Genomic DNA, 137401 nt, shown 5'->3' with positions numbered 1-137401 from the left:
TTGATAATTAATTACATCCTTAGCGGGGATGCTTGTCGTCCGCAAGGATCTTACCACTCTACCAACCCTGCATTGACGTTATGGACTTTTTTGTTTGGGGTGATTCTTTGTGGTTCATACAAAAAAAGGCTTTGTGATACACATGAGATAGTTAGGCTTCAAAGGGTATTAAGGATACTTAACCCATTTCATTAGAGATATGCGCATGTTTTTCAGTCATTATGTGAATCGTACTAAGTTTTTTTTTTTTTTTTTTAGATCTAGATACTCATATAAAATGTTTAATGATTATATTCATATTCTTATTAAATTTATTGATAATTGACAGGGGATGACGAAATTGGAGGAGGACATCTTAATTTGGAGTTCGATGAGGATGAGTAAAATTGTTAAATGTTGCGATGAACTATTAACTTTTCATACAAATTAAATAGTCTATTTACATAGAGCTTTTAATTTGTTTAGGTTTATTCTAAAACTCATAATTAATATTTTAAAGTATTCGTTTTAATTTAATTGAAAGAGAACCCTACAAAAAAAAATTAAAAAGAGGCATGTCATTAACCTCTTGGGATAAATATTGTATACCAAAACCTTTAGGGGGTCTCAGGTTCAAAAAAATTGATGATATCAACAAAGCCCTGTTACTCAAACAAGACTAGAAACTTCTTAAAGAACCCACGTACCTATGGGCTATCACTCTAAAGGCCAAGTACTTCCCCAATTCGAGTTTGTTCAATCCCAATGTCAAACTCAAATGTGGCTATTGGCCTTGGCAAAGCTTGTACAACATCACCCCAAATTTGAAGAATATGATTTATCGACATGTAGGAAATGGCACTGAATATGAATATAAGTGAGAAGTACCCTCAATCTAACATTTGGTCACATAACACCATAGCGCTCAAATGTAGCAATACATTTCAGTAAACAGGGATTATCTCTCAAACGTTAATCTTCCTCAATTTCCACACATTCATTTAAATCTCAATCATTCACATGATACATGGCTATCATGCATATCTACCAATGATGTATTGTCTTCTAAATTGGTAGGTAAGGCATTGGTGAAACAAAAATTTGCTACAATGCCCAATGAATTCATCAAATGGTGGAAAATGTCATGGAAACTATCACTACATCCCAAACTCAAATCTTTATTTTGGCGTCTACTGAATGCAGGGCTACCAGTTAGAGTTATACTATCTCAATAGATGGAAATGCGCGATCTTTGTGAAATGTGCGAAGATAAAACAAATACTCTTTGGCATGTCTTCATCTCATGTGAATGGACCAAGAGAATTTGGGTGATAGGACCTCTTGGATTGCGAATAGAACACCTAGTCCAAAGTTCTATCTTGCACTTATGCAATGATTTCCTAGTTGATTTCCAACTAGACAAACAAAAAAATCAATGGTCCTTTCTGCCTTTGTGACTACTTATTATTTTATATGGAAATAAATAAATAATGTAACAATGAAAAAACTTAAAACCAATCCCCATAAGATAATAACAAATATTAACAAATGGCTTATGGAGATGAGCATAAGACCCTTAATGGACAAAAACCCAAATATTATATTGCCCACAACATGAGTATACAATGCTAAATACTTAATCTCTAAAGATAGCAGGTTGGTGTGTGGGACTTATGGAAGATGACAAATTTATTTTTGCTAAGGTAGTGCAGTTGGAAATAAGCAATTAGCGGAAAGTTTTAATGAGGGTAATGAAGGAAGTCATAGAGTACACAAACACAAACTTAATCCAAGAAGTGTGGATAAATGATGTGAAGGCAACTCCTCTCTTCCATACCCCCACCAAATTGCACTGACCTATTCACCTAATACCTGATTTGGCAGATATTAAGTCTACATTGGCTAATGCCACATTTTGTAATTATAAGTCCCCAACACTCTTTAACTCTCTTAACAGGTTGGCTAGTAAATCTATTAGTACTAATGCTTCAACCAACAGACGATGTAGTTTTAGCTTTACACAAACTGATGACCTATGTATGATGCTTAATCAGCAATATATATGTTTCTTCTTTGAGTAAAAAATAAATAAAAAATGTACAAGGAACAGTGTGATTTTTTTTTTTCTTTCAGTTGTAGCAACACTATGATTAGAGAATTGCATTTCCTCCACCCATCTCCTATGGTCCTAGTCCTACCCTCCACTTAATTTTATGTCTCGCAACTCATCTGACATAGGTTCTTATTAAGAGTTCACCTATTTTTATTTCTAGGTGGGTTGTAAGACAAAATTTTGAATGCAGCGTGTATTTGGGTGGATAGGATGTGGACTTTATGATTTGGTAACTTAGCCGTTTTAGTTCCCCTTAGTTTGAACCTGTACTTTTTGTTGGGTAGATTAGTATATGACTTTATTTTTGATTGGTTAGCGACACGATCATTCATCAAGTTACTGATTTGAGATTCATCATGTGATATGAGGATACGTACCAAGGAATGGTTTCTCAATCGGCAGTGATTAACATTTTTTAATAAAGAGGTCGTGGGTTCGATGCTCCCTATGATACAGTCTCCATTCAATCCCCTGAGAAAAAAAAATGGAGGGTATATATTCTTTTAAACCAATACTCCTAACCTCATGAGGTTGGTTCATTCTATCCATTTGCTCCAGACCCTCGTGGGGGGGGTTCATTCTATCCATTTGCTCTAGTTTTTGTTTGTCATCTCCATCCAACCAAATAAAGAAACCACTGATTAATGGTGGAGTTCATAAGACGCGTTTTGCAAACGGTGCATGGTTTTTATGTTTTTCTTATCCTTCTCTTGTCTTAGCCCCCACGGTTCCAGCTCATTAACACTTTTATCTATTACTTTCCCGCGTTTTTTCGTTTATAAATCTATTCATAGTTTCATAATCCAATTTTGCCCCTAACGTTTTAGATAAATTCATTAATTTAAATAATGAAGAGACAATATTACCCTTATGTAGTTAATTGTTAATTTGAAATTATTATAATAAAGAAACCCGATGTGGATGTAACCTTCAAGATTCATGTATATTCTTTATTAGATACTAAAAGAATATTGCTGTACATAAAATCGGTTACAAAAGGTTTTATCATATTATTGTAAATATTTTATATAATTGGGTATAGTAGACATTTCATTTTTAAATGATGATGAAAGCTTATCCTATGAAAAATGTTGGTTCTTGAAAAAGACATGATGAAAAAAAAATCCTTTTTAATTAATTGGAAATTCATTTTCACTCTTGAATCTAATTTAAATTAATAATATAAATAATAAATAAAATAAATAGAAGTTACTACCTCGAGGACCCAAACTCATAAAATAAATAAAGTAAGTAAATTTTTGTCTTCATGTGGGTTGGGGTTAGATTTAGATGGATGCATGCACCACTCAAATAGTTACTATGATCATATTAAAATTATCTTATTGTAATTAAAAATCAATTATTTACTTACAAATATTATGACTAGTGAATATTTGTTGTATTAACCCTCTTTTACAAAGTTATGTTAAGAGGGTGGGGATTATTACATACATCACGAGGAATGTTGAATATGTGACCTCTTCATTAAGGGTTAACTGTTATTATCGACTAAGCACCTCTTGAACAATACTTATAAGTGAGATTAACATGATGAGAAACTCAAATGAATCTATTGTCATGGCTTATACAAGTGGAACAATTTGCAACTCAACTATTACAATAAGATAATGTTTGATATCGGCTGACAGGAGCGGTGTCAAATTACTTATGGTGGAGTTAGAGTTAAACAATTTGACTTTACAAATCGTTTCGATATTTTGTTTTGATTACGGTTGAAAACCTAGGATTTCGATATTATTCTACTGCAAACAATTGTTTAAATCCATTGCTTTCAACTAGGGGTGTAAACGGATCAGATTAGGATCGGATAATGGTAATACCATATCCGCATCCTATTATATTCGGACGGATTCGGATAATATCTTATAGGTTTTCAGACGGATTCCGTCGATTTCGGATGATAATTTGATAGTTATTTTCTTAAGTAAATCCTTCTAAATGGTATGAATACAAATTGAATACAAGTTTTCGACTACCTGCTTACATCTTTACCATTTTATTTGTGAGAGCTAAGTTTGAAATTTAACAATTTAACAACTCTGGTAGCTATTTTAATAAAAAATCTAGAAAAGTAGTCACATATCACATGTAAAAATTTTATAAAAATAAGAAAAGTAAATCTAAATAAGTAATTTAATCGGATAATTTTATCGAACGGATAATAATCGGTAAGAAAGGGGTATACCATATTCGCATCCTATTAGTAATCGGACGAATTCGGATACCCCTAAACGGACGCGGATGCGAATTTGGAAGCAGATTTCGATTATCTATTTACACCCTTACTTTCAACTTCATTTCAAAAAACTCCGATAGTGTGGGTAATTCATTATCATTTCGGTTGAGCTACCAAAAATTTTGAAAATAATAAATTATTGGCTTATGGGTTTATATAATTTGGATATCAATGGTTGTGATATCTTAGGATTTTAATAAAAAAATGATGATAAATTTTTATATATAATTTTAATTTAAATATGCGTTGGGAATCTTGGGACTGCCATTTTAGGAAATGAAGGGTAATATCGGCAATTAAAAGTAAGACAACCACACGTGAGCTGGCTAGAAATTTTGCGCGTAAGAGTTAAAAAATTGAAAAACAAACCGCCCTTAAAAGTTGCCAACGTTCTTCGTCTGAAGTTCGCTTTACCAAAACACTCATTTGCGGCCAACCCTCGACTCCAAAGACTATGAGACGAATCGTTCGATCTTTGTTTGGAAGAGCTCATTTTGATCATCGATCATCTCATCTGCACAGACGAGGTAATCTTTCTGATATTCTTTCCTTATTTCGATACCTTGATTTGTTATTCGCATTAAGCTGGATTTAGTTTCTCTAGTTGTTCACTTGTTCTGCAAAATCTGTATGCATGATGTTGTGGTTGTTGTTCCATCCTTTTAGTGTTACTTGATGATTCGGTTCTTGTAATTTGTTGCTTTGCTTATGTATTCGGTTTAGCGGAGAAAAAACGGCTGAAAAAACAAAACGGAAGAGAGAAAAGAGAAAAGAGAAAAAGTCTTGCTAGTTTTGGTCTCCTTAGGGAAATTTCCCCGTCTACTAGATGAGTTTTTTCCGTGTTTCAAGTCGTTTTTGCTTCTTAAATTAACTAGAACCAGTGTACGATCTTCCTCAGACCATACGTGTTACGTATACTCATCCACAATTGGATTTAACATGTTGCTTACTTTTATGAACTTGCTACTTGAACCATATTACGATTTACGAGTTCGTGGATTATGAGTGCAAGGTTCTCAGAAATTTTTACTTCTCCAAAGATAAATAAATAGATAATCAAGAACTGAATAATCTGAATGTTTAAAGGGATTAGTTTCCATGGGGGTGTTGATTTTCTTCTCAAAAATTGTACTTGTGGTTGTTTGATTAATGAATGCACGCTGAGCTTCTAAAACTAGCAAAGAAAGAACCCGACTGGCACAGCATGGATAATTCCTGATGAAGTAAGAAGTTTTTGGCCTCCACCTCGATAAGAAATATCAGTTAATGATGTGGTTACTTGTAAAACGAAAATTGGCTTATTGGAGTCCTTCTCTGAGACAAAATGTAGTTTAATTTGTAATTTCTCAGTTCAACTTTCGAAATAGACTTATCTTTCTTTTCTCAAGGAGGAACCTACTTATTACTTTAGTGTCCTCAGTGTTGTTTATTTAAGTACTGATTCTGCATCTTTTGAAAGTTTCAAATAAGTTTTGTCATTTTATATCAGTTCCAAGTTTTAGCTGCTAATATAGGTAGCATGCCATTGAAAGAAGGATCCCTTTGGTACAACTGAGAAAACGCCTTAAGATGCAACTTGCTGTTGCCCTGGCTTCTATATTATTTAGTGAGGTGCCACCCATTTTCTTCTTAATCCAACTAAATTCCAATGTCCATTATTTAAAAATGTTGATACTGTTTATCTATATGTAGTCAGTTTAGCAAACTAGTTCTTTGACTAGTCTGTTTCACGGTAAAAATAAAAGATCTGAAACACTGTGGCTGCTGGGATTCGAGCCCAGGTCTCTACGGCCACAACGTAGAATTCTTACCACTAAACTACAGCCACATGATTGTTTACTTTTTACTAAGTGGTTATATATATAAACAAGAGTTATAATCAGTACCTCACTATATGGCGGTCGTAAGGCATGTTAGAGAATCTTCTGTCCATCAAGAAGTTATTGCATGCTATACTTAACCAATGAGATATGCTATTCCCTTTCTAAGTACAGTTATATTTCCATAAGCCTATATGGGGATAATTTGATGAGCTATTTAAGCATAAAGAGGTTGTAAGTCCAGAATCGATTAAAGCTGCTTGGAGGAGGATTTTGAATAACTTATTTTTCGTTGGACTATCAAAGCTACAATCTTAGTTACTACTGAAGCAAGTACTGTAGTGATTCAGCATCTCTAGATGAATAGATCCTTCCTTTCCCTCTTGCTACAACAAAAAATTTGCACTCTGATTATGGACTTGAACCTTGCTTATCTTGTTGATAATTTGTCAATCTTGTCATGATTAGTGTAAATCAAGGTTTGTGTTGAAGTCCATACTTGGGTCAATTTTCTTGATCCAGTTTTCCTTACAATTTCCCCTAGTTATCAAGGCATTTTGAAGGTTCCTTACCATGATATAAGTGTCATTACTACCTTTCAATTCATTGACACTTACAATTCATTGATACATGTGATGTAATGTGGCCTTTTAGAATGTCAGAGATTCACCTGGTCAGTTCTCAACATGGATATATGTATCTATGTTGGTTATAAAGACTTCTTCTCCAGTTATATTTTTCTTATAACCTGGAACTACAAAATCAAAAGCTAAAAACCTAGGCCTGTGCTCCTTCCACATCAGAAAATGTTCAAGTTTTGTTGCTTCCATTGCTTTATGAGATGCCAAATTGCAACTGAAACTTTGGTTAATGGGGTTTTTATTTCTTGAAAATTTTTTTTTTGATTGGTTTGAGGCCAAAATCCAAACCAGGGAATGAGAAAATTGGGAGTATGGACTAATTTTTCTTTTAAAAATTAATGAAAATAAAACTAATTTTAACAAAATAAGTTTATCTTAGTGTTAAGGACATTTTGGTCAATAAAGTAAGAATTATAAAATCTTGGATTTAAATGCCAACTATTCTAGAAAAGAAGAACAGTACTTGTAATTTAGAAAGTTCAATGGGTGGGAATGAAATTGCACCATACCTCAGGGTAAGTACGTGTAAATTTCTGTAATAATGTTAATAAGCCAATAAAACACAAACTGAAGGAGGTGCACATGTGGAATAGAAAAAATAAAAAGTAATTTTCATATCTCTAGCCTGATGGAACTCAAAGGATGGTTTCTATAATATCCAATGTATGTCAATATTTGCATGTATCTTTTCCTTGTCCACTTGCTCTAGAAGTAACATCATATGATTATGTTGCTTGCTTAAATGAAACTTTTGGTGGGGCTTCTGAATGCTCCTGTGCAGTGAACAATTATCAATTTATCAGTGGCCTCTGATATGCAACAACACAATATTTTGGCCTGTGACACTAGAAACAAAGCATGTTGAATATTTAAATGAGCACGATCATTTTTCTAGTGAATTGAGTATGCTTTGGTCACACATAACCAACTTGTCTGGCCTAGATTCTAAATGTGGTAAGAGAAAGTTGTTCCATCAACTGATTGATTAGAGTTGTGGATATTATTGTTTCCCCTGCTTGCACTTTCATGATGCAAGTCACCAATTATGTTTAACCATGTTTTACCTGGTCAGTTTAGCTCTGCTAGAATAATTAAGGACTTGAGTATGTTTATGACAAGAGATAAGGTAACGTTTAATGAGTCTGCAGTAGCCGTTCTTTGTTAGGGGCTTTCACTATTTCCAAAGGCAGGACCTTGATAAGATGGACTTCTACTTTGATTATTGCATTCCTTTAATGTTTGGGGAATATGCTGACTTGAATTGTGATTTCCATTTATTTGCTGCCTTAGATTCTTCATAAGATGGTTACACTTGCTCACAAAAGGGACACCCCCAGTCTGAGAGGTGGCTTAAGCAAACAATGGAAAGGGGGAGGAGAAGAGGTTTAACTTTTGACCTTCATTTTTGTGAAAGGAACAGGAGATTACTTTTTAACATGAAGCCTGTATAAAATACTTAGAGACTGGGAGAGATGCCATATCAGAGCATGGAAACTAAAAAGCCGACAAATCTATTATCTCTAGGACCAGTACAAACAAGCTCTTGATTTCCTCGAGCACCTGCAATTTGTGCTACATCCCTACAACTTGCGAGGTAAAATCAGGCTTACAACAGAGAGTTGTGTAATTAACACTTTATTTCTATTTGAGAGGCATTCATATTTAGCTGAAGTACCTCTCATTTCTGCTTTAACTTCCGCCTTGCTAAATCTAGATTCTACTGAGAAAAAAAAAATCCTATCTGCCAGAATTGGCTGACCTTTTCAGAAGTCCCAAATAGTAGGGAATGCCAATTCTTCATGCATATCACTGACCTGAAGTCCACTTGGTAGCACTGGTTGATTATACTCTATTCCTGGCATATCTACCAGATTGTCCCAGTTGAAAGTCTGCTCTTTAAGAGCTGCTAGCTCATAGTCTTCAAGGGGAGATCCCACAGGTGGAATGCTTCTGGGGGTGTCACTGTCTGATGCAGAATCTACTTTCAATACGCCTAACTGCTGAAGAAATTCATTGAGATCTATCTGAGGTTTTTCTTCACGTTCCTCTTGCAGGTTCTCAAATGAAATCATCTCTTCTTTGTTGATTACTGAATCTTCCATGTGGATATTATCCTCTGTCATCTGAAATACAGATCTCAAATCAAAGGAAGACCTGCATGATATTGATGAAGATGAGCATGTTGGTGAAGATTGACTTTCAGTTGAGTACTCCTGGATTTGCTGAATGAGGTTAACACTCGGTTGGACATTCAAATTTAGCATTCGGCATGAAGGAAACATGGAAATGAAGTTTTTGGAAGGAAACCATTTGAACTTCTGGGATTTGCTTGGAGTGGATTTTGGTTGAAGATGTGGTAGATTGAGGTAAGCATCAGGCCCATACAATCTTCTTGCAGCTTCATCATAGGCCATGGCAGCTTCATCAGCAGTGGCAAAAGAACCCAACCAGAGTCTGGTTCTCTTCTTGGGCTCTCTGATTTCTGCAACCCATTTGCCCCAGGTTCTTTGTCTAACTCCTCGATACTCGCATGTTGCATTTTGAGGGCCACCCTTACCTCTTGTAGGTCCTTTCTTCCATGGTTTTGATGCACCTTTCCTTGGAGAATCCATGTTGGACTGACTGAGAAACTTGAACTGCAGAAATTGCAGCTTGGGAGAGAAAGTGAAAGTGGTAAGAGATGGGACTAAGGGCGCAGGATTTGTAGTGATTGAGAATGTAGGAGCCCACCTTTAAATGTTGTCACGTTTTGAGAAAATTTCTCAAGTCCATGTGACCATTGCTGATCAGTTAGTGTTTTCGTTTATATTTTTAGCTTGATTTAAAGAATTCAACGGAATATCCAAATCCCCTAATTCTTTGGCATGATAGTTCAGAGCATGTCTACAATAATTTAGCCATTGAATAGGATTCCAAGTAAACGCTTTAGACTATATGTTTATAACTAACTCTTATAATATTAGAATATTTATGTATTAATTGGTCTTTGGCTTTAATATATGCATGCTTTCATGTTAGTGCAGGGTCATGAAGCTGTCTTGATCATGGCCAACATTACTTCTCTTCATGGATTAACCGGCTGGGTATTTGGCCAATCTGGTCCAGCCCCTGGGTCAACCCGAGCAAACCTGTTTTAAACCAATACAGGTATGCAGATTTCTGATTGACCTGATTTTGAAGTCCCTCAACTGTGCTGTCCAACAAATACAGGTCATAAGATTAACTCCATGGGTGAACCAGGGTCCAGAAGAAAACAGCTGACTTGTTGGTTCAGTGTTGGGTGATGGTGTTATGTATCCATGCATGTTAGAGCTACTGACATCCATTTGTATCAAAAGTCAACTTACATGGTAACACAAATAAAGTTAATTTTTCTAGAGAGAGTTTCTTTAGTTTATGTATTTGGTATCATCGTAAGATTAAAAAACAGGTTTGAAAAAAAAGGCCCACAGTGGTCACAAGAGCTAAGGAGGGAGCCGGAAGAAAGAACCAAATCTTCTGAGTTGTGGACCACATGATTCCCAAGATATGATGGAGCCTGAACCAGACAAAAGAAAAAGAAAGAAAAAAACCAAGAGATTATGGTACATGTGGGGAGGCAACATCAGATCAGGTCAACTATCGACCTGTGAATCATCCTGAACTCTTCTCTCTCTATATTATCAAAAGTCAACTTGTATCAAAATTCAAGTGAACTCTGTACCTGTCTTGTACCACCCAAAAAAAATAAAACTAAAAATCCAGGATCTCTTCTTTGAAGTTTAATATGAGAAAGAATGGTATATCTAATGTGTGAAGGTTCATAATCTGCAGTTTAATTGGAATCGGAAAGGGTGGAGGTTTGGGCAAATTTGAAGGTATTGTTATATTTATCGGTTGTTATGCTTCTGATAACTTTTTACAGAATTTGTTTTCATGTGTTTGGTTTGGGTTAGAATGCTCTCGTCTTTTCCAGATTTTGGTCCAGAAAATTTGATGCAATGAGCAAGCAGCTCTTGATGTTCTACTTGAACCTTCAAGTTATGCCTTACCTATTAATTTTGCAGATAGACTAGTGGACATTCTGGAAATGCCCAACGACTCATGTTGTGGCCCTCTTGAGAATTTTATTCTTGCTTCAAAATATAGATATTTGGAAGGATACCCTAGCTGCTGACCTATGTACATGTCTTTAATGAATGAATTTTATTTTGTCATAATTTTTTTTTTAATTCAGATGATATAGAAATCCGAAAAAAAATAAAATAATAATATCATTCATATGGGGTTCACATAATTGGGATAGAAAAGTGAAAGTATTAAATTGATTATCAGGATTTATTATGTAAGAAGTGCTAGAGGAAACTGTACAAAGACACTTAACGGTTTTTTCATCTACAAATGAGGGTAAGGATTTTAAACTCAAAAGTGAGGATCAAATTGGTCCCAAGAATCTTAGAAAAAGCACAAAATTAGTATTGGGCCCTCATGGCCACATTCTCATTTCATTTTTTATTTTCACATGTTTTCCCCCAATCATAAGATGGTTCACGAGAGACCTATATCTCTATCCATTGCACGTCTAGCAAGTCAACAAGGCACGTCGTTTTTGTATTGGTAGGTGCATATAGGCAAACATGTCTATCATTGATCTCTCTCTCTCTCTCTCTCTCTCTTTCTCTCACTCTCTTTCCTCACTATCTAATTATTAATTGGTAATTGAAAAAAAGAGTCTTGTACTCCAGTAAGTCAAATATAATAACTCTTCTATAGATGAATCGTGAGAGAGAAATTCATACAGGTGCAACACTAGCCAATTAGTCTACTACAATCTTAATATTATTGTCAAGTTAAAGGGAACAGATATCTACTACCTTAAATTTAGAAAATGCAGCAGGACTGGAAGGTCAACTACCCCTCAAACCATGTTGCAGAAAGTACAATAATTGGAGCCACCATGCTCCATTGAAGTCTTTTATCACTTGATTTGAACTAGAAAAATTGGAGACCACATGATCCATTGAAGTTGTTTATGAGTTCATTTGAAATTTATATTTGGCTTTGCTTGCTCTCACAAACCTTAATTTGAACCAGATATCCTCACTTACAAAACCCTTAAATCAGATGGAGGGTTGATCAGATTTATATAAAAATTATTTCATTTGAGGGTTACAAGAATACATCAAAGGTCCCATAGAAGTGTTGGCTAGCATACCTGCTAATGATTTTGGATTTCTTTATGCCATTCATATTAAGATATATGATGTGGATGTGAGATCAGACCCATAACCTCAATCTTGAATTGTGTAGTAGACTGATGTAACATACCGGTCATGCCTTAGTATGTGATATAAGGTTCCCCAACTTAACCATTATGGGATTATTCACATCCTATCAAATCGAAATGGGTATACACATTGATAGATAATTTAGGGTTGACAAATGGATTTTCTGATAACATGTTAAAGAAGTGGAGATAGACTACAGATCTGGAGGTTTAAGCCAAGATACTTAAGTCACTAGATGAAGACCCAATGATATATGAAAACATCTGAAGTTAGTTAACGTTTTAGCAGGTTGGTTGTTAGTTTTAGTGGTCAATCACCACTACACATCATGGGTTTTCACATCTCTGGATGGTTAACTCATACTTGTCTAAATCTTTCTAATAACATACAGGTATGTCTAGATTGATCTATAGTTTCTAAGCATAACCAGATGAGAATTGGAAAACTTACTATTAACTGTGCTTCAAATAAATTTCCATGAAGTAGTTGCTAAGGACATACATGAATGGGTTCTTGGTAGATGCAGTAACCTACTTCACTTTTCAAATCAAATTTCCAACATATTTATATTTATAGAACCATATTAATTCTGAATCTGAACAAACCAGAAAGTACGGCCTCAGTTTTATTTTATTTTTTGGGGGGTTGAACTGTTGAAGCTTCTTTGTATTGTATTGTGTAAAATTGAAAGTCAAGGAAGTTCTAGAAGTGACACAGTCAATATTAATTTTGCTAAAAAAAAAAATAAAATTATATAATTAATTTAGGACGGCTTCTTTGCAGCCATTCAACAAACCAGGAGAATTTTAAGAAAAGTACAACCACTAATAATTTTTTGTTAATTCTTTATGGAGGAGTCATTGCACTTTTTATAATAACACGAGTTCTTTCTCGTTCATTGTTTTTTTCTCTTGTCCAATGGACATGATTAGCATTTCGTTATGGATGGAATTGAATAATCTTAATATGCACTCACTACTCTAATTATTAAATGTCTTCCCCTAATCTTCCATGGAAAAACCCAAAAAAATTATATTGTTTATCAATGCATTAAGCATGAGACAGAACCTGTATAAGTTTTCACAAGTATAAATTAAAGAACAGCAGACACAGATTAGGTCTGTTTTACAGAGGGCTTCAAAACTAAGTATCAGAATTCAGATCTGGTCAACTCAATTCTGGTCGAAAATAAATCGGACAGAATAGAGCAGAACCAGAAATAATCTGTCATAACCCTAGAGTCTGGACATGGATCAGTCCATCCACATCATTCAAATAAGTGTTGATGATTCTGATATTTGAATCCCAGTTAAATGAGAAAGTTAGAGATCCAGCATTACCTCAAAGGTCAAAATCCAGATACTGTGCCTTGATGATTGATAGGGAAGGCCGAGGTTTCATAGCTACACTTCAAGCCCCTGCACATAAGATTGTGTTAGATACCTCACAGGACCACCTAGGTGCATGTGTAAAACAGATTTGGTTAGATAAGGAAGTATGCTTGGCAAATTCTTTATACCCAGTTGCTCTCATTCAAAGTGTCCAACAAGATCAACTCTTTTTTCTTAGTGCACATGCACAATATGTCTTAACTGGAAAGGACAATGGCCGGTTAGTATTCAGATATCAAAAGATTAAAATATCCTTAACAACTTTTCTTTAAGTTTCTGCAGCCAATTCACATTGATACTGGGGAATGATCCTTGGGATTCTTGTCTCCTTGAACCATTAACCTGGGAATTCTGTAATTCTCCTGCAAATTTGTTACTTTCTGTACAATAAGAAATCTTTGAAGTAGGCTCTGGTTTAACCATTATCTTCACTGGTTTACCAAGTTTTGATTTATCCTCCATTCTTGCAACTTCTAGTGCTCTTGCACAGACAGGGAACCCTTGGTCATCCCAGGACTCCAGAATCACACCAGAGCCTAAGCAGGTTGACCCTTGGTAGAATGCTGCAAACTGCCCAGCAGCTAAGCCCTGGTCATCTTCAGATAACTCGACCAAAGCAGATAATCCTTGGCCATCTGTGCCTGGGTCCAATGTCAAACTACAATCATAAAAACCTGGACCATGTCGAACCTGAAATTTTTTGTTAACCTCATCAATCAACAGTAGGGGAGTCATATTTCAAAAGCAAAACATTCAACATATGGAAGAACATATAACACAGCTGGTAGAGAATAACAAACAGCCAGAAATGTATAAGCATACTATCAATGAGAAGTGGCAATGGGTCAGTCGTCTGTTTAGAGACTTGCTACATGACCTACCAGCACTGCCACTACTTTATCAGATTTATATGGTGATTATGGCATGTGAAATGGAACAAAGGTTTTCCAACCTTGCACTGAAGCTCTTTGAGCTGACTTGGACATGATCCGCTAAACCACTTCAGGGTGCCAACATGAAATCTGCGCCTTCTTTTGTCAAAAGAAAAATAATTCCTTGATACAAAGATTACATTGTTTTTTACATCCTTCTCAACGACATACCTGCATGGAAGATGCATTATGATAAGTGAAACCTATTATTTGGTAAGTCAGTAAGTGAAGGAAATCGTGGCCACCATCATTAAATACTAAGGTACAAGAATAGTAAGTGATATTCATCATATTCTTTGAGAAGTTAAAATTTTATTTTCATTAATTAATGGGTAAGCGGTCAACAGGCCGACCATACATAAGGCCCCACTAAAAGCTAGAACAGCATAGGAGGAACTTCATAAGGCCCCTGTTTACAAGTAATGGTAAATGGAAGAGAGTATAGTTAATTTCAGAATGAAAATTGGGACTTCTGAATCATGATTAAGCAAGTTGCTTAGGATCTCACAAAGTATATTTATCAAACTTTCTAGTACATTCCTTAGCTCTCTCATATATTCCTTTTCAAATGCCACCACTGACAAAGCTAAAATGAAATATTGTAAAGAAGCTAGCCAAGTAAAATTTACCATGATGGTTTTTGAAATCAGCATGTAGCAAATTTGGAAGAAAAGGAGGCTTTCTTCAAAACTATCAGCAGATAATTTGACAATAACACCTTAGACTTTAGAAAATGTGGGAAACAAAGTAGGTTTCTTTTATGCTAACATTTGTTTCATTGTATACACTGACTGTAATTATTTTGATTTACATGACAAATTGTAGACACTGCAATTTAAATGATAATGTAAATGAAGATGGTGCATACCAGGGTCCTCCAGGTAGGCGTAGACCTTGGCGTTGACCAATTGTATAGAACCAAAAGCCCCGGTGTTTCCCAAGGAAATCACCAGTTTCAGCTTCCAATAAGATACCTTCCATTTCTCCAATATGTCTTGCCACAAATTCACTGAACTTTATCTATTAGAAGGAATGCCAAATGGAAGATGTCATCAATGGATGACACTCAACATATTCAACAATAAATTCGAATGAAAGAAATATATGCAAACCAAATTCAAACACAAATTAGTAACAATACCCTTACAAAAAGTTTGGAAGACCCAAAAACTATGTCAATCAGAACCAGAGGCATAACATCAATAAGACAACACAGATCTGGCATTTATATGCATTTATACTAGAGAAATGAAGTATCTTACGTGAAAATGCAATGTGGGGTATCCAGACATTATAAATGGAATCTTAAATCTTCTCTGCCACAAAACAGCACTTGATCACCATTCTATGTCGTGAATAACTACCAAAAGTATTTCCTAAACTCATTATTACATGGAATGGTAAGCTCTGATAAATGGAATTCCTTGTTTGCTAGCAAGCTAAGAAATTTTCATAAATAGAACTCTTTTGTGTACCAATGGTCCAAAACATAGAAGAATATTCCAGCAGCAGATTATATATTATATATATTGAAAAATGTTAAAACAACAATAAAACTCACAATGGATTTCTCAAAAAGAGCTAATACCATGGACTGAGAACTCATAGTAGAACTGGAACGATCCATGGGAGGCACAGAACCATCATCTCAGATTCTTTTAAGAAAACAAAATATGTGAAGTGATGAACCTCAATGTTTATGGACCATATTCACCAAGATAGACGAAGATGTTTAAGATGTAAATTTTGTCAAGTAACTTTGTCAATATCGAACTTTAGATGGGGGAGAACATGGGATCACATTTGTGTTCAATGAAGCAACCAGATTAAAGATCATGTCAAAATATGGGGCATAAATTGCTTGAATGATGTGAATAACTAAACGATCTTGTGAAGGAACATTATATGTAGCCTGTTGAAGGATAAAATGTTTGTCCATATTGAGTGAAGAAACGGTATTTAAGGAACAGAGTAACCTGTAGAACCTAGAGAGTTTTTGATGTAGGAGAAACCCTAGAAACTAGGGGACCTACAAAGTGGGTTACTAGACTCTTAGAATTAAACACCTATTCTTGATAGATAGTAAAGAAAGGAATTTGCAGCACTTGAAATTTGATTAATCATGCATGTAAGACAGCTAAAGTAGAGAAATAAACACAATAAGTCTGACTAGTAAGCACAACTAAACAAATTAATAGGGAAACAAGGGGATGGGGATCTTGGCACCATAACACTAAATTGAGTGCAAGGGTATTATGAAACTTAAAGAAAATAGAGCTGTCCTAATCAATATCAGATTTTTAACAAAGAATTCAACAATTAACAATGTAAAGGGAGTCTTGGAAAGTTTTTGTTTTAAACAAAACCACTGCTAAAGAATAAATGAGAAATATTTTGGGAGAGATAATATTACCAGCTGATCCTGGCTGCAAAACAGGGGTTAGAAAGCATTTAGGAACAGAAATAAGAGAAAGAAAAAATATTTTGAAGTAGTGGTGAATCCTAGGAAAGGAGAAAAAAATATTTTGAAGTAATGGTGTATCCTAGAAAAGAAAGTAGGTGATAAGAGAGAGGAAGAGAAAGAAAAGAAACAAAGAGAAGGGAAGGGAGACTAACAAAAGAAAACTAAACTGCCGTATAAGGGAAAGAGGGAAGAAAAAAAAAGAACAAAGATTTTTTTTCTGCCAAAAAAAAAAAAAAAAGAACAACCGTGGGGTTTGGGGAAGAAAAAGAAGATTTCCAGGAAAGAAACTAGGTCTTTTTCAAGGAAAAAAAGAGTAGATCTTTGTAGAGGAGAGCAAGGGAAAATTTCTAGTGGGAAACAAGGGTGAAAGGATGAAAGAGAGCTTACCTGGAGAGAGGGGGAAGAACTAGTACCGCCAGGAGAGCAGCGTGAACTTCTTTTCTAATTATTTTCTCTTTTCATTGATTTCCAAAAACGAATTCCATACACCGTTTAAATAAAAAAATTGATCCCTCACAACCCTACATGTTTAATTCCCAAAATAACCCCAACTTAAGTTGTAAATATAACCCAAACCCAAAATAATTCAAAATTGGGCCAAAATAGACTCTAAGCCCAACCCATAAAGACTCAAACATGAAATTAAAATATTTCAATAGTAAACTACTACCCAACCCACTAAGACAAGGAAAATAACATGACAAACTGCTTATAAGCAGTGTTCCTCATTGAACCATAGGATCCTAGCAATCCAATAACCTCCAAACTCATCATCTATCCACATCGATGCTGTCATGGGATGATCTCTACGTCGGCGTCGCCGGTAAACTTGGAATTGCTCACTGATGTCCTCATCATTTTTGAATTTAAAATTATAGTATACAGAGAAGAAAAAAGAAACACAAAATCACCAACAAAACAAGTTTTAAAACTTTCAGGAGTTCGGACCATCTAGTTTCCCAGTCACTTTCCTTTAAGATTCCCAAAAACCTCACTCTAGGGACCAATATCTCCTACATGCAAATTCTTTCTCATTATTTCCACTCCATTGTTATTTTATTATTATTATTAATATTTTTCTTTGATATTTGGAATAGGTGGGCCCCAAGGAGAGTTGAAGTCATGACCTCCTAATTGTGAACTATTGGTCCTTGCTCCCTTGTGGGCCATGTCATTATATTGTTCCATACAAATTCCCCAAATGAAGTCATTTGACTTTTAGATGTTCTATAGTTCCAATTTAACCCCATCAGACACTCAGTTAAGGATGTTCAAACTCTGTGATTTCATTCTCAACTTCCTCTCTTCACAATTAGTAACCTTGCCTACCAGTACACAACCAACACATCAGAACAGTTTCTCTCCGTCCTTCCTCTCAAATACATTTAAGCATCCTATAAATTTATAATGGGATGAATACAGGTGGCTTCTATTATGTTTAGAATACCAGAATACTAGAATAGCAAAGAGCAGTAAAACTGGAACTAGGACAGGGTGGGAACATAAACAATTGAGTTTCAATTGGGAACCGACATTGAACAGTGGAAATAATGCAAGTTGAGAATCCTACATTTAGGACCTTATCTCAAAATTTTTTAACCATTTTTTTTTTGGGGGGGGGGGGGGGGGCAGTTTGGGAATCTTTAGTAAAAATTCATTTGGGGACCAGATGTTCCCAACAAGATTGCAGTTTCACTAAAAGAAAAGATCCCTCTAAAGTAGTTTGATTCCTCACTTTTTCTCTGATGTCACTTTTAGGCACACAAGGGATGAAATTTATAAGAAGGCCCATGGGATGGATACTCTCAATCATCCAAAAAATGAGATCGGATATTTAAGATTGCCCACAAGCCAAATCCTAATCTACCTCAAAATAGGAATTGGCAGAAAAACAATTAAGCAAATACACTTTCAAATGAAAGTTTCAAATAAGAATACCTTGCTGATAATTAAGACCATCAGTCAGTGTCTTGCAAGAAGGTTTATAATGTATGAATTAAAACTAAGAAATTGTGTGGAAGGGAGTGATTAATTATCAATTTGTGAAAGAACTAAGAAAGTTGTCATCTGTATGTCAATGTAAAATAGTAGTAGGCAACTTTACCTTTCCAAGGAAACATATCCCTTGTGAATCTTTTCTATCTTTGTTAGGAAGATCCAAATTTTCAGCAATTTTACGGACTTCATCCTGTAAATTATCTCTTGCAATAAGGTTGGGGAAGTACATAGATACATGGAAAAAGCAATATTAATTTCTCAAGAATGTGACATACTACTGAAATGGGAAGAATAAGGAAAAACTTATTGCATGCTTCTACATTAAAGCATAAATCATCTGAATAGAAATATTTAGCATAATGGGAAAGGACATAACCACAGGGAGAAAGAGAAAGAAGAGCTTTTTTTTTTTTTTTTTTTTTTTTTGGGGGGGGGGGGGAAGGGGACATCCTAGCGCTTGAAACAAAGAAGAAAACCATAACATGGATGTACTTGCTTTCTTGTTTCAGCTATGCCTTCATACAATTTATTCTAGAGAGCAGAGAAAATAGAAAAGTAGAGATTTTCACAGTGCATGCTGACTGCAATTTGCAACTCTTAATGTAGTTCTAGAATGGAAAGGATCCAACAAGAAGCCAACCCAGTATCTGTTATGAACAGGTAAGTTCGGCTAGATCAAAATAGTGGGATAGCATCACATGATACCTTCGTCTTTGAAAGGTAAGTTTTTTGAATCAAAACACCAATATTAATTATAAAATATAACAAAATAAAATTCTTCCACTAGTTGAATGAAATTGACATGTTCATTTAGTGATGAACATGTTCTGGGCATACTGATACATAACACACAAAAACTTCACTACTTGGCTAGTGGATATGGAACCACCACCACTCTCAACCTGTTAATTCACCACAATAGGGTTGTTTCCAAGTCTTTACATCACCATAGGGCCAGATTCTGAATCACCACAGATTACTCAAAGGCATAAGCCAGTAGCTCATTCATTCTAGTTCATCTTCATTACAGCAGTAAAATGCTAAAATAAAAGAAAAGAAACAATAAAATAAAACCTACTTGGCTATCACAAGAACTAGAAACTAAATCAATTCTTCTAATCCAATATTTTAAATTTCAGCAAAATGAATATCCCAACAACCAAAGCTTCTAGATATTCTCCTCCCCGTGTAAATCACATGTGACCTAGACTCTCCAATAAATTTCTAGATGCACAGGCCACATTATGGGCGGAATATAGGCTTGGTTTTAGCTTAAACCATGGGAAATAGGGCATGGTTGGGCTGGCCCTTCTTCCTTCTATGGCCTCCCCCTGGCAACCCAATAAAGATAACAGAATTAAAATAAAATAAAAGAACATCTCTTTGATCCTCTAAAACTACATATTTTGTAAGATTGTATTTCAACAAAAGCAAAACTGTGGCATTTTCTATGACCATGCGCTGTATAGTTAGAAGTGTAGCATATCTTAGATTAGCAACGCAACCAAAATTCATCCGTTCTTTTATTTGATAAGGGAACAGCAAAAAAAAGAAAAAGAAAAAGCAGTTTTTTTCATGCTGCCCACTTAAGTTGGGCCAAAACTCTTGTCTGCCTACTTAAGTGGCAAAAATTACATCTGCCCACACTGACCATCTTGAGAAATTACAAGTTACCCATTGTTAGATTTTGACCCTTTGACCGTTAAGTCTTTCAAGTTTTGAAGTCAATGGTCCAAAATACCCCTTAACACTGTAAATGACAATAATGCCCCTCACTCACCCTTAAGTGGGTGAAGGGACATCTTCTACCTAAACCTTAGCCCTTGCCGGAAAATACGCTCCACCGTCCTTGACCGGAAAAATATCCACCACCCCTCCCCCTGCCTGTGACCACCACCCCCTCCCCTGTTGGAAAAGAGCAAACACTTATAGTATAACTTACCTCGGTCATTTATTTGTCATCCTTGTATGCGCCTTCCACACCAATTCCTTGGGGAAAAGGGGACTCCCCCCCCGCCCCCGAAACCCCCCTGGGCACCCGCCCGGGCGTAGGGTAGATTTTCTCTTAGTTTCTCGTCCCTTGAATCTGAGCCACATGCTATTATAATCCTCCAACTAAATTGCCCTGAAGAAGAATGGAAGCTTTCCTACAGTTGTGCTCCTTTGAAAGAATCGAAGAGAAAATTTGTGCCAACACCGATGGACAAATCAATTGTGTAGTGACGTTCAAAAATGTCTCTATGCAAACAATTCCAGCATACACAAACGGGTAGAGGTGTTGGGTCAAAACACTACCCAATGTTTGGGAAGGAGTTTGCCGGCAATGGGGGAGACATCCACATGGAAAACGAAATCAGGTGGATTGGTGAACCCAAGGATTTTTTTTGTCAATTTTAGAAAATTAAGTGAGGTTTTTGTTAAAAAAAAAAAAAAAACTTATATTTTCCTTCAACCCATGGGCAAAATGGTCATTTCAATTTCAAAGTTAATAGGAAAGTAACAATGGTAACTTGTAATTTCTCAAAATGGCCAGTGTGGGCAGCATGTAATTTTGCCACTTAAGTGGACAGCATGAGGGGAAAAAGAAAAAAAAAGAAAAGGACGTGCAAGGCCACTGTTCAACTGCTCACTTTTTGAATGCTTGGTCATGGGTTCAAGTCCTGGAAATAGGGCTAAGGCTGCACAGGCTTGACTCCAGATTTTGCTAAACATTGGAGCCTTGTGCAGGTACGAACTTTTCAAAGCAACATAAACAAACCCAAAGAAGGAATTTAAGAGGTGGGTGAAAAAAGAAACTACAATATAAGTTTTCTGATCATACCTTTGAGATACATCCAAGTGGGAAAAGAAGTCGTCTAAGTTGGGTTTGCGAGAGATGTGAAAGAAAGTATGTCTGATCCTTGACCTGAAAAGGGACACCAAGACCACAAGCAACAAATGATTAAATGATAATACCTCACACTCAATATCTCAAAAGACCTTACAGAACTCTCAACGGAATTAAGCATGATGTTAAAGATTTTGCTTCTCAAAACATAAAATCTCTTTTTATAGTTGTAGAATTGTAATCCATAACAAAAATGAAAGAATGATATAAAAGGATCACATACTGGTGCCTATAGGTAAACCATTCTACAATCTGCCAAGTAAGCAGCATGATTTTTCTTTCTTGTTAACAAAATCATAAATAAAGTGCCTATAAAAGCCCCCATGGGATACATAAAACAAACCTTTGAAGAAGATAGAAATGTCAACTAAATTAGTTCACTGTATTAATATAATTAGTGTGAATGAGGACGGATAAAAAAAGGACAGAAGATGCTTCCCAGGATATTTAATTGGAAATGCTTAGAAATTTACACATTCAACTATTCTGAGAACAGCTTGAAATACAAAAGCTGCTACTTTGGTCTTGATTTATTAAAAAAAAAAAGGGTCCGATTTTGACGTCCATGCAGCTTGGACTTCTAATTCCTTCATTTTATTTGTAAGGAGCTGAATTTTAAGCCCCAAAATTTAGGATCATAAGTGAGACATGAATCAGAATTACAATTTGGTAGTTAGCAATAGTGGTAGGAACCATTAGCCAGTAAGTTAGGAGTTATTGTATTCGTAGTCAGTAGGAGTGGGATCAAATGCGGACGTATCTTAATAGCTGTTGTTGGATATTAGTTTCTGAATACTCACTTATGTCACTGTCTTGAGTAGAAATTAAAGAGTCCAGTCAAATTCAGTTCCTGTATTGGGAATTGTTCGTCTAGAAAGTTAGTAGGCTTACTTTGTTTTTTCTTTGACTTCCTATAAAAACATATAAACTCCATTAGTCTTGACAGAATGAAGGAAATGATTTGATTTGAGAGCTGGCTATATGTAGTTCATCTCTATCTTTTCTCCCTACTTTCCCTGTCCCAATGACCATTTCCCTTCTTCCTGACTTTTTTTTTACGTCTCTCTCTCTCTCTCTCTCTTCTATATCTTCCTTTCTTTCCCCCCTCACATGATGCTGAAATTGAGAATTAGCAATCTTCCGTCAGGAAAATATCATAGATCTAGACCCGTGTTACAGCCAATCTAAACTTTGGTTTCTGATCTGGAATTAACATTTAGTTGGCTGCATCAGTTGCTCAGTGTGATAGTAACAGAAAGGTCAATACACCTTGCAACACAAAAAGGGGGGGGGGGGGTTGGCAACAGAAATGAATGAATTTACCTTGTCCTTTGATAATTCTAGGATGGAAGGACATTCGCTTTGATCTGAACACGGGTGCAGAGCTCTGGCATAATGTCCAGAAGCAATATAATCAAACTCCATACTGCTGATAGCAGCAAAAAAAGCACCTGAAGGAAAAGGTCATAGGTATCTGATACAATACGCCTTGATTGTATAAATCTAAATATGTATTTTGGATAAGACACTAACCAAACTTGATCCTAGTATTGCAGAGGACGTCAGGATTAGGTGTGCGACCAGATCGGTACTCCTCAATAATGTAAGAAACCTGAAAAACCAGATAAGATGAATCTCACCAGATGAAAAGAAGCAATTGCAGAAGGAAAATACATAATTCAAATATAGAAGTAGATTAAATTCATGAAATGGAACAATAACTGATTTGCAAATAGATGGCCAAAAAGTTTATCAACAAACTTGGATGGGGGGGGGTCTTATAGGGACAGAAAAACTAGATATGGAGTTTATCATCTGTTATGCTGCAACATGATAAAACAGGACAACCTTTCAGACTAAATAAAGAGAGCTGGCTAAATAGACAAGTCCCTGAAACTCAAGAAGCTACATGCAGATGAGCATTATCCTTACCACGTTGTCCCAATATTCTTCAGATAAATGCACGATTTCTAAAGGTATATTGACCTGCAGGAGAATGTAAACTGAACTTAATTGCAATCCTCAGTATAAATCACCAGGCACAGCAACATGATGTAGTTTCATTTATTCTATCTCATTAACATTTTTAATGTTTTGTAGATCCTTTTTTCATGAACTAAAGAGATTTCTTCCATTATTTTCATGCAAAAAACAACAAAACCAAATAGTTCTCAACCAATAAATGTAAATAACATGTAACATAAAAAAGAAACACACTATAGATTTGTATTTTACCACATGAAATAAGAATCAAGCCACCACAAATGGTTAGATACACACCACACCACCCACCCCCACAGGGAGAAAAAAAGAAAAAAAGAAACTTCAAATGGAAACTAACCAGATAATATCATCAATCAATAGTATGAGTATAGAGACTCTATTTTTCATCAGAATTCACAGTCGAGCTCTTACTGCATAATAAGGGGTACATGATTAATGAAAAATAATGTTGTCAAACGATCATCCAAGAGAAGATATCCCACAGCCTCTCCACCCCCTGAGGAAACTAAATAAATCAATAAATAGAGAAGAAGAAAATAAATCAAGTAGCATTAATGTTACCTGTTTGCACACTGCAGTTGCATATTTCAAATCTTCATCCCAAGGACAAGCTGACCAGAAGTTTTCATAATCTTCCTACATATAAATCCAGTAATATAAATTCACAAGAAGCAAATAATCATGCTGGAGTGCAAAACTCAACAAAGTAAAAAAAGAAAAACAACAAATAAGGGACCAATGATCAGAGAAGAAATATGTGATACAGAGAAAATGCTATGCCAAGGGTAGCTCAAACATTTTATTCATATCATGGAAGCATGCATGTCGACCAACAGAATTACAGACTCAGGAACTAAATGAAACATGTGGTATTTCCAAAAGGAAAAGCCAACCCCCCCTACCATGAAGCTGTTAATTTCCAACAGGACCTTTTTGGATAATGCCAATTATAGATTATGAAGCTTGGTTTATATCTCTGGAGCTTATGAACTTCCTATACCAAATAGCAAGAATACCTTGACTAAAGAATGAGACAGAGGCATGCTAACACTCATAATGAAGAAATCGTCAATCAAATAATCTTTATCTAATCATGTCTAAAGCTCGCAGAGCCAAACAATTTAGATGCCAAATCGCTAAAATAAAAACATTTCTCCACGAAATAGTATTTAATTAAGATAAAGAACAGTAAGAACTTTTCTAATAAACGACATTTTCCATAGCCTATGTCAAAGCAAATAAGGCATGCTGTTCTAAGTATAATTGTTAAGGCGAATATCACAAAATTGTATAACTAAATCTCGTACTGGTATGAATTAAAAGCGTAAAATACGAAGAACAAAAAATTTGTACTTGAAACCAGATTTTGAGGTAGAAGGCAGTGCAGGAATGTCCAGCGGCATGGAGAAGCCGAAGAGCGACGCTGCTGTCAACACCTCCACTGAGAAGAACAGCGACTTTGAGCCTCCTTTCGGGCATCGAACAAGATAGGTAAGGCTCAAGAAAATCATTCTTAGAGATCGAAGAAGGTATATTTTCTGCAGTTGAAGTTGAACAAGCAGAGAGAGATCTCACGATGATTCTGGGGCTGGAGACTCGAAATCTGATGTTCTTTCGAGGAAAGAGTTTAAGAGAATATCTGAGAGTAACCGTGTGAGGACAGATTAGGTTTAAAAGAGAAAGAGACGCCATTGTTGCCTTCATTTCGTTCCTCTCTTTGAAACTTGAAAGTAATTCGCAGGGATTTGGTGATAAAGGAAGCTCTGCAGCATCTGAAACCGTTTGGTTCGAAATCCGGCTCAATTCGAATAGATGTAATCCGACCAAATCAAAGCAATTAATCCTAAGCCACCGGTTCAACCAATGGTACGTCGACCACTTTATAACAGTGCATGTATCGTGTAAATGCAAATACGTTTAAAGATGATGTGCTTTTGGCACAGTTAAGGCAGTCTCTACGTAAAGGCAGTAAGATCAAAGAGGTCTGAGGTTTGAATCTTCATCCTTCACATCTGCTTCCCCCTCCCATCATTTGTGTCCATGGGCATCTAGTCTTTGGGACTATTGCGATTGGATCTGATCTCTTGTTCGGATTGGACCAGATAACTTTCATATGTCGACAATGAAGTTGAATCGATGATTCACATAATTTTTTTGGGCATATTGTTTCTTATAGAACCTACCTCTAAAGTGATGTTAACAAATCTACTGGGGAAATCACTGATGCAACTTGTGATCCATATGCCCCTTGTGAGTAGTCCAATACATAATTATTCCATTTAACTATCATTTTCGGGCCTTTGAGTCCTACAATCTTGTGAAAGAATTAAATTAACTTAAAGTTTACTATTATATTTTTACAATCAATTCTTAGAGAATTTAAGGTAGAATTTAACACTATTAATCACTATTATTGAAAAAATAATCTGCTTTAAAATTGGAAACATGTCGAGAATCCAAACATGTATGTTAGAAAATTTCTCTCCATGTGGGTGGAGGATCCAGATCAAAATGAGGATGAAGGCGGAAAGTAGTTATTTCTACTTCTATTCTCTCCATTTTAGTTTCATTCTCTTTACCTCATGTACTGGATTTGTTGCCTGGCTCGTGTTAGGATTCACATAACCAGGTTGAGGGACTGTTCCGTACTCCTTCATTCCAAACCTTTCAATTGAACCAGCTCTTAGGATATCCTCTTTGGTTGTTCTTCTGATGGGTATGGTTCCTTCAGGGCATGTCCGCTCAAGTGCCACAGTTGAGTAATGGAGTTTGATCTTTGTTTGGACTTAGTGTTCTTGTGTTGGTCGAAAAGCCCCTTTGGATAAAAGCTAGGTTTTAACTGAGAAAAAATAAATGCCACATTAGAAGAAGTAAAGTTTAGTATTAGAGCAAGCAAATATCAGAAGTAGAACCTAAATTGTATGGTTTTTTGAGAGAAGGATGGTCAAAAGCGGGTTGATGAGAAATATGGACGCAATCGATGGTATCTCCATCTAGGCTCTGTGGCCATCGAAAAAAAAAAAATGTTAGAAGAAATCACAAATTGAAACAGAAACAAAACAGAAAAAATTCAAAGATTTAATGTGGTTCACACACCAATGAACTTTGTTTTTTCCACAAGTAAAGTAGAAAGACCATACCTTTCAACCTATTGCCAAAACGGCATTACAAATACTCTTACTCAAAACCCTTGGGCAAAAAATTCAAATCTCTCAATGACATCATAGGCAAACATACGGTACATAATTATAGATTTCGGACAATTATGTTGATCCATTAGGTCGGGCACCCCCACACGCCCACCATAAACCTAGATCAGCAATGAACTTGGGGCTCAAACCCCAAACCCTCTACTTTCATTACAGATATCTCAAATCAATTCATTCAGATCGTTCATCAAAATATGTCGGATCCAAAAATTCGGGTCAGAGAGAGAACCTTAATGCTTTTAACTGCGGGCTTATTGAGGCGTTTCAACTGCTTCTGAACTTCGAGCTTCTGGTGGGAAATGTCTACAGCAGAGCATGAGAACGGAATCAGAGCCATCAAGTGAAGTGATATCAGGAATAACTGCACTGTTACTCGCTTCCTTCTGCTTTCTGCACTAACCCATGCTGCCATGATGAACTGAATACAAACTGGGAGATGGAACTTCCTTCAATTCCTCCTGCTCCCTTGCTCACTGTATCTTACTCTGAAACCGCAACAAGACAATTTATAGAACTCAGTTTCCTGTACAAGGACATCCAAGACACTCCATGAACAGTCAGGCGATGACCTCGAATATGACGGTCTTCCCACGGTTCAACTGACAAATAAATATCTTGCGTAGACTTGACTAGTGATCTGGGATGGTTTTTCTCTCTGTTTATACTGGGGTCTCTGTGTTTGACTCTCACGACTGATTTTCTAACAAGTTGCGATGGAGTGGAATAAAAAACTGGAAGGCAACAAGATCATTTAATATGGAGAAAAAAAGTGTGGGAGACTCCCATGCAAACCCTAAAATTTCCTGCATGGCCGAGTTGCACTGAGAACCTTTTCCCCAAAATTCAGCAAAATTTCTAGATGCTCATACAGTTTGGGTTTGCAATACTTAATTGCCTTGAGGAGACAAGGATCCCTTTTTATATTGTCAAACTATCCGTTAGTTGCCACTTCTTTTGAACATTTTGAAGCTTTACGTTTGCAAAATCTTTGATTATTTCTTCTAATCAGGTTCCTGGAACTCTTAATGGTCGGAGTTTCAAGCTTTAAATGCCCTCTCCATGTCACTAATCTAACCTAAGACGTGAAATAATTAAAAGAAGGTGATTAATTTTTTTGAACATTATTCATCCAAATCAAAAAAGAAAAAGAAAAAAAAATGTTCAATTGCATGTTACATGAGAAAGAGAGATCATTCATGGGCAACTGGGGCTTCTTCCAGGTCCACCATAGAAGAAGTATTTCCTCTTCTTATCATCACTGCCAGTTTGAATATTGTAGCAATTGGGTTCTGTAACAAGGGTCTTGATCTCACCTGGGGGTGCAAGGTTCTTGGATCCATCAACAACTTGAATATCCCAGAAATAACTTGCCTTAGCACGTCCTTCTTCAGGGAAATGGCCACTACCCATTTGAGTTGGTGTGTGCTGACCAGTTGATTTTGAGTTGTAAATTTCTCCTCCCCAATCGATGGAGGATGCAGCATCAGCCAAATTTGTGAAGAGGGAAGAAGGCCAGTAACCTAACAAGTATTTATTATTCAATTTCATCCACCAGTTCCCGTTAGCTAGGTCCTACAATGCCATAACAATTTAAATTCACAATCATTTTTAACAAATTAAAGGAAAAGAATAACAACAATACAACATTCATAAATGAGAAAATTTGAGAGATTTTCTGTCAATATTTTTCTTTCCACAATCAAACCTTATTCGGCATTCATAATGAGCAAGTATTGTCAAAGAATTTATGTGGGTGCTTGGTTTTTACCTTCCAGATATGTATAGTTATTTCATATTGTGAACCACCATAATTAGAGAAAGGAGAAATGGCTCCACCACTTGCTATTTGATTGTTGGTTTGAACAAAGCCTGGGCATTTGAGGTTGTAGCAGCCTTTGGATTTATAATTATTGCTCTATACAAAAAAGAAGAAAACAGAAAAAAAGAGCATGAATCAGATGGCAATGATGGGAAATGTACAACCATGGAGAAAAAGAAGAGTAAATTAAACATTCTCACAAGCAAGACATTTACTATCTTTTTGCAAAATTGCGTAATAGAGAAAAAACAATTCTCCTATTTCCTAAAACTCATAAAGAGCAATTCTATCTACAAGTAGAGAAAAAGAAAAGTGACAAAAAAATGACTCTAGACAGCAAGAAGGAGAAACTGAAACATACAGTCCAGAAGATGAAGAGTCTCGGATTCTTGTCTCCATATTTAATTGGGTAGACCTGCATTTTGTAAAGGAAAGAAGAAATCAACCAAAGAAAAAAAAAAAAATTAGAAAACATATACTTTGAAGATTTATAAAGAAATAATACCTGCCAACCAGCTTCTATGGTGTTTGTATCATCACCTTCTCCTCCTACGATCCAGAGCTGAGATATACTTAACTCAGACGGTTGGACATTGGGTTTCCACACATTAATGGATGCTTTTGCTCCATAATACTTGCCACCAACATATGCTACTGCATACTGCTCCCCCAAGTGAAAAACAAGATGGAAGAGAAGTTGAATTATATCAGTAGCTGAAATGGTTTTTTTCTAAATTTATTTTCTCTCCAACCAGATCTTTTTCCTTCTTTTTACCTCATGAATAGGTTGGTCAGTTGCATCTAGATTCACAGAACTGGGATGGGGGATTGTTCTATGCTCCTTTTTCACGAACCTATTGACTGAACTTGCTCTTAGAATATCTTCTTTGGTTGTTCTTCTGATGGGTATGGTTCCTTTTGGACATCTTCCACCCAATTGCCACAGCTGAAGAATGGAGTTTGAGCTTTGTTTGGATTTAGTAGTGTTCTTCTTTTTGAAAAGCCCATCCGGATGAAATGTAGGTCTCAGCTAAAAATCATCCAAGGTAAATAATGAATACCACAAAAAATAAAAGATGTAAATTATTATTAGAATGATAGATTCTAGCTAGATTCTAGATAGGATGAAGCACTTTTACCAGGTCATATTTATGTTATAAAGACCTGGATCCACCAAGGGCAAGGTGATCGACTTTCATTTGGGCGTGTTTGATAATGTTCTTAGAAAATGTTTTTGGCATTCCTTTGTTCTTTGGAAACAGAAGAACGGGTTATAGGAGTTTGTTAATATGATTTGTTTTTCTATTCTTTAAGAAAAGACCAGTAAAAAAAGTGGTCTAAAGAAACCTTTTGCCGGGCATCTAAGATATGTTTTTACCAAAGAACAAAAATGGAAGAGATAAAATTGGTCCTGATTGAAAAACCTTAGAATGAGTTTATCAAACACCAGCTTATTCTAATAACATGCATTTTGAAAATATTTTCAGAACGGATTTATCAAATGCTCATTTTCAAGCAAAGAACAATATTTTAGCACATAAATATAAAAAAAATGATTTTGCATAAGAACTGGTCAAATTGTTACCAAACGCATATGAAGCTTTTGTTGTTCTAATTCAGGCTTTGCAACTTAGAGCCTTTTGAACGTTGTGCTGATGCTGATTTGATTGTCAGAGGCAGCTTCCCGACCACTGAAGGCCGGTCCATGCTCATCTTCTTATTTTGCAGGACCACATCGACTCATTGAAGGTCAAGCCACATCATAGACAAAACATATAACAAGGTGAGAGTAGAAATACGAACCTGAATTGTATGGTTTTTGAGTGAAGGATGGTCAAAAGCAGGTTGATCAGAAACACGAACACAATCGATGATATCTCCATCTGGGCTCTGTAACCACCCAGACAAATTAAGAATGGCAATATCCAAGAAATATAAAGATCCTGAACGAGAGAGAGAGAGACCTTAATGCTTTTAATGGCGGGCTTGTTGAGGCGTTTCAAGAGCTCTTCAACTTGAAGATCCTGATGGGAAAAGCCCATTCCAGCAGTTGCAGAGCATGAGAGAGGGATCGTAGCCATCAAGTGAAGTGAAGTCAGGAATAACAACATTGTTATTCGCTTCCTTCTGCTGTCTCCATGAACCCATGCTGCCATGGTGAATTGAACACCCAGTCAGTTTTGGACGAAAGAAAAAAAAAACACTACTTTATAGAAATAACTGAGGTACAAATATAGAGATTAATTAGTAGTACATTAGACTGTTCCATAGTCCTTTCCACACTAGCAGCCTCTAGACCACGTAAATTTAATCCATTTTTCCAGAAAAAGCTCTTTAAAACTTACAAATTTGACTTCTTAATTTCCATCTCTGAACTAGAACAAACAAAATGTGGGTTTCTTCAGAAGGCCAAGATTTATCCCCAGTTTGGTCTTGAAGATCCAATACGGTTAAGTCACTACACCAAAGTTGCTTAACATGGCAAGCTAGCAAATGATTGATCATGGTTCGTTCCCCAGAAAATTCTTAGTAGCACACAGCCTTCAATTCTCATCAGTTTTAAGTTTTAACAGAACCCATGTTGAAAAGACGCGCCATATCATGCTTATGAAAACAAAATGCATTGTGATGAGCCTATCATTATGAGGATGTATCAATCTATTCCAGTTTTGATATTTAGATTGAAAAAGATTTGTGGCTATCCAATCTCCAAATCATAAGTAATTTGAAATTTGAAATCTTAAATATCATAAGCAGATGGGATCACTTTTTATATTTAAATCTTCACAGGATTTGAAGATACACAATCTTAAAATTGTTAACAAAATAAGCCCAAGGTAAATTTGATGCAATATGTGTATTTTGTATGGTGCCTTAATGGGTGATATATATATAAGAAATTTCTTAATCTGATTATTACATGGATAGAATATACAACCATGAGGATATAATTCCCTAGCTAATCCTATCTACACAAATAAGGAATGTACAATAGTTGATGAAATATACATAATCTGAGGAGTTACAAGGATAAGAAAAATCATACCAGTGATGGAATTTAATTCCCTAGCAAATCCTATCTACACAAATAAGGAATTAATGTACAATAGTTGATGAAATCTAAGCATCTCTTTAATGGGGGACATGGGAGGTATGCAAGCTATAGAAAAATCGCGATGACAGGTAGTGCGTGTAATGCCTTTCAATACAGGATCTTTATGGCTAGGAGTAGATTGAGTTCACAATGTATACTCTTCTCTTGTCTTTGTTTGAGTCCTTGAAAGTAAATGCTATAGGATGGTTATAATTATTATTTTTTTGGGGACGAAAGGATTTGTTATCATATGTTAATCCATCAAATTATAGTTTAAGTATAATTCCAATTTACGGGTAGGTTTACAATAAAAGCACAATTTTATTTATTTTTTATTTTTTTCAAAGGAAAGATATGCATGTGAAATTCCAAGTCTAGGGCTAGCTGTTGAGTTTTGATCTAGGTGGAACCAATCTGATATTGGCATCGACTCAATGGTGGCTAAATGGATAGAAACTCCAAATGTGCAAGGTATTGTACGTCACCAATGTCCATTGCTTGGTCAATATTGGATTTGAAGTGTTTAAAAGACCACAATTGAAGAATTACCAATACAACAAGCAAGAAATTCTACCAGTTGTACAGCCAAATTCGTGGCTCAACGAATTATGGAGGCATTAATGGAAGTTGCTTAACCAGTTATGATTGTTGTTTGATCTACAAAGGATATAAGGTTTTCAATTCTTTTTAAGCATGTAAGAGGTAAAATGGATTAATATCATTTATTAATTGTCCAATTCTTTAGCTTTTTCAGAGAGAAATTATATCAATAAAATAACCAAGCCTGCCATCAGAAGAAGAAATACTATGAAATCCAACAAGAAAAATGAATCAAACAAAAATAAATAAATATCTACGTGAGAAAGCTTCATCACATCATGTCAACAACAATTGAATTCATGAACCTAGACAAGCTTGTGCTAGCCTTAGATATAGAGATGCCGCTCTCTTTGTAGACAAAATTTCTTCAATCGTTAAGTCCTATTCTAAGTGTGGTTACAGGTGGGTTGTTTGGAGAACCATAGGTCTTGGGTGGTGGAGGTTGGATGGCTTAATAAATCCATCCATACACTCAATCAACAAGATCATTGATACTTTCTTAAACAAATATGAAAATATTGGATTGCACTAGCGAATACTTGAGAAAGAACATGGACTGAGATACAAACCAAAGAAAATTTTCAAAACTTTGAGGCACATTGAGAGAAAGACATAACCAAGAATAGTATAAATGGCAACAACCAATACTACCACATATAGAATTGATATTATGAAACCGAGAAAAAGCAATGAACCAAGGAATGCAAGAAATCAAACTTGAAGGAAGTTGATTGAGCTGTTTTCCTATGACTTTTTGGTGTTAGCCCTTAGTGATGCAGCCAAAAATTTTCTGTTTAGAATTCCAGATCAAAAATATTTTGTGTGAAAAAAATCAATTCTTTGTGGAAAAGGAAAATGGTGGTAAAAAATCTAGCATGAAACAAACTTTCAATTCAAATACTATAAAATCCATCTTATAATCTTTGAATCGATCAAAAGAAATTAAGATCAATTAGTTTAGAAGATTCACGAAATCATGAAAAGCAAAGAAAAATGATAGGTAAAAGAATGATATGAAAGAGAAGTAATTCTTAACAAGTACTTATTTGAAGAAGGAACATAGTTTTCATTGATCCGAGCAAGAAGACAATCCATAAATATTCCTTCTATATGAATATGATGATCTTGCCACAAAAATGACTAGATAACTGCTTCACTTAAAACTTAATACCAATTTTTTTGTAAAGTGAATATGATGATCTTGTAAATGCAATCTCTGACAAGATTAAAAAAACATATCAGTAACTGCTAACATTTCACTCTTGCAAATTCAATACACCTATGAACGTGAAAATATAAACTAACCTGAAAGGCATTATTGAACATCATTGGAAAAACTTTGCAATATGTCTTGCACTGACTGCAAGTGCTGGCCAAAGAGAGATGTATAGTGAGAGCAAGGGAAAAAACAATCATAAAATCTAGTGTTGTCAATGTAGAGTTGGTTGATTGGTTGTGGGTCTGACTCTTTTAGACCGCATATGTAATTAATATCCCCATCCCCTATATTTAAAGGAGTTTTTTTTTCAAGAAAAAAATTAATAAATAAAAAATCATAAAATCTACATGTTTCGCCACTAAATCAAGATTTTCTAATTTGTCATTTCAGTGGAAAATAAAAAGAACAATACCAAATAAAGGGTTGGATGAATTTTAGAGAAAAAATTTAAGAAGGTTTTTTTCCCATAAGAAAACGGTTATATTTTGACAAAAGAAAAAAAAAGAAAGATTTTTTTTTTTTTTTGTTTATAAAAACAAGAAAGAAAATTAAAGTGAGATAAATATACGAAAATATTATTTCCTAAAGGTAACTAAATTATCAAGAATAATAATTAACTAAAATATGAAGAGTGTGGTAAAGAAAGAAAGGTAATGTGAAAATAAAGTAATTAATATATAACTTCAAAGAAAATTATCGGAACTTTTCATGAGGATTTAGTTACGAAAAATTAGAAAATTAAATTGCCAAAAATATTTTGGGAAATAGAAACAAAAATACAAAGATTGTGATAAAAGTAAAAAGATAATAAATAAAAGTAATTAAAATGTATTTTTAATTAAATTTAATAAAAGTTGCCATAAGGATATAAAATTTAGACTTTGACTGAAAAGTAAAAAAGAAACTAAATTCATGGGAATTGGATAACATTTATGAAATATATTTTTTTTATAAGAAAAAAATGACTAAAGTATTAATGATGATTTTTTTTTTTAATTTTAAACAATAAGAATATAAAGATGTTTGTTAATAAAATGAAGGATATAATAATCAAGGAAAGTATTTTCTACTAAAGTGTATTTTTCCTTTCTCACAATTTTTTTATAATGCATATCTAAAAAAATGACTATATTTTATCTTTTTATTTATTAAAATTCTATTGCCTTTTTAAAATATATCAGATTTTGTCATATTTTATTACCTTATTGTGGATACACTTCTAACATAATGGTGGCTAGCTAATAAGTCCAATTTTTGCTTCTATTATACTTCCCTTCCCCTGTGGGAAAAATGACCAAAAAAATTACCTTATTAAGAAAGTATTATATTTTAAAAAATTAAAAGCTTTTAGGAGATGATTAGGTTTTGATAAAAAAAAAAAGTTGAAATGCTTGGATTCATGGATGAAGGATTAGAATTTAGGGGAAGATTTTTGATTTTGATTATTTTTGAGATTATTTCATTATTTGTAACTAAAATGTCAAAAACATTCATTACAAAATAGGTAAAGAAATACTAGACAATGAAAAAAATAAAGATATTTTAAAGAAAAAAAGAATATAGTTTTCAACCAAAGATTTATACCAAAAGAAGAGAATGTGTGTGTAAAAATTAAGATTTATTTAGAATGGATGTAGATCACTGTATTCTTTTTTTTTTTTGAGTAATAAATCATCTATTCATAACTTTATCCATATTATAGCCACACTGCTATGGATTTCTCTTTTTTATCCCCTCCACCCCCACCCTTTTTTTTGTTTTTTTATCAAGCACTATGGGTATTTTTAATACTCCTCCCAAACCTATTATTAGGAAAGATTGAGAAGACAATGAATATACAAAGCAAAGAAAAAGATGAAAATCTCACTAATCTAACTCAAGGTAAAAGAATATGAAGAGTAGGAGATCTAAGCTCCATTGAATGTTATTCATCCAAAAGAAAAAAGAAAAAGAAAATTCCCATCAAATGTTACATGAGAAAGAGAGATCATTCATGGGCAATTGGGGTTTCTTCCAGGTCCACCATGATAGAAATAGTTCCCTTGCAAACGATCACTACCTGTTTGAATCTTATAGCAATTGGGTTCTGTAGCAATGGTCTTGATCCCAACTGGGGCTTTCAGGTTATTGGATCCATCAACAACTTGAAGATTCCGGAAAAAACTTGCCTTGCCAAAGCCTTCTTTAGGGAAATGGCCACTACCCATCTGTGTTGTTGTGTGCTGACCATTTGATTTTAAGTTAAAGACTTCTCCTCCCCACTCAATAAGGGATGCACTATAAGCCAAGTGTGAGAAGAGAGAAGAAGGCCAGTAACCTACCACTATCTTATTATTCAATTTCAACCACCAATTTCCATCATCTGGGTCCTACAATGCCATAACAAATTAAATTAACAATAAAATTTAACAAATTAAAGGAAAGGAATAAAAACATTCATAAATGAGCAAATATAAAATATTTTTTCTGGTACGTGCATGGTTTCTACCTTCCAGATATGTATTTTTATATCAAATTGTGAACGACCATAACCAGATATAGGATGAATAGTTGTTCCAAGTGCTACATCATTGTTGGTCTGAACAAAGCCTGGGCACTCGAGATTGTAGCAGCCTATGGAATTATAAGAGTCGCTCTATATTAAGATAGAGGAAACAAAAAAAGAAATCATGAATTAGATGATAATGTTGGGAATAAATGTATAACCACAAAGAAAAGTACAAGCAAAACATACTCACAATAAAAGGAATTTATTATGTTTTGGCAAAATAGAGAAATAGAGATTCCCCTATTTCTTGGAAAACCTCTCTACACCACTTGATCTTCACCTTACAAAGCACCACCTTTTGCGTACTCCCTCTTTAGGGTTTAGTGACAATATATATTTATAAGAAACCTAAATACCCTAATAGATTGGAGAATACAAGATACACCCAAACCAACAGGTAAACCCCTTAAAGAGAAGTTCTACAAGGAAAAAGAAAGAAAAAACAACTAATTGACAGTAAGAAGGAAAAATGAAAGCATACAGTCCAGTAGATGAAGAGCCTCGTATTGGTGTCTCCATAGAGAATTGGGTAGACCTGTATTTTGTAAATGAAAGAAGAAATGAACCAATGAAGAAAATCATAAAGTATATACTCTGAAGATTTATAAAGAAATAATACCTGCCAACCTGCTTCTATGGTGTTCTGATCTTCACCAGCTTTACCTCCTGCGATCCATAGCTGAGATAAACTAAAATCATCATGCTGTTGGATATTGGGTCTCCACACATTAATGGTTGCTTTTGTTCCATAATACTTCCCACCTTGAACATAGGCTATTGCATACTGCTCCTCCAAGTGAAAAAAAGAAAGGAAGAGAAGTTGAAGTATGTCAGTATCTGAAGTAATTTTTTCTAAATTTATTTTCTCACCATCTAGATCTTTTTCCGTCTTTTTACCTCATGATTTGCTATAGAATCAGAATCGGGTTGAGGGATTGTTCTGTGCTCCTTTTTCGCGAATCTTTCGACTGAACTTGCTCTTAGAATGTCTTCTCTAGTTGTTCTTCTGATGGGTATAGTTTCTTCTGGGCATCTTCCACCCAGGTGCCACAGTTGCATAATGGAGTTTGAGCTTTTTTTGGATTTGGTAACGTTCTTGTTTTTGAAAAGCCCTTCTGGATGAGAGGCAGGCCTCATCTAAAAGCCCAAGAAAAATAAATAAATACCACCAAAAAGAAAAGATGTAAATTGTTAGATCGACATATTTCAAATTTGATCGATGGAGTATTTATAAATCAAACACAAATTACATTCACCAGGTATACTAAGGACCTGTTCGATAATTCATCGAAAAACAACTTGTGGTGTTTCTAGCTTCCAAAAATGAAAACATAAGTCAGAAAATAGTTTGATAAAATTATTTTGTTTCAAGTGATTTTTATAATATAAATTGAAATTTATGAAAATTTTTGCTTCAAGAAACAATTTTGACACTTATTTAAGCAAAAACCGGACTAGGTTTAACTAAAGAGTCTAGGAAGGGATAGTCATGGAATTTAATTTGAGATTCTAAACATGAGAATCTCTTTTTTTTTTTTTTTAAGTCATTATCAAACCAGTCATAATATCTGGGCCAGAGGATCAGAGGGAGGGGAAAGGTGTGATAGGAATGGAGGTTCCAACCTATTACCACCTTGGATTTACTATCTCTATGTTAGAGGCTACCATCACTATCCTAGAAGCACATCCACTAAACATAAGAACTCTGTTGATAATGTGTTTGCTTCCACCCTTTGAGAGAAGTTTTATTAGGGTTTCTGTTTTAAGAAACAGCTAAAAAAAACTGTTTTTGATGTTTTTCGAAGCAAAAATATTGAGTGGGTCATTAAACCGGTCTTAATTAGTTTGTATAGCAATCAAGTTGAGAGCAGAGAAAAGAACCTGGATTCTGTGGTTTTTGAGTAAAGGATGATCGAAAGCAGGTTGTTGAGAAACATGGACACAATCGATGATATCTCCATCTGGGCTCTGTAACCATCCAAACAAATTAAGAATGGTGATGTACAAGAAATATAAGAATCCTTAACGTGAGAGAGAGAGAGAGAGAGAGGAGAACCTTAATGCTTTTAATGGCGGGCTTGTTGAGGCGTTTCAAGAGCTCTTCAACTTGAAGATCCTGATGGGGAGAGTGCATTCCAGCAGCAAAGCATGAGAGGGGGAACAGAACCATCAAGTGAAGTGAAGTCATGAATAACAGCATTGTTATTTGCTTCCTTCTGCTGTCTCTGCAAACCCATGCTGCCATGGTGAACTGAACGCCGAAGAAGCACCAGTTCACCAGGGAGAAGGAAGCTCCTCCTATCACTTAAACGAGAAGTTTTATAGGACTCAGCTGTGTCGATCACATTCAATGTCATCTATTCTGTCAAGATTTTAAGCAGATATGATATCACTTATTCAGTTTTTTTTTTGGGTAAGAATGTACACTTGTTGAGTTTCCATTCCCAGCATTAATCTCATCCACTAATAATGGAGTTGATGAGTTTACATCAAAACCTCATACAAGAACGTCTCCTGAAACACTCACTTCTAAATTAAGTAAAATGTATCAATCTATTCCTCTTTCTGTACTAAAATTGAATCTTAAATTAATTGAAAAAGATTTGAGGCTACCGAATCTACCATCATAGAAACTTCAAATTTAAATCTTAGATATCTTAAGCAGATGGGATATCTTTCTAGATTTAAATCTTCACAGGATTTGAAGATCCACAATTTTAAAATTGTTAATAAAATAAGTAGAAGCTAGATTTGATGAAATGCATCTTTGTATTTTGTACTCAGCTTCAATGGGGAATATATACATTAGGAATTTTCTAATCTAATAATTACACAGATGAAATATACAATTATGAAGACAGAATTTCCTAATCGTATATATACAAATAAGGACTCTACGATAAGAGATGATATATACACAATAGCATGAGGTGTTATGATAAGATATAAACTCCCCTGTCAAGTTGGAGTGTGAAGACTCTAAATGACCAATTTGAACAAGAGGAGACACAATTGATCACGGCCAAGAGCCTTTGTGAATAAGTAAGCCAATTAGCCAATTGAGCAGATGTTGGAATATTCAATAATTGAATGAGCCCGTGGTGTATCTTTTCAAGAACAAGATGACAATCAATTTCAATATATTTTGTTTTCTCTTGAAAAATGGGTTGACTGCAATGTGTGAGGCTGCTTGGTTATCACAATAAAATGGTACTTAGGGGTGTCAATGGTTCAGTTTGGCGCGGTTGCGGTGTTGGGGCTTAATGACTTTGGGCCGAAAACATCAAAGACCAAACATAGACCATTTGCAACATAGCGGTTTGGGTTTGGTGTGGTTTGGATTTGGGTTGACTAATAGTTTTGACTAACGGTTTGGATTTGAGTATGTTATCAAACCGTTATAATGCATTTCAAATTAAGTTGAAAATTATAAGTCTTAGATCTTACCTCTTGGGCTTAAGGTCCAAACAAATCCACTTTCTTTTGACTTCTTTTCCTCTATAAAGAGTAAAATTACCTCAGAATCTTGTTAAAAAGGAATAATAAAAAGGAATAATACATGAGATCAATATTGAATGGTAGATACATGTCAAAATATCATTTTAATTAAAAAAAAAATCAATAATTGGTTAAAATGTGAAAATGAAGTATGTACGTTAAAGAAAAAAAAAAAATTCAAAATGGAAGTCCTAACTCCCAAATAATAGACGAGAATAAAAAGTTAAAAACCAAAAGATTATTTAATGGTGGTTATGATAAGTAAAAGAATGATATGAAAGAGAAGTAATTCTTAACAAGTACTTATTTGAAATATTCCTTCTAAATGAATATGATGATCTTGCCACAAAAATGATTAGATAATTGCTTCACTTAAAACTTAATACCAATTTTTTTGTGAAAGTGAATATGATGACCTTGTCTTACCAAAAAAGAAAAAGAAAAAAAGAATATGATGACCTTGTGAATGCAATCTCCAACAAGATTATAAAGGCATATCAGTAACTGTTAACATTCCACTTTTGCAAATTCAATACACTTATGAACGTGAAAATAAAAACTAACTTGAAATGCATTATGATATTTTTGGAAAAACTTTGCAATAGGTCCTGCACTGACTGCAAGTGATGGCTGAAGAGAGATGTATACTCAATAGGGGTGTAAATGGACCGGATTCGGATCGGATAGTGGTAATACTATATTCGCATCCTATTATATTCGGACGGATTCAGATAATATCCTATCGGTTTTCGGATAGATTCAGTCGGATTTGGATGATAATCAGATAGTTTTTTTCTCATGTAGATTCTTCTAAATGGGCATAAATACAAATTGAATAAAAGTTTTCGACTCCTGTTTACATCTTTATCATTTTATTTGTGAGGGCTAGATTTGAAATTTAAGAATTTAACAACTTTGATAGTTATTTTAGTAGAAAATCTAGAAAAATAATAACATATTACAGGTAAAAAAAACTCACAAAAATAAGAAAAATAAATCTAAATAAGTAACTTAATCGAATAATTTATCAGACGGAAAATAATCGGTAAGAAAAGGGTATACCATATCCACATACTATTAATAATAGGACGGATTCGGATACCTCTAAACGGATGTGGATGCGAATGCGAATTCGGAACCGAATTTTGGTTATCCATTTACACCCTAATGTATAGTGAGAGCAAGGGGAAAAACACAATCATAAAATCTACGTTTGTCAATACAGAGTTGGTTGGTTGGTTGTGGGTTCAACCCTTGCAGACCCGTATGTAATTAATATCCCCATCCCCTATATTTAAAGGAGTTTTTTTCACAAAAAAATTTAATAAAAAAAATCATAAAATCTACGTGTTTCGCCACTAATGCAAGATTTTCTAGTTTGTCATTTAAGTGGAAAATAAAAAGTAAAATACCAAGTAAAGGGTTGGACGAATTTTAGAGAATAAAATTTTAAATGGTTTTTTTTTCCCATAAGAAAACGGTTATATTTTGACAAAAAGAAAAAATAAAAAAAGAAAGAAATATATTTTTTTAATAAAGACAAGAAAGAAAATTAAAGTGAGATAAATATATAAAAAAAATATTCCCTAAAGGTAACTAAATTATCAAGAATAGTAATTAACTAAAATATGAACAGTGTGATAAAGAAAAGAAAGGTAATGTGAAAATAAAGTAATTAAAATATAACTTAAAGAAAATTAAAATGAAACATTATGAGGATTTACTTACAAAAAATTAGAAAATTAAATTACCAAGAATATCTTGGGAAAAATAGAAACAAAACTACGAAGATTGTGATAAAAGTAAAAAGATAATAAACAAAAGTAATTAAAATGCATTTTTAAATGTATTTAATAAAAGTTGCCATAAGGTATAAAATAAACTAAATTCATGGGAATTGGATAACATTTAGGAAAGGTTTTTTTTTTAAAAATAAAACAATGATTAAAATATCAATGATGATTTTTTTTATAGACAATAAGAATATAAAGATGTTTTTAAATAAAATGAAGGGTATAATAATCAAGGGAAATATTTGCTAGGAAAGTGTATTTTTCTTATCTCACAAATTCTTTATAATGCGTATCTTAAAAATGACTATATTTTATCTTTTATTTATTAAAATTCTATTAACTTTTCAAAATATATCAGATTTTATCATATTTTATTACCTTATTGTGAATACACTTCTAGCATACTGGTGGCAACTAGAAAGTGCAAAGAGGTCATGAGTTTGAATATTTGTTTCTACTACACCTTCCCTTCCACCCTGTGGGGTAAGATGGCCAAAAAAATTACTTTATTAAGAAAGTATTATATTTTAAAAAATTAAAAGCTTTTGAGAGATGATTAGGTTTTGATAAAAAGAATTTTAAAATGCTCCGATTCATGGATGAAGGATTAGAATTTAGGGGAAGAATTTTTTTTTTAAATATTATTTCATTAATTGTAACTAAAATGTCAAAAACATCCAATACAAAGTAGGTAAAGAAATACTAGACAATGAAAAACTAAAGATATTTTATAGAAAAGAAGAATATAGTAATCAAGAAAATATTTGTCGTAAAAGAAAAGAATGTATGTATAAGAAGATATATTTACTATGGATGCAGATCACTGTACTCATTTTTTTTTTTGGGTAATAGATTATTATTCATTACTTTTTCCTTATTGTAGCCACACTGCTGTGGATTTTTGTTTTTTATCCCCCACCTCACCCCACCTTTGTTTTTGTTTTTCTATCAAGCACTAAGTGTATTTTTAATACTCCTCCCCAACCTCTTAATGGGAAAGATCGAGAAAACAATGAATATACAAAGCAAAAGAAAAGATGAAAATGTCACTAATCTAACTCAAGGTAAAAGAATATTAAGAGAAGGAGATTTAAGCTCCATTGAATGTTATTCATCCAAAAGAAAATTTCCATCAAATGTTACATGAGAAAGAGAAGTCATTCATGGGCAATTGGGGTTTCTTCCAGGTCCACCATGGTAGAAGTAGTTCCCTTGCATATGATCGCTACCTGTTTGAATATTATAGCAACTGGGTTGTGGATGAGCGATGGCCTTGATCCCAACTGGGTCTTTAAGGTTATTGGATCCATCAACAACAACTTGAAGATTCCGAAAAAAACTTGCCCTGGAAAAACCTTCTCGAGGGAAATGGCCACTACCCATCTGTGTTGTTGTGTGCTGACCATTTGCTTTTAAGTTCGTGACTTCTCCTCCCCACTCAATAAAGGATGCACTATCAGCCAAGTGTGAGAAGAGAGAAGAAGGCCAGTAACCTAATTGTAACTTATCATTCAATTTCATCCACCAATTTCCGTCAGCTGGGTCCTACAATGCCATAACAAAATAAATTAATTTAACAATAAAATTTAACAAATGAAAGGAAAGGAGTAACAACATTCATAAATGAGCAAATGTAAAATATTTTATATGGGTAAGTGCATGGTTTCTACCTTCCAGATATGTATTTTTATATCAAATTGTGAACCACCATAACCAGATATAGGATTAATAGTTGTTCCAAGTGCTATTTCATTGTTGGTTTGAATAAAGCCAGGGCACTCGAGATTGTAGCAGCCTATGGATTTATAAGAGTCGCTCTATATTAAGATAGAGGAAACAAAAAAAGAGAGCATGAATTAGATGGTAATGTTGGGAATAAATGTATAACCACAAAGAAAAATACAAGCAAAACATACTTGCAATAGAAGGAATTTACTATGGTTTGGCAAAATAGAGAAAAAGAGATTCTCCTATTTCTTGGAAAACCTCTCTAAAGCACTCAGATCTTCATCTTTCAAAGCGCTATCTTTTGCATACTACCTCTTTAGGGTTTAGTGACAATACATATGTATAGGAAACCTATTATCTTAATCCCTATATAGTTAGAACTTTAGTTATGTGGATTGCAGAACACAAGATACACTCAAACCAACAGGTAAAACCCGTAAAAGAGCAGTTCTGCGAGTAGCTAGAGAAGAGAGGCGAAGGAAAAAGAAAGAAAACACATCTATTGACAGTAAGAATGAGAAATGAAAGCATACAGTCCAGTAGATGAAGAGTCTCGTATTGTTGTCTCCATAGAGATTTGGGTAGACCTGTATTTTGTAAAGGAAAGAAGAAATGAACCAATGAAGAAAATCTTAAAGTATATACTCTGAAGATTTATAAAGAAATAATACCTGCCAACCTGCTTCTATGGTGTTCTGATCTTCATCAGCTTTACCTCCTACGATCCAAAGTTGAGATAAACTGAACTCATCTTGCTGTTGGACATTGGGTCTCCACACATTAATGCTTGCTTTTGCTCCGTAATACTTTTCACCTTGAACATAGGTTACTGCATACTGCTCCTCCAAGTGAAAAAAGAAAGGAAGAGAAGTTGAATTATGTCAGTATCTGAACTAGTTTTTTCTAATTTTATTTTCTCGCCATCTAGATCTTTTCCCTTCTTTTTACCTCATGATTTGCTATAGAATCCATAGAACCGGGTTGAGGGATTGTTCTGTGCTCCTTTTTCGCGAATCTTTCGACTGAACTTGCTCTTAGAATGTCTTCTCTGGTTGTTCTTCTGATGGGTATAGTTTCTTCTGGGCATCTTCCACCCAGCTGCCACAGTTGAATAATGGAGTTTGAGCTTTGTTTGGATTTGGTAGCGTTCTTGTTTTTGAAAAGCCCTTCTGGATGAGAGGTAGGCCTCATCTAAAAACCCAAGAAAAATAATAAATACCACTAAAAATAAAAGATGTAAATTGTTAGATCGACATATTCCAAAATTGATGGAGTATTTATAAATCAAACACAAATTACATTCACCCAGTATACTACGGACTTGTTTAATAATCCATCGAAAAACAGCTTGTGGTGTTTCTTGCTTTCAAATTAAAACATCAGTCAAAAATAGTCTGATAAAACTTTTTTTTTCAGGTGATTTTTAAAATATAAATTGAAATTTATGAAATTTTCTTGCTTCAAGAAACAATTTTGACGCTTATTTAAGCAAAAACTGGCTGGACTAGGTTTAACTAAAACAGTCTAGGTAGGGATATTCATGAAATTTTTTTGACATTGTAAACATGAGAACTCTCATTTTCTTTCTTTTTTAGTCATCATCAAACCAGTTATAATGTCTGGACCAGAGGGAGGGGGAAATGCATGGTAGGGGGAGGTTCTAATCGATGACCACCTTGGATTTATTATCCTCTACATTAGAGGCTATCACCACTATACTAAACATAAGAAATCTCCGTTGATAATGTGTTCACTTCCAGACAAGTTTATTTAGGGTTTCTGTTTTAAGAAACAGCTAAAAAAAAACTGGTTTTGATATTTTCGAAGCAAAAATATTTAGTGGGTCATTAAACCGGTCTTAATTAATTTGTATAGCAATCAAGTTGAGAGCAGAAAAAGAACCTGGATTTTGTGGTTTTTGAGTAAAGGATGATCGAAAGCAGGTTGTTGAGAAACATGGACACAATCGATGATATCTCCATCTGGGCTCTGTAACCACCCAAACAAATAAATTAAGAATGGTGATGTACAAGAAATATAAGAATCCTTAATGAGAGAAAGAGAGAGAACCTTAATGCTTTTAATGGCGGGCTTGTTGAGGCGTTTCAAGAGCTCTTCAACTTGAAGATCCTGATGAGGAGAGTGCATTCCAGCAGCAAAGGATGAGAGGGGGAACAGAACCATCAAGTGAAGGGAAGTCATGAATAACAGCATTGTTATTTGCTTCCTTCTGCTGTCTCTGCAAACCCATGCTGCCATGGTGAACTGAACGCCGAAGCACTAGTCCACCAGGGTGAAGGAAGCTCCTCCTACTAGAAGTTTTATAGAACTCATCAATGTCGATTACATTAAATGTCCTTTTTTCTTTCAAGATATTAAGCAGATATGTTATCACTTATTCAGTTCATTTCTTTGGTAAGAAAAAACACTTATTCAGTTTCCATTCCCAGTATTCACATCTACTAATAGAGTTGATGAGTTTACATCAGAGCCTCATACAAGAACGTCTGCTGAAACACACACTTCTAAATTTAGTAGGATGTATCAATCCATTCCTCTCTCTATATTTAAATTGAATCTTAAATTAATGGAAAATGATTTGAAATCTTAGATATCTTAAGAAACTTCAAATTTTAAATCTTAGATATCTTAAGCAGATGGATAACTTTCTATATTTAAATCTTCACAGGATTTGAGGATCCACAATTTTAAAATTGTAAATAAAATAAGTAAAAGCTAGATTTGAAGAAATGCATCTTTGTATTTTGTACTGACCTTCAATGGGGAATATATACATAAAGAAATTTTTTAATATGATAATTACATAGACATATGAAATATACAATCATGAAGACATAATTTCTTAATCGTATATATACAAATAAGAACTCTACCATAAGAGATGGTATATGCACAATAACATGAGGTGTCATAATAAGATTCTCTTGTCAAGTTGGAGTGTGAAGATTCTATATGAACAATTTGGACAAGAAAAATACACAATTGATCACGGTCAGGGGCCTTCATGAATAAATCAGCCAATTGAGCAAATATTGGAATCTTCAATAATTGAATGAGACCGTGGTGTATCTTTTCACGAACAAGATGACAATCAATTTCAATATATTTTGTTTTCTCTTGAAAAATGGATTGATTACATTGTGTGAGGCTGCTTGGTTATCACAATATAACGGTTATTTAGGAGTGTCAATGGTTCAGTTTGGGGCGGTCGTGGCTGGGGCTTAATGATTTTGGGCCAAAAACATCAAAAACCAAACACACACCATTTGCAAAATAGCGGTTTGAGTTTGGTGTTGTTTGGATTTGGGTTGACTAATAGTTTGGACTAATGGTTTGGATTCGGATAAGTTATCAAGTTGTTATAACACATTTCAAATTAAGTTGAAAATTATATGGGTCTTAAACCTTGTCTCTTGGGCTTAAGGTCCAAACAAATCCACTCTCTTTTAACTTCTTTTCCTCTATAAAGAGTAAAATTAACATAGAATCTTGTTAAAAAGGAATAATACATGAGAGATCAATATTGAATGGTAGATACACACAAAATATCATTTTAATTAAAAAAATCATTAATTGATACAAAAAAAAAAGAGAGGTGAAAATGAAGTATGTACATTAAAGGATAAAAAAATTCAAAATGGAAGTCCTAACTCCCGAATAATAGACGAAAATAAAAAATAAAAAACTAAAAGATTATTGAATGGTGGGCGTGATCTAGCTGAGGTCATAACGACTAAGAAAACAGTAAGAAAATGGTCCCATATTTGAGAATTGCTTGTTAAGGCTTTAAACTTAGTAGATCGAAGACAGAATATTTAGTTTGTAACTTTAGTCATGATCGGGCAGATGATGAGGTGGAGATACTTGACGTTAAAGAGATTCCTCACAGTGATTGTTTTAGGTACCTAGGTAAGAGGGAGATTTAGAAGATGAGGTTTCCCAAAGAATTAAAATAGGGTGGATGAAGTGAAGAGGTGCGTTCGAGGTTTTATGTGATCGGCGTATTCCATTAAAGCTTAAAGGAAATTTTTATAGGATCATTGTTCGACCAGCTATGATGTACGGTGCAGAGTGTTGGGCTGTTAAAAAGAATCATATAGATAAACTCAGTGTAGCAAAAATGAGGATGCTAAGATGGATGAGTGGCAAAACTAGGATGGATAAGATAAGAAACGATCATATTAGAGTTGGTCGGGAGTTGCTCCCATAAGTGATAAGCTTAGAGAAAGTCGTTTGAGGTGGCACGACCACGTTCAACGGAGACCTATAAATGCTCATGTACGGAGAAGTGATATAATCCATATTGAAGGAACTAGAAGAGTTAGGGGTAGACCTAAGATAACCTTAGGAGAAGTGTTGAGAAATGATATGTATAGCTTAGGCCTTGTATCTAGCATGGCCTCGAACAGAACTGATTGGAGGGCAAGAATCCATGTAGCCGACCCCATTTAATTGGGACAAGACTTATTGTTGTTGTTGTTGTATTTATACACATATTAATCACACATTAGGTTTTGGAGAAATAGTCTATTCATGCCACTAGAAGTGAGAAACTAAAACCATAAAGGGACAATGCAAATGCAATGGTTAAAAACCATGGGTGGCGAATTGTTTGGTAGATGCTATTCTAAGTAGTGTATGAGAGCTCCAGTGTTGTACAACTAACTTGGCAGGATTCTTTTCTAGACCCGAGTAGATCGAGTTCACAATGTCCATCCTTCCCACGTCTTAAATTAGCACCATATCAGACTATTTTACCCTTAAGATTTCAATTTTAGACATATTTACTATGTTTTTTTTTTGGAAAGATATTATACTCATTAATTTTTTTTTTAGAAAATCATAATCCGATTCCAAAAAATATTTTCGCTGGGTTGTTTCTAGGGTTTTGTAACCGAATCCAGAATCGGCTAACCCAGACCGATTCAAAATCAACGAACACATTCATGGAAAGAACGAAATTCACAATCAAAGCGAATGACAATGAAGACGGAGAAGAAAACAATTCCAGAAGCTTCCCTTTCACAAAACTATAACCAAAATTGCTCCATTCAAGGGAAATCTGAAACCCATCCCTTCAAAAGGAAACAAGAACGAAAATAGAAAGAATTCTATCAAATTGAGATCCCTGTATTATTTAACCTCCATTGTACAAAGTTAGCACTCAGATCAACCCTAAAAAGAAAAAGAAAAAAACCCCAAAATCAAAAACAGAAAAGGTAAACCTTTTCTCCCTCTGAAAATTACAATCTTTACAAAGTACAGAAAGGATAGGAAAAAACTGAATCCAATAATGATGAATTGGGAATCTACAGTACCTAATTCCTGATACGAAGCAGAAAACCCAGAAGCCTAGACCATGCGAGCCGAGTATAGGAATAAAATCTAACGGTGTAACCTGAGCCCTGTCTCAGAAAAGCTTCTAAAGACTCCACGAAGAGACTAAAATTTCGAATCGGTGGAACGTAGAGCGTTAAAGGCACCGCCGAGAACGCTACGGCGAAGAACAACTGCAACATCTGATCCGGCAAGCGAAATCCAACCAAAAAGAAGCAGAGAGCAGAGAGAAGAGAGAATCTCCGACGACGACGATGACTTTCTGGTTTGAACAGAAGACTTTCGGATATACAGAGGAAACGAACCCTTCAAATTTTATTTATATGTTCACAGAAAGCTACAAGAATAATTTAAAAAAATATATATATAACATTAATTACTATTTACCAAAAATAAAATGTTTTAGAAGAAATCACTTTGGATTTTTTTTCTTTCTCATCGTCCCTATGCCATGCTTTTTGGTAGAATCTAAAACTTTTTTTTTTTTTTTTTTAGAGTTTATCTTTTTTTGTTCTCTTGAAATCATTGATCTCTATTATATATGTTAAATCAAGTCGTTTAAATTATCATGTCGATGTTAATTCACATAGTAATAATGCAGTTCGAAAGTATATTTAAAAACGAATGAAATTGAAGGAAAACACCGTTGAATGTAGAATATGTCAACCTTGAAATACTTAGATTTCTTTTATTCGAAGTTAAAAGGTGACGTTCATGAATTATATATTAGTTTTTCGTTAGAATGTCATGTTAGGTTTTAAAGGACCACAAGTTTGAACCATCTATAGTTTACGTGGAGTAGTTATTATTCACAAATAATGTATGAGAAGAAACAACACACACATATTTGGTATATTCTCAATGATTAGCTAGCAACACACGTTCACCTTCTCATATTTTTTTTCGTGGTATAGTAAATTTTTATTTTTTTGGGAGGGGGTAAACCATACAGTAAATTTGTTTACAGCTAAGAGAAATTGGATTTGCCTAATAGATAATGGTTTAAAAATAACTTTCCTCCTTCAGGGCTAAAAATGTTTCGGGGTATTAGTCCGGTTGAACCTCAAATCCAAAAAAAAAGTTTCGAGGTATTGATGTAAGGAACCTAAAATGTTAGGTGAAAAATGCAATTTTCCAAGGAAAAAGACCAAATGGATAAAAAGAAAAAGAAATAAAAAAAAAAATTTATTCGAGTCATTTATTGAGTACATGGACTCGTGGAGTAATTATAATTCACAAATAATACATGGAAAGAAAAACACACGCATTTGGTATATTCTCAATCATTAGCCAGCGAAACACGCTCACCTTCTTATGTTCTTTTTTCTTGCAGTACACCGATTTGATTTTTTTTTTTTGATTTGAAGTTTTTGGGCTAACTTGCGTGTAATTCAACTACATCTTTAGAGTGTGGATAGTCTCTTCCGTCGGTGTTACAACCATAAATACGTGGGACCTATAAGTAAAAAATAATAAAATATTAAAAAAATAAACTCAATCATCCTAATCTTATAAGCACGTTGTAATTCGTGGTCAATAATCATCGGAAGATACGATTCGAATTCACATATTTAGGTGTGAATGCTAACTACTTACTTGAAAGCGTTTGTCTTTTACCAACTCTGCCATGCCTTGGAACACACAAGACGAAAGCTACAATGTGGACCATGTGACATTTATTTTAACAAGTACTACTACTCCTACCTCCAGGAGGGTCAGTGGTCCGCACACGATAAGGAATTCATCACCACTCATCAATTTATGGAAAAAAAAAGTATAATCAAACAAGAATCTTTTTTCGAAAATGATTCTCTTTATATTAGGGAGTGAAGGTATTACATATGTAATGGTTAAGAATTTAGCGGTCGTGAGTTCAATCTTTGCCGGCAACATACGTAATATCTCCATCCCAATCACAAGATTTTTTTTGTTTCTGTTGGTAAATTGACAGCAATAGGATGGATTTGTATGGGATGTTAATTTTAGTTAGATTCTCTGGATTCTTTGTCGAATATGTGTTGCAAGCTGAACGCTTGCATGACTATCTCTCGGGCTTTTGCCAGAAAAATTCGAGAGATAGACTAACTCAGGGTTACTCAATTGATAACTTCAACATATCTTAGTGAAGAGGACTTGGGCTCAACTCCTGCTAATGACATACGTATCATGTAGGGGTGTCAATTTATAGTTTGAACCGTTAAAACCAAACCGAACCGGCCCGAACCGAACCTTAATGGGCCGGAATTGGGCTAGGGATTGTGGAGCCCGCACCAACCTGAAACCGAACCGCAACCCATTTTGAAATTTTACATTAAATAATATATATATATATATATATATATATATATATATATATATATATATATATATATATATATATATATATATATATATATATATATATATATATATGTAAAACATTAAATAATATTTGAATCATTATATTACCATTAGGCAATTGGTATAGACAATTAAAAAAAATTAAGAATGAATTCAAATATCAAATAGTCATTTTATTACTTAATATTTAGGTTCTTGATTTCTATAAAATGGGTGGGTTTTCTTTAATGGGAATTGACCAATAGCAACTTTGCTTTCCATATAATTTTTGTTTTTGTTGTACGATGCTCAATTGTTTCTTTTTGTTTATTTTCTTACACATCATAAACCGTTAGTCGATCATGAACTAACCCGAATCTAAACCGTTAATTAGCCCGAACCTAAACCGCACCAAACCGAAATCGGCTCAAAACTGTTATTTTCCTAATGGGCCGTGTTTGGGCTAGGTGTTTTTCAGCCCGAAACAGTTAGGCCCAGTCTGAAACTGCCCCAAACCGCACCGTTGACACCCACCGTCATGTAAAAAAACGCCCTGAACCCAAAAAAAGAATAAAGAAAAAAAAAATCCGAGAGACGGTGAGAACCCATTTCATAAATGGAGCGGATTTTACCCGGGACCCGCACTATCTGTTTCTACTAATGAGCACACATTTGCGTGGCAATGAGCTTTCCACATCCCATTCTGTTTTTGTTTCTTTCCGTTCTGGTAAATTTCGCTGCGAGCGAGATTCAGAGGAAGGGCTCTGAAATCTTCTTCTTGCCCCGCAACTTTTGCTGCTTCGTGACCCCTTTGGAATTTCTGGAAACAAGCAAGAATGCCCACTTTAAATCTGTTCACAAATATACCAGTGGATGGTGTAGTGGCTTCTGACATTCTCAAAGATGCAACAAAAATCGTTGCAAAGATCATTGGCAAGCCTGAATCTGTAAGAAAACTAACTTTAATGCAAACCCAGTAATTAATTTTGTTCAAAATTTATTAATTCGTACTTTCTAGCTCTTTTTTGCTTAACTTTTTGCAGTACCTTGGTCTGAGTATCACGTGTTTGATAAATATTCTGTGTGGAAGCTTTTCATTCTTTCCATTTTTTTTCTTTCTCCGTGGTTGTTTAGTTGAATGAGAGCTGTTGTAGTTTGCTGACTAGAACTATCACCTTATATGTCAATAAAACCAGACTTGAGTGGAAATGCCAACGTAGTAGTACTTGAAAGATTTAATTTGCAAATCTCCTCTTGGTAAAAGTTAAGTAGGGAATTGATATAGTCTTGGGAGTCCAATATGGATGTGATAGTGTGACATATGAGGTTGTAGGTGGCCTGAAAAATTACTTTTGATACAGATACAGAACATATAAGAGAGTTGTAGATTAGGGATTAGAAGAATTGTGAGATTAAGGAAGAAATTGGGTTTGATTTTCTGACTTTCATCTTTTGATGGAATTGGAATCATAACGGACTTCTTTTGTTCAGAAAGTTCTCCTAATCAAATTTATTTTTGGTGGAATTTGTTGCCAGTTTTCAAGTGTTATAGAGGGAATCTCATGGCTACTACTATATATTAGTTCTAGTATGTGCCCAGAAAATGACGAGACTTGAAGGGGCAACAGTAATATCTGAAAAACTCTCCCTGTTCATCTTTCTGCATTAATTTGTTTGGGTGATCAGAGTTTTTAACATATGTGTATTTGATGTGGGAGGTCAGTAATTGTCACTTAAAAGATGTCGGCTGTTTCTTTCTCTTGCTTCGAAATGGTGTTTCTTGTGCTTCTAACTGTCTGGTAGACTATTTCATGGATGCAATTGATGGCCTTTTGCTGTTTCTATTTCACATGAGTTATTCATTTTGGTCACTGCAATAGTGATTCATGCTGTGAACTTTTTCTGGGTGATGATAATTTAGTATGTGATGATTTTGCTGAATGGTGGAGTACCCGTTGAGTTTGCTGGCACTGAAGAGCCAGCAGCATATGGAGAATTGATATCCATTGGGGGGCTCAATTCAAGTGTCAATGGGAAGCTGAGTGCAGCCATTGCAGAAATTCTTGAAACTAAGCTCTCTATAGACAGCTCCCGGTTCTATATCAAGTTCTACGATGTTCAGGTAATTAAGTGAGATCACTTGCTTTCTTCCAATTCTTACATGATCGGCTAGTAAACCCGGTGCAAACCTCATGTTTCTCACAACTTTACTGGCTAGCAACCTTTCAAAAGTAATCTTTAGCTCCTGTGGAATCAGTTGGTCATGCTTATGAATGGGAAAATTAAGCCATATAATCTAGATGAATTTTCTCTTGTTTTGGTTTATTGTGCCACCACTCTATAATAAGCATTGGCAGCCTTGCAAAAATTCACTTACGTTCATACATTTGCATATTTTGCATTGGTCTTTTACATTCCATATTTTTCATCTGTGGAGAGGAAGAATCCCCTCATCACTGGTGATTTAACATTTTAGTTGGACTCTTGTGTCATCATTGACTCCCAAGTCCCACCCCATATTACTGTATTGTATAGGATTGAAAAGGGTCCTCCATAATCCAATCAGTCAGGAATATGGGTAGTGGTTGGGGACCTATCTTCATTATAGGTGAAAGAATCCATCCTTTACTGAACTATTTCTGTTTTTTCTTTTCTTGTGAAGCGATCATACTTCGGTTTCAACGGCTCAACGTTTTGAGTTTGCATGTCATGAATGAACAGACTATGGTTGCTGGATGAATGTATCAGAGCTGCTGGTCCCCGGTCTTTTCTCGCTTCAAATTGCGCCTTTCAAACTAAAGGACAGTCGAGAAGATGCTTAGGCTCATGTTTAGCCATTGTTACATTTGAGAGCATGAAATTGTTATTACTGGCTCCAAATTATGCGAGCTATTTTACAATAATACCTCTGGGTCGCCCAAACTGTCTATGTAGAGAATAAAATTATGGGTTAGAGAGTGATTTCTTGTTATATAGCCCGAGTAACAGTGTGTTGGTCATGGAGTGCCTTTTAAGGGCAAGAATCATGAGATTAAGGTGGGGTGCTTCTCTTTCTTTAAATTATTTAAGAGTTTTTTACTTCTTAAATAACACATAACCTGGAATTTTGTCCAAGTGCATTTCTGACACGAAAAAATGATCACCAATTGGTATATATTCCTGATTGGATGGAATTCACAACACATCAAAAGGGTTGTGATTAAATTAAAAAATATATATATATATATATATATATATTATATATATATAATATATATATATATATATATATATATATATATATATATATATATATATATATTTTTTTTTTGTAAATTTAACCTTAATCTTTTGATGTGACGTAAAGATACATGTGACATACATAAGAAAATGTATAGTCCATTTCCTTGTCAAAAATAGATTGGATAAAAAATCTTATCTAACATAGACAGCCTCTCAAGATCATATTTGACTTTTATATTCCAGCAGCACTATTAATTTTAATTTTATTCTTTTTGGTCAAAGATCCACCAATACTGAAGCGTTAAATTTTAAGAGGGTCATTGTAAAATAACTTTGGAGAAATTCGCCGTGCCATCCCTTGATTTATTCCCCAAGATCAATGTCACCTACTGAGTTACTCAATATATCAATTAGATTTCTTATAGAAGAAAAATATATCAATGACACCCATTACTATTACTTGAGTATTGATGTAAGCAAGTTAAACTTTTCAAAATTCAAAAATACCATTGAACAAAAAATTATATGTTCAACTCCTCTCTTAATCTTCCTCTAATGTCTATAGCCACTACTCTTCTTTCATCCTAGCATATACACGATCTTAATTTTAACTCAAATATATATTTTCCCCCCCTCTTTTGTCATTTTCTTCCCCGAAAATGTGAGGGTATATTGATAACTGAGACTCTATGATAGCATTAATATTAAGAGGGTAACTCAGGTGGCATTGAAAATTTTCCATCCATTTAACATAGTTCATATTACTTCAAAAATTTTTTTGCCAAAAAGTAATTTGCTTTATAGAAAAAAGTAAAAAATAAAAAAAAAAAATTGAAAAGATTACAGAGCAATACTGGTCAAACAAGAGACTCATTAAGGACACAGGGCTACAAAGAAGCATTATTTTCCCTTTTCCACAATAAAGAATCAAATTGGCCGCTGACTTGGAAGCAACTGCAACGAAGATCACCTTAAACAAGCAATGATTGAGTTCCCATTCCATACACGCCAAATAGATGAAAATTTAGAACAAAACTAAATCTGTACATACTATATACAAGTTAAATAGCCAGGAAGACTAAAACCTGCTTTGCTATGTGGACAAGTTCTACGGAGAATTGCCAATGGGGGAAGTAATACATGTCAGCAACTTCCAACACATTTGTTGCAACTCTGGTGAAGGATCACTCGACGAAATACTAGAAAGCACCGACCTTGCCTCCAGGAGGCCCCCTGAGATTCTCTCCAAAATTACATCTTCGCTCCCCATGAGTGATGCCATTAGCTTTGCTCCAGCCATCCTTTCCTGATGAACAATAGAGGACATCCAAATCAAGAGGCTCTCACCAGGAATAACAAAACTAATAAGAAAATCCAGAAAATAATTCGTGTGGCAGGATAGTTCTACTGATGATGGGTTCCAAACATGCATCATTTTGAACCAAGGACAAAGTTCCTTTCATGTATTGTTTCCCATGCAAGCAAAGTAAAAGCTTCTTTTTAAGATTTTATGTAGTTCACCATTCAACAGTACCAATATTGGTAATCAGTTGCTACAAGTATCATTTGTCAGTACCTTTACTGATTCATTTTGCATAGCTTTTAATGAGAGCTTGAGTAGATCAGGTGAATAAGGAAGAACACAAGCCTTGAGATGGTAGACAGCTGAGAACAAAACCTGGATACATGCTGCTCTAATATCTGAATTTCTCATCACCTGCATATTTTAACACGGAAAATAAAAAAGTTGAGAGGGAAATCTAAAAACTCAAGGAGACTAGATGTACAAATATTTAACACAATGAAGTACAGGTTAATGATGAACCCCTGAGGGACTAATGTACCTCGACTGAGTGAATGAGTATGGGAATCATTCTCTTAGCAAACCGTTTCTTGCTTGCGCTTGAGATCTTCTGGCAAGCACTTATTAGGACATTTGCCATGCATAGTTGAAAACAAAGAGGAACATGACCTGATGTATTGCCAACCAAACTACTCTCACTGTCCAATTTGGTGCGAGGAACAAATTCACAGTTTTCATTTACTAATCTCTGGATGACATGAGTGAGGACTAAATTACCAGCACCCCCTGCATTGTATGTCATGAAGAAAAGCTCACATGATTAATTAAATGTGGGATATTCCCATTCAGCTAAAGCAATTCCGATGCGTGAAGATAGTGAAACCAACCAGATGAACTCTTTTCTTCAACACTACAGCTATTCCAAGTGGAGTCCTTGGATGACGCTGGAGCTTGTAGTTCCACACATATCATCAGTGCTAGACAATCAATGCACCCGTGCTGTGCTTTGGAAACTGAGATGAAATAGAAGTTGCTTTGTAGTATCAATACAAATGGTCAGAGACAATCTTTGGAAGTGGGGGATAAACAGCTTACCTTCATCCCCATCCTGAGAAGGCCATAACAGCACAGTTTCCAGAAAGCTTCTTAATTTCCACATAAAAGCATGTAGAGTTGAATCCCAGCCCCGTACCTATAAAATGTAAGAGGAGTATCATAAGAACAGATGAGAACCAAATGATAGACATATTGGAGGACAAGAGGCCTCAAACTTGTGAAATCAGAGGAGAGATGATATTTTGGTTGAAAAAGATCTCTACCGCCAAGGAAGTGCAAACTGAAAACAAGCAAGCCTTTATCTTTAGTATGTCACGAGAAACTATAAGATCCTCTAACTGGGACAAAATAATTGGAAAGAGTACCTACATGCCACAGAGCAGAACAGTTAGATGGTTGATATTAGGTTCAGAAAGAAACTAAGATATGAGGTTTGTTGACAAGGAATAAAAGCACCATGATGAGAAGTTTTATTCTTTCCTGAAGCTCTCCACAATCCAGATTAAATAAAATCCGCAAATCATTGAATTTAAGGCATGAAAAGGGAAGCATGTCCACAAAGTAAAAGAGCATAAAGCATACATTTTAAAATCACTGCTCTAATAAAAGAGATTCAAATGTGACTGCAAGAAAATAACATTTTAAAATCATTGCTCTAATAAAAGAGATTCAAATGTGACTACAAGAAAATAATCTCATAACACCCACAAGTTCTAGCCAAAATTGATCTAGATGGATCCTATTTTACCCAAAAAACAGTATTAAACTCTACAGCCAAGAACAAGGCCAAAGACTTGTAGCTTTCAGAGGTTGTCACCATCGCAAGTGCTCCAATCATGGAGAACCAAGCAGGACCAGGTACACTCATATAGGACAACAAGCATGTTGGGTTTGGGTATGTCTTGTATTCTTCAGGTTAGAGTTTAGCTATATTTGTAATTGGAATTGGTTTTGGGTCAATTACTAGTATAGGGATAGAATTGTAATTATATGATGATTAGGGTTTTGGGTTTCCCTATAAATAGTCTCCACGGGATAACCTAGAACAAGGCAACCAAATATTGCTTTGTAAAGTGTGAGTGGTGAGGTTTTCAGGAAATAGTGGAATCCTTTTTTCCTGGTGGGGACGTAGGCAATCTTGCTGAACCACGGTAAATTCCTTGCTATTGTGTATTTTGCTTGTGTTCTTCGTGGTTGTGCATCCCCCAACAAGGCAGGGCAGAACTACTACAGGCACACCCATGTATTGATTAGTCTATCTAAAAGTAATTCCTATGGAAGAAAACATGCGAGTTATTTTTATCTAAAACATTTCAATAAGATGTCATTGCAATTTATCTATTCCAGCAAAGTCGTCGTTACACACTTGGGGATGAATACGTCCACAAAGCTCAGCTGCTAATTTTCGAACATCTTCAAATTCAGACTTGTTGAAAGCCCTGCTCAAATTGGTAAAACAATGGAACAGAACAAAAAAAAAATTAGACTGCTGGTCAGCTGCTAAGATGTTGAAGACTAAAACGTTAATGATTGCGGACATACCTGTTGAACAAGAAAGCAGCTAAACACTCACTGCCTTGAATAATAAAGTCTCTTATACCTGGAGACATAGAGTGCAGAAAACAAACACCCACTGGTTCACATTTTGCATGTAAACAAAATAATTCCCTAGATGACTGCAAAAGCCAAGCAATGGCAGCAGATAAAATGCAAAAAAACAATTAAAAAAATATCAACTAACCAAGACTAGTAGCTGCAAATAGCTAGAATACAGTTGAAATAACCAAGGTAACTTGCAAAGAGAATAGGGGAAAAAGGCCATTTCATTCGGGCTATGTTTGGAAGCCAAGAAAAGAAAAGAAAGAAAAACATAATAAAAACGAAGGTAATGAGTTAACATTTCTCTCTCCTCTTTTTGACAAAGGCAATGATGGAACCAATGAAGAGTTAATGTCGCTCTCCTCTTTTCCCAAAAGTTAAATTTATTTTCCTTCTTTTCTTCTCTTGGCTATTCAAGCACAGCCTCAGAGAATATATTCTTAAGAAAATCCTAGAATAACTCTGTAGTCTGTATCAGAAAGCATTTGCTATGTCAACAGCCAACTTTTAACCAACACTCTTCTGGTGCAATGAAGTTTAACGTTCTCCACTTTTTGGAGTTTATTCTAGGTGTTCTCTCTTCTCTCATATGTGCTTGTGTGCCTTTTGCTATTTTAAAATTGTCAGGCCTGTACGGAACATAATATAATTTTTTGGTTGCAATACCTCTACATCCTCTTCCTTTCAAATAATAATTTTTTGGTTGCAATACCTCTACATTCTCTTCCTTTCAGATAACTTTCTCTTTTGCCTATTGAAAAAGGAATACTTTATTCTACTGTTGATGTTTTATCCTTGAAATGAAACGCATAAAACAAAAGAGGCTAGTTCCATTGGTTACAAAATTGCAGCAGTTGCCGTAAATGAAGAATAAAACTTCAAACTGAATCAAGCAGTCCAGAAAAGTTATAGTAGTACAATTTCACATGTGGTAGCCAAGTTGGCAGCACAAAACATGTCCACATGTTCTGAATTATTTCATCTTTTTCCTTCGACAATTATAGCCCTCAAAATGATGCCAGTTGGCAGAAAGAACCAATTTCTGTGACTTCTCTAGTTAAGTGGAGTCATGAACATTCAAAAGATATCATTTCATAGAGGGAAAAAATTATACATAGGATAGGCTACAGAGCTGCCTTTGACAGAGGAATGCACATGTTGCTAATCCAGGGATCCCATAATTTGGCTGGTCAGGATCTGCCATACCCTTTTTCTATCCCACAGATAACATGTGACTGCCGCCTTCAGACTCCACGTCATAACAGAAAATCCAAGGACTAAAAGGAAAGGCTATTGTGTGTCGTAAAGTACCAAAAGAACAAAAAACATACCATCCACGCTTATCTGATTGAGAAGTTGACCATACATAGCAGCAGAATTGAGATCATTGAAAACTCTCAGTGGAAGTATCCTGATTAATAGTAATGGGCAAAGGCGGTCAAACAGAGGATGCTGCAATTTAGCAGAATCATCTTCTTTATAGTTTCTACTCTTCCATCCAGTTAAAGTGTCTGCATCTATCCTGCTTCAAACAAAGGCAGAAGAGTCCCCAGATTAAAAGCAAGAAGTTAGCAAAGAAAGAAAAGTTCTAAACCATAATTTCTTTACAGAAAACATGCAAGTCCAGAATATGATCAGGTAACAATTTTTTTTCACAACTTATACATGACTCAAGATGATTGCAACAGCTTTTGTTGATACAAAACCATAGCTATCAAGGAGTCAGGGAGAACAAGGTCTTGGAGAGGCCCCATAATCAAGGTAACAATGACAAAGGCAACTAACACATTGGAAGCATCCTGGTAGCCAAGATGCCAGGGCACCAAGGAGCCATGATAACTACTATATGTAAGTAGCCTTGTTTGACTCACACTCACCATTCAATTTCCAGTGCAGTAAAAAAAGGGGGAAAAAATGAAGAAATTCAATAGAAGTCCTCATATCTTTATTTATCAAGGAGTGAGAAGAAATGAAATAAAGTTGACTGGTAAGCGAAGCTCCACACAATCTCTCAAATCCATCCTAAACAAGTTACTAGAAAGAATTCTTAAGGAAATGAGATATACAGAGATGACAATTGCATCTAGAACCCTTAGAATCTGATATGCAAGAAATTCTCTAGGAAATGCGACAGATAAATTTATGAATGCAACATCTATTGACCTACTCCTAGAAAAATTGGAACCCTTATCCTTTGCTTTTCAAGTTTACTAGTCTATTTGGAATGATGCACACATATGCCGGGCTAATCATAAGGAGAATATTATAAAATGGTTGGCATAGAAAAGGGGGGGGGACTATGAAGAATAAAGTAAATGAGTATCATTCTCAATTTTAGAATTGGAAAATTTCCAAGGCAAGGAAGGCAGATATTAGGAAGGAAGATATTAGTAGAAATAAACTGAAAATAAATCAGCAAGCAATAAATAACAGAACTGAAACAGAAAATAAGTCAGCAAGGAATAAATAGCAGAATCAAAACAGAAACTAAATCAGCAAGGAATAAGTATTAGAAATTAAACAAAAAATTAAATTGGTGAGACATGTCACAGTTACATTAATTAAAAAAAAGTGTCAGATTTATGATCAAAGAATTGATGCTAATTTGCTAAGCACGTAATCCTGCAGACCAGAAATTGCAGAAAATAATATTAAACAGAAAAGAAGAGAAAAGGCTAGATGACGGTAAGAAAACCAATTAAAAAATGAGAAACAAATAAAAAGTGCAAGATAGAGATGAGGAAGAAAGCTGAGAGATGAAGGAGAATCAAGAACAAGATGAGATGCAACACTATTATGGTGTCATAAACAGTTTTGAGATGAATGTAGTATAAAGAGCGGAGGAAGGAGAGGGATTGGGGCTAGGATGCCATGTAGAGTAATGTGGATTTTTAGCTTCGAAGGCCTTCTCACTCATTCAAGGATTCAAGCTGTGAATGTGAGTCACGCCCATTTTGTCATGAATGTCAGCTCGTATCCGAACTTGAAGCAAGATTGGAGCTGGGAAACTTCCTCATCTACACCTGGGCAAGCCTAAAAAACATCAAGTTGATATATCCTTCGTTCGATTGTAACTTGATGAAGAGCATTCAGCTGATCATGTAATTTTCATCTGAAGGTTGGAGACCGGTGTATTGCTTTCAAAAGACGAATTCAGCATCGCTTTCTGCCATATTTTTCTTTTTATGAGTCTTCTTCTGATCTTCTCCCTTTTCCCCTGCAACAAATTTGATTTTTCTCAGGTATCCCCTTCTTCCCCTACCTTCTTTATTCTTCTTCTCTTTTCTGTCCTACCCCCACCCACCCACCCCCCCCCCCCCCAAAACAAAACAAAAAAATGCTAATAGAGCCCAAACCTGGGTAATTCTCTCTCTCCCCATTTTGTTCTCCAACTTTTCATTCCCACCGTGAATGACAATACCATCAGAAAAAACCTCCGCTCATTACCCCCCCCCCAAAAGAACACCTTAAAAAAAAAAAGAAAACTTTTTTTTTTTTGGATTAATAAATAATTATATTAAAAGAAACAAGCGGAACAAGGAACAAGGCCTTCAAGAAGAAGACCGAAAAGAAGAACTAAGACCCCAGGAGACAACAATAGTCCTGTTCCTTGGGGTATCCACAACCTGGGGGTGGGGAATAGCTAACAATTTGGAAGAAACATCAAAATAGATTGCATTCCAAATCCTATCAATGGAGCAAGATTTGGAAGTCCATCTTCTTAGATTACGCTCCCACCAAAGGTGATGAACGCAAGCACAGAAGACTAGCTTACCAATCCGATTGCAAATGGAACTACCTGGGAAGGATCTCAAGATCCAAGTTCAATCGCGAGAAAAACCAAAAGACCGTCTCGAGGGGGGCCAAATAGAGGCAAGGGCTTTTCTCTAGATAGATCTGGAGAAAGGGTAGGAAAAGAAAAGGTGCTCAAGGTTCTCTGGACCATTCAAACAAAGGATGCAATTTGGGTAGCAGGGATATGGCGGCCAATAAGGAAGGACTGGGTAGGGAGGGCAAGGTTAAGGGGTCTCCAAAGGGTAAGGGAGTGACATGGGATGAAACCTTTGAACCAAACTAGGGGGGTCCAAGGGGGCTTGGGGTTATGGGCTCTGAGGGTGTTCCATGCTGAGGCAACTGAGAATGATTTCGCAGGGGAGGGAAGCCAAATGGTGGCGTCAAAGGTGGAGCCAGAGAGAGGGGGAAGAGATTCCAAAACCTGTGTGAGAATGGGGGAAGGGGTAGGGTCCAAGAACCGTGAGAGATGAAAGTGGATAGGGGGTGGTTTTGGGAATGTGGGAGTTGTAAACAGCACGGGGGCCCAAGAGATTATAGAGAACGCCCATCGGATGCCACGGGTCAAGCCAAAAGGAAGTGGAGGAGCCTGAGGAGATGGAAGTAGAGATTGCCGAGATGGCACGGGGACGCAGCGAGAGGATTTTCCTCCACACCCAAGAGGGGTTGAAGGGCAAGGAGCAAGTCCAGAGGGAGTCGAGCCGGAGAAGGTAAGAATAAACCCATTTAACTCAAATGGAATCTTGTTTGGAAGCAATTTTCCAAATGAGTTTAAGGAGGCAGGCAAGATTGACATCTTTGATCCGGCGGATTCCGAGACCTCCCTCAGAAGTAAGGCAGCAGATGGTCAACTAGCTGGTCGGATGAAGGAAGCGAGAGGATTCCTGCCCCTTCCAGAGGAAGGCCGAAAGCAAAGATTCCATAGCATGGATGGAAGATTTGGGAATGGAAAAGATCCCACACCAATAGAGATATGAAGATTGCAGGACTGAGCGGATGAGGACCATTTTACCAGCAAAGGATAGAAGCTTGCCCTTCCAGAGCTGGAGCTTCTTGCGAATATGATCGAGCATGGGGAGACAGTGGTGGTGGGTGAGTCTACCTGGGATAAGAGGAAGGCCAAGGTAGGAAACTGGGAATGTACCAGGCTTAAAACCCGAGAGATGGAGGAGGGACTCACGAAGCTGATCAGGGATTCCTGAAAGAAAGATGGTGGATTTGTCTAGGTTGACCCGAAGACCAGAGAGGGATTCGAAGAAAGCGAGCGAGGAAAGAATGGTGGATATGGAGTGGTGGTCCGCTTTGGAGAAAATCATGAGGTCATCCGCAAAGGCGAGGTGGGTAAGATTAAGGGACTTGCATTTGGGGATGGGGGAGATTAGATGCTGGTTGGTATTAGATTGGAGGATTTGGGAGAGGACCTCTAAGGCAAGGGAGAAGAGATAAGGGGATAGGGTGCAGCCTTGGCGGATACCAACCCGAGAGGGGAAAAAACCCACTGGGGATCCGTTGGCTAAGATGGAGAAGCGGGGAGAGGAGATGCAAGAATCGATCCAATGGATGGAGGGGGAATCCCATGGAAGAGAGGACCACGATGATGTTCCAACGGATGGAATCGAAGGCTTTGTGGAGGTCCACTTTAAGAATGGTAGCCGGCGAGTGAGCGGATCGATCGAAACCTCGCACAATTTTCGCACAGAGGAGGATGTTATCTGAGATACTTCGACCAGAGATAAAGGCGGACTGGTTCTGGTTCACAAGGGAAGGCATCACCTTCTTAAGTCTGTTGGCGAGTATCTTGGAGATGAATTTATAAATGAGGTTACAAAGGGAGATGGGGCGGAAATCAGAAAGGGAGGTGGCTCCTAGCTTCTTGGGATTGAGACAGAGGAAAGTTTGGTTGATGGAGGTGATTTGAGAAAGGTTAAGGAAGAAACTCTGGATGGCATGGACGAGGTCAGTCTCAATGAGATCCCAAACGGCTAGGAAGAAGCCCATACTGAAGCCATCCGGACCCGGAGGCTTATTTGGCTCATGGGAACAGATGGCCAGGAGGATTTCTTCCGAGGTTGGGATAGCACTGAGCAAGGAGAGGATAGAGGGGTCAACGAATTTGTTAATGAGGTTGGGGGGAATGGGGGGGGGGGGGGGGGGGGGGGGGGGGGGGGGAGGAGGGGGAAAGGAGATTAGAGAAGAAAGTGATGATTTCGGCCTTTATGCTAGGGGGATCAGATATCAGGGAGCCGTTGGAAGAGATGAGAGAGGGAATGGAATTGAAGTTGCTACGAGCTTTGAGAGATCGGTGAAAGTAGGAAATATTGGAGTCTCCAAGCTCAAGCCATTTGATTCTGGGCTTTCGCCGAAGAAAGCTTTCCTCCGAGGAAAGGAGGGAATGAAGCTCCAAGGAGAGAGCTTTTTCGTCTTCCGCCAGGGAGGAACTGGTAGGGTTAATTTGGAGGAGCGACTGGGTGTGTAGGAGGTTTGCACAGCAAGAGGAGACCCTAGCAGAGATATTGCCGGAGATGGAGGAATTCTAAGAGCGGAGGGCTTCCTTGGTGTTACGGAGCTTACGGGCGAACGCAACAAGGGGAAGGGAGTGACAATGAACACGCTTAGACCAAGCATCAGTGACTGTGGGCAGGAAGGAGGGGGAGGAAGTCCACATGTCAAAAATTTGAACGGCTTAGGGCCAAAGGAGGCCGGGGGGGGGGCATATGGACACAATAGGGAGAATGATCGGTCTGGCTTCAGAGAAGGAAGCATGGGAGGAAGGAAAAGTGGAGAGCCAAGAGGCATTCGCAAGAAAGCGGTCAAGCTTGGAGGCAATCCTGGAGGATCCTGCTTGGCGGTTGTGCCAAGAGAGGGGGAGACCGGCCCAACGGAGGTCCGAGATGCCGGAGTCCTTAATGCACGCATTGAATTCTTCCATCGCGGTCAGGTTGGGCGAGGAATTACCAACCTGCTCGTGGGCGTAGCGGATAATGTTGAAGTCCCCACCCAAACCCCAGGGCACGTTTGATGAGGAGGAGATGGAGCGGATATCCTCCCAGAGGGGGATTCCGTCGGCGGGTTGGTTGAACCCGTAGATGATAAAGAGGTGAAAGGAGGGAGAGAGATTGGGCTGAATGCTGAGATGCATTAATTGGGGGGAGGACTTAAGAAGCGAGATCTGGAGACAATTGGGATCCCAAAGAATCCAGATGCGACCTTTGGAAGAGGGGGAGTAATTCGAAAGGAAGGACCAAGAGGGAGCAATAGCCTTGGCAATCCGATGGGCGTTATCTAAGTGAACATGGGTTTCAAGAATGGCACAAAGGGGAACTTTTGCTGTTTTGATAAGATATTTAACTTCTGCTTGTTTTGCCAGGGAGTTAAGACCCTAATGTTCCAAATAACAAAGTCAGACATAAAAAACAAGGGGGTTGGGGGCATCATTGTGGATAAAGAGGGAAGGATTAAATGGGAAATTCTCACACAGGGGGGGGGGGAGGTGGGGTAGGGAGATTCATACAAGTCCGGGTCCATGGAGGAGGTAAGGGAATGGGAGAGCTGATTCTTGATGGGTGAGGGATTCAAGGGAGAGGAGAGATGATATTCGGGCGAGGGTGGTAATGTGCAAAGAGGTTTTTGAGCTTTTGCAACAGAGGGGCTGGAAGGGGTATGGTGGGAGGTGGGTTTTGGTTTGGGATTCCGGCAGAGATTTGATGGAAAGGTTAAGGTATTTAGATGAGAATGGGCGATGGGCTTTTGCAGCTGGTTTGAATGGGTGGAAATATGTTGGGTAGTGTGGTTCGGGATAGAGGGACTGATATTTGGGATGGGCCTAGGCCCACGGGGTTTAGGTTTAGGATGGTTTAGGGGGTTCGGGTGTGAAGAGATGGTGGGCTTGGGCTTGGGCTTAGGCTTGGTTCGGCGGGTTAGGGCCAAAGATGGTTTAATAGATAAGGGAGAGGGGTTTAAAGTAGGCCTGTAAACGGACCGGATTCGGTTCGGATATACCACTATCCGAATTCGAATCCGATAAGAAAATCCGCTATCCGAATTCGATCCGATATCCGCCGGATATTTTCTAAACATATCCAAATTCGAATCCGAAACTTTACCAGATATCCGATTATTATCCGATCCGATAAGCTATCCGATTATTAATTTTTAATTGTAATTATCTGATTTTCAATTTTTGGTTTACGATTTCCGATTTATGCTTTCTGAAGCCGATTATCTGCTTCCTTCATGAAAAAACTTTATTCTAATAATTTTTTCATAGATTGACCTTGAAGGCCACCGGAAAACCATAGAATACTAACAGAAGCTTCTCTCTCAAACACAACTTTTCCATTATTAGTAGCAACAACACAATAACATATAGGAAATTTCTTCACTCAATGCTTAGCAACCGAAACTTGCGAACCAATTTTGTGATGGTTCCTATCTCCACAAGCTTTCACTTCTCTCTTCGATTTGAAGACCCTCTGCAAATCTTGAGTTTGAGATCCACCTTCACGATTACAACCAAAACCCCTTAGTTCAAACACCCAAAAAACAATAACTAATAGTAAAATGATAAAAAGGTTATGTATAAACCTGTTTCAATTTACACAAGAGAAAACAAAACGAAGAAGAACAACAGAACCCAAATACCATTGTCAACAACAAACACAACCAAGAACCCAGAAATTCAAAAAGTGACTCTATCCACACTTGCTTCACTAAGTACATGAAGAGAAAGAACACGATCACTTGGTTGAACAACTTTAACGAGAGCCCATAACCGTTGATCCATCACTGTAACTCTCTGTCCTCTGCATCTATATTCACTCCTACCATAACCGTCAATCCATCACTAAAGTCATTTTAAAAGAAATCCAGTTGCAAGAATAAGAAAACAGTAGCACAAACACAAAAGAAGAGGAGAGAAGCCATGAGAAAGCTTGAAGAAACCAGAAGTCGTTTGGACTCCTCAAGGTTGAAGAACGCTGGCGGCTGGATGAGAGATTTGGGGATTTAGAATTAGGGTTGCGAGTTAAGTGGCTAACATATTATAAATTCACCGATTTAGTCCTTTTGGTTGATTTTTGAAATCAGGTTTTACGGTTATGAATTAAAAAAAGCATATATTATCAGATAAAATCCTAATCGGATATTATCCGATCCGATTCTCTATTATCCGAATCCGTATCCGATTACTTTTCGGACGGATGCGGATATTTTCCGGTAAGAAAATTTTCGGATTCGGATACCCTTAAACGAATACGAATGCGAATTCGAAGACGGATTTCGGATGTCCATTTGTAGGTCTAGTTTAAAGAGGGGAGAGTTAGTGGAGGTGATTCATTCGAGTGGGTTACAAAAGGTAAGCTGCAGGTCATGGGAGAGAGGATTGTCGGGGGCGGAACATTTGGGGAATTGGTTACCTGCTCAGAGACTTTCTCCAAGTTTCGAGTTGAGGCGTGACTGGAATTGTTGCAGAGATTCTTTCCAGGCTTTCCAGGCTTCAGCTGACCAAGTAGCAGCTTTTCTGACAATCGAACAGGTCTTTGCTTCGCATTATAATCCTCGGTAGCAGCAACGGAGGCGATTGAACCAGGCAAACTTATTCCAGCATAGGATGCTTCATCGGTAGCAGCAGCGGAGAGGACAAAGGCAGGCAAACTTATTCCAGCATGGGGTGCTTCGTTGGTAGCAGGGATTTGACTTGTGCAGTGATGGTTGCAGGCAAGCACAATGTCAGCGGAAGAAGAAGTGCAAGCAAGCGTGGGCTTGGGAGCAGCACTGGCCGGCGGCGATAGGATTCTCAGGCATCTTCTTGTTCTTCGGTAGGTGATTCTCGTGGAGGATCTTAAATTTTCAGATCGATTCTTTATAGCATCAGTGGAAGAAGTGACTGGGCTGTTATCGGCGGTGATTTTTCCAAGGAGGTCAATCAGACTTTGAGGGGCTGTAAGGATCGAAGTCATCTTTTTAGCCAGGGGGTCTGCGACGAGAGGCAACGTTGAAGGAGGGCCAACTTTGGTGGAAGCAGAAGATGAACAGGATGGCTCATCGTGACCGAAGGAGGAGCAGAGGGAACAACGCAGAGGCACCCAATCATATACAATGGTTTGATCATACTTCAAACCTAAATCATCAGCTATAGTGACAGAGGCCGGAAGAGGCTAAGCAGCAGGGAATTCCACGCAGATCCTGGCATACGAGAGTCTATCCATCTTGATTGTTTTGGCGTCAATGCGTAAAGGCTTGCCTAAGGCAGAACCTATTTGGCTTAGGCAATCTGAGTTCCAGAGTTCCAGAGGCAGCCCAGGGAGGTTGATCCACAGGGGAATAGAGTTGAAGTCAACCCTGCGGAGGGGGGAGGAGGGAATCCAAGGCTTGACGAAGATCTGAGACTTGCCGACAGGCCAAGGAGACCCTTCCAAGGCTCGAGAGAAACATTCAGGCGACTAGAAGTTGAAGAGGAAGATGCCATCTTCAAGCAGGAAGGAGTTCATAAGACCGATGGCCTTCCATTGTTTTACAAGGGAAGCCTTTATGATGTTGAGCGAGGGACACAGCCCAGAAATTGACCGATGATGGCCGTTTTCCAGCGGAGAATACCCGTAGCAGTGGATGCGAATGGGCAGTGAGCGATGGGGGGGAGCTTGTTGGTTGTGGGTGAAGGAGGGATAAACGAGAGGTTAAGGTTGACATCAGGGGGAGCTTTCTGAGAGAACAGAGAGTTCCAAGGTTTGGGATTGGGAGGCGGAGGGGCAGAGAAGGGTGGGGAGGAAGGGGGAGGGGGCGACGGGGAGCTCATCGCCACATCAGAGTTCTGAGCTAATAAATTTATAATCTTACCAGGTTGTTCTTTCTCAACAATAATGAAATCTATACAAGATCAATCCTTGTTTTCTAAACTTGCCCTTGAGTTTTCTTTTTCTTTTTTATTTAATAGAGGGAAAATTTGATGCAGCACAACCAGTTACTCTCTAGCTGATTTCCATGATTCGTATTTGCAATTATAGACAATCTTTTTCATCCACTCAAATGATAGCATCAACAAAAAACATAAACTAGGTAATCTAACCTTTGATTGTCTTCAACCAGCTCATATATGACTATGGCAAACCAATATAAGCTTAAAAATGCTCCTTGAAGTAATCCAATGTAATTAAGACATCAATAACTTCCCCTCCTCCCAATTCTTACACTAGTCACAATGCCATCATGTACATCTTAAACTACTACATATACTTACTCAAAGCACCTTTCATCTCTTACAGTTGTCAAATTAACACTTAGGGACTCTAGACCATACAAAGATCCTTCTCACGTTCCTTAAATCTTACCTATCCTAACAGGAAAAACAGCTTTTGAGGTTGATTTTCTTGCCCAAAAAAATTAAATAGCTATCCAAAGTATAAGGTTCTTTCATCAGGGTTTAAATTAACCTCTCCCATACTTTCAAGATGGCTCATGAAATTCTTTGTTTTCTTGGTAAATTATGGCTCATAAGCTTTACTCTATAATAGTTACACCTTTGCATATAACCTTTGTTTTTATAAGTCGGAACCACAACGCATTGCCTCCACTCATCTCATCTTTTTTGTGCTTATAATTTTATTGAACAACTAAGTAGCCATGTTATTCCATCAAAACCCCAATTTTTACATAATGTCATATCATCCCTTTTAACTAGAAAGAAGCCAATCTGACTACTATTTTGTCTACTTTTGACTGTTATTAAATGTTCTCACTTTTGAATACATTTATAACTGATAACCACAAGTCACAGCAAATTCTAAAACTGAAAAGTAGCCATCATTCTTATCTCCAAAATCATATAATCTATTTCTTCCTAAAAAAAACAGTTAACAGTTAACTGATCTAAGATTTTATGTCCAGGAAAGTATATGCTTACAAATGAATACTAAATCACTGAATAAATAAGTTAACATTTTACTAAGCTACAACTACATAGGTAAGAATTAGTAACAAACACCATATACTCACTCTTCCTGTCCTTGCATATATGAGAGAACATGGCCCAAAACTATATCAGCACCATCTGCTAGGGGCTCACTTATGCAACTCAAGAACCTGACTATTATTGCATTTGATGGTTCAGCAAACATCTTGTCCACCAGTGGTTCAATCATAGTATTCCAGTCTTGAACCTAGAGGTAAAAAATATTTTAAAAAAGAAAGAAAAATCATACCAGAAATGGCTGAAATTAATTGAAGGACATTAATTCTATCAACTACAACATGGAAGTGTGTTGACAAAAAATCATGCAACAGCATTGAAGAAGTATAAAAATATCCCAAATTTACAGATGTAAAGGCAATTTATTTATGCATAAACACTGCCAGTTCGGTAAATTTTGTCATTAACAGTAGTCATTTGATAGTTTGGAAAGTTAGACGGGCCTTCGTGATTTTTTCTCTTCTTGGAGCTCAACAAAAAACAGGAGTGGTATCAGTTGAATGGGTCGGAACCATCCCCCATAGTTGTTCAGACATCAGAGGCCCAAGATCTAAAAGTTCAGGTTCAGATATGATAGAACAGGACACCCTGGAATGAGCATGATTCCACAGTCAGTAATTCAAACTCAAAAGCCCACTGATCTTTCAAATAATGAAACATAAAAATCAAATAAGTAGAACCCTGGTTTGAAGGTTGTAAGTGAGTGTACATCTGTATCATTTGCATCAAGAGGGACCATTAAATGATATGCATTAAACGTCTTCAATATGTATGAATGCTGAAAGTTGCAAAGGAAAAGAAGATCAAGAGCTCACAGATGTTTACACCTCAAAACATAATTTCATGGCTTGACATCAATATCAATGCTCATTGAAGGTGTTTTGAGTGTTATAATGTTGTAGGAAGTGTTACTGTTACTGTGAGGGAGAATTTGAAGTGACATTGTTTAGTTGTAATTTGTTGGTAGCTTAATTGGAAGTATCTTTTAGACTTTTCAGTTATTTATGTTCCTTCTAAATCAGATATGTACTCAAAGAGTCTTAGTAGGTTTCCTATTAAGAGTCACCTGATGTGAGTATTTACTTACGGTAAGTATTCTAGATCCTATTGTGATAACTGTCTCGCTTTCTTCCCATCGTGTCTTATTCTCTTTCTTCCTCATCTTCTGAATTTTTTTAAAGCTTTGTAGGGACTGGTTTTTGGTGTCTCTGATACTACAGAGTAATATACATAGATATAGAGAAGACTTTCCTAATTTCCACGCTAGCATCAACCAACTCTTTCTCAAGAAGGTTATGGAACTTCCTCTTGTATTCCTCCATCATCAGCATAGCTGCCCAAAATTTTAGAGCTATCCTTTCTAATTAATGCAATGTGAAAAATTCAGATCATGGAACTCAGATGCAAGCAGGCCTGATAATCAAATTTTAATAAGAAATGAGATGTAGGAAACAAGTGCAATAACTGCATTGTTAAGGGAAGAAATCAGATTGATGGAAGGGAAGGAAAAAGAGATGAGATAGACCTTCTTACTAATAACAGAAAGAAAGAGAAGAAAATGCACTTGGGATGCAAACCCTGTATCCAATGCTCAATAGCACTAAAACTCTTCTAAAGAATGACCCATATTCTTTACTCAAGTCACCTCCAACTGATAGGGGTTTATTACTATTACAAATATGACCACCTAAACTCATAATTTGACTCATAGTACACTATAAAGTAAACAAACCTAAAACAAACTTCTATCTGGCTAATAAGTATTCACATTTAACTAAACTACTAATCCTGTGTACTAAATGTATCCCACTTAATGGTGTCACAAATTATGCTCAATACGATAAAACCCCTAAAATAAAAGGCCTAACTTATAACACAAGTTCGTGCTTGGTACATCGGTCAAGTGCCCCTTTGCTGACTACTTGGTCAACAGTTCAATACCTAGAAACGGCCTCTGTGATGCAGGTACAGCCCTACTTATGCTCACAGATTTGATGGTCAGCAGTTGCAAGCCTAAGTGAAGGCCCTAAGCTTGCTGCCCAGCAGCACATTAGTGGCTTAGTGGCACTTTATACTTTGGTATTTTCATAGTTTAACAAATTCATCTGGGTAACAGCAGTCTTCTAATTCTGCCCAGCCAGGCTAGGATAGCCCAGTCCTATTTAGATTCGGTTTGTCAGTATTTTATTTCAAGCAAGATTGTAATAAGGCAGCCACAAATGAGTCCATGTCAGGTAGGAAACCTAATGTTAATCTAAGTCCAAGTAGGAAACCTAATGTCAATAGGACTTCCGTTGCCCCTAAACACCCCCCACCCCACCACACACACACACACACACAAAAAAAAAAAAAAAAAAAAAAAAGAAGAAGAAGAAGAAGAAGAAGAAGAAGAAGAAGAAGAAGAAGAAGAAGAGAAAAAGAGAAAAAGAGAAAAAGGAAAAGGAAAAGAAAAGAAGAAAAGAAGGGGGAAAAACTCAATCAATAGAACATATTACCCTTAATTAATTAATTAAATTCTCCAGTTTTGCTGCCAATTATTTTATTCTCTTCTAATTTAGAATAGTGTTTCAGCCCTGGTAAGGCACCTCCAAGGTGTTTGATTAAAGGTTCTTGGTAAAGACCAAGTAAGATCCTTCAATTGGTTGTGGATTTCAACCTGCACAAGCCATTCTAGCCCTTCAAAGGCAACATAAGAGGGTTCCTGATCCAGGTATCTAGCAGCCAGCACCCCCATTCCCTTATCTATCACCTTTTTTCTTTTTATTAATTCTTGAATTTTCTGACTTCCTAAAACCCCAAGAATGAGAAATTCTACACCTTGTAATTTAGCCATCCTAACCCACAACTTGGAAAATCATATCTCTATACCTTTACCTATATTCCCTCAACATCCATAACCCTAGGAACCAACAAGGTTCTTGACTTTTTGTTCTCCCTAAAATCCTGAAAATAAGAACAGTTATACCAGTTCAGAGATAAGCAACCTCCTACATCATCTATCTTTGCGTCACAATCCAACTACAAGATCCTACATATAAGACACCCACCCTACATCTATTTGACGAGTTTTTCTACGGAGATCTGTTTGGTCCCTAACTTTACCCACAATAACCTTCACTCTGCATTATCACACTAGCCAAATCTCTGGTCAAACAAATAACCCAGGGAAATCATTTATGACTTGAATGGATCACTTCTAACCTCAGGGTTCTAATCGAAATTCATAGAGGGCCTATCTGTTAAGTTGGTTCTGATCAAGATCATGGAAGAACTGGCTCCTAGTTGATCTCTACAAATCCAGGACTACATCAACATAGGCCTCATATGGGATTAATGCATAATGCAACTGTATCACTATTGTACTATACCCAACTTCTAATTGCTTTCTTTTCCTCCAAAGTAAAGATTTTTTTAATATCAGATTGATTATGTTAGGGGCCTTTCATAGAGCAATGGTAAAAGGTTAGGGCTGTCAGGGAAAATGCCTGGGTTCAAGTCTTGAGGGCAGTCATTTCACCCAAAAAAAATCCACAGGTTTGGACCGGCTCCAAAATCCTAGTACTAACCTCTCCCAAACCACACACTGGCCAGACCAGCACTGACCCCTTATGGTCAGGATTCCCAAAACCATCCACAATTCCAGACTTCAGCGCCTTCAGAATTATAGCCAGCTTGATAAACATCAGAAGTCATGATGGGGGTAATCCCCAATCCCCCAAAAGGAAAAAACATATGCTCATCAATATATTCACAAGATATCAAGGTGTTGCATTATTACTAGTATATGTACACAGTCATTTGCAAGTCAAAATACATATCTGTCACCAGAAGAAACAATAGAGGTTTCATAAAAAGTATAAAGTACATAAATGATCTTACACTTCTTGACCATCCTGCAATCAGCCTTAGCACTCGATCAGGATCAAACTTCGGTACTATAGAAACATTTTAAAAAATGTGAGCATAAGCAGGAAAAGCAATATAAATGTTCGCCTCCCCTCCCCCTCATGCCGTGCCCCAAAACTCAAAGAAAGGTCAACACCAAGAAGAATGATGGAACTTTCTAGAATGGAGAAGTCACAACAAGAACCAGAAAGGAGAACCAGCTAAAACAAGATCCTCTCTAACTGACACCACGAAAGAAACACCCCTCAGTAGAGAGAAAAATTACACAAAAGGAAAGAGAACAGACAAAAAAAAAATTAAACTCAGATACCTCAAGGGTCCAACTCAAACCATGAAAGAAACACCCCATCCTTGGAGAAAATAACTACCCCATTAGAAGGAAATGACAAACACTAAACCCAAATACTTTAACAGAAACTAACATTAAAAAAAACCTCTTCTGAAGATAATAATTCACAACAACTAACATTTAACACATAGAGTTTAGAGGTTTATAAATGATACCAAAGAATAAATTCATTATCGATAATCTCTTGGGCACATATACCAAGAAATGTAATGTTGCATCTTACACCATCAATGCACATCAAGCTAAGGAGATGTTAAGAAAAGATGGTTTAAGATGTAGAACAAAAGTAATGAATAAAATATGAATCAAAAGGGAAAGATTGAACCATAGGAGGATGTTGATCAAGATCCAGCTGAAACATGTATAGTTAAAGACACACCTTCCATTTCTCCTGGTGCTTTTGAATGATTTAGACTCTTGCAGAAGTTGCTACAAATGACAAAAAGTACAAAAGAGCAAGAGAGAGACTTGAGTAATTGTTTAGTTCAGTAAAAACATTGATTAACAGCTGGAGCTCACCTAAAATTCCTCAAACCACACATCCAAGAATATTCACTTCAAGAGTAATGTTTTAAAGGTGTTCAAGACAGCAAATTAACGACCACCAAAAATCTTAGAAATTTAAACATGCTCTCACCAACAAACACCACCCCCCCCCCCAAAAAAAATTAATAATAAAAAGATGAGAAGGGTGATGATGAAGGTAAAACATAGAATTGGAAATATTTTAATGGAAATAAGCATTGAGCTGAGCTCTACACATGTTGTTCCTTCTATCCAATGAGTTCTCTTTGTAATAGGCCACCTTAATTAGCCTAAATTATGGGAAGAGGGTAACTAACAAAGTTTTGACTAGTTTCAATCCATTAACTGTTACTTGGTTGTTTGGATAGGATAGAGACTTGCCTACTTGCCTGAATAGAACTGCCATTGCTTCCTAAGACACTTTTATACTAACCATTTTAGGTAATTTTTTAGTTATAAAGGACATCTAGTCCTATTAAGGATACAGTTTCCTATTTCTAGTACATTTTCTTCCTCTATTGTAATTTGTAAGTGCATTTTTGGATCCTAATACAGATTTAAGAACCATAGAGCTCCATACAATTGGCAATTAAATAAAATTGGCTTCTGCTGCCTCTTATTCTGTGGGATCTAGAGTACTCTGTTATATGATGCATCTAGTACTATTAAGGATACAGTTTCCTATTTCTAGTATTTCTTCCTCTAGTAAGTGCATTTTTCGATCCTAATACAGATTTAAGAACCATAGAGCAATAAAATTGGCTTCTGCTGCCTCTTTATTCTGTGGGATCTAGAATACTCTGTTATATGACGCCCATGGTGGGAGATCTCGCTCTCGAGCGAGATCTCGCCACTCCAAAATAGAGAGATCTTGACCGAGATGGCGAGATCTCGGTCGAGATCTACCAAAATTTTGGCGTAATCTCGGTGACCCATCTCGGTGGGTTTTAGGGCCCCAGTTGGGCTGAAATTTGGTATTTAGTCTATTTAAGGCCTTTTGAACACATTGGTGGCCTTAGAATTGTGAGAAAATAACCCTAACTACGTCTTCTAAGTCAACCCTATGTGTAAAATCGAAATGTAGAGATATCAAGTAATTCATGTTATCAACTATAAAGTATTAAATACATTACACATCAAACTATCAAAGAACTTAAATGGCTTCAAAATTTTACAACCATAAGAAGTTTTAGACTTTTAGTAAGTCATAAATCATAATCCATAGGTTCACAATCATAAGAGTATGTGAGTAATAAGATTACAAGACAAGCAAGAGTATCACTCAGCATTCTGCATCAACTGATGCTGAACGGTGGCCACATATGACTCCCAAGTCAACTCATCACTATAGTAAGTCACATATAGGTTTAACTGTCACATTAAATTGGATTCCATGAAAGTTAGATCAAAGCTTGTGGATCAACATATATTTACACTAAACTCACACACCCATTGTAGAATAAATATATTTGAAAAAATTCAAATTTGGGGGAAAATCTTACCTTTGTTGTAGATCTAGTTGAAATAGGCTTGAATGATGATAATTTGATGTTGTAGATGTCTTAAAGATGTTTAGAAGTTGAATCCCCAACAAATTCCGACAAAAAATCAAGTTTCTGGCAATTTTTGATGGTTGCAGCGAGATCTCGACGAGATGTGGCGAGATCTCCCATCTCGCGGATCTCGCCTCTCATCTCGTCTCGCTATGTCAAAATAGCGAGATCTCCCACCATGATGACGCCCTAGGTGAGATGCTAAGAATTTATTTATTTATTTATTTTTTTGAAGAATACAAAAAAATTCATTACAAAAGAAAAGAGGGGAGGGAACAAAGAGGACTAGGGGCTAAGCACAGCCAAAACCAAAGGAGCAAATAAGGGCCCACAATCTATGCCAGTCCTAGGACTATGAGCAAGGAGACGAGACAAACAGAAGAAAAGGAGGCTCAAACACACTAAGGAAAGGACCAAAACAGGCCAATGGGCCTAGCTAAACTAGACAAAACCTAGTTTTTCTGTCTGTTCCTTTCTTCTTTTTCCTAGGAGAGGGTAAGAGGGGTGGGACACCCATGATTGGGTCCAAGGGCAAAAGGGAGGTAGGGCGGCTGGGATATGAAGGATGCAAGGGTGAGGGGTCAATTTTTACAACGGAAAGAAACAGTCGCAACCGCCTACGACTGAGGTTGGAGAGGAAGACAGGTGGGAGGAGAGGAAAGGGAGGGTTCAAGCGAAGGAAAAGCTGAGAAAGGGGAGGCTGTAAAATCCCCCCTTTGGGGGAGGGGGGGGGGAACCAACGGCAACGATGTCCGTGACTGAGGCGTTGTACAGGTCTCAATTAGGGAGAGCTGCAGGGCCGATGGGGTCAGAATCAGTGCCTATAACGGGTATTGTTTCAGCAATCCCACCGTTCAGATCACTTTTGGGGGGGGACTGCAGGATCAGCATCTATTGCCAGGAGGGAAAATCGATTCTGACCCTCATCATTTGCCCAACCAAACCTGCCTGTGAGGTTATGGAGCAAATCATCGCTGGTGATGACAATGACAGACAACAGAGGTGGAGGTTTCCACAATGGTGGCTGTGGTGCCTTCTTCCATAGTGATGGTGGTTGCAGCCAGTGCACAAATTTTCGCAAGATCTCATAAATTCTTGCTTGTCTCAAGCCTAGCGAGAAGAACAAGAGGGCGACACAAGGTTGAACAAAATCTCGCCGTGAATTTGAGACAAGTTGGGTTTCAGCAAAATTTTATAATTCTGAGGGAAGGGCTCTTTGAAAATTAGGGCTTTAAAACACTGCTTCGGCAAAATATTGGATTGTCTAATCATCTTGTATTCTGGACAGCACAATCTTTCCCACATCTATGAGGTTTCCTAGGAGTTTTATAGGGTTGATAGGAAAGCATACCACCTTTAACCTAATACTTTGCTGACTTCAAGAGATTGTATGAAGGGTTAAAGGCAATTCTACCCATTACTTATGATGTGGTAGAGATAAAAATCCAGCAGGAACCGCTAGATATGTTCCTATCTTTCTTCAGTTCCTTTGTTCTTCCAGCCTATCTGTTATTGATTCAAGTTCGAAATTCCAGGCTTTCTGTTTTTAATTATTCTTCAAGTTTTAGTCGCTGAAATTTTTATTTCTCATCATTTACATCTCAATTTCTCATATTGAGCTTCAAATTTGGCAACTGCATAGCATTGTAGACAAACCCACAATTTCAAATTTTGATTTTGGTGTTGATTTCTATGGTCCTACTAACAAGTAGGATTCTTATTTGTACTTGTTTTGAAGATGAGATTTATGTGTGATTGGAGTTTTAGTCACCTATTAGATCTAGTATATAGACTTTTTTTTTTTGGTAAAAGATCTAGTATGTAGATATTATTATGCCCTTTTGTTCACTATGAAGTTGTAAGTATAAGTTGCTGAATTCACTGGAGCCTGAAAGCCAAAATTCTAGTTGCCAATAGGATTAATCCATGAATTGAGATCAGACCATCAGATTTCAACCAATTTTGAAAAGTCACTACTAACTCTGGCCCGTACATGTAACCTTCAACCAGAATTTTTAGCATATCTGAGTTTCTGAACCTTAGTTGTCAACTATCTTACAATCTAGTTTCTAAACCTGTCATCTTAATTCTGCTTCCATTGGATTGCTGAACCTAGTAATCTTATGCTTTTAGAATCCCATCAGGTAATATATCCTATAAAATATAAATTAAAATTTTTTTTTTGAAAAAGGAACAATACCCAGAGGATGCTGAGAAGGCTAAATCACATACCTCTTACAATTATCACAAACCATAAGAGTTGTTTGAAAGAAAGTCCACACACATGCACACAATATTAAACAATGACTCGTTCTGTAAGTTACCGATTACCAAAATATGAAGTGATATAAATATGATATTGCACAACATAAGCAGAATAATGTGTCCTCAAGAAGCAAATGAAGATACACGTATCCATGCATAAGAACCTGTCTGGCAAATCTCAAGTCACAATGATGCTGAAATTTTATGGAGTGCTATCCCATTTATCATTGTTGCCAGTTGAAAGTAAGATTGAGGAAAACCTGAGGCAGTCAAGCAACATGACTATCAATTTCACATTCTGGTTATGGTAATTGAGCACTGCAGCTACTGCATCACTAGCAGAAGACTGGACTTTTTCATCTGGTGAGTATACAAGGGGAACCAACTCAGGCAGAACAAGAAAAGGATCTGTGGAAAGAAAAAAGATACTCTGTCAAAGCAGTGGGCTAAATATTTCCCGGGGAAAAAAAAAAAAAGACAAACATTTATTTAGAGATATTAGAATGGAAGATGACCCAATAAGAGTATAAACAACCTAGGTGGCGCAACAAATAGATGAAATAATTTGAATATGGATAACACACACCAGGTGTTGCAAACAAAGGCTATCATGACTAAAAAAAGTGCGAGACTCAAGGAAGCAAAGAGCAGTGCAGGACAGCAGCAACAATGAAAAGGCATTTTATCAAAATAGAGAAACAGCTAAAATTAAGTAAAGAAAGTAATATGTCAAGAATAGAACAGACTGAAAAGTTTTAACACGGGAAATTACAGTCAAGTTTCCATCATTCTTTTTTGTTCCTAATATGATCCGGATCAGTAATTTCAGCCCTTGTATTAATCCTTTGAAATTTTAATATTCCTAGACAATGCAATAGTAAATTTTGTTAAATATTGACTAGCTTTTGTTTTTTTTCCCCCTCCTTTGTTTTTTGGTTTTTGTCAAAATGCATCTATAGAGGCAGCTAAACAGATCATGACAAAGAAAGCTTGTGCAACAATTTGTCAGTATGATTGTGTACCTAATAAAAGCAGTACTATGACGCTTCGATCGCTCATTCCTTCCTAAATCCTAATATAATCTGTAAATTTACCCTAATTTGTACCTATTCTATAGTTGGTAAGTATTTGCGCAGGGATAAGTTGCACTATTGTAACCATCAGGTTAGGTGTTCCAAACATGGAAACAGCCTCTCTGTTAAGCAGGCATTAGATGCTTACATTTGTCCCTCCAGACCATGCAGTAGCAGTAGCCTTGTGCACTGGGATTCACTTTTTGGTATCTATCCCTTGAAATTTTTAAATTCCTAATCCGTGTTTTGTAGAGTTCTAAAATTCTTGGAAAATCTGTGTATGCATGTTTGGAGGCTTATATAGCAAATCATAGTATCATACAAAGAAAAGCATGCACCGTCAGTATGAATGTGTACCTAATATTTATTAATTTCTTTTTATGAAGAATAAAGCATTTCTTTATAGTATAAGAAACTTGAAAGTTCCTCAAAAAATATCGATGTGTAAACGTGTAACTAAGAGTTTCTTTTATGAATCTTTACAAAAGTGCCCACTGGCCACTAGCATATTGCCTCATATATGTTAACTTAAAATGTTGATTCATCAATATGACCAGTTTGTTTGAAACATAAGGAAATCATTTTCTGCTAAAGCAAAATAGAGAATTGCTACAATTTCCAGGAGTACTATTTAGAATGTAATAAGGCCTTAAAAAAAATAAAATAAAAAAAATAAAAAAAATAAAAAAAAAGCACTTCAAATATGAGACCCACTCTGTTTTGCATCCATTTAAATGAGGATTTGGATCTTGCAGTAGGTCCATTTAATAACATCAAAGCAAAGCCTAAAAATTCAATGAGAACTTGTTGCGAGTGGGGAGGGGGGGATAATAATAATAATAACACCACCAGAAAGGTCCAAATCTCAAGACAAACCAATCTTTGGAATTAAATTCGATGCTTCTACACGAATCAGAAGCTTTTCATCACCAAGACATTCCAGCAAGTGTTTAGCAATATCTTTCCTGCAGCATCATCCACATGAAAGATTCAAATAGAAGCACAGAGAGTAAAACAACATTAAATACAAAATGTGGTACAATATAATGAACCTATAACCATGTCACAATCACTGTACAAAGAACCTCTAACCATGTCACTAATCACTTACGACATTTGAGGAGAAAGCAAGTTCTCTGACACCAAAGACATACGAACAAGTTCTGAAATAACTCTGAGAGCATTCCGCCTCTGTGAGAGATTTTCAGAGTGCTTTAATACATCTTTAAGGCACTGACCGTCTCTATTCCTGGTGAACCATTTGAACACATCAAGCTTGAAAATTCACTATGAAATGATGGGACAATGAACATCGGTACCAATAGAGAAATATAAATTCATAGAAGAATACATGGAACAGCATTCTGCAGTGAGCACAATAACAGCTCTGGGCGGGTTATCTCTCTCATCCAGAAGGTTCAGCAGTAAGGGTAGCACTGCTTCCATATGCTGTGTGTCAGGAAGACTGCTCTGTGTTGAAGAAGAATATTTTGCCTTGAAGATTATTTCCCTTAAGATGCTCACAGCCCCCTCTATAATATCTTCATCAGTGGATTGAAGCTTCAAGAGTAACAATTGGTGGTTATTACAAAGGAACATACTTTGACAGGTGCACAAATAGATGCAAATTTAGGATGATATTAATAGCAGTGAAAGGAACTACAAAATCCAGATTAAAAAAGATGCTTGTTTTTACCCTCAAAGCCCCACGGACTCTGCTTGTGCGGAAGCCTTTGGCACCAGGTTTTCCCTTTCTTGATTTTACCCTCAAAGCAAGAGATGTTTTGCCTTCTCAAGAACAAAGATATGGGCATTATGTCAAACAATGAGAGTGACATAATGAAATTACTGGATCTAGGGGAAACAAGTGGCAATGCCAAACATGTGAAGCACCAAAAGCATCAACCAGCAGGGATTTTTTTCCCCCTGCCTGCAGTGTTTCTCCAACTCCAACCCAAGAAATGATCCTTCACACTGCTGATTACACCACAGGATGTGGGATCTGGGAGAAACCTCCAAAGTTTCTGTTGATGCAACATGACTGCTCTTTCTTTTGAAGTTCTGGGATACAAACAAGGGAATGTGGAGGATGGCCCCCAGAATATCAGATCCATGGGCAACTCTTAAAGTCCAGCAGTAAAGCCCCAAAGAAAGGGAAGACATACTATAAATATGTCTTCAAAATTGGAGACATGGGTTAGTTCCTAAATCAAGCAAGGACTATAAAAAAGCGCAACACCAAAAATTCCTAATCATGCCGACCATTTCAAATATTCTGAGCTACCACCAAAATATTGCTGTCTTCAGTGTTTTAAGTTCCTAATGTCCGCTAAATATTTAAGAACTCCAGCACAATAGTAAAAATATGCACAGGTGTTCTCTGTCCTGAAATATTCAAATGTTTTCTACTGAAATTGTCAAGAAAGAAAACTTCCTCAATCAGGCTTTCCTTTGACTTGAAGCTTGTATATCCATTATGCCTCCATAATTTGGGCCACCAATGTGCCATGTAGATGGATACATAGGAAAGGCCAGTTCACCAAACAGGTTACACGTTTGTAGAGGGAAGAAGAATTGGCCCATCCACAATTTGCTGATTTTTGTTTCTCATCGTTTACACTTCAAAGTGCTTTACTTGCATATTCTTGCTGAACCAGCATTTGCATAAAGAAGTAGGATGTAGGAGGTTTTGTTTGGGAAGTAAGAAGCCCTTGTGGCATCTCTTAATCTGCAAAGTTCTCAACATGAAAACACAGTGACAAAGGAACAGGTACTTAAATCAAACTTCAGATTTGAGAATGTTATAGTAATCTAACATCCAAATAACCCTGTCATTTCAAATTTTGATTTTCTTTTGATTCTTGTAGTTGTACCTAAAGTTGGATTTTAGTTCTATTCTTCAAAATCAGATTTGTTTCTATTTCTATTTCAGACCAAGTTAGAAACACGGAGAGCAACTTTGGAATCAAAAGGCTTTGAACTAAGTAGAATGAAGATGGAATATCAAGTGTGTAACTTTGGTCGTGATCAGACGGATGATGAGGTGGTGAAACTTGATGAGAAGGAGATTCCAGAAAAGTGATTATTAAAGGTATATTGGCTCAATCATAAATAAAAAATGGGGTATAGAGGAAGATGTTTCCAAAAGAATTAAAACAAGGTGGATGAAGTAGAGAGGTGTGTTTGAGGTCTTGTGTGATCAACATATTCCTTTAAAGCTCAAAGGAAAATTCCTTAAGATTGTTGTACAACCAGCTATGATGTATGGTGCAAAATGTTGGGCTATTAAGAAAAATTATATAGATAAACTCAATGTCGCAAAATTGAGGATAACAAGATGGATGAGTGGAAAAACCAAGAAGGATAAGGTAAGGAATGATTATATTAGAGCTGGTCTAGGAATCAGTCAAATGAATGATAAGCTAAGTGTAAGTCGATTAAGCTGGCACAACCATGTTCAGCAGAGGCCTTTAAATGCCCCAGTTCAAAGAAGTGACTTAATCAAGATCGGAGGAATTAGATGAACTAGAGGTAGACCCAAGGTAACCTTCGGAGGAGTGGTGAGCAAGGATATCTATAGCTTAGGCCTTATATCTAGTATGGAGTCTATGGACTCAAAAAGAGTTGATTGGAAGGCAAGGCTTCATGCAGCCAACCCCATTTAGTTAGGATATGGAATCTCCATTAATGTCATGGGGCTTTTGGAAGGCAGATAACTAAAAATCTGGCCGAGATCAGTAGACATTGCAAATGTCTCATATGGATGAGGGTTTTCCTTAATGAGCAATATTAAATCCGAATAATTATTTTATCAGTGTTAAGTGGGAGGGTGATCCTGTCAGATGAATGTACTGCAGTACCAAGGGTTTACACATGGAACTTCTATGAATGCCCTTTCCTATACATGTAGACAGCGGCCACATAGAGGAGTGCTGGTGGGTTCTTGAGTTTCTCACACCAAACTCTTTATAATGGTAGTATTACTCCAAATATATTAGTACAAGTGTACAACTACATGTTGCTCCAGAGTCCAAACTACCCATCAAAATCAGATTGTTATTGAATGGTAATATACCAACCTGTGAGAAGAGGAGACGTGATATCTGCAGTCTATATTCTGACATTGCAGTTTCAAATCGCTTGATGTCAAGGCGTCCCAAAAGAAGGGATATGCAATTCAGGAAAAACTTTGTTGTCTCTAAACTGCCATCTTTGTTCTTCGAAGTCCCTTCAGTGTATTCATCCATGTAAAACTGTGAAATTCTTTTGGGTTAGAGGAAGAAATACAAGCAACACCAAGATACGTTGCAGACACAATATCAAATGAGTCATTGAGCAAAACTATAAAGTGGAATTTTGAAAAAGTTAAAAATTAGATGACAAAGCCTTGGGGCACAGGAACAAGTTAAGAACTGGGAAAGCAGAAGATAAAGGGGAGAAGAAGGGAAACCTGAGAAGAAACAGAGTTGCAGAGGGAGAGAGAAGAAATTGCATGAGAAGAGGAGGAGAGAAGGAGAGTGCCCAGCACACAAGCTAAAACTTCAGTTCTTTCTTTTCTATTCCATCCTTTATACATTGATAACAGGCATTTAAATAATTAAAATGAAGAAAAAAAAAGTTTTCAATCCACTAGGACTATTAATGATCTAAGAACTAGCATGAAAATAAACATGGCTAAGTTTTACCTGGATTCCAGATATATACTGGTTCAATAATTCCCCATAATTCTGAGAAAGTCTACGGTCCTGTAACTGCAAAAGCATACCATAATGCTTCCAACAAGAAGAGAGCAGCAAGACTCCAGTCTTTACTGTTTTGGTACCTGCTTCAATGTTTCCAGGATAAGATGGACTAAATACACCTGATAAAAAATCTGAATGAATTAAGATAAAGTTCAGATGATAAGACCTGCCTCATGGTGAATGGAAGTATAATGCTCCTTTAACTCCTGCAACCACTTCAGAACTCCTTCCAATCCTTTGGCATGTAAAGGTCGACCTTTTCTGCTCCACTGCATAATGAAGCAGTATGCATATAACAAAAATATGAAAGCAAGAGAATTTCTGAAGGTATTACAATAAAATTTCCAGAGACTGTAATGGTTCATATAACTAATTACTATCAGAAGCTTCAGAGCTCTCAATCCTGTAATACCAGTGCAGTTCATTCCAGTACATTCTCTAACAATCTAGTGTATTCTCCTCAAAACTACTATTGAGGTAATCTGGTTAACAAAGCTAACAAAATTCCTTCCAATATACAGTTAACAATCTTTTAAATATACAGCATATATAATTTAGTCGTGAACTAACTTGTTCCAAGCTTCCAATTGAAGATTTCTGAAGATGATCAAACAACAGTTATAAATTAAAAATCTTCAAAAAGGTCTACATATCTATCAAAGTTGGGTCCTGTTGTGAAATACAGTCAGTAGCAACTGCATATCTGCCTTTGTTCTTCCACTCTTCTTATTATGGTACAAAACCAAGTCAATCGGTGTGACTAAGTCACATTTGCTTTGATGGAGCTCCAGTTCAGTTTTGGAAGGAAAGGATGGATTTGATTCAGTTTAGGAAGAGTCCTAGGTATACTAGTTTTTCTACAGTTGCAGCCAAGAAGTTTAGTTTTGTAGCTTTTCATCTACTCCTAGACAAGAAACCACTATTACAGAGAACCAATTTGGTTATGTTAGGAAGATCTACAACGAAAACTAATTAACTCATTAGAAGACTTATGGAAAGGTATAGAGAGCGTATGAAAGATCTTCATATGGTATTCATTGAACTAGAAAAAGCTTATGACAAAGTCCCTAGAGAGCTTATTTGGCTAGTATTAAAGAACATAAATGTTTCAAGTAAATATGGGGACACAGTTAATGATATGTATGATGGTTCAATGACAATGTAAGAACAGTGGGAGGCCAAGGTGGTGAATTCAGATTACAATTGGGTTGCACCAAGGATCAGCTTCAAGGCCATACTTAATTAGACTCATAATGATGATTTAAACGAAGACATTTAAGATGAGATCCATTGATATATGCATTTTTCAGGTGATATTCCTTTGGTAGATGAGACAAAAGCAGGGATTAATACCAAGTTAAAGCTATAAACAACTTTTGAATGAAAAGGTTTTAAATTAAATGTAACTATGGTCATGATCGGATGGATAATGAGGTGGTGAAACTTGTCTAAAATGAGACTCCACAAGGTGAATATTTTAGGTACCTTGGCTCAATCACAAACATGGTACGAAATCTCGGTCAAGTTCACCGGATCGCTACCTAGCGAACTAGGCAAACCAGCAAAATCTCGACATATGCAAAATGTAAGTGTAAAGTTTTAAAAAATAATAAAATAATATAACATATCCTTGCAAAACATTAATGTCTAGTTTTAAAAAATAATATAACAATATTTAATAGCAACTAGTCAAGTCATGTACTCTGTACTAATGTTTATGTTTAGTCATTTTTACTTTTTTTTTTTTTTACAATTCCATGGTTCTACATGAACCACGTGTGTGGCTCAAATGCAATTCTAGTGCTCCTCTTCCTCCTCCATCCTTGCCTAACCAAAAGCCGGAATCAAAGCTAGAATTGGAGGTGAAGAAGAAGCCATCTAATGACGAAGAAGCTGCTTCAGGTTGCGATTTTGTGCGAAGAAGATCAGATTCCTCTTTCGTTGGCCCTATTTCCATCAAAGATGGGGACGAAGAAAAGAATGACGAAGAGACGGTAAACCCGAAAGCGAAGTTTACTCTGTATTACTCTGGAGATGAGTTAATTAGAGAAGACCAGGAGCATATCAACGACGTTTGCTCTTCCGAAGCCATGAATAAGCTTCTAAACTATGACGGACGGTGGTTTTATCACTGAAAAGCTATTTTCAGCGATATATCTCAAGAAATCGCTAGTTCGGCAATAAATGGCAGGATATCGGCGATATCTTGCCAATTCGAGTTTCGGTGGCTATTTCGGTTCACTCGAAATTCGGCAAACTTGCGTACCATGATCACAAATAAAGAAAGTGATACAAAGGATGATGTTTCCTAGAGAATTAAAATAGGGTGGATAAAGTGGAGAGGTGAGCCTGGGGTAAGTAACCAATCTACTATTGACTTAGATCAAACAAATCTCTCAAAGAGAAGCAGCAAAATTTGAATGCAAATAATCAAGTATGTACTCTTCCCATCCATGGCGGGGTACTTATAGCTCACTATCAGCCTTACATTTGGATTCCTCCTCACAATAGGACTAGAATATCTGTTGGACTTAGGACTAGACTCCTTGTAGACTTAGGACGTGGACTCCTTAAGCAACAAATAGGAGGACGTGGACTTCTTAAGCAACAAATAGGCACACTAGAACATGGAGGCCTTTACAATCTATTAAATTGAAATAAAGTAAAAGACTAGTTTTCTCTCACTTAAGTTGGGCAGAATTACAAAAATACCAAGCCTAACCGAAATTTAGTACACCCTGAAAAGAAAAAGAAAAAAAAAAAGGAAAACACCATTAATACTACCAATGACTGTCGGGGGCAGTACTCCAGTTGCTGCACGTCTACTTCATTAACCCTGTTTGCGTGCCAGATCTGCATCAGGTATGGTCATGTTCAACAGAGGCTTAAGGATGCCCTAGTAAAGAATGATATGATCCCAATTAAAGGAGCTAAAACAGTTGGGGCAGGCCTAAAATGCCAATGGTAAATGTTGTAAAGGGCATGCAAAGTTTAGGTCGTGTTCTAAGTATGATATCAAAGCCTACTGGAGGACAAGGATCCAAGTTACGATGACGCAGGTCGGGTACCAAATTGGCCAATTTCCTTTGAAATCAACTAAGGGTTGATAGTATGGATCTCGGGCCTTTGTTCAGCAGGTTTACGCAGTCATGGGCCTATAAGTTTAGTGTTGAGGCCAAGTATGAAAAGAGGTTTTTACTTTAGTTCAACTGATCTAATTGTGTAAATTCTTCCAAACTTAAACTATAAGGACAGAATAGTCTGTTTATGTTTTAATTTAGTTTTAAAAGACTATGTCTAGGTTATGTCAGGTCTTTTGGGGATAATGTATTTGTTGTAATGTGAGGAATTGCTCCTCTAAAAGTATATTATTCACAAGACCCCAATAGGGTATTTATAGTTACAACCTAGTTAAGTCCTATACTAAGTAGGAAAATGAAATATAGAAATAAAACTCTAGACTTATGAGGAAACAGAATCCTATTCTAATTAGGAAACCTCAGTCCATGTTTTCAACAATCCCCCTCAAGTTTGAGCATATATATTTATCATGCCTAACTTGCTCATAATGTAATTGAATATCTTCGTGCTCAAGCTCTTTGTGAGCACATCAACCCGTTGCTCGTTTGAAGTAACAAAGGTGATATGGATCAGCCCAGACTCAAGCTTCTCTTTGATGAAATGTCTATCAATCTCCACATGCTTAGTCTTATCATGTTGTACTAGGTAATGAACTATGCTGATTGCTGACTTACTATCTGAGTATAATTGTATAAGAACCTCCAAATCTGTCCCAACCTCTTGAAGCAGCCCTTTAAGCCATAGTACCTCACAAATGCCTTGAGCAATCGCTCTAAACTCGGCCTCGGCACTGGACCGCGCAACTACAGCCTGTTTCTTGCTTCTCCAAGTCACAAGGTTACCTCCCACATACACACAATACCTAGAGGTAGACCTCCTATCATCTGGACATCCTGCCCAATCTGCATCTGTATATGCCTCAATCTTCAAATGTCCATGAGCTGAAATTAAAATTCCTTTTCCTGGTGTAGTTTTCAAGTATCTCAAGATCCAATATACTGCATCCAAATGTGAGGAATAGAGATCATGCATATACTGGCTAACAAGACTAACTGCAAATGTGATGTCAGGTCTAGTGTGAGATAAATAGATCAACTTTCCCACTAATTTTTTATACCTTATCTTGTCAACTGGTTCTCCTTCCTTTGCCTTCAAGTGTAGGTTAGGCTCAATAGGAGTCTTAGCAGGCTTACATCCTAGCATTCCAGTTTCCTCAAGAAGATCCAATGTATACTTCCTCTGGGATAAAGATACACTACTAGTAGAATATGCCAACTCTAAACCTAGGAAATATCTTAGTTTTCCCATATCTTTGATAAAAAAGTCTTTAATGCTGAAATCTCATCCTCACTACTGCCTGTGATCACAATATCATCCACATATACTAAAAGTATAGTAGTGTGGCAACCATCTCTTTTAATAAACAAAGTATGGTCTAAATTGCTTTGCTTATAGCCATTAGATATCATTGCCTTATGGAACCTTCCAAACCACGCTCTTGCAGATTGCTTCAGCCCATATAAAGCTCTCTTTAACTTGCACACTTTCCTATAAGTCTCTGTAGTAGAATACCCGGGTGGTATATCCATATATACCTCCTCTTGGAGTTCTCCATGCAAAAAGGCATTCTTCACATCTAATTGTTGTAAACTCCACCCTTTATTAATTGCACATGAAATAATAGTACGAACTATGTTCATCTTGGCAACAAAGGCAAATGTCTCATGGTAGTCAACGCCATAAGTCTGAGTGAAACCTTTGGCCACCAATCTTGCCTTATACCTTTCAACAGTCCCATCTACCTTGTACTTGATCACAAACACCCATTTGCACCCAACACTCTGCTTTCCTATGGGCAAAGTCACCAAGTCCCAAGTTTTGTTTTTTTCCAGAGCTTGCATTTCCTCATCCATAGCTTCTTTCCAGTTTGAGTGAGATAATGCCTCCTACCAAGTGTTAGGAATAGAAGTAAAGGACAAAGAGGAAATAAAACTTTGAAATTCTGGAGATAGAGACTGATATGAAACATAATTGAAAATAGGATGTTTGGTGCAAGTTCGATGATGCTTTCTTAATGCAATTGGTAAGTCTAAAATAGGATTAGAAGAAGGGTCAAAGACAAACTCACTTGGAGGAACGGATTGTTCAGGGCCAGGAACCAAAGCTTTTGAATGGCTTGGTTCAAAAGGGGTCACTTGTTGTTTTTTTTGATAGGTCTTCAGAGGTCTAGTCTCCCCCTGTATATCATCCACCAGCTGTTCCTATCCGGTCATTCCATCTTCCAAAAGAGGATCATCTATAGGAATCTCAAGAGGAATCAACATTGGAACCTCTTCACTAAAACTCTCCCCCTTAAGAGGTGTAGGGGAAAAAAAAGGAATTTGTTCTTGGAACACAACATCTATAGAGACAAAAAAACGACGAGAATTAGGATAATAACACTTATACCCCTTCTGTGTAAGGATAACCCAAGAAAATGCACTTTAACCCACGAGGATCTAACTTTCCATGAACATGGTGGTTCCGGACAAAGGCAACACATCCAAAAACCTTAAGTGAGACTGTAAAGACTGTTGTACCTAAAAGAACCTCAAGGGGACAACGTTGGTCTAAGACTCGGGAAGGCATTCGGTTGATTAGATATGCCGCAGTAAGAACGGCTTCACCCCAAAACCGAAAAGGCACATGCTTAGAAAACATGAGGGAACGTGCTACCTCAAGTAGATGTCTTTTCTTGCGTTCGGCAACCCCATTTTGAGGTGGAGTGTCGACGCAACTAGTTTGGTGTATGATGCCATGGTTTGTTAAGTAGGAAGAGAATGCGCCACCCAAGTACTCAGTTCCGTTATCCGTGTGAAGGATTTTGACTGTCGCCCCAAACTGAGTCCTAATCATATTATGAAAATTTTGAAAGCACGAGAAAACATCACTTTTTTGGTGAAGTAAACCCATGTGGTCCTAGTACAACAGTCAATAAAGGTAACAAACCATCTATGACCAAATACAGACACGGTTCGAGAAGGACCCCACACATCAGAGTGAATGACTGAAAAAGGAATTTTACTACAATTATCTGAAATAGGGTAAACATGCCTGGTCTGTTTGGCCAAAATACATGCTTCACAATAAAAATCATTTAAATTGCAGCTTTTAATCAGATCAGAAAATAATTTGGACAAAATAGGTAAAAGAATGTGGCCAAGACGACTATGCCAATGTAATAAGGTAAAAAGTGCAGGGGAGGTGGAACTAGAGACCGTAGAAAGAGCTGATGGGGACCCATCCATTAAGTAGAGCCCCCCTTTCTGTCTACCACTGCCAATCGTAAGCCCTGTTTCCAGGTCCTGAAACACACAATAAGAAGGAAAGAAAGTTATTTTGCAGTTCATATCACGAGTAAGGCTACTAATAGATAAAAGATTAGCCGAAAACTTAGGAGCATGCATGACATTAGATAAGGTAAGAGAAGGTGAATAGATAATAGATCCTTTCCCAGAGATAAGGGAGAGAGACCCATCAGCCGTTCGAACATCCTGAGCAATAGGGACAGATGAATAAGTATGAAACAAAGTAGATGAGCCTGTCATATGGTCGGTTGCCCCAAAGTCAATTACCCAGGAGGGATAAGTCAAATTGACATTGTGACAACCAAAAATACCTGTGGGGATTTGTGGATCAATAGAGGGATCAATGACAGAGGCTATACTCGTCTTGAAGTCTTGTCTTGGAGAAGATGAGTCAAGTCTAGACATCAATTGGCGAAGGTGTTGGAGCTCATCTGAGGAACGAGGTGTTGGAGTACTCAGGGTGTCAGAACTGGCTTGATTTGCAGATGTTTGATTGTTGCCCTTGATTCCATTTATACCTCCTCCACGGGAATTTGTTGGACGTCCATGCAACTTCCAACACTTGTCCTTTGTATGACACTCTTTTCCACAATGCTCGCACTTTACTGGAGGGCGAAAATTACCAGAACTAGATTTATTATTTGCCATAACCAGCCACCAATGCAGATCTATCAGATGTTTGCGTGTGTACCATAGCTGTCCTTCGACTGTCCTCGGTATCTACCATGGCATAGGCTTGAGCCAGAGAAGGGAAAGTCTCTCTCGAAAGGATCTGTGCGCGAATTTGATCAAATTCTATATTCAATCCTGCCAAAAAATCATACTCTCTATTTATCTTCCCATTGTTGATAGGCGATAGCATCTTCAGCATTCTTCGGTGTAAACTTCCCATGGAAATCTAAAGTCTGGTAATATTCCCGAAGAGTGTTATAGTACTGAGAAAAAGGAAGGTCCTTCTGCTGTAACTAATTGATTTTCCGTCTAATTTCAACGCACTGTGCATCATTGCCAACTCTGAAGTATGTATCTTCAGTAACTTTCCAAATAGTTGCCGCATCAAGAAGGAGGAGATAACTCTCAGCTATGCTAGATTCAATGGAGTTGATGAGAAAACCCATGACCAAGCATTCATCTGTATACCACTTGGAAAGTTGCAGACCAAGTGTAGAAGGTTTTGTAGAAGTCCCATCAAGATAGCCAGTAAGACCACGAGCACCAACAGCTAGGGAAACTGAACGAGACCATCTAAGATAATTTGTCCCATTAAGTTTCACAGTGGTTATTTGAAGCGGAGAAAACTCACAATCCTTATGAATGGAAGACATGGGAGACTCTTCAGATTTACCAGATAAAGGAGATATGGGATCAGCCATAATTGCAAGGAGAAATTATTCAAAAAGTCCCTGAACTTTTTCAAAATTTACGAAAAAGTCCCCTAAAATTGTAGCAAATTGCAAAAAAATCCCTGAACTTTTTTAGAATTACGAAAAAGTCCCTGAAATATTTTCAAAATTACTCTCACTAATTCACGTGAAAAGTATCTCCTCATGTTACCTCTAATTGGTATAATGTTGAATCAAAGTACACCAAAAAATTTCCAGGAAAGACTGGAGGGACACAATCGGTCCACTTAAATACCAGACTCCTTAGACAAAATTTTCCTAGATATGCACTTAATCACCCAATATACAGTTCCAGGATACCCGGAAGAAAAAAAAAACACGTGAATAGCGACTTCAAAAAAAATTTCTACACCACCTCTATAGGATGAAAACAAAACCTTGCTCTAATAACATGTTGTAATGTGAGAAATTGCTCCTCTAAAAGTATATTATTCACAAGACCCCAATAGGGTATTTATAGTTACAACCTAGTTAAGTCATATACTAAGTAGGAAAATGAAATATTGAAATAAAACTCTAGACTTATGAAGAAACATAATCCTATTCTAATTAGGAAACCTCAGTCCATGTTTTCAACAATAATTAATTGAAAAAAACCTAATAAGAAATCATTTTAGGTTAGTGACAAGGAGCCCTATTTGAATTCAAGTTAGAGTTTGTGTTGAGTCCAACTAGGAAAGTCGGAAGTAATGCTATAAACAAAAGGTTTGTGCATGTAACAGAACTCAAAATTCAGAATACAATTCATAGTGTTACTGCCTAAGAGTGACGTGTTAGTAGAGCTTCTCATCAGTAGAAAGGAACCTCCATGTGATCGAGTAAGCAACCTAGGTTTTTATATTTGAAGGATTCTTCTTTCTCCGTTATTCCATTTCCATCCTAGCCCATTACTGAACTTGCGTGACAGGTAAGTAACAAGTCAACCCTTGACTCCATTCACCTTCCATACTTTAGTCGCTGTTTTTGCAAATCCTACCCCATTCAGCTCTTCTTCTTTTCTTCATAAACCGTAGCATCCATAATTCCTAAACCCTCCGTCAGAATTCTGCCCATTGAGATTCCTTAATCCCTCTACCTCCATACTCAATCCTAATTGCATCCCCATTCACCCTTCTAATTCCTTGCTGCCATAGACTCCCAAACCCTAATCTCCCCAACCCTAAATCTTTAGAACCGTGGCTCTAAAAATATTAAACCCTAGCACTAGATCCCCAAATCCTAATTCTGAAACTAGAAACCCTAACCCTATATTTTCAGAAAGCTAACTCCACAATTATGAAGCTTCTTCTGAAAATCCTAACACCTTAACACTAACCAGTCCCTTTACAGCTCACCTGAGAGCTCAAAAAACCCAAAACGAAGCTCATTTGAGTCCCCTTTAAAACCCAAACCCTAATTTCTAGATTTGAGAAGTTCCAGTCAGCAATTTGCCATAAAAAGAAGTCAAGAGACGGAGAATATATTTGGAAAATCACTCCAGATTTATAACTCAGAAAAGAAGGCTTAGTTTGACAGTTCAATTTCCAAGTCAGAATTCTGTTTTAGCCCTAAACAGCAGCTTGATTCAGTCAACTCTAGTTTTTAAACTGCTGTCATCTAAAGATCTTGGAAGAACTGGCCCTCATTCACTTGAGGCTACATCAAACAGAGTAATTTGCTGAGATTCTCCTGACTTGCTGGGCTGTGCTTCTTTCCTCTTACATTACAACAACAACAACAATAAGCCTTGTCCCAACTAAATGGGGTTGGCTACATGGATTCTTGCCCTCCAATCAGTTTTGTTCGAGGCCATGCTAGATACAAGGCCTAAGCTATACATATCCTTTCTCACCACTTCTCCTAAGGTTATCTAAGGTCTACCCCTAGCTCTTCTAGTTCCTTCAATATGGATTATATCACTTCTCCGTACAGGAGCATTTATAGGTCTCCGTTGAATGTGGCCGTGCCACCTCAAACGACTTTCTCTAAGCTTATCACTTATGGGAACAACTCCCAAACCAACTCTAATATGATCGTTTCTTATCTTATCCATCCTAGTTTTACCACTCATCCATCTTAGCATCCTCATTTCTGCTACACTGAGTTTATCTTGATTCTTTTTAACCGCCCAACACTCTCCACCGTACATCATAGCTGGTCGAACAACGGTCCTATAAAATTCTTTCCTCTTACATTCCTCTTTCAAATTCTTTTTTACTTCCTATCTTTCATTTCTCATGTCTTTTCTCATTTCAATTCCCATCCCCCACTTTTTCTTTTTTCTTTTTCCTTTTTTCCATCCCTTCATTACCCTTTCTTGCACCTTTGTGTCCCTCAGACCCAGGTATCTGAACCCATTAAGCTGGAATAAACCCAAGTTTGAATAGGACCCTAGGATATCAGTTATAGACATTGCACAATTACTGGGTTCACTAGTTTGATTATTTTACTTTATTCTCTAGTTTTGATTTTTCTTCAGCCTTTTAACTATAATATAATCTTCAACATTCATCAGCTCTAATGTGAATTTATAGACTGCAGACTCCCTAGAAGAAAAGGAGTGCTTCAATATATAGAGATGTGACACAATAAATGTGAGTACAGATCACACAATCATCAGCAAAGATCCAGCAATTAATTTTTCTGATCACTCCATTTTGAAAACTAGTTTTTTTTTTTTTTTTTTTTTTTTTTTTTTTGGGGGGGGGGGGGGGAATGAATCTAGTTATTACAGAACGAAATGCAAACAGACCACAAGAAGACACAGAAATATATAATATTGGATTTAGATGAGGACATACAGCCTGGAGTCTCTGTACAACAATAATAAGATCATCCAAATGATCCCAAAGCAAAAACTCCAAATTCATGTTTTCTGAGACATGGGGATGTCTCTCGACTGATTTTGCTCTCTTCTCACCACCAGCTGGGGTAATCAGTTGATCTCCTGCATTTGAGTCACTTGGTTTTTCCCCACTGCTTGAAACTTCAGAAATAAGTTTTTTCCTTGTTAAGGCTATACTAAGAACTAAAATGCAATCAGCAGCAGCTACTGAAAGGCGGGTTGGCAACTCAAATCCATCTCGAAAGGTGCTACAGAGAAAAGCAACCAAATATTAGCCCATTGAACGGAAAATCCAAATGGGAAAATTGAACACAAGATGAATTGATACCACACGAATGTACTAAATACAGGATGAGAGAAGGGCCAAATTTTCCCAGAAAAAGGAACCAACCTACACATTCATTCATATCTAATAAAATAACACTAATATGTTGGATAAGATTCATATATAGTCCACAGAACATCCTTAAATAATTGATTTGATGATAAAATGTATAAAATCACAAAACACAGCCTTTCCGAAAGAAAAACCAACGAGAGAAAAAAAGAAAGGAGGACAAACAAATTATAACACATTATTATCAGGACAAAGCCGTGGTTAACACTCGACAAACCTCAAAACACTCAAAAAGCTCACTGTGTTGCTCTGGAAGAAACCTCGAGTTTGCTATTCCCAACCAATTCATACTACACCGACCTGCAACTCTTCGTTCCTTGAGCCTTATCTGAAACCTATCTGATGCAATTTGTTTTAAACCCTACCTGAAGCTGAAGCTCTGAAGAAGAGAGTCTGGTCCTACGTTATTCTGCTTGGTTATCACGGATATTGCCGTAAACCTGACCCTAATACTAGCCCTTCTAGTAATTCCTTCGGTTTCTATGAATTCTGATGGGGGCACTCCCTACACATAATGTAGTAGATTGCCTGATCCAGATGATGTCCTCCAGAGCTGGGATCCACCAGGTTTCACATCACCTACAATCAGTACAATCGGGTGACTACAGTGTAATCTATTTTCATCTGCTCTTCACTTGATCTTGTTTGGTTTTTGTCTGGAAAATCATAGCTTTTGGTTGAAGATTCATCATGAAAGCTAAACGCTTGAAAGTGTAAGCAGGTCGGTTGAATTTTGAGTATGAACTTTGTTGATTTCATAGGTTTGGGGTTAGTTTTAAGCATTAAAAACCAATCATTTGGAGATGCTTTTGGTTTGGTCTTATTGAGGAAATCCTAACTTCTTACTTTCTACTCTCTTAAGTTTCTTTTTTTTTTTTTTTTTTCCTATGATTTTGGGTGTTTATTCAAATAGATGAGATAAGAAATTTGAGTTTGCAGAGCGGTTCAATCCCAAGTTCAGGCTGAGATGGGGATTGGCCTTGATTGCTCCCACCATATACATGTAAGCAAACTAATCAAGAAGAGGGAGACAGAGAAAAGATAAAACAATAGTGAAACCATCACCCAGGGAAACAAAAAATTAGGCTAAATACACAATTAATTACGATTTTCTGGTTAATTTATGTGCCTTGCTATTTATGATGACTAGGAGACCACATTTTCAACAATAACCTCCTTAACCTTATCCCAACTCAATGGGGTTGGCTAAGTGGATCCTATAGGGTTAAGCAAAAGAGACAGAAGATGAAACAGTAGTAGATTTAAGCATAAAAGCACACAAGTCTGAGGTGAAGTCAAAGTAGCATCTAGGAACATCCCTTTACAGAGGGTCAGCTACACATCCTAGTTTTCGCTATCCTAATGCCTCTCCTCTTGATTTCAACAAAATGTATATGAGCACCAAACTATTTACTGTCATGTAAAAAACAAAAAATAAAGAAAAATAAATAACAATAGATTTCCACTGTAGATGGCATGAGGTATGCTGAGTTTCTTATACATCTCTCCCCTTTTTTATTCTTTTTGTTTTGAATCAAGTCATAATACATATTAGTAAAAATGGCAGACCCACTTAAATAAAAAGGATTGATTCAAGAGGAGGAGATTGCTGCCAATACAATTTGATTTTCATTATTCTTTTAGGACATAAATGGCGATATATTGTTATTTCCTTTTATATGAACACTTTGATGGCAGTACTGTAATATTTGGGCATTCTTGGGAACAGGAATTGAACAACATAGTTGTTCCACCACTGTTCTAACTGCTAAGAATGATTCTTAAAAGGTTTACCAAATGGGCTCAGGCCATTAATTGATGTAACACCAATCGAGTGAGGGCCAGAAACGATAATCTTTAGATCTTCAACAGTGAGAATTTAGGGTTTAGGAGACTGCAGCCAGGGTTAAGTCAAGTGCTGTTTAGGACTGCTGGGATGGGTGTACAGGATTGATTTTAAGGTTATAGGGCTAGGTTAGGTCTGCTCAAAAGAATGGAAATAATTATTTGAGGACTAGAGCTGAGAAGATCTAGGATTTATGGTTCAAAGTTTAAGATATAAGACTTTAGGTTTTAGGGTTTGGGAGTTTAGGGCAGCAAGGTTTTAGGGTTGTACAGAAGTGGACAGGGCTGAGGCTGGGGTCAAATGTTGTTGGTTGTAGAGGAGTCATGGGTCTGCAAGGAGGGGGAATTCTAATGGTGGGTTTAAGATTTACCAGTTCTAGGGTTATGGAGAAGAGAAGGGCTGAATGGGGTAGAGGTTGTATAAACAGCAGTTTAAATTAGGGGAAACGGTGAATGGAGCAAAGCTGACTTGTTACTTACCTGTAACCAAGTCTAGTAATGGGCTCGGATGGAGATGGAATGATGTAGACAGACCACAAGTTCTTCCAAAGGGGAGAACCTTCAGTTTGAAACCATAGAATGCTTGCTCAATCACCTGGAAGTCCCTTACCATTGATGAGAAACTTAAAGCTACTACACCTTGATCTTGGGCAGCAACAGTTTTGTTAAAAGCATAGGCCATCTATTTATAGCCTTAATAATGACCCCTGATAGTACTGAACATCCAGTTTGAATTCAAAGAGGACTCCTACTTCTAACTTAAACCTTATCTCAACCTAGATTGACTCAAGCAATAATTTAGAAACAGAATTGAACTACTGATGAACTCCTAATCACGCATATGCCCAGCTGGGATTGACTACGACTGCTATAATTAGCAAACTACCCCTGAATCCCTGATGTATCTGTGAGGCCTCTTATGCTGCTGGGCAGCAGGCCTAGGGCTTCCTCCAGACCTTGGGATTCCTTTTGGGGTCTGGAAACCTACATCACTCTTCTAGACCCGGAAGCCCAAACTACATTTCTGGGCAAGAACACCCGTTCATTAGAAATAATAAAAATAAATACTGAAAACAGAATGCAGTTACACACAAGCACGTTTATAGATAATGACCTTCCAAAGCATCATAGTTGTCAAGGCCTTGCCTAGGCCTCACCTGATTGTCCCAATTTTTGCACAGTTTTTTTACGTTATCGAGTAATGCCTCGCTTCCTTTGGCAAGGTTTTGACCTAGATGGACACCATTTCAGTTTTATCTTTTATGTCTAGCCCATGTATCATGTATGTTGTATGCTCTCATGATGTACCTTATTGCAGCGCATTGTATCATCAAAGGGGTTGAAATTGGAAGAACAGTAAAATTAAGTTGTTAAAATGGGAAAACAGACATAACTAAGCCCTAAAATCATGGTGGAAAAAGAAATGCTTCAGTAATCATTTGTTGCTCTTTCTAATGAATGTTGAATGATCATTAATTGATTGGTGAATGCCTCACCTCTCCACTTTAGATTCTATTATTTTACATCATATTACAATCAAGTAGACTGAACATCGACATAACTCTGGGAGGACAGTAATTAAGCTGAAGAGTCCTAAACTAAATCCATTTAACACTCTTTGACCATTAGGCTCTGGCTCGCATAATTTCATAGGCTCTTAAGGCTCTTGACCAGTGCCTTTAGCACCAAGACAACTATGCTTTGAATTTGAAATGTTAAAACTATTCCACGTAGTTGCTAGTGAAATAAACCAGAACTGACCAGAACCGATCATAATTGTCAAAGGTGCCAAGGCTTTCCATGTTGGCGCCTTGGTGCCTAGACAAGGTCAAGCAAAGTACCCAAGGCAAGTGCCATTTTTGAGGAAAATAAGCCCATTCCTTGAGCTGATTTGAGTTCCATACATGTTGGACCACTGCAGCCTAGGCGGCATACTGCCTTGACAACGTTTAAACTAGGACTAGACCCAAGGGAGTTAACTACAAAATAAGAGGACTCCAGGACTAGTATGGGACCTAGCTTTCCACAGTGTTTTGACCAGCTAAAGCAATTGATCATCCCATGTGTGCCTAGATCCAACAACATCAATTCCTAGAATCTATGGGTACAAATACTTCATCTTGATGATGAATTAGTGATAATAATAAAAAGTGTAACTAATACAATAATGCATCTCTAGGTTCATACTAATATTTACTCAATACACAAAGATGCTTTGTATGTTACGAGTCCCAGGTAAGTTAAAATTTTCAGGTTTTCTAATAGTTCCCAACAGAAGGGCATACCCAGTGTATCAGGCTATGTCACTCTGCGGTCATACTATACGCTGCCTTACCCCTACTTTTGTAGAGAGGCTTTTCCAGCATTGAAACACAACCACTTGGTCAAAAAGGAGCTACCTTAACCACTGCACCAAGACTCTCCCTCCTAATACCTCCAATACTCAAATTTCAGATTATTCCCAAAGATATATCAGTTCTTAGAAATCCATAACTCTGGTGGAGAAATTACCACCAATATCAGAGTTTTAAACGTCATTTGAGCCTTAGCATGGTTCCAGTTCTTTGTTAGCACAGTTTTGAAAATGAAAAGATCTACACTGGAAAGAGAATAAAGCATAATTCACATAACAACAGATGTCCAATTACCTTCCTTACCACAAACACATTCATTTGTAGTTTAATGGGAAAAGGCTCTCTTAGCTGTCAGGGTACATGGAATATTCCATGCCTTCCCACAAGAGTTCATTAATGACCATCAGATCTCTTTCTCTTTGCATATCAGTTATTCTCTTAGTCCACTGTTGAAAAAATCATGCTCACAGTCCATCTCGGCATCTCCCATTCTCCCACCACCCCCACTCCCTCCCCTGCTCACTACTGCGACCATCTACTTTATCCTGATGAAGAATCATTAGCATTCTTTCTAGCTTGTTTCTGTCACTACTTCACCCAGTCATGCAAGATCTACTTGGAGAACCCTTTTGATCCATGCTGTCTGTTTTTTTGTGCCTCTACAAAGCCCAAAAGTTATACTGTATAATGAAGAACAACAGCCAAGGGAAATTAGGATTCTGATCTCACTCAATGTGCTAGGGGATTTTCAAGTAAACTAACTTCTCCCTAGAGCATGACAGGTTTTTGAACCTTCTGAGGTTAAAGAATAAAAATTTCGCAACATTTAATGTCTTTACAGCTTGAAAGAATCATACTCTCACTATCCGTTAATTTCTGAAGATTCAGAATGCCCAAATCTTGGAAATGTTCTGCAGCACCTAACCGTCACAGCCAACACAAAAGTTACAGAACCATGAAGACAAAATTTTGAACAGAGAAACCAAATTCAGAAGGCATAAAGATTAAAGATGCATATGAAATTAATCAGTTTCATCAACCCTCAGCTCACAGCTAGAAGAAGATAACTAACAGTTCTGTTACTGAGATCCCAGGACAGAATAATAAACAACAAAACAAATGACCTTCTCTATCCAGGACGATGAGAGATTCCCATGAACATGGGTCATCTCCTCTATGATCACCAAAGGAATCACCTCCACAGCAGCAGCAGTAGAACTTGGGGTGACATCAGCGTCACCAGTGGTATTAGTGAATAGTTCGATGAGGGAGGAGTTGGGAGTAGGGAGACTTCATATGAAGTGCAATGTGCTGAGATGCAGCGAAGTCTACATTGCTTCACCTTCTAATTGGGACTTGGGGGCATGTCCTGGGAGGAATTCTAAAGATTGATATTGAATCATGAGGGAGAAGAGATGCTGGAATCCTGGAATCTCTGTAGGAAGAGTGTTTCTCCACCGGGAAGAGAGAGTGCAGTGACAGTGGAGAGAATGGGGTTGCAACAAATTATGGATTGAACAGCTGAGACACAAAGAAACTTTCAACAGTCAACAAGTTGAGGATGCAGGATGACACTGGAGATTCCATTAAACCCTTGCTTCTCAGAAAACCTTTTCCCTATTTATTTGGCACTTGTTTCCCTCATCAAACATGGAAGTTGGAAACAAAAAGAAGACAAAGAAGCAAAAGTCTAGACTTCCCCTCAAATCTCAATATCTTTTCCACAAGGAAGAGCTGCACTACACACCCCACTCCCTCCCTCAAAAACAAACAAAAATCTGTTGGAATAACTGACAGGAGGAAGGTATTATAACCACCAAAATGACGAAGGAACATTTCATTATCAGTTTTGTTCTACATAAAGGAGGAAGAGGACATACCTTTCAGCACATACAATGGAAGAAAGACGTGGCATAGATGGGCAAAGAATCTTCAAAAGAATATTGTGCCTCTCTCGTACACCTAAGATTCAAAGAAAAATTCTCAAATCAATTAAGGAAGCTTATATTTGTTAAAGAAAACTTCATTCAATATGTTCTCTATTACAACTATTTATCCCAAAAACTGAAGCTGATGGTAACGACCACAAGAATGTATATCAAAAAACCCCTGCAGGTGAACCACATACTTAGACAATTCAGCATGTGACACAATCACCTGTTGCTGATGGTCCAAAAGTGGGGGCAAAACACGTTAAATTGTCAATAACCACACAACTAACCCCTTCCACACACAAAGATCAAACACCCAGCCTCCTAACTTCGATACCATATTACAAGCAGCTTTTACAAATGCTGGAGCTGTTAAGTTGGAGCAACAGCAATGTATATCAACAGTTTCCAAATGCTCTTACTTTCTACACATATAATATAAATCCAACAGGAAGTTTGGCAAAAGCTTTGCTTCAGATAGGCTTGTTACTTGTCACTACAAGAAAAACTTGTTCCCAACCCAGATTATGCTGAAAATACTAGATTTCAGCAACTTAAGACGATTCTTTTTTTTTTTTTCTCTTTTTCACTCTCTTTAGGCATTGTAATTTGAAATGGAAATAAGAACAAAAATATGATGCATTAGGAGTTTGAAACAATGATAAAACTCCTGCATATGGAAACACTTGCATCTAAGAGCCAAGATGAACCCTAATGCTACAGTGTGTGCTTAGAGGAACACTACTGCAGCTAACTTTTGACCCCATTTCACTGTACAAAGACAATTATGCACACCTACACCATACAGCTAGTGACTTCGCATAATCAGCATGCCAAGGGCCCAAGAGAACTTCATTATGGTAGCAACAATATTCCGTTCCTTAAAAGAGGGTGTACTAGTGCACAAGACTTTCATCACTACAGGGTCTGGTAAGGGTCATAACTATGCAGCCTCCAAACCCCCCCCCCCACACACACACACACAAAAAAAAAAGGTGTGGGGGGGGGGGGGGGGACAGGCTGTAACAACACTTATTTAACAAGAAAAATGCATTCAGCAAAGCAAGGCTAGTGGCAAGAATGAAATTGTTGCATCTAGACAAAGGGGTCAAATGAAATAAAAATTAAAGCAGTTTATTTACATCTGAAAACGTAAATAATAGGAGATGGAGGAAGCATAATTAGACCTAGAGACCATAATGTAACCCCAAACCAGGGGCCAGTCTTCAGGATCCTCTTCTAAAGAACCAGCAGCAAAAAAATTAAGGTTTAACTTTGTTGTTATAGGTCTGACTCAGTCAATTCTTGATGGATAGCAGTTAAATACACACCAATATACCCTGTGGCTTAGGGTTCTAAGCTGAATTTGGGTTTGAAAATTCTGTGATCAAGTTTGCTTATGTGGAAAGCAGCTGAGGGAAATCAATTAAGTCCTGCGGTTTAGCTTATTTGACTTCCAAAACTTGGAGCTAGGGTTAGAAGATCTAGGGTTAAAGGGGATGGGAGTTACGGTTTGGATAGGCTAGTATTAGGGCTGGAATTAGAAGAAAATAATTCTGTTTTAACAGATTATCTTAATCTCCAGAATTATTCTCTAGGGCTAAGGAATTCAGGATTTTGAAATTTCTAAGGCTTCTGGGTAGGCTAGGGTTAGGGCTGGGATCAAAGGTAGAGAGGGGTAGGAGGAGTTCATCTTAAAAGGGTTTGGGTTCTGGGTGAAAGGTTAGGGGAGATATAGGGATTTGAATGAATTAGGGCTTCTAGGGTTTAGCAGGAAGAAGATGAAGTGCAGGTTTTAGTATTCTAATGAAGGGAGGGGCTGTGATGGAGTTAGATGGGTGATTAGAGAGGAAAGGATGGTGTGATCCTAGGGAAAGGGTACTTGGTCGAGGGGTAGGGAATTTAGGGTTTTATGTTGGGGATGGGGCTGCTGCTGCTGCTGCTGCTGCCCGCAGGGAAGAAGGAGAGGAAGAGGAGGTTTAGGTGTGCATAATTGTCTTTGTACTTGAGTAGGAATTCCACTTCAAATTTAATTCTTTGTTGGGGGCTGGGGATTGAACTTACTTGAGTAGGATGAAATGTCACTTGACGGTGGCTGGGACTTGTCTTTCTATAGGCTGCCGCAAGCTTGAAGATGAGAGGGGATGCTGGAAAATTGCAGAAATTAAAAGCATCTCATCCATGGGGTTCCTCCTTGGAACCCACAACTCCAAATTCTTCCTCAAATCCGTTTACATTCAATTAATCAAGTCTAATCTGTTACAGCTGAGTGAGGCTATATTTATAGCCTCTTACTATAAGGAAATTTAAAATAGAACTCAACAATTTTGAAGTGGAATTCCTTGTCATACTAAGACTCTACTCACATAACTAAAAGAGGATTCCAATTAGAACTCCTAACAAATAGAGACTAGCAACGTAAACTTCCTATTCTAACCAATAATTCAATTCAAAAACAAAAAGTAGATCTTGGGCCCTAATAAAACACTGAACTTTTCTGAGCCAGTTGGGACTCCTAAAAGTCTATCAAAATGACATTTTTGCCCCTAATAGGGTTCGAGGTCCTATGGCCGCTAATTGAGGCCTAGTTTTGGGCCCTATTTCGGTCCCTCTTCGGAGGGCCTTTCCTGGTTACATAGACTAATTCCAAATATAAAGAATTCCAATAGAAAGAGGAACAGAAAGTAAAACCAAATTACCAGAATTTGAAAATTTATTCATAGTAATTTCATAATCTACAAGTCCATGCATCAGACTACACCAGCCAAGAGCGATATAATGATCCTCCTTTTTCATCATAATTTCCCGAAATTCACTTGCAAGAGCTTGGAAAAGTAGTTCATCTTGAAAAAGCCAGTTAAGAATTATCATAGTTTGGCTGCAGTGACTCGGGTCCTTGCACTTCAATGACTGGAAAAAATATTAAAATTAAAATATGTGAGTAAGGTGTCAATGGAACAGGCATAACACCATGAATGGCTATCACCTAGAAGAAGAAAATACTTATGCTTGGTAAAACAGTTATGCATATGAGTGTGTGTGGGATGAAGAAGCTAGAATGTTATCATATAAGTCCAGAGACCAGTTCTCCTGATCTGTGTATCCACATCTATGTATTTCAGGGAAGGAAATTGCGAGGTCAAGGTAAATCAAGCTTCCGTAAGGATCTAAACAACCAGTTTAAAGCTTTAAGAAACAGTCTATTACATGGTTATCAAGGTGGCATCAAGGCAATGCCATGGCATCCAAACACCTTGACACCATGGTCACCTCACCACCTTGATATCTATGAGTTAGGAAGTCATCTTGTTAGATAAAGTTTATCCTAATTTGTGGGACTTAATCTAGAGGAGATACAGTTAATTTTAAGTTAGCATAGGACTCTTCTAAAGTGTCAAAAGTAGGAATCTAGCTATTTAAGTTGTTATTTCTTTTATGATTTAAATGTTAGAGTAGGCTGCATCCTGTCTTTCCTTTCTTCTCCCCTTTCTCTTCTTATCTCTTCTTTCCCACCAAGAGCAGATCCTCCATCAAAAGAAGAGGTGCACTTATCTGGTATCAGGGCTAAAAACCTGGTCGTAGGTACCACATATTGTATTTTCTTGTTTTCTGTCCCCCAACAACTTCAAGTCATGCAGGAGAATTTGCTAGAGGTTGAAGCGAATCTCCAAAGAGGCTTGGACAATTTTCTGGTCACATCTGATCAAACATGAATCTTCCTTCGACAAGCTACTGATAACAGAAAATAAAGTGACTCCACTTATCATCATAGAATAACGATCACCATGTAGGAACAAAACTGGTTGAACTGGCATATAGGAGCTTCCATAATACAATTTCAAACAATGGTTTCCTTACTCCAAACTTTATGCCATTGGCTTGTATCTAATCAATGATTTTGCACGATAAAGGATGGATGTTATGTCTTTAAGTCCTCCTGGTATGTAAAACCTGAGGTTGATTTTCTCTAATAACAGGAGAACAATGCAGCAGCGTGATCCCAACAAGTGGATATGGTGTGAGCATTTTATTCGTAATCGGCTCTATTATTCGTCATAGGCTCTATGTTTTAAGTATTTTATTCGTAATAGGCTCTATTATAAGACCCAAATTTGAGCTCCAAAGGCAGTACATGATATTGAAATCATAATAGGAACTTATGTAGTTAATCTTAATGATAAATCCATTAACTATTAGTTAGGAAAATATTTGTTTGATGAAAGTTATCCTAAATTTGAGACTTTGCTTGGAGGAGATAAAGTTAGTTTTGAGTTATCTTAGGACTAAAGAGGTATGTATGGAAGGGATTCTTTATCTATTCAAGTCACTAAAGAGGTATGTATGGAAGGGATTCTTTATCTATTCAAGTCCCAATTTCTTAAATCATTAATTGTTTGAGTAAAGTATGAAGATTCAGCTAGGTAGACTTCTAATTTATGTTCTTTTGCTTACATTTAGGAGCTAGAATTGCCTCCCAAGTCCCAACAAGTCCTTCCTTTTTTATTATCAAATTGTTATCTCACCCTCCTACTGCCTTTATTGGAACACTGGAAGATACAAACCATCTCTTCTTGACTTGCCCCCTCTTTTCTCTTCCACTTGGGAAGGGGACCTAGCAATTTTGTTGGCCTCAAAATCAAAGGATCCTTCCCTTTGTTCAGACTGCCTTATAAACAGGTGCATAATTGTCACCTGGGCTTGTCTCAAGCCATTTGCAAGCATCCCCCTCTTCACCCTGAGGGTCTCGTCTTGTTATTTTCTTTTTTCTGTATTCCTTCCTCCCCTTTTGGGGCCTTCATACTATTTTTCCTTGGTAATTGCATTATTTATTCATCAAAAAAATTTTAATAAAATAGGTGGCAGTGCAGGATGAACAGCCAGGTTTCAATTTACACATGGAGAGGTCAGGTATTTAATGATTATTATTAACTGATTAGGATGCATACTCTCCAATAGACAATGAATGATGACCTTAAACCAGAGAATAATGGAGGAAGAAACTTGACCCTACAGACTCGGTTTAGACATGTGACATTGATCAAAAGGCAGGCTAGGAATAGGTTTATCAAGGTTATAAATAAATTGGCATGGATCTCAAATGGTTATAAGATTGGATGCATAGTTGACATAATGGGGAAAGTTTAGGTGTACCACTATAAGATTTACTGGCAGGGGTGTAGGGGCAAATGTAATGATTGCATACTAGAGAATTAATGTTGGTAATTGGAGAAATCTGGATTAGAAACAGAATAATCAACTGTGTAAAAAGGATGGCCATATTGAGGGTAGATTCCATAGAAAAGAGATGAATTATCTTTTTCAAGCACGTAGCGGAGACCGAAACTAGGTTTAAATAGGTTATGGCAAATGAATATGGTGACTGAATCAGTGGGTGGACCTTCAGATATTTGTTCACCCACTTACAGATGATATCGATGCAGTGAATTAAGCAGATGTTAAAGATGAGAACAGCACAATTCTAAAGCTCGACCCAAAGCCTATTGAACTGATGTCAGTAAGTGCACCACTTTCAGTACGTTCCAACCAGCTAAATCCTTTTTTCTGAAGGCAGCAGATTAACCGAGCAGTGTATCCCAAAACCCCGGGGGTGTGGGTGGGGAACCTGGACATGCAATAGTGATGCCTCCAAATTCTAGGCTTCTAACAGCAAAGGCACGCGGCAATTGCCCAATGCACAGCATGATCAGATATAGCAGTTAAGCGAATGAAAATCTTTGGAACTCCATTAATATAATTTGTATTAGTCTAACTGGAACAATTATCTAATAAGGGTTCTGAGTTTCTTACATTTTCAATCATGGGAACGAGAATCTGATCCAGGGACTCCTTTTTATCAACAGCATCAGTGACGTACCATCGAAGAAAACTGAGTGACTCCTCCAAAGAAACTGCGATATCCAATTGAAGTAAAAATAAATGAGAGACACTACTATAAACTAACCGAAATAAACAAATACCAATACGAACCACCGGAACTTCTCTGCGAGGTTGCCCCGACCCGAGTAATGGCGACTTCGAGTTTTCTAGGTCGAGAAGTGAGCAGCGTATTCATTACTTGACCGATTTTCGTCGAGAGCATTGAATTCGTATCTGATTGCCAAATTAGTTCTTCCATTGCTGATGTTGTACAGCTTTGCAATCCCTAGCTAGGTATAATCGTGTAGAAAACGAAATACTGGTCGTTGATGATTAGCCGATAACGAGCAAATAGTTCTTAAATTATGATTTGTTGGTAGCTCAACTTCGTGCTTTAGAACTCAACTCGTTCGCTGGAATGCTTTTTGAACATAACTTGTCTTCTATACGATCCAGAGACTTCCCGCCATTTCGAGTGAGCGAGAAGATTTGCTGTCGAGTGCCCACTCCGCAATTGATCTGTTTCGATCCGGTTGGTTCTTACTGTGACCGACGAATCTGGTATGAGTCGGTTGGTTTGATCGGATTTCGAAATCAAACCATCATGCGCCGGGTATGACGGAAACACCCTTTTCCAAAAGTAATATAAACAACTGGTCCTCTTTCGTTGGTTTCCCGTTTCATGTTGGGGTGTAAATGGACAATCGAAATCCGCTCTCTAATTTGCATTCATATTTTATTTAACAGTATCCAAATTAGTCCAATTATCAATAGGATTCGAATATGATATACCATTTTTCTACCGATTACTATCCGTCTTGATAAAATTAACAAATTAAGTTACCCTTTTTTTTTCACTTGATGTATGTGACTATTTTTATAGATTTTCTACTAATATAACTACCAAAGTTGTTAAATTCTTAAATTTTAATTATAGCCTCACAAATAAAATGGTAAAGATGTCAACAAGTAGCCGAAAACTTTGTATTAAATTTGTATTCATGCCAATTGTTGCTGCAAAAATCCATTTGGCAACACGAGCGAACAATCTATAAAAAACATGTTCGACTGAGTTGGTCAAGAAACGTCTCCGACATTGAGTCAGTGGAAGCTCGTAACTTTAGAAGAATAAAATAGGGATAATTACTGTTGCCCCCTGTAGTTTGATTTTATCACTAATAAAACCTTGTTCTTAAATGTGATGGTGCTTGGGTACCTCCTTAGGGTGGGGTTGGTACAGTGATTAGAACCTCAGTTGAAAATCTAGCCAACCTCTACGTTTTGAACTACATGTAATTCAACTTTTATAAATGAAGCAATTGCAATTGGAAAGGATTCATTGTAGACCATTAGAACCATAGCTAAGCATTTAGTGGTTCTAAATTCAAAAGATTTGATTCAACGGATATATCTAAATTCCTGCTCAGACTTCTATGTGAAATCAATGATATCAAACATATCATTTATGCCAAAAGTTTGGGAAAAAAACTAGTCATTACCTTCGTAATTCATCTGATTTGGATGTCAATGTTTGTAACAGCATTAGTTATTTATTAATGAAAATGCATTTGCTATGACAATTGGACATACAGGACTACCCTGCATTTTAACGTGATATGTGCGTATGGTAACCTATAATTTTTTTTATAGAAAATAAAAATCCATGTTCAATTTATATAAACTGTATACATTTCTTCTTTTTCAAGTAAACTATGAGGAACAGTAATAAAATTTAAAGGAATAAGACATTGGAGTAAATCAAGGTAATAAGAAAGAACATATGAACTACGGAAAATCATGATTCCGGTTAGGAGTTTTGGAAATTTTCTATGCATTACCGGTTTCAAATTACCCTGTAGATGACGAAATTGATGTAATTCTTTGAAGAGTGTTTCTTATTATTCCAGTGCACAGCCTAGAGTACATGGCCGAGTGATGGACTTGGCCGGATCTCTATAACAGGTTCTGTTTTCTTTTGTTGTTGTTGTTAGTTTACTTGTTTTTCTTGTAAATGGTCTTAGTTTTGTATTTGACTATATGCTTAATGATTTTACAGGTCTTAGATGATCTTCCAACTAAAGAATAAACTAACAAAAGATGACACTGCTAATGCAGGATTCAGGCGGAATATTGGTGCTCCACGAGCCTTGCCGCTCGCGCCAGATAAAGTCCTACCAGAACCCCAAGAGTCTCTTTGGCTGCCTTATTGACACCGCTACAAACCTGACAATCTTTGCCATGAGGTAGATTGCTGGCGTCAATTCCATCGAGCGCAAAAGAAGTGCCTCCACAAGTCTTGCTGGTGATGGCAGAGATATTCGAACCAAAACTCCTAGGAGTATTTTCAATGGCATCAATGTACCTTTGTAAATAGTCAAACCCGGTAAGAAGGTAATCCATTAATTTACGACAGCGGGCTGCTCGAGGATCGTCAATTATTTCTCGAAAGTATTGTCAATTTTTTTTTTAGAACTGTTCATATCTGACAAGAAACAAAAACTAAATTATTTTGGAATTTAAAGAAATGAAAAAAAGAAAAAGCTTACAGAAATACCTGCCAACTTGTAATGAAGATCGGAGAATACACAAGGTCGCAGTAGTGAAGCAAAGATTTAATCTAAAAGACAAAAAATTAGTTAAACCAGAAGAAAATTAGAAAGAAACACCATGAATAGTGAGAACATCAACGAATTTGTCTCAAGAAAAAGGCCTAACTGAGCATGAACTAAAGAAGGGAGAGAATTACAGAAGCAAGATATGAAAAAAAGCTAAAAAAAACTTACCTTCAAATATTCTTGAATTCCAGGAGACTACCACTCTCGAGAGATTCGTTTCGGGTTCTGGGTTTCATGAGTTCCAGTTTTACGCTTCTACTTGAACCTGAATAGTTATTTGGTTCGTTATGGGCTATGCTCCAATAGTTGTGGGCTAGGGCTATACGTTGAACGGTATCGTAACCATTGAAGGTATTTAACCATTGAAGGTATTTTTTTTTTTGTTTCGATTGAACAATATTTTCGATAACGTTCAATAAAAGTGAGGCTCGCCAATGGTGGATTAGTAGAGCGATTAAAAGCCTAACCTACTACGGGGAGGTCCTGGGTTCGCACCCATCCGGCGGCACCTGGAATCTTCGTAGTAATATTCCCCCTCCCCTATACATAAACTCACCTGGAATCTTCGCTACTTCTAGATAGTAAAAAGGCGTACCTATACCACCTATACCAGAGTGCTGAAGCTCTATACTGTGGAGTCTAGGGAAGAGATTTTCTAGGCAGCCTTACCCCTGCTTTTTGCAGAGAGGCTGATTTGAACCCGCGACCTCCAGCACACAATGGAGAGACTCCACCATTGCGCCAGGCTACTGCTAGATAGTACTATATGAAAAATGATAAACAAAACAAATATTAGTGTGGATCCCTTTGAGTGGCTAGGATTGGTAAAGATCAAAAGTTTATGTTGAAATATACTCATTGCCTTTCAAATTTTCATTACTTGAACTTAAAAGAAGTATAATTTAATAGATTAACGACAACAAAAGCATAAGTAGTGCAACAGTTGGGGCTTTTCAATTGAGTCTACAATACATATTCCATTTGAATGCTCTTTTGCAAACCTCCAATGGGCTATAGAACTCCTATTCAACCAATTTGAACTACATCAAAAATACATCCGATCCAAATCACCCATTCAACCAAGTTTACCAAGTTTTGAATGCTCACTGACCCATAATTTCTGCACCTTCTGTAATTGGAAAGAATTAGACTTTATGTATCATCAAGCTCTTGTTCAAAAATGTGTAAACACCAACACACACCCACCAAAAAAAAAAAAAAAACTCCCATGAGAGGAACATTCTGTTACTTACATCTATTCAGATATGTTATGCCATGTTGATCACATATGTTTTCTACATACACCAGGATCAATGAAACAAAACAGATATGGGCCCAATATCATAAGAACTGCTCACAGAAATACTTTAAAGAACATCAACAAATTTTGCAATCATGAATTAATTGCAATGAAATGCCTTTCTGCCTCAAGAAACACCTAATTTCATGAACTAAAAAAGAATGAGAAGCGCTAAAAAAAATTACAGTCAAATTGACTCGCAAAGTTCATCACTCGAGAGACAGAGAAATGTTTTGAGGTTTGAGGTTTGAGTTTTTTTTTTTTTTTTTGTAAAAGGATATTTAATTAGAAGAAGGATAAAAAAATGCCAATACATCCTGATTACAAGCTTCAAGAAGTTGAGGTTTGGGTTTCAATGTCTAAGTCCCGGTGTTGTTTGAACCTTCAGTAGTTAGTTGATTCGTTATGGGCTGCTAACGCGCCGGGCGGAAAAGTGTACGGAACAACTATATATTGCAGAGGGTGTAAATGTCAAATGGTTCGGCTTGATTATTATTATAATAATTTGAATAAATATCACTTATCCTCCCTCTTAGTTGGACAAATAGCACTTACACCCACTCTTAGTTATATAATATCACCTATCTCCCCTCTTACCTAGCAAAATTAATTTTTTTGGTTAAATTTAATTTTTACCGTTAAATATTTTTTTAAAACCCCAAACTTCCCTATTGGCTAAATTTTTTTATTTTAAAACTAGATTACCGTAATCACCCTAACAGTTCAAATATTAAATTACTTTCAATTAAAATAAGGGTAATTTTCATCTGGACCCCTTGAGGTTTGGTCCATGTCATTTTTAATCTAAATAAATAGACACTTTGCATCTGCATCTCTTGAGATATTTAATAAGATCAATTAAGGACAAATTATGATTTTTATGACCAAAATACCCTTACATCTATTCAACCATAAGATTTTGAGTAATCTACCTCAACCTCTGTCAAGTGGGGGTCCAGATGAAAAATACCCTTATCATAAGAACTGCTCCCCATGAGGTATTCAATAAGATCAATTAAGGACAAATTGTGATTTTTATAACCAAAATACCGTCATATCTATTCTACCGTGATTTTGAGTAATCTACCTCAACCACTGTCAAGTGCAAATTTTTATTATTATTTACAAGATTGGATGATGACTAACGCCTAACGCCTAACTTTGTGTAATGGTATTGAATGACATTTCCATTTCCATGTTTCCTTCCAAAATTTCATGGCTTCTAAGATGTATCTTCTCTACAACTAGCTCTGCAACCACAGCGGTTGAAGTTTTTCTCAAATCTCCGAACACTTGAACCTCAAATTCCGGGGATGATTATCAGCGATTCAGACAGAATCTCAGGTACCATGTCGTCCCAATACCATACCCACGCCGTGGCCACATCCCAATGCTAAATGTGTGCACTCTTCTCGCTTAGTGGCTTTCCTCGATCGGTTCATCTGGATCTGCTTCAAACACACCTGGATTTTAGTTTCTCACAATTCCGAATGTAATCCCATCGGAAGTGAGTGGTGTGTCGCCGGATTTCGTTGGATTCTTTGAGGCTGTTTCGACGAAGATGGAAGCTCCATTTGATCAGCTTCTTGATTGACTCGACTCACCTGTGACTTGTATTATAGTTGGCACTTTCTTGGCATGGGCAATTGCAGTTGGGAACAAGAGGAATATTCCGGTGGCTTTGCTCTGGCCAATGGCGTCTTCAATGTTTTCGTTGCATTATCATTATCACCTCCTCGATTGCAGGAAACTTGAGAGAGAGAAAAAAAAATGGAGGATTCAAATATAACCAAACCCATAAAACAAACTGCAAGAAAAACAAAGCAAAGCTTTCCCTTACCCATTTCAACCACCACGTCTCTTTATCATCATCGTCTTCCTTTTCTCCTTTGTAGGTTTCAATTCAATGTAATTATTATTAATTTTTTTTCCTGTAAAGTCACAGATTCTTCATCTTTCATCTTCTTATTTTTCCTTATGGGGTTGTAGAGGGTTATGGAGTATGTGGGGCAGATTGATTTAATAGAAAACCAATTCATGGAATTTGAGGTTTCGTGTATAATGGAGTAAATACCACTATTTTTTAAATTTCACGGTTAGAATAGATGTGAGGGTATTTTGATCATAAGAATTACAATTTCTCCTTAATTGATCTTATTGGATACCTCACGGAAGGCAGATGCAAAGTGTCTATTTATTTGGACTAAAAATAACTTGGACCAAACCTCAAGGGGTCCAGATGAAAATTACCCTTAATTTTATTATACATTTTTTATGAAAAAAAAAATTTAAAAAATAAAAATGACATTTAACATAAAAAAAATAATAAAATGGCATTACGGCCGATTTGGTCTATAGGACAGTTTTGCACCATTAAGTCTGAAACAAAGTCTAGGGCGTATTTTTGGTTAGGGTTTACAGTCACGAAATTTAGTTGTGAGCTCCGTTGGTTATTTCATTTATCTGGGCCTGTTTAAGTAAATTTGATTGATGTCAGGGATGAGTCTTTGTAAATAAGAAAAGTTTTTTTTTTGTAACAAAGGCGCTTTTTATATATAGGGAAATTGGGGTTGGAATAATTACATATGCCGCCGGTAAGGATTGAACCCACAATCTCTCCACTGAGAGGTGACTCAACCACTGCACTATCTTTCCATTGGCAATAAAATTAAAGTACAAGGGGGCAATAGTAATTATCCCATTAAGAAAAGGTTTTTTTAACATAAATCAAACTATATTTATTTCCCGCCGTTGAAGAAAATATTGACACTTGTCATCTCCCAGGCGCGTACAAAAATCTTCCCTTTCTCGCGACTGAAACTTTTCGACTTCTCAGTTGCAAGTAAGCTTTTATGTTATTTTCTAGAGTTCAGCTATTTTCCTCTTTATTGATTTTCTAGTTCATGCATAGTTTAGTTAAGGGTTTTGAAATCTTCTATGCATTATCGGTTTCAAATTACTCTGAAGATGACGAAATTGATGTAATTCTTTGAAGAGTGTTTCTTATGATTTTCTTTTGCTCTGCGTATCTCTTGTACATTTGCTACTCGTGGTGGTTCACTCTCAAACCCTCAATGCTTAAGATTCATCACTTACAAAATGGAGATGTCAGGTAGGGTTTTATAAATATTTTCAGATAAATTTTTGTTGTTGTTTTTATTAAAGATATTTCTGGAAGGCTTATAATTATTGATTTTGTTTTAGAGCTCAAGAATAGAGCACCACAGTTGGACGATTTATTTAGAAGATTTGAAACGCTACGGAATCAGGAGCTTAACAATCTACAGGGAGCAACTGATCTGTTGGCAAATTGCGGTGAGACCTTGATGTATATTAATACTGCGGTAACGAATCTGGAGACGGACATTGTTAATTTGGAAAACCAAGCCACCCAGAATGTCGAAGGAAAGTTTGAATCTATTGTCAGCACTTCTCCTCATGGCAGCGTAAGCATACTTTGAATCTACTTTTGTAGTTTAAAAATACTTTGAATCTACTTTTGTAGTTTAAAAATTGTGTCAGAATCTTTGCTGTAATTTCAAGTTGTTTAGGGCTTTGAAAGTTTAGAAGAAAATAGGGTTGAACTTGCTTAGATGAGGACTTGAAGCTACTGAAATACTTGAAGGATCTGGCCATAGAAAGCACTCTCCGAGGAGACCCCAAGAAAGCCAGTAGATGCAGATCGGCACCAAAGTAGAAGGCAGGGGTTCTGAGACGCTCGTGGCGGCTGCCGGAGCTAGAGAAGAAGGCGGTTTAGTATTTGGGGTTGGGGACGATGGGCTACCGTGCATAGGCCTAAAAAAAATGATGGACGTCGAATTAAAAACTGGGCCTTAAAAGTTCTAAGGAATTAAATTGGCCCCAACCCAATCCACTAATCCAAAGCCCAGCCCAGCCCAGCCCAGCACAATAGCTTTGGTCCAGTTAAAGTAAACGAACCTAGGACCGACCACCACGGTCCAGACAAATGGACCAATCCGTCCACTTTTACCTCCAGCCATGATGGAGAAAGCTACAAGACATCCTCTTCTAAGGCACCGTTTGTTTGTAGAATTGAGGTGGGACAAAAGGAATGAGAAAAATAAACATGTGGTACCCATAAGTAGTGGGGATAAGAAAGGAAATGAAAGGATTTTGTGAAAAAGTTTTAAATGTCGGTACCACTTTTGTTGCTTTTCTCACTTTTTCACAAAGTCCCACTAAATATGTGAGACTTTGAAAATGGATGAGGTGGGAAAATTAGCATGTCATATTAGCAAATAAGTTTCCTTAAATTAGGAAAGCTTCTCTACCAACTTCTCCATCCCGTTGAACCGAACAAGCCATACTTTGAGATTTTATGAAAAAGTTGACTTTTTCCCACCCCACTTTAGATTTAGTAAACAAACGATGACCAAGTTTTTTTTTCTTTGGTAGAAAAGTCCTTTCTATTTAGCTGAACGAGCCGAGAGAGCAAGAGAGCATAAAACTTACAACAAGGAGACGAGATAAGCCGTACAGAGTAGTCCGAAATAGGCTGGTTTTCCGGGCTAGAAAGTCTGCTACAATATTAGACTTCCTAGTGACATGATCAATACTACGAGAAATGGAAAAAAATCTTCAAGTGCCTTATGTCCTCCACTATTGAAGCTGAATGCACCGGAGCTGGTTTTGCGGAGGGGTTGTTTAAGCACTTCAACTCTAAACAATCAGATTCGACCAATACTTCACCCAATGCATGCAATAAGCCTATTGTCAGTGCTAAGGCTTCTTCCATAAATGGGTCTAGGAAGAGGGCTGGTTAAGATACGGCCAATATGGGCTCACCTCTATGCTTTTTTATTACAACTTCCGAACCACCCAAGTCCCCATTGGTTCTTAGTGCGGCATGTGTGTTAATCTTTACTCGGCCTTGTGGAGGAGGGGTCCATGTATGCTTATCTTCCTCCTGAGATGACGCAGGTTGTAAAGAGGATTGGTAAGCTGAACTATATGGGCCTCATGGAGGATGGGCTTTGCTAATACAAATTTTGTCCATGCTTTAGTTGCTGTGTGGCCCACCTCAATTGGAGTCCACTTCTTCCTATTGAACACATGGTCATTTCTTGCAACCCAAATATACCAGCAAGTATAAAAAATAGACCTTAGGCTCTTTTATCTTGGTGCTTGAGCTCACATTGATCCTTTGTAATTGTTGAATCCACTGATGCAACTCAAATTGATCATGAGAAGGAGTTCTATAGCGCATTGGGCTTGCAACAATATGCTTTTGCAAATGAACACTCAAACAAAATATGTGGTGCGGATTCATTTGATGATAGATCAATGGGTATGTTTCTTCTTTGAAGAGCTGCTCCTGATGCTAAACCTCTTGCGACAGCCCTCCAAACAATTTGCTTGACTTTGGGTAGTGTCTTGGCCCACCAAATAAATTTCCAATCCTTTGGTGTCAACAATTTCAAAAGAGGTGTATGAGATGGTGTGGTTTGGTCCTCTTGAATGTTCTCCTTTTTACTAGTGATGGTATGGTATACTGACGTCATTGTGAGCTTGCCATCTTTGCTCCCCGCCTAATAAAGCTCATCTTGTTCTAGGAACAAGCTAAGTTCGGTCTTTAGTATTTCTCTCTTATCCTCTTCATGAAAATATTGGTGTAAGATATATCTCTTCCATGTTCTGCTATCTTGGTCAATTAAGTGCTCGCAACCCAATACAATCCCAACTGAATGGTTTCGGGTGTATGAGGGTGCAGTTTAGTAGGAGTGGTAGCCACTTATCACCCTAAATCCTCACCTTTGTACCCTGCCCTATTTTCCATACCATGTGTTCGATTATGGCCTTTCGTAGTATGTTGGCCCAAGCCAATGATGGTGGTTGACTTTTCTTGCTTCCAAAAAATCACGATGTGGAAAACGTATAACTTTTATGAAGGAAGCCCATAGTGAATTCGGTTGGGCCCAAAGTCTAAAAGCAACTTTTGCAAGTAAGGAAATAGTTTGTATATTTGTATCTTTGAAGCCCAAACCACCAAGAACTTTAGGTTGACATAATCTTTCCCATGCAACCCATTGTATTTTACTTTTTCCTTCCATAGCTCCCTAATAGAAATTGGCTGATTTCTTTTTGATCTCCCTATGAATAGATTTAGGGAGTTTGAAACGTAAACTCACCTAGTGAGGGAGGGCAAAGGCTACTGACTTTAAAAGGATTTCCTTGCCTATATGGGTAGGAGTTTTATTTCCAACCTTCAAGCTTCAAGGTAACTTGATCATAAATACCTTTGATTATTAGGCTCCTATTTTAGGTGGAAGGCCAAGGTTTTTGGTAGGTTGTTTTTCATAGGAGGCTTTAAGGACCCTAGAGAAATATCTCATGAATTTTAGGTTGTATTGGGCTCAACACCAACCTGGACTTATGGAGTTTTATTACTCGGCCATTGGCTTTGCAATAGAGGTCAAGACAGGCTTTCAAGTTGCATAAGGGTCCAATCTAACTTATGAAAATAGTATGCAATCATTCACAAATAGTAATTGAGAAATGGGAGAGGAGCTCTATGTTTGACACTGATACCTTTTACTAAAGAGGTGGATTCGGCTTGCTTGATAACCGAGCTTAATCCCTGGGAGCGTAGAATAAATAAAGTTGGTGATAGCAAGTCTCCTTGTCTGATTTCTCTCGAGGGGACTATCTGATTGTTGATATTATCATTCGTTGGAAGTTGGTAGGAGCTAATTTAGTTATACTCATCACCATGGCTGTCCACTTTCCCCTAAACCCAACTTCAACAGCATAGCCTCAATATATTCCCATCAAGCCTGTCATACATCTTCTTCATGTCTAATTTGAGGGCTATATGTTTCCTCTTGCCTTTCTTCCTCTTCCTTATCTAATGAAATAATTGATGGGCCATGAAAATGTTGTTTGAAATAAGCCTTGATAGTACGAAGGCAGATTGGTATGAAGCAATGATGTCCTTTAGTAAACCGTGCAGCATTGTTGCTAGTATTTTTTAAATTAATTTAGAGGCAACTCCCCCCAAACTAATTAGCCGAAAATTCTCTGGTGTTTATGGGTTATTTACTTTTGGAATTAAACACAAATAAGAAGATTGATGTCTGCATTCATATGACATGTAAGAAAGAAATCAAATACAAAAGTTAGTAAATCAGGATGGATGGAGTCCCACATCTTTTGGTAAAAGAGTGGAGGCATTTCATCTAGGCCAGGTGCCTTAAAGGAGTGCATTGCAAATAAGGCACTTTTCACTTCTTCAACTGATGGCACACTCTCCAGCATGGTAATCATCTCTTGATTTATCATGGGCTCAACTATGTGCAGTAGGTTTTGAAGAATTTCCATATCAACTGGTTCAACAGTAAAGGCTTTCGTAAAGTGATCCATAAGTTAATCTGTGATTTCTTCTTGACTTGTAATCCATCCCCTTGCTGAATTCTTCAATCTTAGAATCCCATTAAAATGTCATTGTTGTGGGGTTGTTGCATGAAAAAAAATTTGATGTGTTGAGATCTCCCCCTTGCAACCAACTTGTCCTTGATTTTTGAAGCCAAATCTCCTCTTCTCTGGCTAGCTGTTCATCTAATTCACTATTACAGCCTGAATTTTCCATTCAGAATATTTTGCTCCTTACTTGCTTTGCAAATTCTCTAATTTTTTTCTGTAGCCTCTCTATTTCCACATGCACCCACCCTCAAAAGGTTTCTTTGTTTCATTTTTGAAAAGTATTTTTGTAGTTCTCCAGCCTGTTCAATAATTTGACTTCTTTTTTTTTTTTTTGGGGGGGGGTTTGCCTTGAACTTCCTCATTCCATGCTTGCGAAGCCACCATATTACATTCGGAATGCATAAACCAGGCACTCTCAAACCTGAAAGGCCACCGAGGCCTGCACTTTTCTCCGTTAGAGTCCATAATTATTGGATGATGGTCTGATCCACTAGCTGATTTTACAAAAACTGCAGCATCACCATGTTCACATCTCCATTGAGGATTGCCTGCTTTTGCATCTGTTTGACCATGTATATGTTGGTGGTCCCTTGGAACCCATATCCAGGAAGTTGCAGGTGTTAATCATATCTTTACAACATTGGCAATCATGTGCTTGAGATAAGGTGTCACCTCTTTTTTCTTTCCAAGAAAAGTAAGAATTGAAGTCACCTAAACACAACCATGGTTCATTTCTTGCATTCCCAATTCCACATAATTTTTCCCATACTTCCATTCTATTCTTCCATACTGGATCACCACAAACAAATTTAATGAAATTTAGGTTTTCTTTGCTTACACTATCCTCTGTATCAATCACTTCTCTGTCGGGTTTCAGAATTTTTAATTTAATATGCTGCTTCCAAAACAGTGATAATCCACCACTCAAGCCTTTTGGTGCTACATGGAAGGAGTACTCCATCTTAAGTCTTTTCTTCATTTTCTCCATTACTGTCTCTTTATTTCAAGTCTCCATAAGAAGGATAATGTCTGGTCAGTGTCCTTGATGTACAAGGTCTTCCTATCCCTTGAACATTCCAACTCATTACTTTCAGTGCAGCTGGTGGTAAAATTCTCCTTCCTCCACCATTGGGCCAACCGCTAAAAAAATTATGGTTGTCTTATTGCAATCAGCATAGTGGAAAGATTATCCTCCTCTGCGTTTGATTTCCTTGCCTTTTTTGCTTTAGGTTGCTTCTTGATCGAAGCAGTATTCTTGAAGGTGAGGATGTGCAGCTTTGGTTGCTGTGAAGATTCTTGGGTTAGGTTTAGTGGTTCGGGCAATAAAGCTGATGGGTGCTGGGTTGCAGGCAGGTTGTTTGGGAGTGTGCGTTTGGGTGTTATGGATAGAGGTCGAACTGTTGGGTTTTGACCAAGAGTATGAATGGGCTGAGGTGTTGGGTTTTGACCTAGTTGCAGCTTGGTTCTATCTAATCTGTTCCGTATAAACAAACAGCAAAATGCAAAAAGGGCCATAAATTATTTAACATAGGTGAGAATATGGATTGTCACTCATATTATTTGCGACAATCTACCTTTCTGGTGCGTAGCATCCAAATCATCTTCTCTATTGTAGCTCTGTAGGATTGCGCTTCTGCGAGCCGCCTACACTTCTCAGCTCTCCTCCTACGCTTCATTAGCACCTTCTCCAGTTCTTGTAGAGCAGCACTTTCTACTTCATTCTTCTTCATCATCTCATTCAATTTCTGGTCCAACATTTGTATCTCTGCTTGCACAATCTCACACATCTGGTTGTGGTGGGTGAGTCTCCCAGCGGGGGGGGGAATTATACCGTGGTTTTTCTCTGCATGACCACAAGTATTGAGAAACGGTGAATCTATAGATTTATGGGTAAGGGGGAACCGAGAAAGCTACAATGTCTCACACTGTCGATAAAATTTTTAGAATGAATTCAGATTTCATTCCACAACCAAACTGCTTAATAAATAACTCCACTTGGATTTTAAACACCAACCCCTGTTGGTTTATAAAATGTGTTTCTACTCCATGAAATCCAGTCTTTAGGGCCACCCTTCAAAATCGCGTCACCATCCATAATTACACTTTTTGTGTGGGACTTGAGATTGTAAACAAACCAAGCTAACAGATCGTAAACATCTATTATCTCCTCCTCCTTTTTTATTATTATTTAAATTTGTATCCTTATCCATACAAAGGTTATGTTTTGACATTGACCAAGAAGAAGGATTGAAGGTGAGGAACAAGAAAATCCACAAAGATCTGTGTCCATATTGTAAATTAACCAACAAAATCATGGAGTCTCATCCATAGAGATTGATAAACGAAGAAGGGAAACAAAATCAAACCTATACTGTTTATGCACCTGAAATGAAGAACAATATCTGGAACAAGAATGCAAGAGATGAGGAACAACATCTTGAGGAGTGGAACAGGAGGAGGATCCAAGCAAGAGAGGAGCAATGCTTTTGGGAGAATACAAACCTGTTGTGATTCAGCAAGGGGATTGGAAATTTTACAGAAATTGAGAGAGAAGCAGAGGAGTTTTAAGATAAACAGAGAGCCTTTAGAGTAGGAGAGGACTTAATGTTCTTCATTCCTAGGGTTCACACCAAAAAAGTGATTTATACATGCTTCCTAGATTCGGTTATCCCCCTTTCTGTTGTCTCAATCATTGATTCTAACCCTACAATGACATCTGTATTACCTGCTCTCTAAATGGAATAATCCTTCGAGTATGCTGGAGTCTTGCTCACATGCTGAGGTCTTCTAGAATGTTCAGCTTCAGCAATACCCTTGTTACCCTTGTCTTGTTCAGGTGTTTCCTTCTCTGGTTCAATGTGGTTCACAACATCTTGAGGAGTGGAACAGGAGGAGGAGGATCCAAGCAAGAGAGGGCAACGCTTTTGGGAGAATACAAACCCTCATGGTTTTATGGAGAAATAAAGAGAGAAAGAAAGAGAGTTTATAAAAAGAATGTAATTTACTATTTTAGCCCCACATGTATGCACGTCTCTTAAAAACTACTGTAAAAACAAATGAAATTGGTTTTTATTAAAAAAAATAATAATAATAAAAAACAGGTCGTCACTTGGTTTTGGCTTTTGGATTTTTTCAACCTATTTTAAATAGAAATAGGCTGTATAAATTGTACCAAACACTGCTATTTATATTTATTTGGGTAAAAATCAAAAATAAAAACTATTCAAGACGCTGCCTTTGTCTGTCTGTTTTTTTTGTTCTTGTTAGTTTACTTGCTTTTCTTGTAAATGGTTTTAGTTTTGTATTTGACTGTATGCTTAATGATTTTGCAGCTTGATACTAGTTCTAGGACGAAAATCAGAGAGAGATCGCTAGGAAGAAGCCTCCGGAAAGAAATAAGAAAATACCGTAGAACGATCAAGTGCATTCTACCAGAGTTACCACTCACAAGGCATGTCAAGGATATGTGCAAATCTTACTCCAACGCCAGCCGGGTTGTAGATGATGCTCTCTATACCATGGAGGCGGGTTTTACTGAGTTGAAAGTTATTGCTACTCAGTTGGAAGATTCTCTTAGGACGTAGGTGTACTAGTTTTGACCTCAATTTAGGCAATATCTATATGTTTGACTCTTGAGAGATGAAGATCTCCCACTAATTTTTGTTTTCTGGATGAATGTCTGGTGCAGACTATTGTTTCCCCTTATTGAGAGAAATTCATGTATTAGACTCTATACTTGGTGTTTGTCATATATTAATCGTATTCTTTTGCATGACTAATGTTGTCCTTTTCAAGGTGCTATATTGAATCATTCTTCATGACAATTCTTGAAAACATGTAGAAGTTTTGTATTCCCATATTGGTTCTTGCCCATTCAGGACATTTGAACATGTACTGTTATTCTGTTTTACAGTCGATAGTGTCTGTGATATCCTGTTGGTGGACAGATCCCTACTTTAGAAATCAAAGTTATGTCCATCAGATATGGTGGATATGAATCAAGTTACTTTATTCCATCCCTACTCCCTTAGGCATGGGCCTTGTGTTAAACAGATGTCTGATTAGTGATATGTATTAGTTTTCTCTACTGGCTGATTTTCAGTTTCTGTGACTTACTAAACTTTTTGCCCATTAGCGTCTCATCATCGAACTGTGATATGCATCTTATTTTCACCCTCATCAGGTACATCAGTTTGGTCTTTTGTTTAGTCAAAAAGGAATTGCCATACATCTGTGAAAATGTATGATTGCTGATGCTTGATGGACCATTTCTTCTGTTGATGTGAGAAAGACGATTTAAAGATTAAATCAAAATTATGCTGATTCTGGGCAACATAGGGAAGCCTGCAGGCCCAGGCCAGTTGACAAAGAATTCTAATTTTAATCAATTATGGCCCAAACTGCACACATACGTACTGTTTCAGGGATTTCATCAAGAAGATTCCTCTGTTTGATGTTAAAACTTTTAGTTATGCATGCCTTGTTTTGTGAAGTTCGAAGCAGTATTTAGAACCTTATCACTTGTTAAAGATTATACAGTATCAATTGAGAAGACACAATAACAGAAGAAATGAATAGGAACCCTTATATTGAAACATGACTTATAACATATAGTACCTGTGGGCTGGATGGAGATGGTCACATTTGATTATTGTTATGTTGTGACCCAAACTCTTGTAATTGACTATCGAAGATAGACATGTACTGATCGAATGAGCGATCTTTGGAGATTTGTGATCAAAGTAGGGGCTTGGGACTATAGGAGCCCATCATTGATCTCGGTTGGTGGAGGGGAGTGCCGGGCCTTAGCTCCTGTTGCTTGGTAGACTCCACTTGATGGATCGATCCGTTTATCCACTGGAGTCTATATATGTATCTTATGTTCGCATATGAGATTGTTGAGAGATTTGGAGAATTTTCAATTTAAAATTTTTGTAACACCGTTCTTGATAATTGGTTGGGGTAAACGTAGCATACCATATTAGTGTGTTTGTTTTGGGGAAAGAGGACCCTAATTTTGATATTACTGAACTAAACCAAGATGGTGGTGGCCACGGTGATTTTGAAACAATATCATTTGGCAAATGACATTGAATGGTTTTGCTTGAATTAACTTACATTATGAAACATCTTAGAACTTGTGGGTTTGCTTTTTGGGAATGTTCTAGTTGCATAATTTTCTTTGTATGATGAATAGATTTAGGGCAAATTACGTATAGATATCTTGAATTTGTAATCAGTTACGTCTACTATCTTTAAAAAAGAAAAACAATTACAAATACCCCCTTATTGTTATTGTTATCATTCAACTAAATGGGTATTTGTAATTGATTTATTTTTAGGGGTAATACATGTAATTGATTGTAAATGCAAAGGGTCTATATGTGATTTTCCATAGATTAATCATCAAACCATCATTGGTAGAGCATTTAACGCACACGACCGATTAGAAAGAGAAGGAAAAGAGAGTGAGAGAGAACGAGAGAGATCGAAGGAAGGAAGATAGACAAGAGACAATAGGGGGAATAGAAGGAAGAGAAAGACAGAAGCTCCTTGCCATCTCAATAAAAAGAGAGAAGAGAGGGAGTGAGTGAGAGTGTGTGAGAGACAAAAAACCATCCTCTCAGGCTCTCAGCAGCTGTTATGGAGTTTGGTCAAGAAGCTCTGGTGCGACATCCATGGACAAAGGAGCAACCAACATTGTTGTTCTGATTCTCTCAATATTGATTCGACATAATGTATTAGATTTTTGTATTGACAATATCCATTTTGTCCATTTCAACACACTATACACAAAAACCATGTACATGCATAGGCTGGGGGGAATAGTTGTTTCTTCTCACCATTATCCCAGTTGCAATATAGGGAAGAAAAAAAAAACACTGCTTGACTGCTACAAATATATAGAAAAACACTACACAAGAGAAGGGGCTGAAGATATAAGAGAAAAAGCTTGGATCACCAACACTGAAAAAATGATATGAGCAAGCTTGAGTGTGGCCACTTTGTTGAAAAGGAAACCTAGGGTTAATTAGTACCATATATATCCAATCCACCTTTCCTGCAACGCTACAAATTAATGTGGGGCTGATAAGGTTATGGCCATTTATGAAAATTTCTTTCATGATTGCTACATTTGCCCTAAAAAATGGAGCCCCACAGAAACCAATAATATTTCATGCCAAAAAGAATCAAAATAGGCATCACCTTGACAGATCCAGATTCGCCTATTTTCCTTCTTACTCCTGTTCTAAATTTTAAAAGTCAAATATGATTTCCAAAACTTACTAGATGACTTATCTTCAAGCCCCCTTCTTATTTTATCAGTTTTGTTTTGTTTTTGTTTTTTTTATTTCTGTTCACTTGGTTTGCAATGGAAGTAATTAAGATATTAGAACTTGGGTTATATGTATCTTTTGACAAGTGGACAAAGATCCTAGAACGTTAGTAGACGCAGATGTTCTTACGTGGTCTCAATCTAGGCTTTATCAACCTGCAACAGCAAGCTTAATTCTCCTTTTCAATCCGTTCTCTTGGTTTGCAATGGAAGCAAATATATTCTAATAAACTCTTTAGATCATGCCAGGTTGGTTTAAGCATTCTCAAATTGACTGCTTGTTCTTGAACTCGGTTAAAAGCTTGCTTTTGATATCATAGATGAAGCTGTTTTTGTGTACGTGGTCTCATTCCAGAACTGATCAACCTGCAACAAGTTTCTCTCTTTTCCCTCTTCAAGTTTCCCTTCCATGCATCTTTGTCGGTAAGAGCTCCAATCCTAAGACACTAACCAACATAGCTGGTCGGCTACAGGCTTGAATAGCTTGCCCCTAATGGACGTGACGCTGCTAGAAAAGCTTGGCTAGACAAAGTAAAACCAAAGCATGCATATGGAGACTTTGGGGTAGCTTAAGTTTTCTCTAACTCCACCTTTTTCCCTTTTCACCATATATTATAAGGATTCTCGTTTGGCACAACTTTAACCATCTAACCCAGAGTCTGGATCTGATCTATCCACCAGAGTAAAGGTCTGTGTTCTTCTCATGCTTTTTCACCATATTATGCAAGTAGGACTCACATCTGAATGTATATAAAATAATTCAGAATTATGACCCCAATAAGTCCCACGTAGACCTACTCTATTATGTGGTGGAAAAATATAAAGAGAACATAATATCCAAACTCTTAACAGAGCCAAGGTAGAAGATCTGGACTCCTCAAACATATCATATTCTGAAATATCTACCCGAGAAAGATTTGATTGGATGATATTGATCTGGGTATCACAGAGGAGAATGGTTCAGAAAATCAAGAATGAACTTTTGATTGATGATTTGGGTATACCGAAGGAGGACTATCATATGATTGCCTCAATAGTTATTAGTTTATTCATTTTTCTTTTCCAGACCTTCCTTTCCCTACTTTTTTTCCACTCACATAGGAGAAAAGGGGTAGGGAAAGACAAAGAAGTAACTGCGAAAGGAAGCAATGAATGGAAGGTAAGAGAAGGGGCCCAGATATGTTATTATCTTTGGACCAATTTTCAAAAAGTTGTAGCATTGGTACCACCATTTTTTGTGTGTGTAGTAATTGCTTTTCCTTTGAAAAATAATAAATTTCTTCACTTCTCATGTCTAAAATAGCTAAGTGCTTCAGTTAGTTAAGATCATTCAGTCTATGGGATCTTTTGGCTTTCTAGAATTCAATTAAAGAACCACCTTGATTGGTATGTGTGATGACATGTTTACGTGTGTTTGATAATTTGAATGGTGAGGATAGTGAAACACAATTATTAATTTGATTGCAAAGTGGATGTAGGTACTTGTCTGGAGTTAAACATGAGAATGATCACATGGAAGAACACAAGACCTGCAAACCCTCTCTCCCCTCTTTTCCTTCCCCACCTTCTCTTCCCTATATTACTGTTTGCATCTGAACTTTAATTTGCAGGAATGTTTGGCCATGGATTGGAAATAGAAATTAGCATGGGAATTTGCTGAAGATATGGTATGTATTATGTCAAGGCAAACTAATCCAGTAGTAAAAAAAAATGAAATACACAGCCAAACGGAAAAACACAAGGATTTGATGACGGAGTTTGGCCAAAATTGGACCTACGTCTTTGGAGTTCAGATGAAGCTCAATGCTAAATAACCAAAACAATACAATATACCTATTTAAAGCGACGATGGAACACAGACCTCATTACTGAGATCTCAAAATAAACCACCGAGAATTGATTGCAACAAGCCAAGAACAGCATAAAATCAAGCATAACTAGAAGAGAAGGAGAGAACCCAGAACCCTAATCACAGACCTGCGATACTAAACCCCCCAAAACACGATACATAATAAAATGAACCAGTCCAAAAACCTAAATACTCTGGTTCAAGTTGGGAAAAAAAAATAAATATGGAACGAGCCAGTATGGATTTGGTGGATTTCATACCATGTTCAAGTTACTTAAAGATCTATAAACAAGGTGGGGGAAATTTTTTTTCTTTTTTTTTTTTTGTTTTTTTTTAATTTTTTTCTGCCCAATTTTTCCTTTATTTTTTCGAAATCAGAACCAATTTTTCCGGATCCATGGTCTAGATTAAAACCAATAATAAGGGGCAAATCACAGATTAGCCCTCTCAAAGTGACACCCCAAAAATGGCTGGAATCAAGAAATTAGAAATAATCATCCAAGAAGGCCATAAAAAAGCATTAAATTTACAAAAATTCTTTCCCCCTTGATCCATTTATTAATTTTAGACTGGTATTATGGGCATCTAGCTGTTCTTTTATAATCAATGTACCTAAATTAATTTTTCTGGTGGAAATTATTGTAGTCTTACTTTGAAGTAATCAATGTAGTTGGCCTTCTTAGATCAACACTCAATAGCATGAAACTAATTTCTTCTCTTTCCCTTCTGGGTATTATTTTCTTTGAATTGGTTCTAACTTGCTTGTTCTCTTCGGGGTATTAGTTTCTTTGAATTGGTTCTAACTTGTTTGTGTGTGTTTCTCATGGTTCACATTTTTCAATGTGAAACTACAAAGCAAATTTTCATCTAGAATATTAAGTCAAGTATAGGGTGTTGTTACATGCTTTAGACACAAGTCAATCTACCTATATTATGTTATATTGAGCCGCCTTTGCTGAATATAGATTAAAATACCCCCAACTTTAATATCAACTACCATATGTTATATGTGTTCTATTCCTTCGTTTATCAGAAATTCTTGAAATGACATAAAATTGAGAAGTTCAGCAAAAGAACACATGATTTCAACATGTTGCATGTAAGATAATAACATAAGATCCTATGTCATTCTCATCTCATATACATATATTCTGGACTCCTGATGAGATCAATATACAACCAGATAGATTTCTTTAAGAATTGATATACATGTTAGTGAAAAACAGGTTATTAAAATTCGGTAAAACCAAATATTGCTCTCTCTCCTTTATGTGAGATTATACCTAAAATAATATGAATGAAGGGTACAGAAATATTTCATGTATGGAGGTTTTCTTTTGGAATAGAAGAGAGCTACTTTCTTTCTCGCTTTTCTGAGATGTCTAGGATTTTAAATGTGGATTTAATGCTGGAATTAGCTGCTGATCAAGTACATGGAGGACACATATTGAAGACTTTATTAAGAAGGAAAAGTACAATTGTATGTTCTCTCTCTCTTAGGTGTATATCCACACTTGTATTTGAAGGATTAGAGACAAATTAATTTTGTCTGCGAGAGAGAGATTATATATTATGTGAAACTGAAGCAAGTACCTTTCTTGGTTATAAAACAATTTCACTAGCTCTCTCTCTCTCTCTCTCTCTCTATAGCTCCTATGCACAAATATGATGATTACCTTGTGAGTGAAGGTATAGAAAAAGACAAGATATGGAGTCAAAGACAAGAAGACCACCCATCTCTCTCACTTTCAGAGGTCCCCCTCCAAACCGTTTTCCACTCGACCCATCAACCAACAACCTCTCTCTCTCTCTCTCTTCTCCATATTCTAAGCAAAGCCATAACCATCACAGTCATCATTATCATCATTTCCACTCCATGAAGCTTTCTTTTTCTCTCTTGATCTCTTTACATATGTATTAATTTTGTATGTATGAATGAATGTGTATCTAAATAACCCTTTATTTGAGGGAACTTGTCTCTCTCTTCTTATCTCCATCTCTATCTTTCACCTATAAAGTCTTTTGTTGCCAACATCAATACCAGTTGGGATAACAAAAACTCCAGCTCAAGGGGATCAGATCAAAATTTAGCCCATGATGAGGAAGCCTGATCTCCCTGGGAAGAACAACACAAACAATGGCACTAACAAGCTCAGGAAGGGCTTATGGTCACCAGAAGAAGATGAAAAGCTCATGACCTACATGTTACACAATGGGCAAGGTTGCTGGAGCGATGTTGCCCGGAATGCCGGTCTACAGAGATGCGGCAAGAGCTGCCGTCTTCGTTGGATTAACTACCTGCGCCCTGACCTTAAGCGCGGAGCCTTCTCACCTCAAGAAGAAGAACTCATTATCCATTTGCATTCCATTCTCGGCAACAGGTGAGTCTTCCTCTCTCGTTCTCTGCTACATCACTCAAGTAATGTTTTTGGATCTCAGATTTTGGTTTCTCCAAAAGGAGACTATGAGTTTTCTCGTGTTGGTATCTAGAATAGAGAGATTAGATTAAAGACCCACAGATGGAATGAGCCTAATAGTTTGTATCTGCTCTTTGAGTTGGGGGTGATTTGATGACTATATGCTTGAGATAGCTTGATTTAGGAGTGATTTTTTTTATTTATCTTGTTTTCTCAGTGCATATATATTCTTTCTTAATTGTAGTCTGGGGAGTCTTAGTTTGTATCTGCTCCTTGAGTTGGAGATAATCCAAACTTAATTCAGTACTTTATTTGTTTAAGAATTCGGTATTTAGACCTTAAGCATTCATGCACATGCAATAATATTTGTTAAACATGGAATTAAACTAGCCTTCTCGATCTCTTGAGGTTTTGCTGTTCTGATCTGAAGTGCTTTGGATTCACTCAGGTGGTCTCAGATTGCAGCGCGGCTGCCGGGAAGGACAGACAATGAAATAAAGAATTTTTGGAATTCCACAATAAAGAAAAGGCTGAAGAACTCATTTTCTAGCCCATCTCCAAACAATAGTGAATCATCTGAGCCTAGAGAAGTGATGGGAGGACTCATGTCATCCTTGAGTGAACAAGATATCATGGCTCTATGCATGGACTCATCTTCTAATTCATCTTCTTCATCATCCGTGCAAGCAATGGCAATGAGAAACCAGTTTGAACCATTACCTCCACTCAACAACTGCTACAATCTCTCAGGTGCTCCTGGATATTTCAATGTATCTGCAGGATTATCACAGGTGGTTGGCACAGGAGATGGATACTATGGAGGTCATCATCATGGCTTCTTAGGGGGTGATAGTATTGGGGTTGAAGGGGACTTATTTGTTCCTTCCTTGGAGAGCATAAACATTGAAGAGAAAAATACTGCAACTGACAACACCATCAGTAAGATTAACAATAACATCAACAACTGCCACATAAATGACATTAACAACATCATCAACAGCAGCAACAGCAATAATAACAAAGTAGAGACTTTGGTTGAGAATGGGAATTATTGGGAAGGAGAAAACTTAAGAATGGGAGAATGGAACTTGGAGGATCTGATGGGAGATGTCTTTTCTTTTCCTTATCTTGATTTTCAAGTTGAATAATTGGCTACTCTCCTGTCCTTTTTTCCCCCTTTTTTCCTCCAAGAAAAAGACTTGTCAAGCCCCTTTTGCTTCCCCCCTTAATTGCTCAAACCCATGTCATAAGACAGCTTATAGAGGAGATTCCATGTTTCAAATTGTCAAATCACCCTTCTGGTGTTCTATATCCTATAGGTTTTGTCTAAATCTCTCTTAATAATGTAGGTAATTTTAGCCATGAAACCTGTTCATAATCCTTGGAAGATATGGATAGCCGGGGAAAATAAAGGTCACCTGGTAAATCTATTTTTGGTGACAGCCAAATCTTGTAAGTACATGTACCTTCTTCATTTAATTTCCCTTTTTTGTGATGTAAGTGAGGGCATCTTGATAATTTTCTTGAGCATTAGGGGTTTGTGTAGTTATCATACTTTTGGAGAGAAATGTGAATATACAGTTTATGTTCAATGTAGAGAGAACCATCAAGATTCACTGGGTGGTAATAAACTTCAGTTATTATGAGAAGTACAAAGAGAACAATCTATGTAGAATGTACCACATGTTAATGAAGATATGGAAACTCTTCTCTTCTCTTCTTCCCTTTCTTTCTCTCATTCACACACAAACAATACTCAACCCACCAGCCCATCTTCCATTTTTCTGATGTGCTAGAGCTCCTTGATTTATCATAAGGGAATTTTTTTTTTTTGAAACTTACGACTTTTACATATTTCGGGAATGAAAACCATTACATATATGATCAGGGAGATTGAATCCTAACCTCTTCACTAAGAAGTGTTCATCATTAATTACCAGCGAGCCAACCCTTTGCTGGTAAGATAAACAATCTTTCTCAAAATGTGGTTTAATCACTAAAACAGTAGGTCCAAATGGAACACTTAAATCTCCATCTTAGGCACTATCAGATTCAGTTTTTTTCTGAATGGACCTCTCATAATTCCGGTGGTTAGGCTAAATTTGAGGGTTCAAATTGTAATGATTAACCCTTTCATATCTGTCGAAGAAGATAAAGCCAAGGTGATTATTATATTCAATAGCTAGTGAAAGTATCAAATTTATGAAATTTATGTTTTCTAAAGTTGATCAACTTGCAAGTAGTAAAACAAAAGTAAGCACAGTAGTTAGTTAGTTATCAGGATGGCAAAATGATGATTATATATTGAATACAAGATGAAGAAAATGTTACCTTAGATCATTTTGCTTTTGGATTCTTACATGTCATAACGATTTTTTGAGTGATTGCATATCAAATAACTCTTTTTGTATGTTCCTTCATCTTCGTAAAGTCCTCAAACAATATTTCAAAGGATGAAATCATACTGACTCACTAAGGCTCTTGGGGTAATCATCTTATACTCCTCGTAGTGACATTAAAACCATTACCCATTAAACACGACATCAAGGGCTAGCTGTGGTAGGTAAACTTTGAAGATATCTTTTTAGATTACCTACTCAGTCATTTTCATGTATTTGCACACATAATGTAATTGATTGCAATTCAAGAATGTATAAGTAAAATGTATTTGATCATACTGCAACAGTGTAGCAAATGTGGTTCTCATGGAGTAATGGCTAAGTTTTAGTAATTAGGAGCAGTTAGGACATTCTCTCTAATAACTTAAAAAAGAATTGTTAGAAAAATGACCTAAGAATGATTAAATGTAGAGATCATGAGTAGTGTTTATCTTAGGGTTGCTGCTAAACTGGAATTATCATTTCACACTTTTCTCATAGACTCTCTTTTAAGGTTTTTAGATCAGTTGGTACATCAGTTTTGGTTTGTTGTTATGAATTCAAGGAGAGATTAAGAAACAGGAACTATAATCTGCTTCTATTCTCAACTTTCAAAGTTGTGATCATGAACATTGTCAATTCAGCAAAATTCTAACCAAAAACAGAAAATTCAGCAAATTTGGGCAATGCATGGATGGAAACCCTTGGTGTATTATTGATGGAAACGGAGTACCCAACCCAAAACGATTTTTGCTTCAGTTCATCACACCATTCAGCGAGATTTTAGATTGTCAGATTGCACATTTCGATTAAAATTTCGATCTTGACCAAGATCTCGATCCGACGACCCACGATGTCTTTTAACTTGAGTAAAATGAACCCAAACCAAGTGTGACAGATTTGGAAGTTTACAAATTATAAACAGTATGGTGGCTAGCTACCAGCTTTAAATAATGCTTAAATGGGCCTTTAGGTACAAGCCTTGGAGGAAAAGAAAGTTGGGCAATGCATGGATGGAAACCCTTGGTGTATTATTGATGGAAACGGAGTACCCAACCCAAAACGAATTTTGCTTCAGTTCATCACACCATTCAGCGAGATTTGAGATTGTCAGATTGCACATTTCGATTAAAATTTAGATCTTGGCCAAGATCTCGATCCGACGCGGACCCACGATGTCTATTAACTTGAGTAAAATGAACCCAAACCAAGTGTGACAGATTTGGAAGTTTACAAATTATAAACAGTATGGTGGCTAGCTACCAGCTTTAATATGTTAAATGGGCTGGTCAAGTCTTGGGGGGGGGGGGGGGGGGGGTGTGGGGGGGTTTTTTTGTTTTCAGCCGTTTACCAAAAATAATAAAATAAAAATGGATTGGAAGTTTACAATACAGTATGGTGGCTAGCTACCAGCTTTAAATAATGCTTAAATGGGCCTTTAGGTACAAGTCTTGGAGGAAAAGAAAGTAAATTACATGGTATCGATGTGTCATTTTGCACGTGGAGAGGGAATAATCAATGAATAAAATTGGTAAAAGTAATCAATAAGAAATGTTGAGAAGAAAAGAAAAAAAATTCAAAAATTAAACGTCGCCTGAGAGATTCGAACTCTCGCGGGGAAACCCCATGTACTTAGCAGGCACACGCCTTAACCACTCGGCCAAAGCGACCGTGATATTATATGTTGCCTAATCATTTTATATTTTTAGAATTTTTCATATTTTCCGTTTATATAAAAATACATATAAAATTTTTTTTTTCAATTGACATTAGAATCTGCAATCGTTCCAGCCAAACTATTTTGCATGGTTGAATTTGAAGTGGGAGGAAGGGGTCGAAATAAGTGGATTTTTTTAGAGCAAATTACACTGGCACCCCTAGTTTATGTTTAAAAAGCACAGAAACCCCAAAATTGAATTTTTATTGAATATATTTATCTAATTTGTCATTAAAAACTTTTCAAACACTGTTTATTATAGGGCTATTTTTGAAAATAAACAACAATTTAACTGTTTTCATTGATAAATTTGACAAATATATCTAATAAAAATCTAATTTTGAGGTCTCTGTGCTTTTTAAACATAAAATGGGGGTGTCAGTGCTTTAAGACCTCCATTTTGGAGTGCAATGCAATTTGCTCATTTTTTTATAAAACCTCAAAAGCATGATTTGTTTAGTTCAATGGGGGTGGAAAATAGACAGATTAGTTTTCTTAATTAAAGGAAGCATGTTTGCTGAGTGACTATCATATAGTAGATTTAAGAGACATTTCTTGAAAGTTCAAGAGTGACCAATAACCTCAATAGATTCATATCATTCTATAACATTTATTCATCAAGGTTGAGATTTGTGATCTTCTCGCATCTCTCTACCACATATTAGGAGGAGGAGACTCGCCTTTGAATTTTGACAAAATGAACCAAATATTAAACCCCCTTGTGGGTATCTCGTGGCTTCCTCTCCTTATGTATGGTGAAGAGATTTGAGGGAAGTACAGTTCTCTATCTTGACAGGTAAAGGATCCAAAGTCCATATCCTCCATTACCTACTAGTTAATAGTTTCAACTTCCAGAAAGTAAGAATGTTTTTTCCTTTTTTTGGTAAACCTATACCAAATTTCATTCTTCAGAGAAGAGAAATTTTCAAATTAAAAGGCTTGGTAATCCAAGTAGTGGAAGTAAACCAATCAAACCTCCCCAGCAAGAAGACAGCTTTCCGTGCCAGAGAGAAAGAAGAAAGATTAAATCATAGTTATAATAAAAATCTGCTATCCAATGGAGCCAGGAGACATATTTGATCCATAAGCTTTACTTTGTATTATGGGCCATGCACGCTTGTTAGGAGTCAAGATTGAAAGGCAATTCTAAAAAGAATTCAAAGAATGTGGGTGAGCCGGCCCAGTGGAATTTGGATGAACCGTTAAAAATACTATAGCGTCATGAACACGTTTGTTCTACGTCATTTCTCTTTCATTCAAGCATGCATGCAGAAACGTCTCTTGTCGTCTTGTGTGGTTTCTGACGATGAACCTGGCCCCACCCTACTTAGTGGAAAAGTGGATATCCTCTCCACGCGTCTTGCCCCTTTACTTATACGGTAATATAGTTATACTTACAAGAGTATGGAATTCACATAGTTCTGATCTGACACGGGCAGACCCTGTAAGCACGGTTCTCACACTCATGTAAATGTAGTGCAATATGTAGGGGTGCAAGTTTGGCCTTGACCGGCACTAAGCACGTCCTGAGCCTGAATAGGGCTTGGGCTGAAGATTTGTCCTTGAGGGCAGGTTATGTCAAAATATTAGAGCGGGCTTGGGATTACTTTTGACCTGCCGGGCTTGTCCCGACCCGTCCCTAATTTTTAGTCCTGACCTTAACCATGATTTTGGTCCTGATTCTTGTCCTGATTTTGGCCCTAATTTTGTATTTGATGCTTGATCTCAATGAATTAGGAACATGTATAGAGTCAATCAGGGCCAGAGCCAAGGCTAGGGACAGGACTAGGGTCAGGGACAAGGCCAATCAGGCGAGAATGGACTTACTTGGCCCTGTAGGGCTTAGGGTTATGGATACTAATCATTGGCCTTGAATTAAGGTCAGGGCAGGAATGAACTTACTTGGCCCTGTAGGGCTTAGGGTTAGGGACACTAATCATTGGCTCTGAATTAGAGTCAGGACGGGAAAGGACTTAGATTAGAATATATAAAATTGGGTTTAGGATTGCAAAAGCCCGACCCTGTTGCAGCCCTAGTAATATGAATGTAAGGATTACAAACACACTGGGTAGAGAGAATTTGAATTCGAAGAAACATGACATTGTCTACTAAACTCTATTATTTCCTCTCCTATTTCCACAAGCAAGTTGTCATATTCTTTGTATTTTTTTTCTTGATTCTCTTTGTATGTGTAAAATACACTATTTCTTTCCCTTCCCCTACTTCCAAGAATTCCTAAACTTTTAATTCCTTTTAATTACAATTTAAATCTTAAATTTTATTAGTCCTCCCCTCCAAAATCCCTAAGTTTATCCTGAATTTTTTTATTTTTCTACTAACAATTTAAATTTTAAATTTATTAGTTTGGTATAAGAATTTTAGCAATTGATTTTATCAGATCTAATCATAGCCATTGATTTTTTTTACTTAATTTATGAAACTTAATTGTTTTCCCAATTCTTTTTGGGTAGAATTTTCTCCATATTTAGGTTTTTTTTTTGTAAAAATCCAAATTTAGTTAATACACTTCGAATCTAATTTTTCTCCTATAATTTCTCTCACGATTTATTCTCGACCTTATTTCTTTTTGGCTCAGCTTTTAAGTACAAGCAAAAAAAAAACCTAAATAATTCAGATTCCTCAGGGAACGTCTTTGTTAAAAAAACTTCACCTTTTTTTTTTTTTTTGTTACAAAACAGGGTCAAAAGACCCAAAAAACAAAACAAATCAAACTAGAACATAACTCTTGAGACAATCCTCTCTAAGGATATCTGTCATTTCCTGGGGGATCATTGAAAAAAACTTCACCTTTAGTAAGTTGGAAGTTGCCGAATCAAGTGAGGACAGATATTAATTTTAAAAAAAAAAAAACCATTAGATTAGGATATCAATCAATAGACGAGCCACCCACCAGCAAAAGACAATTTTTCCTGGTGACCAGAAGTCCGCAAAAAGACCAAAGGAAAATAAAAAAGCTCCCAATGCCTAATACAATGTATGATCGGAAAAGAGGATAAGGACCCATGCAAAGCCCTTACCTACCTGCCCATCGCAACTTTGACTGCAACTAAATTGGCAAATCTGCAAGAAAAGGAGAGACATCCTGAAGCTCATGATAAGATATATAGACGAATTCAAATACAACTTAGAGATGCTCTTCTAAGTTTCTGCTGGTTCATGTAATCAGGGTCACCGAAGAAGGGGTTCCAGACTTGATACAGAAGTTAAAAGAAAGAGACACCCCCAAAAGGGAGTCAATATGACTTCTCATACGATCTAGTCAGTCACATGAGAATGATCTGCATCCAAAGGTAGAATATATTCAAAAAGAATTGGGCTTTTACAAACCCACGTATAATTCCAGTAATTACAGAACAGTTAAGGATGCCCGTTCTCTGCATTCAGCTGTTACTACTGCTACCCCTCCAGAAAGCCAACCGTGGAATCTGTGATAGTAGGGATTCCATGACCGCTGAAGGACTTCTGTTTTCTGTGATCTGCTCCTTACTTCCCACTTGTACTTCACTATCCCGCCAGAATTTAATCACATGGAGGCTCTCTTCCTCAGTAGATCTCTGGACAATAATTCGGGAAGCATAGCCCTTCTCTCTCATCATACGGCATATTTGAGAAGGGTTGTTAGCAGCTAGCGTGACCATGTACAACCAGCCCCTTTCCGACAAAAGTTCGTCCGCAATGGGTAGGATCCTGTCAATGACGCTCCGCCCATTCTCACCTCCTGCCCATGCAGAAGTAATCCCATCACAGCCTACTTCATCTTCAGGTGTTGGTACATAAGGTGGGTTCACAACCATCACATCCACCGTGCCCTTCAACCGTCTCTCCAACCCAGATACAATATCTGTCAATATCACCTCCGCATGGACCCCATGGGCCTTCAACGTTTCACTAGTCACCCTCACAGCATGAGGATTTATATCAGTCGCTAAGTAATTGACCCCAGCAACCTCCTGCCCTAGCATGATTGCTAGTGATGTGATCA

The 137401-nt window shown here is 37.0% G+C and overlaps 10 protein-coding genes and 2 non-coding genes across 17 annotated transcripts in view; 3 read left to right on the top strand and 9 right to left on the bottom strand.

The window, feature by feature from the left end:
• Positions 1-6105: 6105 nt before the first annotated feature.
• Positions 6106-6177, bottom strand: TRNAH-GUG (transfer RNA histidin (anticodon GUG)). Its single transcript has one exon. It is a non-coding gene; the product is annotated as a tRNA-His (tRNA).
• Positions 6178-8305: 2128 nt separating this feature from the next.
• Positions 8306-9511, bottom strand: LOC149003580 (Integrase-type DNA-binding superfamily protein). The gene has a single exon (XM_089137737.1). The coding sequence runs from the start codon at positions 9420-9422 to the stop codon at positions 8574-8576; it is 849 nt and encodes a 282-aa protein (XP_088993863.1). The 5' UTR covers positions 9423-9511; the 3' UTR covers positions 8306-8573.
• Positions 9512-11930: 2419 nt separating this feature from the next.
• LOC149003579 (tRNA (5-methylaminomethyl-2-thiouridylate)-methyltransferase) lies at positions 11931-25525 on the bottom strand. Of its 3 annotated transcripts, XR_016170176.1 has the most exons (11): positions 25107-25512; positions 24315-24389; positions 23682-23735; positions 23283-23361; positions 23073-23200; positions 21684-21767; positions 18969-19052; positions 15269-15420; positions 14421-14571; positions 13597-14158; positions 11931-13495 (listed from the first exon to the last, which is right to left on the bottom strand). XR_016170176.1 is itself a non-coding variant. In XM_089136582.1 (10 exons), exons 1-10 carry the CDS (start codon positions 25455-25457, stop codon positions 13712-13714), a joined length of 1605 nt encoding a protein of 534 aa, XP_088992708.1. In that variant the 5' UTR covers positions 25458-25525; the 3' UTR covers positions 11931-13711. The 3 variants fall into 3 exon arrangements, 2 of the variants coding, with proteins under 2 accessions (XP_088992708.1, XP_088992707.1); XM_089136582.1 differs by having other exon boundaries at positions 11931-14158; positions 25107-25525; XM_089136581.1 differs by lacking the exon at positions 21684-21767 and having other exon boundaries at positions 11931-14158.
• Positions 25526-28156: 2631 nt separating this feature from the next.
• On the bottom strand, positions 28157-30937 carry LOC149003578 (protein neprosin-like). Its single transcript, XM_089138842.1, has 7 exons — positions 30746-30937; positions 30585-30671; positions 29557-29811; positions 29287-29442; positions 29143-29196; positions 28731-28877; positions 28157-28534 (listed from the first exon to the last, which is right to left on the bottom strand). The coding sequence occupies exons 1-7, from the start codon at positions 30935-30937 to the stop codon at positions 28157-28159; spliced, it is 1269 nt and encodes a 422-aa protein (XP_088994968.1).
• Positions 30938-35685: 4748 nt separating this feature from the next.
• LOC149003577 (protein neprosin-like) lies at positions 35686-38487 on the bottom strand. Its single transcript, XM_089138841.1, has 7 exons — positions 38299-38487; positions 38124-38210; positions 37140-37379; positions 36862-37032; positions 36724-36777; positions 36183-36329; positions 35686-36063 (listed from the first exon to the last, which is right to left on the bottom strand). Exons 1-7 carry the CDS (start codon positions 38485-38487, stop codon positions 35686-35688), a joined length of 1266 nt encoding a protein of 421 aa, XP_088994967.1.
• Positions 38488-42694: 4207 nt separating this feature from the next.
• LOC149003576 (protein neprosin-like) lies at positions 42695-45520 on the bottom strand. The gene is made up of 7 exons (XM_089138840.1): positions 45332-45520; positions 45164-45250; positions 44210-44452; positions 43933-44097; positions 43795-43848; positions 43204-43350; positions 42695-43078 (listed from the first exon to the last, which is right to left on the bottom strand). The coding sequence occupies exons 1-7, from the start codon at positions 45518-45520 to the stop codon at positions 42695-42697; spliced, it is 1269 nt and encodes a 422-aa protein (XP_088994966.1).
• A 6120-nt stretch (positions 45521-51640) lies between these two features.
• LOC149003575 (Tautomerase/MIF superfamily protein) lies at positions 51641-54019 on the top strand. The gene is made up of 3 exons (XM_089138899.1): positions 51641-51885; positions 52860-53060; positions 53601-54019. The coding sequence occupies exons 1-3, from the start codon at positions 51775-51777 to the stop codon at positions 53634-53636; spliced, it is 348 nt and encodes a 115-aa protein (XP_088995025.1). The 5' UTR covers positions 51641-51774; the 3' UTR covers positions 53637-54019.
• Positions 54020-54999: 980 nt separating this feature from the next.
• LOC149003574 (ARM repeat superfamily protein) lies at positions 55000-107921 on the bottom strand. 2 transcript variants are annotated; one of them, XM_089138363.1, is made up of 24 exons: positions 107457-107921; positions 107277-107377; positions 104168-104378; positions 101418-101499; positions 94898-95189; positions 84453-84555; positions 84230-84366; positions 83624-83797; positions 80896-81104; positions 80656-80793; positions 80421-80509; positions 78732-78879; positions 74508-74557; positions 73753-73808; positions 69900-70063; positions 59450-59640; positions 58062-58119; positions 57886-57958; positions 56783-56884; positions 56559-56655; positions 56351-56476; positions 56005-56249; positions 55737-55877; positions 55000-55466 (listed from the first exon to the last, which is right to left on the bottom strand). In XM_089138363.1, exons 1-24 carry the CDS (start codon positions 107602-107604, stop codon positions 55269-55271), a joined length of 3333 nt encoding a protein of 1110 aa, XP_088994489.1. In that variant the 5' UTR covers positions 107605-107921; the 3' UTR covers positions 55000-55268. The 2 variants fall into 2 exon arrangements, with proteins under 2 accessions (XP_088994489.1, XP_088994490.1); XM_089138364.1 differs by lacking the exons at positions 104168-104378; positions 107457-107921 and having other exon boundaries at positions 107277-107360.
• Positions 107922-114022: 6101 nt separating this feature from the next.
• On the top strand, positions 114023-122560 carry LOC149003573 (uncharacterized). The gene is made up of 4 exons (XM_089137956.1): positions 114023-114102; positions 114344-114372; positions 114465-114706; positions 122033-122560. The coding sequence occupies exons 2-4, from the start codon at positions 114360-114362 to the stop codon at positions 122282-122284; spliced, it is 507 nt and encodes a 168-aa protein (XP_088994082.1). The 5' UTR covers positions 114023-114102; positions 114344-114359; the 3' UTR covers positions 122285-122560.
• Positions 122561-128884: 6324 nt separating this feature from the next.
• On the top strand, positions 128885-130980 carry LOC149003572 (transcription factor MYB83-like). Its single transcript, XM_089137491.1, has 2 exons — positions 128885-129267; positions 129752-130980. Exons 1-2 carry the CDS (start codon positions 128981-128983, stop codon positions 130449-130451), a joined length of 987 nt encoding a protein of 328 aa, XP_088993617.1. The 5' UTR covers positions 128885-128980; the 3' UTR covers positions 130452-130980.
• Positions 130981-133269: 2289 nt separating this feature from the next.
• Positions 133270-133351, bottom strand: TRNAS-GCU (transfer RNA serine (anticodon GCU)). Its single transcript has one exon. It is a non-coding gene; the product is annotated as a tRNA-Ser (tRNA).
• Positions 133352-136181: 2830 nt separating this feature from the next.
• LOC149003569 (uncharacterized) overlaps positions 136182-137401 on the bottom strand; it is a 19365-nt gene continuing 18145 nt past the window's right edge. For 2 of the 3 annotated variants that reach the window (XM_089136198.1, XM_089136196.1), the window contains one exon: positions 136183-137401. This exon is cut by the window's right edge and continues 178 nt beyond it. In XM_089136198.1, the coding sequence (XP_088992324.1) occupies positions 136800-137401 (602 nt within the window). In that variant the 3' untranslated portion in view covers positions 136183-136799. The other variant, XM_089136197.1, reaches the window with a different exon arrangement.

The sequence above is a fragment of the Hakea prostrata genome, chromosome 10 (genome assembly GCF_041222555.1).
Source record: "Hakea prostrata isolate BN-2017 chromosome 10, UWA_Hpros_2, whole genome shotgun sequence".
Classification (NCBI taxonomy): Eukaryota; Viridiplantae; Streptophyta; class Magnoliopsida; order Proteales; family Proteaceae; genus Hakea; species Hakea prostrata.
Note: the sequence above shows the minus strand (reverse complement) of the source record. Positions and strands in the feature narration are given on the sequence as shown.

Bases quoted from the DNA above. Each gene is read 5' to 3' on its own strand.
- LOC149003580 (XM_089137737.1), bottom strand. From the start codon at position 9,422: ATGGATTCTCCAAGGAAAGGTGCATCAAAACCATGGAAGAAAGGACCT.
- LOC149003579 (XM_089136582.1), bottom strand. From the start codon at position 25,457: ATGAAGGCAACAATGGCGTCTCTTTCTCTTTTAAACCTAATCTGTCCT. The intron at 15,421-18,968 runs GTAAAGTTGCCT...TCCTTCTAATAG, and splicing joins GGATATGTTTCCTTGGAAAG to ATAAAGTTCAGTGAATTTGT. The intron at 14,572-15,268 runs GTATGCACCATC...TCTTCCATGCAG, and splicing joins CGCCTACCTGGAGGACCCTG to GTATGTCGTTGAGAAGGATG.
- LOC149003578 (XM_089138842.1), bottom strand. From the start codon at position 30,937: ATGGCAGCATGGGTTCATGGAGACAGCAGAAGGAAGCGAATAACAATG. The intron at 29,197-29,286 runs GTATTATTTCTT...TACAAAATGCAG, and splicing joins CCATAGAAGCTGGTTGGCAG to GTCTACCCAATTAAATATGG. The intron at 28,535-28,730 runs GTAAAAACCAAG...ATGGCATTGTAG, and splicing joins TAACTATACATATCTGGAAG to GACCTAGCTAACGGGAACTG.
- LOC149003577 (XM_089138841.1), bottom strand. From the start codon at position 38,487: ATGGCAGCATGGGTTTGCAGAGACAGCAGAAGGAAGCAAATAACAATG. The intron at 37,033-37,139 runs GTAAAAAGACGG...TTTCACTTGGAG, and splicing joins ATTCTATAGCAAATCATGAG to GAGCAGTATGCAATAGCCTA. The intron at 36,778-36,861 runs GTATTATTTCTT...TACAAAATACAG, and splicing joins CCATAGAAGCAGGTTGGCAG to GTCTACCCAATTCTCTATGG.
- LOC149003576 (XM_089138840.1), bottom strand. From the start codon at position 45,520: ATGGCAGCATGGGTTTGCAGAGACAGCAGAAGGAAGCAAATAACAATG. The intron at 45,251-45,331 runs GTTCTCTCTCTT...GGGTGGTTACAG, and splicing joins CCGCCATTAAAAGCATTAAG to AGCCCAGATGGAGATATCAT. The intron at 43,351-43,794 runs GTATGCTTTCAT...ATCTTAATATAG, and splicing joins GACTCTTCATCTACTGGACT to AGCGACTCTTATAAATCCAT.
- LOC149003575 (XM_089138899.1), top strand. From the start codon at position 51,775: ATGCCCACTTTAAATCTGTTCACAAATATACCAGTGGATGGTGTAGTG. The intron at 51,886-52,859 runs GTAAGAAAACTA...ATGATAATTTAG, and splicing joins TCATTGGCAAGCCTGAATCT to TATGTGATGATTTTGCTGAA. The intron at 53,061-53,600 runs GTAATTAAGTGA...TTTCTTGTGAAG, and splicing joins TCAAGTTCTACGATGTTCAG to CGATCATACTTCGGTTTCAA.
- LOC149003574 (XM_089138363.1), bottom strand. From the start codon at position 107,604: ATGGAAGAACTAATTTGGCAATCAGATACGAATTCAATGCTCTCGACG. The intron at 58,120-59,449 runs GTATGTTTTTTG...CTATGTCTCCAG, and splicing joins CAATCAGATAAGCGTGGATG to GTATAAGAGACTTTATTATT. The intron at 56,477-56,558 runs GTAAGCTGTTTA...ATTTCATCTCAG, and splicing joins TTCTCAGGATGGGGATGAAG to TTTCCAAAGCACAGCACGGG.
- LOC149003573 (XM_089137956.1), top strand. The intron at 114,707-122,032 runs GTAAGCATACTT...ATGATTTTGCAG, and splicing joins GCACTTCTCCTCATGGCAGC to CTTGATACTAGTTCTAGGAC.
- LOC149003572 (XM_089137491.1), top strand. From the start codon at position 128,981: ATGATGAGGAAGCCTGATCTCCCTGGGAAGAACAACACAAACAATGGC. The intron at 129,268-129,751 runs GTGAGTCTTCCT...GGATTCACTCAG, and splicing joins CATTCCATTCTCGGCAACAG to GTGGTCTCAGATTGCAGCGC.